The 144,179-nt window shown below is 46.0% G+C and overlaps 2 protein-coding genes, 1 long non-coding RNA gene, 2 other non-coding genes and 1 pseudogene across 6 annotated transcripts; 3 read left to right on the top strand and 3 right to left on the bottom strand.

Moving 5' to 3' along the window:
* Positions 1–43,312: 43,312 nt before the first annotated feature.
* LOC102286277 (small ribosomal subunit protein uS14m pseudogene) lies at positions 43,313–43,853 on the top strand (annotated as a pseudogene).
* A 23,447-nt stretch (positions 43,854–67,300) lies between these two features.
* Positions 67,301–83,475, bottom strand: SNRNP48 (small nuclear ribonucleoprotein U11/U12 subunit 48). Its single transcript, XM_005893541.3, is given in 10 exon segments — positions 67,301–67,499; positions 71,401–71,515; positions 71,518–71,564; positions 71,871–71,959; positions 73,514–73,635; positions 74,070–74,258; positions 78,757–78,831; positions 79,646–79,706; positions 79,964–80,077; positions 83,270–83,475. Coding segments are annotated over 10 exon segments (1,020 nt in total). The 5' UTR covers positions 83,429–83,475; the 3' UTR covers positions 67,301–67,450.
* A 7,776-nt stretch (positions 83,476–91,251) lies between these two features.
* Positions 91,252–135,237, bottom strand: DSP (desmoplakin). 2 transcript variants are annotated; one of them, XM_005893542.2, is made up of 24 exons: positions 134,649–135,237; positions 122,871–122,967; positions 121,483–121,631; positions 119,538–119,712; positions 115,805–115,933; positions 114,884–114,934; positions 113,834–113,995; positions 112,999–113,103; positions 111,523–111,618; positions 111,078–111,203; positions 110,387–110,539; positions 109,077–109,231; positions 107,795–107,921; positions 106,822–107,023; positions 106,215–106,441; positions 105,367–105,533; positions 104,800–104,938; positions 103,646–103,839; positions 101,895–102,057; positions 100,688–100,771; positions 100,007–100,114; positions 99,315–99,413; positions 96,024–98,318; positions 91,252–95,050 (listed from the first exon to the last, which is right to left on the bottom strand). In XM_005893542.2, the coding sequence occupies exons 1-24, from the start codon at positions 134,846–134,848 to the stop codon at positions 91,790–91,792; spliced, it is 8,664 nt and encodes a 2,887-aa protein (XP_005893604.2). In that variant the 5' UTR covers positions 134,849–135,237; the 3' UTR covers positions 91,252–91,789. The 2 variants fall into 2 exon arrangements, with proteins under 2 accessions (XP_005893604.2, XP_014333000.2); XM_014477514.2 differs by having other exon boundaries at positions 97,821–98,318; positions 134,649–135,233.
* On the bottom strand, positions 100,530–100,631 carry LOC138985158 (U6 spliceosomal RNA). The gene has a single exon (XR_011462414.1). It is a non-coding gene; the product is annotated as a U6 spliceosomal RNA (small nuclear RNA).
* TRNAE-UUC (transfer RNA glutamic acid (anticodon UUC)) lies at positions 111,835–111,907 on the top strand. Its single transcript has one exon. It is a non-coding gene; the product is annotated as a tRNA-Glu (tRNA).
* Positions 133,437–142,075, top strand: LOC138984888 (uncharacterized). Its single transcript, XR_011462122.1, has 3 exons — positions 133,437–133,631; positions 138,641–138,761; positions 141,478–142,075. It is a non-coding gene; the product is annotated as an uncharacterized lncRNA (long non-coding RNA).
* Positions 142,076–144,179: the final 2,104 nt, after the last annotated feature.

The raw sequence follows: 144,179 nt of genomic DNA, 5'->3' as shown, positions 1-144,179 counted from the left end.
ATGGTGATTTGATGTATGCATATATTGGGAAAGGATTACCAGAACAAGTCTAGTTAACATCCATCACTGCACATACAGGTTTTTTTCTTGTGATGAGAACTTTTAAGATCTACTCTCTTAGCAACTTTTAGATACACGGGACAGTATTTTTTTTAATATTATTTATTTATTGTTGGTTGCACCCAGTCTCTGTGGCTGCACGGGCTTTGCTGTGGTTGCGGTGAGCACGGGCTACTCTTCCCCACAGTCCTTGGGCTTCTCACTGCGGTGGCTTCTCTTGCTGTGGGGCTCTAGGCACACGGGCTTCAGTAGTTGTAGCCCGAGGGCTTAGCAGTTGCGGCGCCTGGGCTTAGCTGCTCTGCAGCATGTGGGATCTTCCCAGACCAGGGCTGGAACCCACACCCTCTGCAGGTGGATTCTTACCCACTGCACCACCAGGGAAGCCCCAGGACAATACTGTTAACATAGTCACCATGCTGCGTCACATTCCCAGGACTTCCTTATCTGATAAGTGAGTACCTTCTGACCTCTTCACGATTTCTCCCACCCTCACACCCTCCGCCTCTGGCAGCCGCCAGTCTGTTCTCTCTGACTGTGAGTCGGGGTGTTTTGTTTTTCTTAAGATTCCACATACTAGATGAGATCATACAGTTTAAAAAAATAATGAAGTAAAATAAAGTGATGTCTGGGTCCCATTCCCAGAGAGTCATATTCAACTGGTCTGGGAAGGGGCCATCTATATGTTTTTAAAACTTGTTCGATGACTCTGTCGGACAGCCAGGCTGAGAGTCACTGGTCTAGCCAGGAACCCTGGAAGGGTGGAGACCCACTAAGTCACCCTTGTATCTCCCAGTGCTGCATGGTTACCCAGAACTACCATTCAGTCAATACTCATCTTGAGTTTTGGCTGTGCTGGGTCTTCACTGCTGTGCAGGCTTTTTCTCTAGTTGTCGTGAGTGGGGTTACCCTCGAGTTGCAGTGTGAGGCCTTCTCATTGCGGTGGTTTGTCTTGTTGCTCTAGGCGCATGGGCCTCGGTGGTTACAGCACTTGGGGTCCGTAGTTGGGGCACACGGGCTTAGTTGCTCCGCGGCATGTGGGATCTTCCCCAAACCAGGGATTGAACCCGTGTCTCCTTCATTAGCAGGCAGATTCTTAACCACTGGACCACCAGGGAAGCCCCAGTATATGCTTATTATGACTAGGAATCTTGAATGAAAAATGGTTAATCCGGGAATGCCCTGGCATTTCAGTGGTTAGGACTCTGTCCTTTCATGGCAGAGGGCTTGAGTTCAATCCCTGGTCAGGGAACTAAAATCCCACAAGCCACATGGTGAGGCAAAAAAAAAAAAAAGGGTTAAAAAGGGTTAATCATTTTCAAGATAGCAAATTAGAGACTGTGTCCCACCCCATCCCTTCAAAGAACTGGACCCAGAGCCATCCGGGAAACTTGACTGTTCTGAATAATGTATTTCTAGTTGTGTTCAGAGAGCTCAGGTTTTCAATCTTTTGGTAAAATATTACTGTAGTGCTGAAGGCTTTATCCCTAAACATTAAATCTCCAGTTAGAAGGGTGGGTTGGAAAAGATTCCCACAGATGCAGAGCTGAAACCCACATGTAGGCAGGCATGGTAACGAGACTTGAGGATGATGTTACTGTGATGTGACTGATGACCAACAGCAGGTGTTCTGAGCCATGGCAGCCACCCCTGTGTGGACGTGGCTCGTTGAGACTCCTAGTGGGAAGAGAGTAACTGTAACTGGTGTGACATACTTTTTTGTGTTCCTTCAGCACTCAGCAGTGTGTTAGACATGCATGCATGGGTGCTAAGTTGCTTCAATAATCTCCAACTCTTTGCAGCCCCATGGACTGTAGCCCATCAGGCTCCTCTGTCCATGGGATCTCCAGACAAGAATACTGGAGTGGGTTGCCATGCCCTCCTCCAGGGGATTTTCACAACCCAGGGATCAAACTGAGTCTCTTACATCTCCTGCACTGGCAGGCGGGTTCTTTACCACTGGCGCCACCTGGGAAGCCCTAGTACGTAATCAATAAGAAAAAAAATGAAAGCGTTTGTCACTCAGTCGTGTCCGATTCTTTGTGACCCCGTGGACTGTAGCTGTCCAGGCTCCTCTGTCCATGGAATTCTCCAGGCAAAAATACTAGAGTGGGTTGTCACTCCCTTCTTCCAGAAGATCTTCCCAACCCAGTGATTGAACCCAGGTCTCCTGCATTGCAGACAGATTTTTTACCATCTGAGCCGCTGGGGAAGTCCACATATTCAATAAGTAAGTGTTAAATCCTTTGGAACAGAGAAGGCAATGGCACCCCACTCCAGTACTCTTGCCTGGAAAATCCCATGGATGGAGAAGTCTGGTGGGCTACAGTCCATGGGGTCGTTAAGAGTCGGACACAACTGAGCGACTTCCCTTTCCCTTTTCACTTTCATGCATTGGAGAAGGAAATGGCAACCCACTCCAGTGTTCTTGCCTAGAGAATCCCAGGGATGGGGGAGCCTGGTGGGCTGCCGTCTGTGGGGTTGCACAGAGTCGGACACGACTGAAGTGACTTAGCAGCAGCAGCAGCAGCAGCAGCAAATCCTTTGGAAAGGAGCTGTGCATGTGTGCTCACCACCTCCTCCTTGTGTGAGGACTGCATCTAAAACCAACGAGGGCCACACAGTCTGCCGGTTCTCATTAACGTGATACAGCCACAAAGGCATTGAAAAGATGATCTTTCTATTTTAGGCATAACAAAGAGCTACAATTTTCTCTAAAAATAACCTAGACTGGAATTTTCTTCCGCCCATGAGAGCGCTATGTCTATGAACACACAGTCCCAAGGCCTGTGTCAACAACATTCTAAAACAATGTTTCACTTTGATAATCACATACAATAAGCATTGGGTTCCTTAAGTTTTCATTAGTTTGGGGCATTTTTTTAAAATCCTGACAAAGTGAAGATCTTTTTTCCCCCCATAAAACGCAGCCCATCTGGTCAACAGCAGTCCAATCTTGGGCGCCTACAGAAGGACAAAATGTAAAAATGGAGACTAGTACCCCATGCCCTGAATTTGGCCCAGACCAAGAGGGTCCAAGACTCCAGCCCAAGCTCCATACAGATTAGACTTGGTCCTGGGAACAGCTCCATTTTCAACCCCTTTCTCTATTTCCAATCCCTAGAACCAGAAGAGCTTAGGATAAACTCCAAAGTGAAGCCTTGAAGTGAAATTAAGCAGCTGTGGTCCTTCAGGAGAATTTTCAGGAGCTTTTCTGGGTGTGGATCAAAGACACGACCCATCTGTGAGAGTGTAAATTGGTCCAGTCACTATGGAGAACAGTAGGGAGGGTCCTCCAAACGTGAGAGTTGCCATATGATTCAGCAATCGACTCCTGAGCATATATGTGGACAAAACTATAATCCAGAAAGATACATGCTCCCCCTTTGTTCTGAGCAGCACTTGTCACAATAGCCAAGCCATGGAAGCAACCTAAATGTCCATTGACAGACGCACGGATAAAGAAGATGTGGTCCATATGTAATGGAATACTATTCAGCCATAAAAAAGAATAAAATAATGCCATTTGCAGCAACATGGATGCAACTAGAGATTATCACACTAAGTGAAGTCAAAAAGAGAAAGACAAGCATCATATGACAGCACTTACATGTGGAGTCTAAAATAAGGCACAAGCAAACTTATCTGTGAAATAGAAAGACTCACAGGCATGGAGAAAGGCTTGTGGCTGCCAAGGGGAAGAGCGTGGGGTGGGGTAGCGGTGGGTTGGGAGCTTGGGAGGAGCGGATGCAAACTATTATATATACGATGGATAAACAAGCTCCCACTGTATAGCACAGGGAGCTATATTCAGTATCCTGCAATAAACCATAATGGAAGGAACATGAAAAAGAATACATATATATGTATGTGAGTCACTTTACAGCAGAAATTAACACAACATTGTAAACTGTGCTTCAATAAAATACATTTTAAACAAAGAGCTTCACCAACCTACAGTCCTTGTCACATGATGCAGAATGAGCTGCTTCCAAGTGGAGAATGAGGACTTTATCAGTTTATCCTTCAGGAATCCTCAGGAAGGTGAGCATAGATTTGTATGTGACTCCCAGACACTCTCTTGAGAGCAAGTCCTTATTGCTCTGGTGCCCTTCAACCAGGTGAGGCGTTTGACAGATGCGGGAACAGTCACATTACCAAATAAGAGAGGACTGGGACCAGTATCTCAATGGCCCAGACCATCCCCACCACCGTCTCCTGGTGGGACAGCTTTGAGTTGTTTCACACAGTTCCTCAGCCGTCCCGGTGGGATTGACCCTTCCTGTCTCACCCGCCTCACTCCCTCATTTCTGCTTCCAGGAATCCTCTCCTGAATAAATGACATGCGCCCAAGCAAGTCCTTGATTCAGGGTGTCTTTTGAGTCATCACCTCCAGACATCTCCCGGAGTGTGGCAATTGTTCAGGGTATCAGCTGAGACTCCTCTGGCTGAAATTGGCAGGAAATCCAACAAAATGTATATTTTGATAGATTGGAATGTATTGGCTCATTTACCTGAAAACTACGGCTAGAGTTGACTTCAGGCACTGTGATGCAGATTAAAAGTACAACATTAAGGTCTGGCACCGCTAGCTTTTTGCTTGGTTCTGCTGTCCTCTGTGTGTTGGCTTTATCCTCAGATAAGCTCTCCTTCCGTGGTCAGAAGGTGGCTATCACAGTTCCAGGCTTTCTTGTATTTAAGCTTCAATTCCAGCTAGATACGGCAAGAATATCTTTCCCACAGATTTCAGAAGTCTCAACGCGCTTCCTTTGCTTTGCCTGGGTCGTAGGTGCATGGGAAACTGACACCCCGACTCTGAATGTGGGTGTGTGATCAAGGGAACGGGGCAGGAGTGCCCTCCCAGGAGGCAGTCACACGTGGCTGTCAGAATAAAGAGACATGGTCACCGGCTGGCAAAGAGCAACCAAAATCCATTGCAGTTCACTCCTCTGGGCTGCCCACCACACACACACACACACACACACACACACACACACACACACACACACACACCCCCTCCTCCCACACCTCGAAAAGTTGCCCCGTCAACTTAAAATGCATTCACCACTTCTTCACAAGAAGATTCTCTAAATCGAATCCTGCACCAAGCCTAGGATCTCTGGAAGACATGCCATCTTATCAGCTAAGCAGAATATCCTACCTCATAATCTGATGTGCCATATACTTGGTTGTGTCGGACTCTGCAACCCTTAGAAGAATTGAAAGTCTCAGATGATGGGGAGGGATTTTGTTTTTTTGAGGATTTTTTTCTGATATCACAGTAATCATACTAGGCTTGTTTAGGCTGGCTCTGAGCCTGCAGTTGTCATTCGAGGGTTGGAGGAGGGTCTGAGGTTTCTCTCTTCCATCGTCTCTCTGCTTCCATGAAAAGACCAGGGTGGAAGCTGAGGGCTGGGGCGTCAGGAAATAGGGAGCTGGGACCCGGCACTTGCCCTTCCTGAGCACAAGGTCCCCTCCCTCCCTCACGATTCTTCAGCTTCGTGTGCTTAGTCGTTCAGTCATATCCAACTCTTTGTGACCCCACGGACTGTAGCCCCTCAGGCTCCTCTGTCCATGGGGTTTCCCAGGCAAGAATACTGGAGTGGGTTGCCCTTCCCTTCTCCAGGAGATCTTCCCAACCCAGGGATCGAACTCATGTCTCCTGCACAGCAGGCAGATTCTTTACCATTTGCGCCACCTGGGAAGCTCAATTTTTCAATAACTATTCCTGTTTTTAAAGAATTTATTTATTTATTTTACTTTTGGCTGTGCTGAGTCTTAGTTGCTGTGCACGGGCTTTCTTAGTTGCCGAGCGGCGGCTGCTCTCTAGTGACCATGCACGGCCTTCTCATCGCAGCGGCTTCTCTTGTTGCAGCTCCCAGGCTCTAAGGCTCAGTGGTTGTGGCACAGGGGCTTGGTTGCTCCACGGCATGTGGGATCTTCCTGGACCAGGGATCAAACCCATGTTCCCTGCATTGGCAGCTGTTCTTAACCACTGGACCACCAGGGAAGTCCCATCAACAAATATTTCTTGAGTACCTATTATGTGACAACCATCTGTTCTCAGCTCTTGGATACAGCAGAAAGTTGGGCAGGCAAGATTCCTGCTCACATGGAATATATAGTCAGACTTCATTCAGTTCTAAAAGGCCAAAAACTCAACCCAAATAGGCATACAAGGGGGCGTCCCTGGTAGCTCAGCTGGTAAAGAATCCGCCTGCAATGTGGGGACATGGGTTCAATCCCTGGGTCGGGGAGATCCCCTGGAGAAGGGCTAGGATACCCAATCCACTATTCTTGGTCTTTTCTGGTGGCTTAGATGATAAAGAATCTGCCTGCAATGCGGGAGACCTGGGTTCGACCCCTGGGTTGGGAAGATCCCATGGAGGAGGGCATGGCAACCCACTCTAGTATTTTTGCCTGGAGAATCCTCATGGACAGAGGAGCCTGGTGGGCTACAGTCCATGGAGTGACAAAGAGTAGGACACAGCTGAGCGATTAAACAGCACAGCCCAGGCATATGAGGAAAAGAAAAGTAACTGGTTCGCTAAGATAACTGAAAAGCTCAGGGGTAGCACTGGCCTCAAGTGTGGTGTAAATGCCAGCGTTTCCAGGACCTGGTTTCTCTTCATCACCTGGTCACTGGCCATAGTCTCTTCTATGTTTTGCCTTATTTTCAGACAGTCCCTTTCTTCCTGATCACAAGATGTCTACAGAAGATCTAGACTGTATATCTTCCAGGCGCTCAGCCCAATAGGATTTCATTTTATTTACTTTGATTGAGTCATATCGGGTCCCCAGCCAGGGAACACAGCCACCCTGATTGGCCAGACTTGAGTCATATGTTCTGTACCTCAAAGGGGCCAAAACCACCAGAAGCCGATGGAATGAGAGTAGATTATGGGACTCCCCAGAGTGGTCCTGGAGCATGGCTATTGGAGAAGAGTGAATGGAGGCTGAGCAACAGCGCTCGTCCCCTGATCCAGAGGAGTGTGAAGGTCCCGACTCACGTGCACGCCCAGCCCAGGGTCTCCAAGAGTGGACGGGGATCAGTGGTGTGCCGAGAAAGATCTGAGTCAGTGATTCATAAGAGGCCAGGAAGTACATGAAGCTCAACTCCCAAGTCAAGAAGCTGTTGAAAGAAGGTGTGGGCTTTTCAAATTCCAGAGGGCCTGCCTTCTATCCTGAGCGTGTCTGGAGAGTGTTTCACTCATCACCTCCTGAGATCTGGTTCAGGTTAGATGTCCCTAAGGCTCAGTTTTGTGAAGGCTGGGCTCCTCAAAGTTGCTCAGAAGATTGGGGATTGGAGGTGAGGGGGTTGGAAAGGCTGTACTTCCATTTCCCCTGACTTCTCTAACTCGTTGCTAAGAATTACCCAAAGCTAGAGAACAACATAAACTAGTGAATACGACACATCTTTTCAGAAAATACATTTTGCTCAATGGAAAATAATTTAAAGCATTACCTATGTAATAAACAGATATATAATGGAGGAGAATGCAAATTTTACGTTCATTTTTAGATCACCCATAACATGTCATAACATAACATCGGCATCACCAACTCAATGGACATGAGTTTGAGCAAGCTTCAAAAGCTGGTGATGGACAGGGAAGCCAGGCATATTGCGGCCCATGTGGTCGCAAAGAGTCGGACATGACTGAGTGACTGAACTGATAACATGTCAAAGACATTTTCAAGCTTGCTGTGAATACTCAAAGAAAAATAACTTGCATAATGGAGAGAGAAAAAAAAATCCTCTTTTTCCCGGACAGAGGTTAGGAAGCATGATCCTTATCTAAGGAGTTAATCCAGCCTCTCTAAGCAGAAAATTCATCATATTGGCAAGGTCTTTTTAGTAGCCAAGGGAGCGGCCACTGAGCACAGCTGAGTAATGGGCCTGTTTATTATCGCCAGCAGACGCCCTAGGAGACAATCTAAAATCCGAAGTGAACAGAACTCCCCTGTGAATAAGGAAGCCTTGCAATTACAAAACCTTGAGGTCAGTATTCATCTCTCTCTTTCTACAAGACAATTAGGAAAATAAATACACACTGCTGCAACTCACATCGGCAGCAGGGCATAAAGAACAGCCCTGGAGAGTCTGCCAGGACAGCCTCATGGAAGAGTCTGACACAGGGTATTTTGAAACCATGGTACCAAAGGCTATAGCCTGGACAAGTCTGGGGATCTTGGAGTAGTGAAGAGCCAGCGCTCCTCAGATGCTATTTCTAGACTGACTTACTAAGACTTTGGGAAAGTACTGGGGGAGGAGAAAGCTATACCCTGGGGGTGTAATAAGCCCTACTATCAAAAGGGTTTCCCAAATATCAGGCAGAAAGTCAAGGTGGAGCTTGGAGGAAGGAGACCCACAGGGCTGGGGGCCTGAGGGCAGAAACTGGACGCATCAGAATAGCATCCCCCGTGGGAGGCTGACTACCTTGCAAGCTTGTCCTTAGACCCTGAGCAATGTCTGCACACGGTCTGCTATTCTCTTCACTGCATGTTGTCATTCCCTTTTGTTTTCTGCAGTTGTTCAATGAAAGTTGATCTCCCCAGATAGCAATGTGTGAAAGTAAAGAGACGCTTCCTGGAGCTGCACAGAGAGGGGTAAGCCTGCCTCACTAGAGTAGAAACAGGAGAAATGAGATCAGCGCCCAGCTCCCGGTTCCCATCGTGGGCATGTTGGCCCTCCTTTCTTCTTTGGGGGTGTTGGTTTACTCTAACAGGTGGTCTGTGTGTGGGTTGCAGGGCGTCACCTCCAAGTCGCAGGGGTCCAGGGGAAGCCCTGGGCCCCAGTGAGGCTCTTGCAGCTGGCCCAGGGTGCAAGCCAGGCCAATCAGGAATCTCCTCCAGTTTTGATCAGCAGAAGCTACAAGAAGCCCTTTCCTCTCAGAGGGAAAAGATGGGAAGATGTGTGCCCTGGGATCACAGCAGCTGTGATTCTAACCCTAAGGAGCAAAATAATTTAGGAGAATGAAGCAATGTAGAAAGAGGCAAGAAAGAGAGTGTGCCCTCGTTCTGGGCATCCCTGCTCTCTCTACCATTTGCTTATATGAGTTGGTATAGTCTCCTTTTCCTCGGCTGGTGGGTCTTGAATAATTATCACTTGAAAGTAAAGATCTTGTTCAATCAGTGTCCTTTACACGACATGTACTCATGCTTGCGTGCCTGCATGCATACACACACAGGCACACTACAGGCAATGGATTATCTGAGACCAGTAGTGAAGTAACTAGAGCCTAAAGTAGAAAAGATGGCAAGGTAGCTTTAAAAGGTCAAATGAACCCCTTGGGAGCAGGTGGGAGACATCCACCTCTCCCAAATACTATGGAGGGAAGAAACTTTTTAAAGATAGAAAAACTGGCAGTTTACATCTGCAGGCTCCAGAGGCAGAATTAGAATACAAGCTTTGGGATGTCTAGACTAGAACTCTTTCCATGACACAGTGGACCCCACAAGTACAAAGGGATTTTGGGTAGTAATGAGAATGTGTGTTTACGGTAATAATTTCTCCGAGAAAGTGATAACACTCTTAACATATACTTCAGGTTAACTTTCTACATTGAAGGCATCAGAGTAGATTTTGAGTTTTATAACATGCAATTATCAGTGCAGTAAAATTTGACATTCCTGAGAACTTGCTAATAAGAATTGCCTTTTACATATTAAAATCAAGATACCAATCTCTTCTTGAATGTGTCCCAGAACATCAGAGCTCAGATTCTATTACAGAAGAAAGGTCAAGAGGGAGGCTACTGTGGACTGACTTATGCCCCTCCCCAAATGTGTGTGCTGAAACCATAACCCCCAACATGATGGTATGTGGAAATGGGGTTTTGGGGAGTGATGGTGAGGGTTTAGTTGGTAAGTCATGTCTGACTCCTGCAACTTCATGAACTTGAGCCTGTCAGGCTCCTCTGTCCATGGGATTCTTCAGGCAAGAATATGGGAGTGGGTTGCCATTCCCTTCTCCAGGGGATCTTCCTGACCCAGGGACTGAACCTTGTCTCCTGCACTGCAGGTGGATTCTCTACAAACTGAGCCACGAGGGAAGCCCCTTTGGGATGTACCTAGGGTTAAAGGAGGTTATGAGGGTGGAGCCTTCACTATGGGATTAGTGCCCTTGTAAGGGAGAAGGACATGGTAACCCAGTGAAGTATTCTTGCTGGAGAATCCCCACAGACAGATGAGCCTGGCGGGCTATAGTCCATGAGGCCGCAAAGAGTTGGACACAACTAAAGTGACTAAGAACAGGAAGCAAATTTCCCTCTTTCTCTCTCTCTTGCTCCCTCTCTCTGCAGTCTAAGGACAACCCAACAAGGCAGCCATCTGCAAGCTGGAGAGTTCTCATCAGGAACTTGGTTGACTGGCACTTTGATTTGGGACTTCCAGCCCCCAGAACTGCAAGATGTAAATGTCTGCTGTTTGAGCCACCCTGTCTGGGACTCTGTTCAGTGGCGAGGCTGACAAACACAGAGGTCAAGGTCACAGTGGAACTGTATGTCCCAGGTTCCCTAACGTCCAGTCTGTACTCCAGGAGGCTGGGTTTCCACGTTGTCGGGTGACACCCAGGCTACACGCCCCCTCTTCTTCATTTCAGAAAGGAAGCAGATGCAGATGGACTGTCCTTGAGGGTCTGAACGTGGTCACCTGGGAAGGTCTTTGTAGAACTCTGAGACACATCTGTATAGAACTCTGAGTCCTCAGGGCCTTCTTATCAATAATTCTTGACCCAGATAATAACGTGAGAAATTAGATTTATAAAAAAATAAGAAACATTGCTATAGACAAGATCCATTTTCATGGAAAAAGAAAAACCTATAAAATTAGAGACACAACCTCCTGGTTCAGAAAGTTGCTGGTTCCTGGTCTTTTCAGAACCTATCAAAGTACTACCTTAGGTTCCAAAAGGACATTTTTTATTCTATTATGGAGAAGTGGGAGGTTGATTTAAAAAAATAATCCATTAAGTACTAAGGCATGAACACATCACTTTAGTTAAAAGTCTTCCTTTAGCCAGCTGTCCATCTCGCTCCGGGCGGTGTGTGTGCGTGGATGCCCCTTTCTCCATTCGCCCCCCCCTCGCCCCCCGACTGTGTCCACAGAATGGAATGGGGGGAGGGGAGGGAGGCGAGGAGGGAGAGGATGTGTGTATAAATACTGCTTATTTGCGTTGTTGTATGACAGAAACCAACAAAACATTGTAAAACTTTAAAAGATATATATTTAAATTTAAAAAGTAGAAAAAAAAAAAAAACAACTTCCTTTAAGATGTGAAATGATTAGAATGGTATGGATAGCTGGTCCTTGCAAGCTTATAGCTCGAGTCACTCTCCGACCTTGAGTGCTCATTTGGAAGTGCAAAAATTATTTCTGAGAATTGGTTGTAAACACAAGCCACGGAGGGGTAACCAACCGTGAAAGCAATTCATTAAGAGACTTCCCATTTAGTTGCACATTTCCTACGGGAAAACACGTTTGGAAAATTGCTCACATTATGAACTCAGAGGCACCATTAGTTAAATCTTAATTTAAGAAAACTGCAACCACAGAGAGTTACCCTAAGATGTTGGCATCACGCCACGCCCCACCCCACCCCAACCCTTGAGAGCTAGTTTTCTAAGAGTCCAGGGCACATTTTAATTTGGAGAGACGCTAACGGCAAACATAAGGTGGGAAGACAGAAACTGCTAGTAAATACATGAATGCCATTATAATCACATTTTGTAGGATTTCCATGGTGGCCCAGTGGTTAAGAATCTGCCTGCCAGTGCAGGGGACGCAGGTTCCCTCCCTGGTCAAGGAAGATCTCATGTGCCGCAGGGCAGCCAAGTCTGTACGCCCAGCTACTGACGCCCAAGCACCTAGAGCCCATGCCCTGCAACAGGAGAAGTGACTGTGATGACAACCCACACACCGCAACTAGAGAAGGCCCTGGGCAGCAACAAAGACCCAGCACAGACAAAAACATATGCATAAATTAAAAATTTGTTTTAATTTATATTCACAAAATTTAAGCCAAGCAACATTAGAAGTAAATTAATTACCAGTGATGATGGTGGTATTTTTTACTGTGGCTAAAAACCCGTCACGTGAGATCTACCCTCTGAATAAATTTTTAAGTGTACGGTATTGTTAACTATGGCACCATGGTGGTAGAGCAGAGCTCTAAACACTTTGTCTCGAGAATCTGCAACTCTGTACCCACTGAACAGCAACTTCCCATTTCCCCAGTCCCTGGAAACCACCATTCCACTTTCTGTCTCTCTGAATTTGACTACTTCAGGAACTTCACGTAAGTGGAATCACACAGTATTTATTCTTATGTAACTGGCTTATTTCACTTAGCATAATTATTTATTATGGTTTTACATGGTTCAATAATATTCATGTATGTTGAACCATGTATCAGAATTTTCTTCCTTTTTGAAGATGAATACTATTCCAAAGTGTGTATATATCAGAATTTTTTTAATCCAATCAGCTCCTGATGTTTCCGCCTCTTGGCTGTTGTGACTAATACTACAATACCCATGGGAATGAAACAGTCTTTCCCAGATCCTGATTTCAGTTCTTTTGGAGAAATACCCTGAAGCGGGGTTGCTGGATCCTAGGGTAGTTTTGGACTTCTCCGGTGGCTCATCGGTAAAGAATCCACCTGCAATGCAGGAGACGGAGGTTCGATCCTTGGATGGGAAGATTCCTTGGAGGAAGGCATGGCTACCCACTCCAGTATTCCTGTCTGGAGAATCCCATGGATAAAGGAGCCGGGTGGGCTACAGTCCATGGGGTTGCAAACAGCTGGACACGCCTGAAGCAACTTAGCAGGCAGGCAGGCATGGTAGTTTTCTTTGTAATTTACTTATGACGTTGTATACATACGAAATCTTCAGTAATGGTTTCCTACTATTAAGTTTCATTCATCGCTCTCTAGCTCTTTCACAATATCCTTTTTTCCGGTTTTAGGGAAATACTTGTTGTTTTCTTTATGACAGATAATGAGTATGCAAAATTTTTTCTTTGTTTTTTGTAACTAATGTTATGATATGGGATTTTTCATTCTTGCTGTGGCAATGTGGTGAAAATGATTCTTTCTCCCCAAACATAAATGAGGAAACTTGTGGCCCTGGCAGAAGAAGGCAGCCCTCTTGTGATCCTGAGAGAAGCCAACCAGAAAATGAAGCCAACACACAGAAAGGGTTGAGCCAAAGAGATTACAGAGACACTGAGTCGGCACCCTGACCAAACCATGCCTGAAGCAAGCTTGATCTTTTTGTGTCATTGTTGTTTAGTCACTAAGTTGTATCCTCTGGACTTTTCAATTATGTAAGTTGACAAATCTCTAATATTACTTAAAGGTTTTTGAATTGACTCTTCTGTTACTTGAGTTGTATGCCCTGTGCCTCCGTTTCCCCATATACAGTATGGGCATAACTCACTGATCTGTGGGGAGCAAAGGGAATAATTCATGCAGTTTTTTGATCAGTGCCTGGCACAAAGAAACAAGCTTAATAAAGTAACATGTATGTAAACACAAAGCTAGAACTGAAGTGATAGATATAGTTCCTATGCAACTATAAATTAAAGACAAGCTCATAAATTAAATTTGAATCAAGCAGAGAAATTGAAATTGTGTGACAGTATTTAATTACAATGTGGCCATTCAGACAATCTAAAACATGTTAATATTGTCTTAAAATGTCATAGAAATTAAAACAGAAAACACAAAATCTTCATCAAGAACTCATGTGTCTCCTAGAACACACACATGACCCTAACAGAAACCAAAATGTCAATTCAATACACATCAAGGGCATTCCTACTGAATGAAGGAGCATAACAAATGTGATTCGAAATTGGTTCTAGGGAAATTAAACCAGTTGGATTTTTAAATTTCTATCCAGAAATTACCCATATCAAAATTCAGTACAGAAAAAGTCTCAAAAAAGTGAACTTCAAAAAATCGACTGAGAGAATATTCAATTTCAGGGTTCATCAGAAAAAGAAAAAGAGTTGTGAAAATCCTTAAATAGAATTCATTATACTAATCAATTTAATAGCCATTTTCCTTTGTAAGATAGGAAATAAAATTGGCGTTTTAGATTTTTTTCACATAGTTTCATAATAAGCCATTACATTCAGAGGACTACCTGGCCAACGCAGTTCAGCCAGAGGCAGCTTAAATTCAATGATGGTTGAAATGAATTCAGTGATAGTCCACGGTTCTACAGCCAGAAGTTATTCACGCTGAGTAAATAATGCTGTTTTATTTAATCACCTGTGTGCTATGTACTGAGGCTCGAGCAGCTGGTAAATTCTGTAACCTACGATATTTTTTATCCTTGTCTACAAAGCTGCATTCCACTGTGTTTTTTTCCCCCCAACTATAGTTGTACTTCTTAAGTCTCCTGGTGAAAACACCCAGTTTAAAACAATTGTCATATAAATTAGGTTGACATTTGATGGGAGACCAACCTCACCCATCTGGAGAAGGAAATGGCAACCCACTCCAGTACTCTTGCCTGGAAAATCCCAGAGACTGAGGAGCCTGGTGGGCTACTGTCTATGGGGTCGCACAGAGTCGAACATGAATGAAGTGACTTAGCAGCAGCAGAAACCTCACCCGTCACTCATTTATCCACATTGTAAGGGAGAAGGAGAGATGTGATCATTTAGGAGCATTGAGGTGTGACCTGGGGTACAAGTAGGATGATGTTATACAGACATCATTGTTTAGTCGCTAAGTCATGTCTGACTCGTTTGTGAACCCATGGGCTATACAGGCTTCTCTGTCCATGGGATTCTCCAGGCAAGAATACTGGAGTGGGTTGCCATTTCCTTCTCCAGGGGAGCTTCCCAACCTAGAGATAAAACTCATGTCTCCTGCATTGACAAGCAGGTTCTTTACTGCTGAGCCATCAGGGAACCCCATTATATAGGTGGCACAGTGGTCAAGAATTTGCTTGTTGATGCCAGAGATGCAAGAGACTTGGGTTCAATCCCTGGGTCGAGAAGACCCCTTGGAGGTGGAAATGGCAACCCAAACAAATCCAGTATTCTTGCCTGGAAAATTCCATGGACAGAGAAGCCTGGTGGGCTAAGTCCAGGGAGCTGCAGAGAGTCAGACGTGACTGAGCGACTGAGAAAGCACACATACAAGTAAAAGACAGTGTTCTGGCAGCAGGTCCTGCCTTGAGCCAAGGCCGCATGACCAGGAAGATTCAAACCTGCACAGGTGATGGACTGGTAGAGCCTCGCCCTTGGAAACCTTTTTCAGCGGGTGCTGAGACTTAGCAAAAGGCACAGAGACTTAGGAAGAGAGGTGACCCGGCACTAGTCAAATCACTCTCGGAGCGTCTGTGATTCCCCTCTGGAGAAAGAAGAAATGTTTAGAGGATCCTTCTTCCTGGGTTTTTCTTACAGTGCAACCCCCAGGAATAGATTCCGTCAAGATGCACCAGGACAGTGTCTGAATTCTCTGCCTGGCTCAGGCAGTAAAGAATCTGCCTGCAGTGCAGGAGACTCGGGTTCAATCCCTGGGTCAGGAAGACCCCCTGGAGAAGGGAATGGCAACCCACTGCAGTATTGTTGCCTGGAGAATCCCCATGGACAGAGGAGCCTGGGGGGCTATGGTCCATGGGGTCGCAAAGAGCTGGATACAACTGGACAACAAATACACACAGCTGCGCTACCCCAGTTTTCCGTTCCCGTATCAGTAAACTATCCAAAATGTGGTGGCTCGAGTTAATTACTGAATCAGCTAATGGTTGCTCACAATTCTGTGAGTTAGGAATGTGCACAGGACTCAGTTGGGCAATTCTTTTACATTCTTGGGCTGCTGCCTTGGGTCACGAGGTGCTGTTCAGCTGGGGCTGGTCTGGGTCTGGAAGGCCCGAGAAGGCATCACGCATATGCCTGGTGTCTTGCTAGAAATGTCCGAAAGCCTGGGCTCAGCCGGATCCCTCTGCCTTCCAGGGAGCCCCCGGGCCTTTCCTTGGGGTACTTCCCACAGAATGGGGGGACTTCTCACCTGGCAGCTCTGCTCCTGCGGAGACCAGAGTGGACGCTGCCCCCGTTCAAAGCCCAGACCTGGGGGCTGCGGAGGACTCATCCCTACCATCCTCGGCTGTGGGAGCAGCCACAGGCCAGCCCAGATTGGAGGAGCGGGGAGAACTGGATGCTGTGCCTCAATAGAAGTCCCGAAGAAATGGCAGCTGTCACAACACTCTCCCTTGCTTCACAAGCACAGACTGGGAGACTGGATAAAGACTCAGCACAAGCAAACTCAAGCTCAGGGTTACCAGGGATGGGGTGAAAATTGAGCTCGATCTTCCCCTGAGAAGCCAGGGTGGCTGACCTCAGCCAGGTCTGTGGCTCTCGGTCGCATACTCTGAATGATCCGAGCAACAGTGAGGCGCCACCCCCCACCACTCAGAATGGCCATCATTAAAGAAGTCTACAGAGAGCAAATGCTGAGCAGAGTGTGGGGAAAGCGGACCCCCCTGCACTACGGGTGGGGAGGTAAACTGGTGCAGCCACTGTGGAGAGCAGTATGGCCGGTCCTTAAAGAAACGAAAACTAGAATTATCATACGACCCAGCGATCCTATTCCCGGGCATGTATCAGGAGAAAACTCTCAATTCAAAACGTCCCGTGCACCCCAGTGTTCACTGCAGCAGTATTTACAAAAGCCAGGAGGTGGGAGCAACCCGAGTGTCCATCAGCAGAGGCGTGTGTAAAGACGCGGCGTGGATATGCACTCGTGCACACACATGTGTACAAAGGAACATGACTCCGTCTTTAAAAAGAATGAACTATGCCATTTGCAGCAGCATGGATGGACCCAGAGATTATCATACAAAGTGAAATAAGCCAGACAAAGGCAAATATCATATCATATCCCTCACGTGTGGAATTTAAAAAATGATACAAATAAACTCATTTGCAAAATAGAATAGACTCACATAGAAAACAAACTTGTGATTGCCAAAGAGGAAAGGTTGGGCGGTGGATAAATTGGGAATTTGGGGTTAACAGTATATACACTACTATACATAAAATAGGTAAACAATAAAGACCTACTGTGTAGCACACGGAACTATACTTCATATCTTTAATAACCTATAACAGGAAAGAATCTGAGGAAGAATCTGTTATCTATCTATCTCTGAATCACTTTGACGGACACCTGAATCCCTGTAACCCAACTCCACATCAGTCAAGAATTAAAAGTAAATGACCAGGCAGATTCCTATCCTTGTGCTGCGTCTGCCATTTCTCACTGCTCATTCAAATTCTGAGTTAAATCATGACTCACTCCTGGAATCTTTCATCCCTTAGAGGCTTAACCAGTGGAGCAGGTCTCTAGTGTCTTCTAAAAATCTTGCCCAATATTCAAAAAAGATGTAATGAGGTCTCATCAGAAAGGCAGATTTTTTGACCACAAAAAAAATAAAAGTAGAAGGAACTTCATGTTTGACAAATATATAAATACTGGGTCAGATTCTGCAGAGCACTTCAAAGAAAGAATGTCACGTCTAAATCACAGTCTCAACATGAAAGTTCGCAAGACAGCATGATAATGCTCGCTTGGCAATCCCATCTTCCTGACGGAAACTCGAACAAAGCCAGAGAACTAGGACAAACTCAAGCAAAGCCAGAGTCTTTTTTTTCAAAACAGGTTGTAAACAGTGGGCCCTACCGCCATGCTAATTTGAAGATTATTTTATTACTGTGTACTTTTCAAGGCTAAATTGGAAACATCTGTCTTCCTGAGAATTAACTGGAAAAAGATTACCACTGAGGATGAGATGGCAAAGTCCGTTCGAACTGCCTCGTGCTGAAGCTGGAAGCATCTCTTGGGTGCAGAAAGCACCTCCTTTCTTGCACCCCATCATTTCGCAGACTGTCATTAAGAACATATTGAGGGACTTCCCTGGTGGTCCAGTGGCTAAGACACCATGCTCCCAGTGCAGGGGGCCCAGGTTCAATCCCCGGTCAGGGAACTAAGTCCCACATACTGCAACCAAGGCCCAGCAGAGCCAGAAATAAAACAAATATTTTTTTTTAAGAACATATTGAATGCTGCAAGTACATAATGCTCTCAGGATCCTATTTATGATACAATTTACACACTAGTAAAGTAATGCTCAAAATTCTCCAAGCCAGGCTTCAGCAATACGTGAACCGTGAACTTCCTGATGTTCAAGCTGGTTTTAGAAAAGGCAGAGGAACCAGAGACCAAATTGCCAACATCCACTGGATCATCAAAAAAGCAAGAGAGTTCCAGAAAAACATTTCTGCTTTATTGACTATGCCAAAGCCTTTGACTGTGTGGATCACAATAAACTGTGGAAAGTTCTTCAAGAGATGGGGATACCAGACCACCTGACCTGCCTCTTGAGAAATTTGTATGCAGATCAGGAAGCAACAGTTAGAATTGGACATGGAACAACAGACTGGTTCCAAATAGGAAAAGGAGTACGTCAAGGCTGTATATTGTCACCCTGCTTATTTAACTTCTATGCAGAGTACATCATGAGAAATGCTGGGCTGGAAGAAGCACAAGCTCGAATCAAGATTGCCGGGAGAAATATCAATAACCTCAGATATGCAGATGACACCACCCTTATAGCAGAAAGTGAAGAGGAACTAAAAAGCCTCTTGATGAAGGTGAAAGAGGAGAGTGAAAAAGTGGGCTTAAAACTCAACATTCAGAAAATGAAGATCATGGTATCCAGTCCCATCACTTCATGGGAAATAGATGGGGAAACAGTGGAAACAGTGTCAGACTTTATTTTTTTGGGCTCCAAAATCACTGCAGATGGTGACTGCAGCCATGAAATTAAAAGACGCTTACTCCTTGGAAGAAAAGTTATGACCAACCTAGATAGCATATTCAAAAGCAGAGACATTACTTTGCCAACAAAGATCCGTCTAGTCAAGGCTATGGTTTTTCCAGTGGTCATGTATGGATGTGAGAGTTGGACTGTGAAGAAAGCTGAGTGCCGAAAAATTGATGCTTTTGAACTGTGGTGTTGAAGAAGACTCTTGAGAGTCCCTTGGAGACTCTGCAAGGAGATCCAACCAGTCCATTCTGAAGGAGATCAGCCCTGGGATTTCTTTGAAAGGAATGATGCTAAAGCTGAAACCAGTACTTTGGCCACCTCATGCGAAGAGTTGACTCATTGGAAAAGACTGTGATGCTGGGAGGGATTGGGGGCAGGAGGAGAAGGGGACGACAGAGGATGAGATGGCTGGATGGCATCACCGACTCGATGGACGTGAGTCTGAGTGAACTCCGGGAGTTGGTGATGGACAGGGAGGCCTGGCGTGCTGCGGTTCATGGGGTCGCAAAGAGTCGGACACGACTGAGCGACGGAACTGAACTGAACTGAAGTTAATTCTTTAAGTTTTGTTTTTCTTTTTCCAGTTGCCTGTGCTGGGTCTTCGCTGCTGCACAGGCTTTTCTCTAAGTTATGGCCAGAGGGGGCTCCTCTCTAGTTACCTTTCCCGAGCTGCTCACATGGGAGCTTGTCTTGTTGTGGAGCATGGGCTCAATAGTTGTGGAGCACAGGCTATATCTGTGGTACCCGGGCTTAACTGCCCTGCGACGTGAGAGATCTCCCTGGATCAGGAACGAACCCATGTCTCCTGCTCTACCAGGTGGATGCTTTACCACTGAGCCACCAGGGAAGCCCTCCTGAAGTTTCCCCCCGCCACCCAAAGCATCCGAAGCCAGACAACCACAGTCATTACTGACTTGCCAACTCAAGGTAATCATGTTCTATTCCCTCCATCTCAAGACGCTTTGATTCTGATCTTCTTTCTCAGGGCCTGGCATCACAGGAAGATGTCTTCCCCAGGAGGATCCCCTTCTCCAGTAGCTGTTTGCCGTGTGCAAGGCATCACTGATTTTATTTTTGTTTTTTGATGAAGTTTTCGGAAGGTCAGTTTTAGGGATGCAGGAAAAGAAGCCCATGAAAGTGAAAGCTGTTTCTGCCTGTTGTCTTGGCAAACAAGACATAAGATGAGAATCTGGGTGTTGGGAATGAGCATTTGGCATAATCCAGACCTCCACGGTCTCATCCAGAAAACACAGCTGCACAAGGATGATGTGAAGGCAAGACCTACTGGAAACGTCCCTGAAGTGTTAACATGAGCCACAGACATTATGGAACAGGAGCGTTCATCCTCTACTGACCCGACACCCAAGAGTCTACCAGAGTGGGGCCGAGCGACACAACAGAGTAATATTTGCATCCTAAGGTCCTGTTTCCTCTGCTATGCATTATACATATTGTCACATCAGTCAGGTGACTTAAAAAGTGAAAAACAGGATTTCCCTGCTGACGCAGTGAATAAGAATCCGCCTGCCAATACAGGGGACATGGGCTTCACCCCTGGTTGGGGAAGAGCCCACTTGCCGAGGTTCAACGAAGCCCATGCGCCGTGACTACTAAGGCCGCTCTCTAGAGCTCGCCAGCGGCAGCTACTAAGGCCCGTGTGCCTAGAGCCAGGGCCCCACCACCAAAGAAACCACTGCAGTGAGAAGCCTGAGCGCCGCAGAGAGAAAGCCTGTGCAAAGCAATGCAGACTCAGTGCAGCCAGAAATAAAATAAACAAATTTAATTTAAAACACCCACGAAAAATTTTTATTTAATTAATTTACTTTAATTGGAGGCTAATTACTTTACAATGTTGTGGTGGGTTTTGCCGTACACTGACATGAGTCAGCCATGCATGTACATGTGTTCCCCATCCTGAACCCCCTCTGATCTCCCTCCCCATCCCATCCCTCTGGGCCATCCCAGTGCACCGGCCCTGAGCACCCTGTCTCATGCATCGAACCTGGACTGGGGATCTATTTCACATGTGATAATATACATGTTTCAATGCTATTCTCTCAAATCATCCCACCCTCACCTTCTCCCAGAGTCCAAAAGTCTGTTCTATACATCTGTGTCTCTTTCACTGTCTCACATATAGGGTCATCATTACCGTCTTTCTAAATTCCATATACATGTGCTAATATACTGTATTTTTTTTTCTTTCTGACTTACTTCACTCTGTATAATAGGCTCCAGTTTCATCCACCTCATTAGAACTGATTCAAATGCATTCTTTTTAATGGCTGAGTAATACTCCATTGTGTATATGTACCACAGCTTTCTTATCCGTTCATCTGCCGATGGACATCTAGGTTGCTTCCATGTCCTGGCTATTATAAACAGTGCTGCGATAAACACTGGGGTACACGTGTCTCTTTCCCTTCTGGTTTCCTCAGTGTGTATGCCCAGCAGTGGGATTGCTGTGTCACATGGCAGTTCCATTTTCAGTTTTTTAAGGAATCTCCACACTGTTCTCCATAGTGGCTGTACTAGTTTGCATTTCCACCAACAGTGTAAGAGGGGCCCCTTTTCTCCACACCCTCTCCAGCATTTATTGTTTGTAGACTTTTCGATAGCAGCCATTCTGACCGGCGACACACGTGAAAATTAAAAGGCCTCCCACTGATGGACCCTCTCTTCCCAAAACATGGAAGTAGGTAAGGTCACCTTCCACATTCACCGTCTTAGCCAGGGGTCCCCAACTTCCAGGATCTAATGCCTGATGATCTGAGGGGAGATGATGTAATAATAATAATAGAAAGAAAGTGCACAATACATGTAACACTCTTGAATCATCCCCAAAGCATGCCCCTACCCACAGTTCGTGGAAAAATTGTCTTCCATGAAACCGGTCCCTGGCGCCAAAGACTGCAGACCACTGATCTTAGCAACACAAGTTCAAATCAGAAAGGGTGGTCCCAAGTGTTCCTGCTCATGTCTGTAGCCACACTGCCCTTCACACACACACACACACGCGCGCGCGCACGCACGCGAGTCTCTCCTTCTCCCTCTCTGGTCCCTCCCCCTTCAGCACCACCCTGCAGGGGTCAGTCACAGTAAACCTCTTCTCACTTTTCTTCAATGTATCACACTCTCTTCAGCATCCATGCATCTCCCACCACCTTTGTCACCAGGAATCCTCCTTTGCATCCCACGCCAGAGCCAGGAACAAGCCCCACCATCTAGTCTGCCTCTGCATGGCCACTGACTATTTTTGTGTGTCCTCTAAACTCTGAGGTGCGTGAAAGCAAGGAACCCGTCTTCCAGGCATGCACCTAATAACTACTGCGAACTCTCTGTGCCAGATCCAACTCTGAGTAAGACATCACCCGGCTCCCTGCCCAGAATACTATAGGTACTTTCCAAAAATTGGTTGTCAAGATGGATTATGGATGGATGGATACACAAATGAATAGATATGGCCATTTTTTGAATGACCATATATTTCATATAACTAGGAATATATCCATTTGGGATAGTTCATTTGCAACCAAAATAAATCCTACATGGGGCTGGGGGAGGATGAATTGGGAGACTGGGATTGACATATATACACTACTATGTATAAAATGCTTCCCTGGTGGCTCAGACAATAAAGAACCCACCTGCAATGAGGAAGACCTGGATTTGATCCCTGGGTTGGGAAGATCCCCTGGAGGAGGGCATGGCAACCCACTCCAGTATTCTTGCCTGGAGAATTCCATGAACAGAGGAGCCTGGTGGGCTACTGTCCATGGGGTCCCAAAGAATCAGACATGACTGAGTGACTAAGCACACACAGTGTATAAAATAGATCGCTAATGAGAAGCTCCTGAGTAGCACAGGGAACGGTACTCAATACTCTTTGGTGACCTAAATGGGAAGGAAATCCAAAGAAGAGGGGATATATGCATATGTCCCACCCCGGTATTCTTGCTTGGGAAATTCCACGGACAGGGGAACCTGGCGGGCTACAATCCATGGGGTCACAGAGTTGAACACGACTGAGTGACTGAACAGCAACACATGTGTACACACAGCTGACTCGCTTTGCTGAACAGCAGAAACTAACACAACATGGTAAAACAGCTGTAGTCCAATAAGTGTTTTTTCTTTTTAAATTTTATTTTATTTTTAAACTTTACAATATTGTATTAGTTTTGCCAAATATCGAAATGAATCCACCACAGGTATACCAGTGTTCCCCATCCTGAACCCTCCTCCCTCCTCCCTCCCCATACCCTCCCTCTGGGTCATCCCAGTGCACCAGCCCCAAGCATCCAGTACCGTGCATCGAACCTGGACTGGCGACTCGTTTCATACATGATATTATACATGTTTCTTTTTTTGTGTGTGTGTGTGTTCCCCATCCTGAACCCTCCTCCCTCCTCCCTCCCCATACCCTCCCTCTGGGTCGTCCCAGTGCACTAGCCCCAAGCATCCAGTATCGTGCATCGAACCTGGACTGGCGACACGTTTCATACATGATATTATACATGTTTCAATGCCATTCTCCCAAATCTTCCCACCCTCTCCCTCTCCCACAGAGTCCACAAGACTGTTCCATACATCAGTGTCTCTTTTGCTGTCTCATATACAGGGTTGTTGTTACCATCTTTCTAAATTCCATATATATGCGTTAGTATACTGTATTGATGTTTTTCCTTCTGGCTTACTTCACTCTGTATAATAGGCTCCAGTTTCATCCACCTCATTAGAACTGATTCAAATGTATTCTTTTTAATGACTGAGTAATACTCCATTGTGTATATGTACCACAGCTTTCTTATCCGTTCATCTGCCGATGGACATCTAGGTTGCTTCCATGTCCTGGCTATTATGAACAGTGCTGCGATGAACATTGGGGTACACGTGTCTCTTTCCCTTCTGGTTTCCTCAGTGTGTATGCCCAGCAGTGGGACTGCTGGGTCATAAGGCAGTTCTATTTCCAGTTTTTTAAGGAATCTCCACACTGTTCTCCATAGTGGCTGTACTAGTTTGCATTCCCACCAACAGTGTAAGAGGGTTCCCTTTTCTCCACACCCTCTCCAGCATTTATTGCTTGTAGACTTTTGGATCGCAGCCATTCTGACTGGCGTGAAATGGTACCTCATAGTGGTTTTGATTTGCATTTCTCTGATAATGAGTGATATTGAGCATCTTTTCATGTGTTTGTTAGCCATCTGTATGTCTTCTTTGGAGAAATGTCTATTTAGTTCTTTGGCCCATTTTTTGATTGGGTCATTTATTTTTCTGGAGTTGAGCTGTAGGAGTTGCTTATATATTTTTGAGATTAGTTGTTTGTCAGTTGCTTCATTTGCTATTATTTTCTCCCATTCTGAAGGCTGCCTTTTCACCTTGCTAATAGTTTCCTTTGTTGTGCAGAAGCTTTTAAGTTTAATTAGGTCCCATTTGTTTATTTTTGCTTTTATTTCCAATATTTTGGGAGGTGGGTCATAGAGGATCCTGCTGTGATGTATGTCGGAGAGTGTTTTGCCTATGTTCTCCTCTAGGAGTTTTATTGTTTCTGGTCTTACGTTGAGATCTTTAATCCATTTTGAGTTTATTTTTGTGTATGGTGTTAGAAAGTGTTCTAGTTTCATTCTTTTACAAGTGGTTGACCAGTTTTCCCAGCACCACTTGTTAAAGAGATTGTCTTTAATCCATTGTATATTCTTGCCTCCTTTGTCAAAGATAAGGTGTCCATATGTGCGTGGATTTATCTCTGGGCTTTCTATTTTGTTCCATTGATCAATATTTCTGTCTTTGTGCCAGTACCATACTGTCTTGATAACTGTGGCTTTGTAATAGAACCTGAAATCAGGTAGGTTGATTCCTCCAGTTCCATTCTTCTTTCTCAAGATAGCTTTGGCTATTCAAGGTTTTTTGTATTTCCATACAAATTGTGAAATTATTTGTTCTAGCTCTGTGAAGAATACCATTGGTAGCTTGATAGGGATTGCATTGAATCTATAAATTGCTTTGGGTAGTATACTCATTTTCACTATATTGATTCTTCCAACCCATGAACATGGTATATTTCTCCATCTATTAATGTCCTCTTTGATTTCTTTCACCAGTGTTTTATAGTTTTCTATATATAGGTCTTTAGTTTCTTTAGGTAGATATATTCCTAAGTATTTTATTCTTTCCGTTGCAATGGTGAATGGAATTGTTTCCTTAATTTCTCTTTCTGTTTTCTCATTATTAGTGTATAGGAATGCAAGGGATTTCTGTGTGTTGATTCCAATAAATGTTTTAAAAAATAAAACAAAATAAATCCTAAACAGTTGCTTAAATCAATAGGGACCTTACTTGACTCACATGACAACTTTTCCGTTATAATTTCAACTTCAGCTAATTTTCAAAATGAGCAAGAAATCAGTGAAGAACAAGCCCAGTGGCACGGCCAGCTGTGAGAATATTACGGTTAGGAAAGGCCTCTCATAAGCAGTGGTGTGGACGTGACAGGTGAGAGACGCCCCTCTGTCCCCTCTCACCCCAGGCCCTGGGCTGGGAGCCCCGTGGGGCAGACAGCCGCCAGCCCACCTCCCCCAGCCCTCCTCCCCAGCCTCAGAGGCATCCCTCCCTGCCCGCCGCCCCAGCCTCCCAGCAAGCTGGCCAGCAGTCACCATCTCAGCCACTCATGGGCCGGTCAGACATGCCTGCAACCCTCAGTGTCTGCTTTCTACATCTCAAAGCTATCCAAGTCATAAATACATTCTCCTACAAAATCAATGACTCAAAGACTTGTGGAGTAGAGATTAAAAGTCTCCCTACACCAGCACCCTTCATCACCTGCCCCTAGTCGCATGTCCCTTCACAGATGCCACCTCTGAGATGGGTCTGGGTGTTCCTTCCAGTCTGTTCTCATCCATGCATTTACTCATGCACAACACACCTATGCAGACCACACATAAACACACACTTCACACATACCACACATACTACACACAACACAACACACACGCTATGCACACCACACACACACACACACATCCACGGTTTGTGTATTTCATAAATGGAGTACACGGCCACCCATTCATCTCATCTTACAGTGTGTCTCCGTGTTCCTTGGAAGGATGTCCCGTAATTTGGTTAATCAATCCTCCATGGAATGCAGGTTGAATAGCAAGTGATGTTGAGCACAGACTCATGCCAGACCACCTGGAGTCAGATCACACCACAATTCTGCCTCCTGGTAGCTGTGGGGCTTCCTCACTGTGTGTGTCTCTGGTCCTTCATCCATATAATGGGGGTAATAAGAGCACTTAGCGGGGTGTCATGGAGGTTTATGTAAAGTGCTTAGAAAACCACCAGCCCAAAGTGAGCCTTATCTGAGTATTAGCTGTTATCCACAGTAACTACAATATTTCCAATTTTGCAATGATAATATTTTAGCAAATGACTTGTATTTTAATTAATGTGTTTATTGATATTGTTAACTATGCTGTATGGCATGTCGGATCTTAGTTCCCTGACCAGGAATCAAACCCGTGCTCTCTGCAATGGAAGCACAGAATCTTAACTGCCAGTTAAGTCCTGCAGACAACTTGTAGATCATTCTGTATATTTCTAGGGGACAGATTTCTCTTCTAGAAGAGCAATTGCTATATTTAAAAACAGACACATAATAATTGTGTTTGACTCTACTAAATTGTGTCTCCAAAAGGGAGAAAATATATGCAAGAGTGGGTATTTATTTGCACCTGCACAGGGCTTCCCAGGCAGTGCTAGTGGTAAAGAACCTGCCTGCCAATGCAGGAGACGTAAGAGATTGGGGTTCAATCCCTAGGTCAAGAAGATCCTCTGGAGGAGGGCATGACAACCCACTCCGGTATTCTTGCCTGGAGAATCCCATGGACACAGGAGCCTGGAGGGCTACTATCCACAGGGTCACAAAAAGTCGGACATGACTGAAGCTGCTTAGCACGCATGTACCAATATTGCATGTTATTTCTGAGACTTTGGCAACCCATGGGTTGAAGTGGAGTTTTGATGTTTTATTTGCATCTTGCTAGAAGGCAATGGAACCCCACTCCAGTACTCTTGCCTGGAAAATCCCATGGACGGAGGAGCCTGGTAGGCTGCAGTGCATGGGGTCTCTAAGAGTCAGACAAGACTGAGCGACTTCACTTTCACTTTTTACTTTCATGCATTGGAGGAGGAAATGGCAACCCACTCCAGTGTTCTTGCCTGGAGAATCCCAGGGACAGGGGGGCCTGGTGGGCTGCCGTCTCTGGGGTTGCACAGAATCAGACACAACTGAAGCGACTTAGCAGCAGCAGCAGTTACCATAACGGCAAGAATTCTTTCACAGATTTGTCTCACCCCATCCCCTGTTTCTTCTTCCATGAATCCACCAGCCATGGTTTTTGCCTGTTTTCCAGTGGGTTCTTTTTCTTTTTCTTATTGATTTGTATTTGCTTTCTATTGGGTTGACCAAAAAGTTCATTTGAGTCTTTCCATACCATCTTATAAACCCCAAATGAACTTTTTGTCCAACATAATTTATATAATGGCTATTAATCATCTGCAGATTACATGTTACAAAGGTTTTTCTATTTTTAGTTGGTTTTGTTATTAGTCTGTCATATAAAATATCACATTTTTAGACAGTCTTTTTCTTTGGCATTTTGTGTCTTGGTTAGAAAGATTTTTCCCATCCCAACATCATGGAAAATAGTCCTTCTTGTCTGAGGATTTTCGGTACCAAGGAAATAATGGGGAAAAAAATGTTTGGGTTGAAATTTTATCTGGAAAATGAAATTAAATAAATGTTTTTAATATTACACCTAGTGACATTTCTATTATAATTTCAACTTCAGCTAGTTTTCAAAATAAACAAGAAATAAATCAGGATTTTATAGAGGGTAATAATTTTTCAGATAAAAATGTCTGACTGTCAAAACTGCAGTGAGACATCACCTCACACCGGTCAGAATGGCCATCATTAAAAAGTCTACAAACAATAAATGCTGGAGAGGATGTGGAGAAAAGGGAACCCTCTTTCACTGTTGGTGGGAATGTAAATTGATACAGCCACTATGGAAGACAGTATGGAGATTCCTTAAAAAGCTAGGAATAAAACCATCATATGACTCAGAAGAAACGGAGTAGCCAACTCTGATGCTGGGAGGGATTGGGGGCAGGAGGAGAAGGGGACGACAGAGGATGAGATGGCTGGATGGCATCACTGACTCGATGGACATGAGTCTGAGTGAACTCCAGGAGTTGGTGATGGACAGGGAGGCCTGGCATGCTGTGATTCATGGGGTCGCGAAGAGTCAGACACGACTGAGCGACTGAACTGAACTGAACTGATGACCCAGCAATCCCACTCCTAGGCATATACCCTGAGGAAACCAAAATTGAAAAAGAAACATGTATCCCATTGTTCATTACAGCACTATTTACAGTAGCTGGACACAAAAGCAACCCAGATGTCCATCGACAGATGAATGGATAAAGAAGTTGTGGTACACATACACATGGAATATTACTCAGCCATAAAAAGGAATGTGTTTGAGTCAGTCTAATGAGGTGGATGAACCTAGAAGCTATTATACAGAGTGAAGTCAGAAAGAGAAAGATAAATATTGTATTCTAATGCATATATACAGAATCTAGAAAAATGGTACCAAAGAATTTACTTCCAGGGCAGCAGTGGAGAAACAGACATAGAGAACAGACTTATGGACATGGGGAGAGGGGAGGAGAGGGGGAGATGTACGGAAGGAGGAACACGGAAACTTACATTACCATATGTCAAGTAGATAGCCAATGGGAATTTGCTGTATGGCTAAAAAACTCAAAGAGGGGCTCTTTATCAACCTAGAGGGATGGGGTGGGGAGAGAGATGGGAGGGAGATTCAAGAGGGAGGGGATATATGTACACCTATGGCTGATTCATGTTGAGGTTTGACAGAAAACAACAAAATTCTGTAAAGCAATTATCTTTCAATTAAAAAATAAATTAATTTAAAAAAAACTGTAATTGTGTAACATAGTCTCCATTTTTTACAGCACAGTCATTTTTACAAAAATATTTGCAGATGTCATCAATTCTCCCAAAGGTTTCTCTTGGTATCTAAATCACCACTCTTTGGAGAATCGACACTGATTTTCTTGAAAATTTTCTCGTCTTCACTCCTAACTGGTTCCATGCTTCCAGAGCCTCTTTTGCTGACAGCTTTGCACAGGATCTGAGCAGTGTGGCCTCCGCATTTCCATCATCTTCACAAAAACGTCTACCTGTTTGGCCAGATTTGCATTGTCGTCGTGCAGACTGTTTATTTTGGCAGGAAAGCTTTGAATCCTGGGGTAGGGACTTCCCTGGTGGTCCAGTGGTTAAGACCCCAAACTTCCACTGCAGGAGGCATGGGTTTGATCCCTGGTTGGGGAACTAAGATTCCACATGCCATGCAGTGTGCCCCCCCCAAAAAAGGAGAGTCCTGGGATTACAAGAACTCCTCAAGCCTGCCATCCCACTTAATTCACCCAATATTGAGGGTGTGCACTGAGCACCTTTTTTTTTTTTTTAACACTTATTTATTTGGCTGTGCTGGGTCTCAGTTGCAGCATGCGAGCTCTTTAGTTGAGACATGTGGGATCTAGTTCCCTGACCGGGGATCAAACCTGCACCCCCTGCAGTGGAAGCATGGAGTCTTAACCAGTGGACTGCCAGGGAAGTCCTCCTGAGCACTATTTTAGACACAATGAATAAGGCACTGTGTTAGTCAGTGGTGTCCAAAGAAACAGAACCAATTTAAAAAAAATATATATATATATACACACACACACACACAACAGCTATGTGTTGGAAAGTGAAAGTGTTAGTTGCTCAGTCACGTTGAACCCTGTGACCCCACGGACCGTAGCCTCATGGAATTCTCCAGGCAAGGATACTAGAGTGGGCAGACAGTAGTAATTTAAGTATATTTATAATGAGCAGTTGGCTCTTGTGATCCTGGAAGCTGAGAAGCCTCCCGACCTGCTCTGTGCAGACGGGGGGGCCCAGGAAAGCCGGTGGCGGAGGCGCAGTCCAGGCCTGCAGGGTGAGGGCCCCGTGGGGGAAGGAGAGCCGTGTCCAGCCCTGCAGTCGAGTGGAGAGTGCACGCTCCCTGATCCACTGCGTTCTCCTCAGGCCTCGCAGGCCGGGTGCTGCCACCCTCAATGGAAGCAGCGTCTGCTTTACTCAGTCTGCTGATTCCAGCTCTAACCTTTGTGGAAACATCCTCAGAGACACCCCAGACAACGTTTTACCAGCTATCGGGGGCGTCCCGACAACGCTTTACCATAAAGTGACCCATCGGGGGCGGTTATTCCCTTTCCTGCTGAGGGAACAGCGCACACTGAGCAACTCCCCAGCCGCCTCCTTCGTCCTCAGACACACACACACCACCCACCTTCTCCTGATCATTCCTGTGAGAACACACACACCACCGAACATTCTGAGAACACACACACACCATCCACATTCTCCTCATCATTCCAGAGAACACACACACCACCCACCTTCTCCTCATCATTCCTGTGAGAACACACACACCACTCACATTCTCCTCATCATTCCATGTGAGAACACACACACACCACCCACCTTCTCCTCATCATTCCTGTGAGAACACACACACCACACCTTCTCCTCATCATTCCCCGTGAGAACACACACACACACACACATTCTCCTCATCATTCCCGTGAGAACACACACACCACCCACATTCTCCTCATCATTCCCGTGAGAACACACACACCACCCACCTTCTCCTCATCATTCCCGTGAGAACACACACACACACATTCTCCTGATCATTCCCGTGAGAACACACACACCACCCACCTTCTCCTCATCATTCCCGTGAGAACACACACACCACCCACATTCTCCTCATCATTCCTGTGAGAACACACACACACACCACCCACCTTCTCCTCATCATTCCCGTGAGAACACACACACCACCCACATTCTCCTCATCATTCCCGTGAGAACACACACACCACCACCTTCTCCTCATCATTCCCGGAGAACACACACACCCCACATTCTCCTCATCATTCCCGTGAGAACACACACCACCCACATTCTCCCACATCATTCCCGTGAGAACACACACACACACATTCTCCCTCATCATTCCCTGAGAACATACACACCACCGCACATGCTCCTGATCATTCCATGAGAACACACACACCACCCACCTTCTCCTCATCATTCCCATGAGAACACACACACCACCCACCTTCTCCTCATCATTCCTGTGAGAACACACACACCACCCACATTCTCCTCATCATTCCCATGAGAACACACACACCACCCACATTCTCCTCATCATTCCTGTGAGAACACACACACCACCCACATTCTCCTCATCATTCCCGTGAGAACACACACCACCCACATTCTCCTCATCATTCCCGTGAGAACATACACACCACCGCACATGCTCCTGATCATTCCCGTGAAAACATACACACCACCCACCTTCTCCTCATCATTCCCGTGAGAATACACACACACCCACCTTCTCCTCATCATTCCCAGAATACACACACACACACACACACACACACATTCTCCTCATCATTCCCAGAGAAGAACACACACACACACACACACATGCTCCTGATCATTCCCGTGAAAACATACACACCACCCACCTTCTCCTCATCATTCCCGTGAGAATACACACACACACACACACACACACACACACACACACACACACACACATTCTCCTCATCATTCCCGTGAGAACACACACCCATTCTCCTGATCATTCCTGTGAGAACACACACACCACCGAACATTCTCATCATTCCCGTGAGAACACACACACACCACCCACATTCTCCTCATCATTCCTGTGAGAACACACACACACACCATCCACCTTCTCCTCATCATTCCCATGAGAACACACACACCACCCACCTCTCCTCATCATTCCCGTGAGAACACACACACAACCCACATTCTCCTGATCATTCCCGTGAGAACACACACACCACCCACCTTCTCCTCATCATTCCTGTGAGAACACACACACACACACACATTCTCATCATTACCGTGAGAACACACACATACACACATTCTCCTCGTCATTCCCGTGAGAACACACACACCACCACACATGCTCCTGATCATTACCGTGAGAACACACACACACACACGCACACACCACCGCACATGCTCCTGATCATTCCCATGAGAACACACACACCCATTCTCCTGATCATTCCCGTGAGAACACACACACCACTCACATTCTTCTGATCTTTCCTGTGAGAAGCCTGAAGGGTTGTTTCCAGAAACATCAGGGGCAGACCAAGATTACCATCTGTGAGAAAGGGAAACCACGACATGGGAGAGAGGAGGGTTCAGACATGAATGACCTAAGGACCCCGCGGGCCTCATCCTCTCAGCTGAACAATGGTGGACAGCGTCGAACCAGGGAGAAGCCCGGCCTCACTCTCTCCTGGCCCTAGACCCCCGTAGCTCAGCATCAGGCCGCCCTGAGCCAGGACCGACCGGTGTTAGACATGCTCCCCGATGTGCTAAGTGAGACAGCTGCGTCTGAGCCTGACACCACCAGACACCATGGTGAGGGAAAGACTGCTGCCCACACCCTCAGCCACGACACAGTACAGTTACGGGACAAGGGGCGACATTACAGCAAAGGCCGTGAGGGTCGCCCCTGAGCGTGCAAGGGTGGGGCGGTGGGTTCACACAGGGCCCCAGGGGGCCCCAGAGGCTCCATGGCGGTCTCCCCAGGGCCAGCACGAGATGAGTCGGGCTCTGGGCTGCCTCCCACCCACCCAGACTTTGACTGGAACAACCACTTTGATCAGGTTGACGTTTGGGATGTGATCGAAGCTGTTGTTTTAAAGAAAAAACCACAAGATTTTGGTTTTAAAGCTTAAAAACCTATGATCTAGAGCAAAGGGCAGCCTAGAGCCCAGATCTGGCCCATCTCCTATTTTTAGAAATAAAATTAAATCGGAACTCAGTCCTACTGGTGTGTCCGTTGCCCACGACCTCCCTGTGGTCTAAGAGCTGACCAGACTTGCTGAGAGAGAAACCATAGGACCCACAATGCCTCAAAGATGTACCCTCTGGCCTCTTACAGAAAAAGGTTGCCAACCCCTGGTTTAGAGAAAACACGTCTGGAGTTGGACAAGCTCAGATACCTGCGCATCCCTGCATGAGTCACGATGCGGAGGAAGGACCAACCCCCTTCACCACCCAGCGTCACCATCAAGGTTTCATTCCCTCAGCCACCAACTGCGGTGTACACCCCTCTGCACGCTGGGGTTTACAGTGGGCATGCGGGTCCTGCACCCTTCTCCCCACGCCCCCTTCCTCAAGGTGATCCACTGTGTGGAAAGGGTGCATAGCTTCACGGCTTCTTCTGCAGCCTGGCAACCAAGCTTGCATTTCTTATTAAAGCAGATTCCAAAAACAGGTTAGGCTACCCAACTCCAGTATTCTTGGGCTTCCCTGGTGGCTCAGCTGGTAAAGAATCCACCTGCAATGCGGGAGACCTGGGTTCGGTCCCTGGGTTGGGAAGATCCCCTGGAGAAGGGAATGGGTACCCACTCCAGTATTCTGGCCTGGAGAATTCCATGGACTGTGTAGTCTATGGGGTCGCAAAGAATTGGACACGACTGAGCGACTCTCATTTTCACTTTTCTTTCCAAAAACATGGGATCTGCCCTTGGTTCTTTAACATGTTCCAGGTAGCACCTGCTCTGGCTGGCACAGCCTTCGCCTCACACCACTTTAGACCTGCTGAGTTCAAGGACAGTGAGCTCTCCACAACCCTCCCCTAAGAGCAGCCCCCTCCCTGCCAACCAGGCTCCTTACTGGGGAAAGGGGATCGTTTGTTCCCCTGCTGATGACGAGCCTAGGCTAGGTGGGGGTGATGGTTAATTTTATGCGTCAACATGGCTGAGCCCTGCCTGCGTGAGTGCTCAGTTGCTTCAGTCGTGTCAGACTCTCTGCAACCCCCTGGACTGCACGCTGCCAGGCTTCTCTGTCCATGGGATTCTCCAGGCAAGAATCCTGGAGTGGGTTGCCATGCCCTCCTCCAGGGGATCTTCCCAACCCAGGGATCGAACCCACAGCTCCTTCGTCTCCTGCTTTGCAGGTGGATTCTTTACTGCCGAGCCGCCGAGGAAGCCTGTGGCTGGGCTCTGGTACCCAGATAAGTTGGTCAGGCATTATTCTGGATGTTTCTGTGAGGGTGCTCTGTGGGTCAGATTAACATCCGAAGTTGCAGAGCTTTGCTGCTGTTGTTTTTGCTGCACTGAGTCTGTGTTGGAGTGTGTGGGCTTAGTTGTTCCACAGCATGTGGGATCTTAGCTCCCTGACCAGGGATCAAACCCATGTCCCCTGCGGTGGAGGGCAGACTCCCAACCACTGGACCACCAGGGATATACCTGAAGTTTGTAAAGTTTGAGGTAAGTAGATTTTCCTCCCTAGTAAGGACAGCCTTTATCTAGTCAAAGGCCCCCGTAGAATAAAAAAGCCTGACCTCTCTCCGCTGAGCAAGAAGGAATTCAGCCAATAGATGCCCTTGAACTTGGATTGCAGCCTTGGATCCTCCCTGGGAGTCCCAACCTGCCAGCCCACCTTGGAGATTCTGGGCTTGCCAGATTCCATGACAGTGTGAGCCAAGGCCTCAGAGTATATCCCTCTACACAGATATACACGCAGCCTGTTGGTTGGAGAGCCCTGACTGATACCATGGGTAAACCAAGCTGGGCCTTCCTGTCCATCCACACAGGTTCAACTCGGGGCAGAAAGTGGGAGGTCCAGAACATTCTCTGATCTGGGATTTCGGGGCCAGGCACTTTAAGGGTCACTGGGGAGTTGCACTGTTGCCATTAATAAGGCAACACTTAGACCCCAACTGGGCCCCTGAAGTGTGTTTTCTGTCAGAGAGGAGGGCACCAGCAGTTGGCACCCTGAACCGTTTGTCACAGTCCATTTAAAAGGCATCTGAAACTCATTCGGAGGTGTAAATGATCTTCTGGAAAAACAAGATCTTTTTTCCAGAGATACGTCGTTCAGTCGCTCAGTTGTGTCCGACTGAGATCCCATGAACTGCAGCACGTCAGGCTTCCCACATTTCCAGAAATAGGTAAATTTCCAAAAGAACAGCTTTTTACTGGTTTTCCTACTGGTATTCTCTTCTTCCTTATAGTAATACTTTTGTGAATTTTCCATATATTCTTCAATTAGTAAGTATCGTTTTTGTGTGCAAAAAAGAATTTAAATATAAATTTACTGGGCTTCACTGCTTCCTGCCCTTCACATTGCTGTCATTTTCCCCTTTCATCTGATACTGAGATGACCCAAGTTATAAACTCAAGCTGCTGACTTGGGGCACTCATTTACTCACGTGCTGAGTCACTGGACACATTTCACTCTGCGCCTGTGCGTCCATGTACTGTAACAGGTGCTGGGCCCTCTGGAGTCAGCTGGTCTGAGTTCACATCCCAGGTCTGCTCCTGATTTGCCGTGTGACCTCAGTCAAGTTATTTCATCATAAAACAGGGCCGACACTGGATGAAATGGGCCAGCAAGTGAAGGGTTCAGGCAGTCTGAGTGGCTGTCAGCTCTCAGTACTGATCAGTTGTCACAATTACGATTCTGAAAAGGAAACATTTTTGGTGGCAGGAGTTTCTGTTTCTTTCTTTTTAAAAAAATAATGTTGTTTTTTCTTCCTGGCTGTGCCGGGTCTTCGTTGCTGTCTGTGGACTTTCTCTAGTTGCAGCGAGCAGCGGCTGCTCTCTAGTTGCGGTCATCGGGGAGCATGGGCTCTAGGCAGGCAAGCTCAGCAGGTGGGGCACACGGGCTTAGTTGCCCAGAGGCATGTGGGATCTCCCCGGACCAGAGATCGAACCCGTGTCCCCCGCGTTGCAAGGAGGACTCTTAACCACTGGACCACCAGGGATGCCCTGTCTGCTGGTTTCTGTTTTCAAAGTGAAGGAGGAGATGATCAGACTGTCATTTTGAGGGAAGCAAAAAGGGACGTGAACGGGATCGGGGGCAAGACTGGGCTCAATACACCCCTCGCGGCAACGAGACGGGGGTCTCATGATGTTCTCCAGGGCAGGAGCAGAGGGAAGATGTGGATTAGTCCCAGCTGGGTTTCACTTGGGTGTGATGCAAGGTCGTGGAAACCAGGGATGTGGGCAAGGGAGAGGACTGTGTAACAGCAGAAACACACACAGGAGTGCAGTGACCCAGCAGGTTCTACATAGCAGTCCGCAACCTTTTTTGCTCCAGGGACTAGTTTTGTGGAAGACAATTGTTCCACAGACCGAGGGTGGTGGGATAGTTTGGGGATGATTCAGGCATGCTACAGGCATCTGGCACTTTATTTCTATTGTTACATCAGCTCCACCTCAGATCATCAGCTTTAGATCGCAGAGGCTGGCGACTCATGCAGCAGAGACGACACCAGGCTGTTACATAACCGGAAGCAGCCTCCCCCTGGCTCAGGGCACAAGGAACGCAGCGCCCGTGTATTGTTCAAACGGAACCCGGCTAAGGCTGCAGCACTCCAGATTAGCAGGAAGTTCAACACCTCCGGCTTGAGGCTTCCCGCCAGCCTCCCAGTATTGTCCAAAACCCCACATGCTTATTAGCATCTCCAAGGCCAGTCCTGTCCAGTCACGAGAAGTGAAAGCAGACAAATGCCCTTGAGGCTGAAGGAAGCCACGGTCACCCCCAGAACTCGGCTGCTCCAGAATGAGCTGCCCTAGCCAGGCATCGGGGTTCACAAGACCTATGAGCAGATCTCGTCTTGTGATTCACAGCAATCGCTCATGCGTTGATGCTTCTGTGGGCTTCAATCATGCATGCTAAGTCACCTCAGTAGTGTCTGACTCTGTGCGACCCCATGAACTGTAGCTTGCCAGGCTCCTCTGTCTATGGAATTCTCTAGGCAAGAATACTGGAGTGAGTCACCGCACCCTCCTCCAGGGCATCTTCCTGACCCAGGGATCGAACCCATGTCTCTCGCGTCTCCTGCATCAGCAGGCAGTTCTTTCCCACTAGCACCAACCTGGGAAGCCCACTGTGGGCTTCACGATGGAGCAATTCTTCACACAGAATCCCACTTTCCAAGGTCTCTACCCCAAACCAGCCCAGACTCCCTGACCATGTCCCACTGCAGACATGACCCAAATCCAGCAGAGAGGTGTCCCCACCCAAAAGACTTCAGAACTGTCTTCTCCCCCATGACACCCTGCATCATCCCATTGAGTCCAGTCCCCGTCCCCTCGGGACCGGTGGCCCCAGGAAGGCCTTGGAGGGATCGCTTCTTGACCTCCCTCAGCAGGAACCTTCCCAATCAGTAAAATCCAAATAACATTCAACCTCAAAAGGGAAAAGCTGGGGGCTTCCCCGGTAGCTCAGGGGTGAAGAATCCGCCTGCAGATGCAGGAGACACGGATTTGATCCCTGATTCTGAAGTTGATCCACATGCCTGGAGCAACTGAGCCTGGGAGCCGCAACCACTGAGCCTGGGCTCCAGAGCCCGGAGCCACAGTAAGAGGGGCCACCGCAGTGAGAAGTCCCCATGCCTCAAGGAGAGAGCAGCTCCCCGCTCTCCAGAACTGGAGAAAACGCCCTCACAGCAACGAGGACCGAGAACTGCCAAAAACAAAATAACTCAAAAGCTTAAGAAAAGGGAAAGACTGGAGTTTCCCTTTCCTTCCTCATGGGACGTTCCTTATCTTCCTACAATTTGGAGACCAGAGGAATGGGTGACTTCAATCAAGTCACCAGGAAGCCCTGCCCCACTCTATCCCCCCAGGGCAGAAAAATAATTGGCAATGGTGGCTTCTCTCCGTGGGCAAAAATAAAACTAAAAATTGATTGAGACTCAGCAATAACAAGCAATGCAACTAAAAAATGGACTGAAGGCCTGAACAGACACCTCACCAAAGAAGGCATACAGATGGCAAGTAAGCACACGAAAAGATGCTCATTACGCCCATGAAATGCAAGTTAAAACAGTAAGATACCACTGCATACCTTTTAGAGCAGCCAGAATCCAGAACACTGACGACACCAAATGCGGGTGGATATGGAGCAACAGGGACCCTGGTTCATTGCTGGTGGAAATGCAAAATGGTACAGACACTTTAGAAGTCAGTTTGCTTGTTTCTTATGAGCTAAGCATAATCTTACTATACAATCCAGCAATCATGCTCCTTGGTGTCTACCTCAAGGAGTAGAAAACTTAGGTCCACACAAAAACCTGCGTGCAATATTTATAGCAGCTTTATTCATAATTGCCAAAACCTGGAAGCCACAAAGATGTTCTTCCATAAGTGAATGGATATAAAAAATTTTAAAAAAAAGATACATCCAGACAATGGAATATCATTCAGCACTAAAAATAATTGAGCTGTCAAGCTTTGAAAGGGTATGGAAGAACCTTAAATGCCTATTCCTAAGTGAAAGAAGACAATCTGAAATGGCCACGTTATATAATTCCAACTATACAACGTAGGGAAAAGGTGAAACTATGGAGACAGTAAAAGGCTCAGGGGTTTCTCAGGGTTAGAGGGAAAGGAAATGGCAATCCACTCCAGTATTCTTGCTTAGAAAGTCCCGTGAACAGAGGAGCCTGGCAGGCTGCAGTCCATGGGGTCTCAGAGTCAGACATGACTGAGGGACTAAACCACCACCGGAGGGGCAGGAGGCCTAGGTGAGCGCAGAGGGCAAGCACCGCCTTGGCAGGGGGACTAGGTGAGCGCAGAGGGCAAGCACCGCCTTGGTCTTGGAACTTAGGCTTTACTCTCGAAGCCTTTACACAGACAAAGTGTAACAGTTTAGTCACTCAGCAAAGCCGGGGACCTTTAGCTCCTCCTCCAGGGCTGTAGATAACATTCTGAGCCAGATCCTGTGAGCTGTCTGCAGACACTGGAGCCCCCCAAGGGGGAAGAAGATGACCACATGATGACCAAATGGAAGCGCTCCACGTCACACAATTCCAAGAACTGGCCTCAAAGAAGTGGGAACAAACCCTGGAACTAAAGATTAACTGTACTTAAAACCACCAAGATGACGCTGATCAGACCAGCGCATGGCTGATTCCAAGCTGACGGTGCTGCCCTGCTCCCTCCCACTGCCCGAACAACCCTGAGACTCTCCTTTGAAAGCTCCCATCCCCTGAGCAGCAAGTCTGAGTGGGTTCTCGGACAGGAGTCCACCTTCTCCCCGGGGGTTGCCAGCCTCGGAAATGAAGCGATCTTTCATTTCCTACTTGAGTACCGGCTCAAAAGCGGTGAGCAGCCAGACCTGGGTTTGGTAACAACAGGACTTTTAGGGATGTAGAAGTATTCTATAGGATAAAGATGGATACACGTCATCATATAGACGGTCCCTGACTTATGACAGTTCGATACAGTTTTTCAAGTTTATAGTGACGTGAAAGCAATACACGCTCAGTAGAAACATGTTTCACATTTTGAATTTTGGTCATTTTCTGGGTTAGGGATGCACAGTGTGATCTTTTCAGGACGCTCAGTTCAGTTCAGTCACTCAGTCGTGTCTGACTCTTTGCGACCCCGTGGACGCTGGGCAGAGGCAGCTCCTCGTCAGCCATGTGATCACAAGCGTAAACAACCCAACTGATACACCTGGACCGTTTCAAACCCAGACAACCACTCTGCTCTTCACTTTGAGTCCAGTACCCAATACGTTACATGAGATATTCAGTGCTTTATTGGAGAATAGTTTTGTGGTAATTTTACCCAACTGTAGGCGTCTGTGGTAAAGAACCTGGCTGCCAGTGCAGGAGACACAGGAGATGTAGGTTTGATCCCTGGGTCAGGAATATCCCCTGGAGAAGGGAATGGCACCCCACTCCAGTATTCTTGCCTGGAGAATCCCATGGACAGAGGAGCCTGGCGCGCTACAGTGCATTCGGTCGCAGAGTCAGACATGACTGAGCAACTAACGCTTTGACTTGAGATTCCTATTCGACATGCAGGGGTGATATCAAGTCCGGAATTGAGAGGCAAAGGCAGGAGTGGTCAACGTGTGAAGGGTACTGAATGTGGAGGGACTGGTGAGACAGTCTGGGGAGTGGATGGAGACAGGGAAGAGGTGGGGAGAGTGAGCCAGGGCATCCCAGTGCTCAGAGCCCAGGGGTAAAGGAAGGAACCACGCTGCACCCTGGGAAGGGGTGGCCTGCGATGCAGGAGGGAGATGCAGGGGAGAGGGGGTCTGGGGAGGGTGGAACGAGTTTCCAGAAGGCGCCCAGCAGTGATGGCATCTACAGTTGGTCAAGATGAGGACTGAGACTGGGCCATTGGATTGGGCAGTCAAAGCCGCCTGTGGGCCTGACCCAGCAGTTTAGGAAAAGGTTAGCAGCAAAAGCCTGATCTCAAAGAGATCCAAGAGAGAACAAGAGGAAGAAGAGAGGATAGCGAGTATAGAAAACTCTTTGGGGGACTTCCCTGAGTGGTTACGGCTCCGTCCTTTCAATGCAGGGGCTATTGGTTCGACCAGGGAAATGAAGATTCCATATGCCACATGTGAGGTCAAAAGAGGAAAGAAAGAAAACTCTTTTGTAGAGGTTTGCCACCAAGGAGAGCAGAGAAACTGGTGGTAACTAGAGAGAAGTCTAGTGTTTCTTGGTTTGGTTTGGTTTGGTTTGAAGATGATGATCAATCAGCAGATTTGGGTGCTGATGAAAATGAGTCAGTAAAGAACTGACAATACCAGATAGAAGTAATTTTTTAGGCCGAGCACAGAATAACTCCTCCGCTGCAACAGCAGGGATGATCAGGCTTTTTAGAAGTTAGCACAGTTTTATCCCTGGGAGTTTCATTTCAGCTTTCCACCATAAGGTGGCAGTAGGCGACTTTGCATCAGCCCAACAACCCTTAAAGAACACCTTGGGGAAAATAGCAAAAGCTGAGGGCAATTTCAATTCTTGTTGTTTTAAAGACTCGCCAGGGGTTCTGAAAGACCACACGAGCCTCCTCAGGCCTCCAGCCTCTTCTTGAATAGCATCTTCTTGGTCAGTCCTTACCTGTCCAATTGCGCCCTCTCTGGAGAAGGTGATACTCTCTCAGACTCAAAGGATGCTTGCTGCTATCCAGGGAAGAGCATGGCGGAGGGTGACTGCCAGGTGGTCACCTAGGCAACCGCAACTGGGATGGATTTCAGAAAGAGGCTGAGGGCAGAAAGAACAAGGAGGGGATGATGGCAGCAGTCTAGCTAAGAGATGCTTGCCCTGGGACTAGAGCAGGATGGTCAATATGGAAAGGACAAGTTGTTCAGTCGCTCAGTCGTGTCCAGCTCTTCGAAACCCCATGGACTACAGCACGCCAGACTTCCCTGTCTTTCACCATCTCCTGGAGTCTGCTCAAACTCATGTCCATTGTGTCGATGATGCCATCCAACCATCTCATCCTCTGTCATCCCCTTCTCCTCCTGCCTTCAATCTTTCCCAGCATCAGAGTCCTTTCCAATGAGTCATGGCTCTTCGCATCAGGTGGCCAAAGTATTGGAGCTTTAGCTTCAGCATCAGTCCCTCCAATGAATATTCAGGACTGATTTTCTTTAGGATTGACTCGTTTGATCTCCTTGCAGTCCAAGGAAAGGGCAAGAGGGTTTAGCATATACTTAGTAGGTGACAGATATCAGGAAAGGGAGACCTGGAGACTGGTTCTCAGGTTCTCACAGGTGAACAAGAGGATGTTGGTGTGAACTGAATGCAGAGGACCAGAACGTGGGAAGCACAGCCAATTTCAAGGGAAGGTGATGGCAGGTTTGGACTGCGGGATCTGAAATAAGTGGAGAGTGTTCAGGGGAGGTGTGCGGTTTCACACACGAACATGGTGCCTGCAAGAGGGCTAGGCGGAAGTCACCAGCTACTGTGAGCATAGTCAAAATACAAGCAAACTGGTTACTGTCAACATGGTTAGAACCTGAGAGTAGGTGACATCTGCTGGACAGAGACTACGGGATGAGAAAGAACATCCACACTGAGAATCATCAACATCTAAGATGAGCAGAGGACGAAATTCTCTCCAGAGGAGAAACAGGGAGTTGGAATCCTGGCAGCAGGAAGTTTCAAAAAAGAGGCTGTATTACTCTGCTATGTATGTGAGTCGTTTCTTCGTGTCCGACTCTTTGCAACCCCACGGGCTGTAGCCCGCCAGGCTCCTCTGCCCATGGAATTCTTCAGGCAAGAATACTACAGTGGGTAGGCATCCCCTTCTCCAGGGCATCTTCCTGACCCAGGGATTGAGCCTGGGTCTCCCTCATCGCAAGCAGATTCTTTGCCATCTGAGCCACCGGGGAAGACCTGCTACAAGGCTGTCATAGTGAAGGACCTCGTGCTGGGTGGCTGAAACAGGAAAGACTGGTTTTCGCATGTTTCTGGAGGTTGAAAGTCCAAAAGCGAGGTGGTTTCACCTGAGGCTCTATCCGTGGCTTGTAGACGGCAACTGCTTTCTCTCTCTGTTTTCTTGGTCATCCCTCTGGGTGTGTCTGCATCCTCTTCTCCTTTTCTCATAAAGACAGCAGTCATCTCGGGTTAGGGCTCACCCTCGTGACCTCATTTTAACCTAACTGTCTCTTAAAAGCTTTTGTCTCCAAGTAAATAACCATCACAATCTGAAGCACTAAGGGTCAGCACTTCAGCTTATGAATTTGAGGGGGACACAGTTCAGACCATTGCAGTGGGTTCGATAGAATCAAACACAGCAGAGACACCCAGTAATTTAAAGCTGTAAAGTGTTCTTTGGGGGTTTAATCACTAATTCATGGCTGACTCTTTGGACCCCATGGGCTGTAGCCCACCAGGCTCCTCTGTCCATGGGATTTTCCAGGCAAGAATGCCAGAGTGCATTGCCATTTCCTTCTCCAGGGGACCCTCCCAACCCAGGAATCAAACCAGGGTCTCCCTCATTGCAGGCAGATTATTTACCGATTGAGTTACCAAAGGGCCCTTTGGGTTTGGGGATGCAGAGGTGATGGCTGACCTCAGTGTTGCTTGCTGAAGCCAGATGACAGTGGGTTATGAAGTTCTTAAGTGGAAACAAATAGTTTTGGAGAAACGTGGATGAATGTATATCCTTAGAGAGTTTGGAAGAGGGGATACTTTTTTTTCTTTTCAGCCACACCATGAATCATGCAGGATCTTAGATCCTCACCAAGGGTTGAACCTGTGACCCTTGCAATGGACGTAGAGTACTAACCCCTGGGCCACCAGGGGAGTCCCTGGAGGAGGAACTACTAATACCTCTGCCCACATTCCTCATTTGGAAAGCAAAGTATAAGGATTTGAGAATAAAGTGGCAGCGGTTTGACATTTGTGGTGAACAAGATGGCTACCTCCATGCTCGGATCTCTGCTGCAGATCGTCTGGCAGGTGGTTCCTTCATCAGCTTCAGGCCAAGCTCGAAGTTACTATGTCGATTGGAGAATGTTGCATGATGTAAAGAGAAGAAAAATGGCCTAGGAATATGCAGATGAGAGGCTATGGATCAATTCTCTCAGGAAGAATACTATTCTTCCAAAACACCTTCAGGAGGTGGCTGATGAAGAAATTTCTGCCCTTCCCCAGGATAGCTGCCCCGTTAGAATCAGAAATCCATGTGTTATGATGTCCCGTCCACGAGGCGTAAAGCGGCCCTGGAGGCTCAGCCGTATCGTCTTCCGTCACTCAGCTGATCATGGGCAACTGTCTGGGATCCAGCAAGAAATATGGTGATCAGCTCCAGAACCTACTGACCTTGCAGGAAAACCATTTAGGCAAGAAGAGACTTTTCTAATAGATAAAAACCTGATTTTTATTTGAGTGTTCTGTCAGTGAATAATAGTTTTCTAAACATATTGTTCCCAAGCATAGTGCAAAGAGTAATTTAAAAAAAGAAGTTTGTGGGGGAAAAAAAAGGATTTGACACCAAGTAAATGAAGTATTATGAATATTATGATCTCTAGAGTAGAATAATTTCATTTATTGAGCACTTTTTCTGTGCTAGAAAAATTCATTTTAATCCTTCCAACAAATCTATGACATAGTATTGTTATCTTTATTAACAAGTGGAGGAACTGAAGCTTTGAGGGTTTAAACAACTTGTCCATGAAGATGCTACTTCAGATGGCCGGGCTGGGCTTTTTGAAAGCTACAAAACCCTGGGCCTTAACTACTTCATTATAGTGTCTGTATTTAAAATAGACAGTCAGCAAATTTGAGACAGGTTACTGACTAAAAGTTTGTAAGTTATTTGCTTAGATCATAGAATACATTTTCCCATGGAAGGTGATTGGTGATGACGACTGAGTTCTTATCAGCTCACAAATGTATGTTTAAAGTATAATATACGAAAAGACACTTTTTATCTGCCACACTAATGATTAACCTAGACAGCATATTAAAAAGCAGAGACAAAAAAATAAATAAAATAAAATAAAAAAATAAAAAGCAGAGACATCACTTTGCTAACAAAGGTCCATATAGTCAAAGTTATGGTCTTTCCAGTGGTCACGTATGGATGTGAGAGTTGGACTATAAAGAAAGCTGAGTGCCAAAGAATTGATGCTTTTGAACTGTGATGTTGGAGAAGACTCTTAAGAATCCCTTGGACTGCAAGGAGATCAAACCAGTCCATCCTAGAGGAAATCAGTCCTGAATATTCATTGGAAGGACTGATGCTGAAGCAGAAACTCCAATACTTTGGCCACCTGATTCAAAGAACTGACTCATTGGAAAAGACCTTGATGCTGGGAAAGATTGAAGGTGGGAGGACAAAGGGATGACAGAGGATGAGATGGTTGGATGGCATCACCAACTCAATGGACGTGAGCTTGAGTAGACTCCAGGACCTGGTGATGGACAGGGAGGCCTGGTGTGCTGCAGTCCATGGGGTCGCAAAGAGTCAGACACAACTGAGTGACTGAGCTAAACTGAACTGAACGATTAAATAACAAAATAAAAATATCACTGATCAAGAAGTCTTTAAAAATTATCTTAAATGGTAGGACTTGAAAATGTCAATAAAGAAGTATGTAGGAGGAAGATTCTGGGGCATTTTTTTTTTTAATATTTGAATTTTAAACCCATTTCTCTTTAATAAAAATTTATTTATTTGGCTGAATTGGGTCTTAGTTGCAAGATCTCCATTGTATCATTTGGGATCTTTCACTGCAGCCCAGGGGCTCTCTTGTTGTGGGAACAAGTTGCAACACCTGGGCTTTGTTGCTCCATGGTATGTGGGATCTTCCCGGACCAGGGATCAAACCCGTGTCCCTTGCACTGTGAGGTGAAATCTTAACCATTGGGCCACCAGGGAAATTCCGAATCCCATTTCTTTATCTCGTCCAATTTTCTGCAAACATTTGCTTTCCCACCACCTTCCTTGATTCAAGTCATTCATTGGCAGTGATTAAGGAGTTTCTCAACCAATAAATGTAATTTTAAGATGAATAGAAACTTTTCTGGAAAATCAGCTAGTAATTGTGAAATTTAGAACAATGCCGGGCATAAAGTAGTTAGGTTATATGTGCTGAGTACTCATCTAGGTTCTTTGAAGGTACTGCGTTAACTCATTTAATCCTTGTGTTAACAATCCTACTGCTGCTCCTGGGTTATATTGGGGAAATAGAGGCCCAGAGAGACAAGGAACTTTCCCAAGGCAATGCAAACAAAAGAGCTAGAGCCCAAACCCAGGCTTTTGGGTGGCACTTAATGCCTTTAAGTGGCAGGAAAGAGGCTGTTGAAGATGTGGGTACCCATTTGTGATGGTTAGTTTTATGTGTCAACTTGGCTGGACTATGATATCCAATTGACTGGTCAGACATCAGTTGAGGTGTTGTGTAAAAAGGTTTTCTTTTAAAGATGTGATTTACATTCAAATCAGTAGATTTTGAATAAAGCAGATTACCCTCAAATATGTTGGGTGGGCTTTGTCTAACCAGCTGAAGGCCTTAGGAACAAAGATTGATGTCCCCCTAAGAAGGAAAAAGGTCTTCCCAGATGGCGCTGATGGTAAAGAACCTGCCTGCCAGTGCAGGAGACATAAAAGACACAGGTTTGATCCCTGAGTTGGGAAGATCCCCTGGAGGAGGGCATGGCAACCCACTCCAGTATTCTTGCCTGGAGAATCCCATGGACAGAGGAGGCTGGCGGGCTGCAGTCCATGGGGTCGCAAAGAGTCGGACACGACTGAGCGACTTAGCACAAGAAGGAAGGCCGCCTCTGGACGGCGGCAGACGAATTCTGCCTGCGTGTCCAGCCTGCGAACTCAAAACTGCCTCCTCTCAGGGCATTCCCAGCCTGCCCCGCAATTTTCAGATCTGCCAGTTCCAACACCCTGTGGGAGTCAATTCCTTAAAATAAGTGCCTTTCTCTTTCGTTCTGTATCTTTCCTGGTGGTCTGTTTCTCTATTCTCTAGCCTGAGCACCTTCACTCACACACACCTGATAAATCTTGCCCGAGGTCAGCAATAAAGCCGAGGGAGTGAAGAGCCAGCTCAAAGGAAAAGCTTGAAGCGGGAGTTAGGGAAGGACTCCGTGGGGAAGGGCTCCCCTTGGCTCCCTTGGACCCAGACAGCCTGGCTCCTCCCCAGAGGAAGAAAAGGCACTGGAGAAGGTGGGAGGGCAGCTCCAGCCTGAGCACTGGCAGGGGACGGTGGCGAGGGGGGGACGTGTGCGCAGATCAAGAGCAGTAAAGAAAACCTCACCTCAGCAACCCGGGAGCTCCTCCCAGGGCTCGGGAACCAGTCTTCATTACTTGTATCTTTCTTTCTTTCTCCTGCGTGATTTTTGTCCACTTTTTGAGATATAATCTCTAAACAATAAAATTCTCCAGTTTTATGTGTGAAGCGTGATGAGTTCTGACACATGGTTCCCATCACCAGTCATGACACACAGCGTTTCCAACTCTCCCAAAAGCTCCCTCGTGTCCTCTGGCTGTCGATTCCGCCCTTCCCTGACCCCTGGCAAGCACTCTGGTTTCTGCCACTGTGGTTTCGCTTTGTAGAGAATTTCAAATACTCGAATCATCCAGTATGTTCTCTTGCATCCAAGCTGCTTTCACTTTGCATTATACATTTGAGCTTCATCCATGCGGTTACTTGTATCAGTAACTCATTCAGCTTGCTGAATGAATATCCATACAATGAATATCCATTACTGTACGGATGGACTGTGCTCCTTTGACCAGTGGCACATTTGAATTGTTTCCAGTTCTTGTCTATTATGAGGACAGTTGCTGTGAGCAGCCAAGTACAGGCCTTTGTGTGGACATGTGTTTTCACTTCTTGGGGTAAATACCCTAGCAGTGGGATTGCTGGATCATGTGGTAAGCATACACTTCACTTTGTGAAAAAAAAAAACAAAAACGGCCAAACTGTGTTACTAGAGTGGCTGTATATGATTTTAGCTTACAATAAGGGGAGAAAGGAGAAGAAATATACCTTGCTGTTTAGAAAAAAAAAAAAAATCAACCCCTCAAAAAAAGGCTTACAAGGGGGAAAAGCAGTTTGGAATTAACTGTGGGCTGCGTTTCTGCATGCTATTCCTTTCCAGGGACCACAAAATCAGGAGTGGATGGTATCCTGACTTCTGCAAATTAACATAATACGAGATGGGCGTGATATTCTCAGACCTCAAAATCAAGCACACCGGTGTGTGTGCACTCAGCTGTGTCTGACTCTTTGCAACCCCATGGACTGTAGCCCACCAGGCTCCTCTGTCCATGGGATTCTCCAGGCCAGAAGACCAGAGTGGGCTGCCATTTCCTACTCCAGGGGGTCTTCCTGACCCAGGGCTCGAACCCACATCTCTTGGGTCTCCTGGATTGGCAGGCAGACTCTTTACCACTGTGCCACCTGGGATGCCATCAATACACTTGATAAAATGGATTTTTAAATTTTTCTTTAGATCAAGTAAATTTCAACTTGGTGGCCACATTTCCTGAGTTGGAGGGGAAGGGACAGTTGACCTCTGTCCTTCAGAAGGTACTCTTTCCATCTTCAGGGAAGTAAAAAGTTGGCAGAGTCTTCCCTGGACCGAGGCAAAAGGGTGGGTCACCAGCACCCCTCGGACAGCAAGTGACCAGTCCCCAGGTCACTTGGCTGTACTGGTGAGTGACAAGGATGTTTTTTGCCAGTCTTAGAGGACTGATGACAGGAAGCCCTGTTGGTCTGAGTAGTTTCCAGGTGTCGAGTGCCTTGATACTCCTATGAAATTCTGGGGGCACAGGGATGTTTGACCAGGCCAGGGGTCCTGTGTCCTGCCCCTCGTCAACTCCCCCGAGGCAGGACATCCCAAAGAACAAGACTTGGAGGTCAGGTCTCCTTTCCACCCAAGTCCCTGGAGAAGGGATGACAACCCACTGCAGTATTCTTGCCTGGAGAATCCCATGGACAGAGGGGCCTGGCGGGCTACTGTCCGTGTGGTCACAGAGAGTCAGACTCTACTAAGCAACCAACAGTTTCACTTTCCCACTCAAGTTACCTGGAGCTCCTTGAAGAAGAGAAAGAAAGCCACAAAGAAGAGAGGAAAATACTTTAAAACATTCTGCAAAGACAGTCACATTTGTTAACGTGGTTAATAGTAACTCATGTTTTCAAAGATGACAAAATGAACGCACCAAACTACGAGAAATATTGATACCAAATGAAAAGGGATCAATGAACCTTTTTTCCACATTCTGCCTTTGAGATGAAGACAAGTTCTGAGAGATGCCCCCAAGCCCCTGAGAGACTTTCAGTTTGCTCCCAGAATCAATTAGCTGCTTCCCTGGGGGAAGCTAAACTGGGAGGTGAAGATGGGCACCCGCCCCTGGGAGCGGATGGGGGTCTGTTCTCAGCAGAGTGGGCTGGACTACAGGGCTTCTCTACCCAGGAGATGTGTCCTTTTTCAAATAATTTTTCTTTTTTGATGCAGACCATTTTTAAAGACTTAATTGATTTTGTTACAGTATTGTTTCTGTTTTATACTTTGGTTTTTTGGCTTCCAGGCATGGGAATCTTAGCTTCCCGACCAAAGACAAAACCTACACCACCCGTGCTGGAAGGCGGAGTCTTAACCACTGGACCACCAGGGAAGGCCCCTAGATAATGTCCTTTTGATCTCAGATGCTCAAGTTTTTTCTTGGAACAGAAAGGAAAAGCCAGACTCAGATGGAGATGATGAGGAAACCACAGGAGCCCGGATGGCGAGCCTGCATTGTGCGTCCCTGGAGGCTAACCCAACTCCAAGCTCACGGCGACTGGGAGTCCCGCCTGTGAGGCTGTCTCCACAGACACGCACTAGGTGCCTCTACCAACCACCGTGGATCGCTGGCACCGGGACACCCCCTGCCTGCCCCCTGGTCAAAGTGATTTTCAAGGGGGCCTGGGTGTCATTAGCTGGAGCATCTGACTCCACTCCAACTGTGGGTGTCAAGGGAACCATCACTTCCATTCTGCCAGATCTAATGACAGACAGTGGCCAGGGTTCACCCCCAGAACCGCCCCCGTGATTCCCCAGCTCACCCAGTAGACAGAGCCTTCCTCCTAGTGAAGGAGGAAACAGGCAGAACAGGCTCCATCTGGAAAGCAGGACTCCGTCTTGGGCTGGACTGTGGACTTTGAGCTATAAGCCCAGTATCTATGGACATGACATACCAACTGGAAAACCAGGCCCCCCGGATGGAAGAGCCCCAGGGCTTGTACCTAGACTCTCCGTTGCCTAAAAGAATACGGTAATTATCTGTGTAACCAAATAGAATCATAAATTCTATTATGCTTATTGGGGTATAACCACAGGCCTGTGTAACCAAATAGAATCATAAATTCTATTATGCTTATTGGGGTATGACCACAGGCCTGTGTAACAGAATAGAATCATAAATTCTATTATGCTTATTGGGGTATGACCACAGGCCTATTGATAGTTGTCCACTGTTAACTAACTAGGCTTAAGGCATGTGAATCACAGGTTAACTTTGATTGGATCTTTCTCTTCCTTTGTTCAGACTAGTTTCAGGGAATTTGGGGAGGTGGGTTTGGGCACGTACACTTAGGGTATATAAGGTTTTCACAAAAACTGGTCGGGGTCCTTGGCTAAGAGGAGACGCTGCCTTGGGCCGGCCGCTGTAATAAACTGCACCCTGCTGTCTGCTTGTCCTCCTGAGTGGGTTTGTTCCCCGGAACGCATGGCTACAACACTAGCTCACCCCTTCTCCTGGCTTCCTGACAGCGCCTGCTTTTAGCCTTTGTCTCTTTCTCCCTGCTGGCTGCTGTCCCCCACCAGCCCTCTCAGGGGCGGCGCCTGTCCAGCTCAGTCCTCCCCTCCACTGCCCTGCTGACCAGCTCTGAGGTCGCCTGCTGGCTCTCCGGCTCCTCCCTGAGCACCCTCTCTTCCGCCGTCCTCCAGTTTGGAGACCACTGCTCTCACCTGCGGAGATTTCAGGAACTCATCCCTCCCAGACCCCGTTTCTGGGAGGGTGGAGTCAGGCGTTGCTGGGCAACAGGACAGACGGAGCCGCTCAGCTGTTCTTGGCTGCTCTCTCCTGACCTCTATTAACAATCAGCTCTTCTCTTTGTGGGCTGTAGCTGGCAACTTTTGCTGACTCATTATCTGTTGTTTGGTCACAGGACTAGGTTTTGGAGGAAGGAGGGTTTCGAGGTTGAAATTGACAGAGGGAAGTCCAGAGGTCAGAAAGCCAATGAACTTAAATTTTTTTACTTGAAAAGTTCATTAGAACAACAGATACAACAGAAACACAATTTCCCTATCTATAATTCTCCTTTCTAGCTCTTACCACAGCTTGTATTTATTGCATATATTTGGGAAGTTACGCTATCATTTCTCCTCCATTAAAGACTCCATCAAGGACCTATTGCAGAACACAGTGAACCATACTGAGAACTGTGTAATAGCCTTCGAGGGAAAAGCGTCCTGGCTCTGTGGCTCAGATGGGAGAGTCTGCCTGCAATACAAGAGACCTGGGTTTTGTCCCTGGGTTGGGAAGATCCCCTGGAGAAGGAAATGGCAACCCACTCCAGTATCCTTGCCCGGAGAATCCCATGGACAGAAGAGCCTGGCAGGCTACAGTCCATGGGGTCACAAAGAGTTGGACACGACTGAGCGACTTTTCCCTGAGTAAGGGAAAATAATCTGAGGATATTTATGCATAAAGAAATCACTGTGTTGTACACCTGAAATCAGCATATTGTAAATCAACTACACTTTAATTAAGGAAAAAACCTCCATGAGGGCAAATGCTGGATCTGCCTTGTGGCCTCAGTCATTACCAAACTGCCTGACATGCGATAGGAGCACACGAAGTACGTGGGTGAATGAATTATTTAATTAACCCATCAGACAAGCCATCAGTGTTTGATAGAACCAGGTTACCCTCTCTTACTCATAGAAAGTCAGTGCCACGGAGAAGGAAATGGCAGCCCACTCCAGTGTTCTTGCCTGGAGAATCCCAGGGACGGGGGAGCCTGGTGGGCTGCCATCTCTGGGGTCTCACAGAGTCAGACACGACTGAAGCGACTTAGCAGCAGTCACTGAAGTATTGGAGATTACTTTCCATGGCTATCTACAGAAGAAAACTAGAGTATTTTATACTGTTTTTAAAAGACAAAAGATATAAGGTATTTGAATTTCCATACTAAGAAGTAGCCGCTTCTATTTGGTGGTAAGATTTTAGTATCAGTGACTTTGTAACCTTGATTAACATCAGTGTTGTGGGTGTTCAGAAAAAAGGTAAACTCTGAAAATAGAGAATTTAGAAATCTAAAAGCCAGAATCATTTCAGGGTTAAAAAAAAAAAGTGTGGTGTGTGCTTTCTTGTATCTGAGTAAGTGTTTGTGACAGGTCAGTACAAAATATTTGTTTCCCTGCAATCTCACTCCTTAATTTGATCTTCATGCTGTTAGGATGGCATTTTCCTTTCATCTCTGTTTTCCTTTAATAAAGACTAAGAGATAAGGAAAAAAAAAAAAAGAAAGAAAGTCAGTGCCAGCCCGCTCCGCACCAGGACATGGACTTCGGGGAGTGTGTGTAAAGTGAGCCCTGACGGGCCTGTTAAAACATGTACTTAACGATATGCTGGATACCTGGAAAAGATTTAAAATATGAATCCTTTGCGTCTTATTATCCCCATGCAGCTTTCAAGCTAAGCGACAGTAGATATCAAATGCCAGATAAAAAGCATAGCCCAGAATGTGTACATACATATGGGGTATGATCTGACCTTGGGAAGAAAAAATATTCCAACCCAGGCCACCACATAGACGAACCTTGAGGCCATTGTGCTAAGTGAGCTCCACCTAAGGGATAAACCTATGGGCTTCCGTCGTAGCTCAGTCAGTAAAGAGTCTGCCTACAGTGCAGGAGACCCTGGTTCAACTCCTGGGTCGGGAAGATCCCCTGCAGCAGGAAATGTCAACCCATTCCAATATCGTTGCCTGGAGAATCCCATGGACAGAGGAGCCTGGCAGGTCACAAGAGTTGGGCACAACTGAACGACGTGCACACACACACACACACACGAAGGATAAACACTGTTGATTCCATTTAAGTCAGGGATGCAGAGCAAATTCACAGGGACAGAGTGGAAATGGCGGTTGTCAGGGGCTGAGGGGAGGAGAGGATGGAGAGTTATTTTTAACAGATAAAGAGTTTCAATCTTGCAAGATGCAAAAAGCTCTGGACATGGTTGGTGGTGATGGTGACCCAGAAATGTGAATACGCTTCTGCTATTGCACCATGCACTTCAAACGGGTTAAAACAGTAAATTTATATTTCACCACAATGTAAAAAAAACTTCTAGAAGGATAGCCCAAATGTTGTGGGAACTCTGTGCCTCCCAAGAAGGTTCTTTGTTTTTTGCTACGGCGGGCACTCATAGTTGCGGCACATGGGATGCAGTTCCCAGACCAGGGAAGGAACTGGGCCCTCTGCACTGCAGAGGATGGGGTCTCAGCCACTGGGTCACCAGGGAAGACCCCTCCCAGGAGGCTGCTGATGCCGGTGCTAAGACTAGTAGACAATTAAATGAGACCACAGGCGGCAGGGGTGTCCTGAGTTTAATGAAAGATGACGTGAAATGAGAGAAGGAAGATGTGGATCTTCGAGTGTTTTTCGTGTGAAAGGTGTTTGAAATTTCTTCCTGAGCAGGCTGGGGGCACAGGGTTTGAACGGTATCTCAAATCTGCTCATCTGGCCATCTCTCCCATTTCAGCATGGATCCCAGTTCAGCTCAGTCACTTAGTTGCATCCGACTCCGCGACCCCATGGACTATAGCTCGCCAGGCCTCCCTGTCCATCACCAACTCCCAGAGTTTATTCAGACTCATGCCCACTGAGTCTGTGATGCCATCCAGCCATCTCATCCTCTGTCCTCCTCCTCTCCTGCCTTCAATCTTTCCCACCATCAGGGTCTTTTCCAATGAGTCAGTTCTTCGCATTAGGTGGCCAAAGTATTGGCGCTTCAGCTTCAGCATCAGTCCTTTCAATGAATATTTAGGACTGATTTCCTTTAGGATGGACTGGTTGGATCTCCTTGCTGCCCAAGGGACTCTCAAGAATCTTCTCCAGCAACACAGTTCAAAAGCATTGATTCTTCAGTGTTCCCAGGACTCCTCATTTGTCACAAGATTCGCCAGGCAGAACAGAGCTGCTCAATTACATTAGCTGCTTCCAAACCATGTTTTGTTGTTTTTGTCTTTTAAAAGCAAACAGCATATCCCTTCCAACTCCAATCAGCACTTAGCCACACAATGACCTCAATATCCCCACCGTTCCACAGGGACGGAAACATTCATCCTGCACGTTCGTATGTGGCTCTGAGGCAAATGGAAAACACCAAGGGAGAGATGGTCACAGGGAGGGACGGGGCCCTGCCGGTCCCTTCCGAGGGCCAGGCCGTGGTGGGGAGCATTTCAGAGACTCAGAAATGCTGCTCTTACCTGTCGTCTCTTTCCAGCCTCTTCTTCCTCTTCCACCCGGCAGAGGTGTTGGATGGCCCTGAGTTTCCGTAGTCACAGGACATGGCACGGCCTCGATAGAGGGGCTGCCCTACCTGTGTGGACCACCAGCACGGCAGGCCATGCGGAGAGGGTCTCAAAACAAGAGAGCCGAAAGCCACTGGCGCTGGCAATTCCATCTGATTCTGTAGCGCTCCAGCGACGGGGGTTCCACTTTAGCTCCTTTTAGCTAAGAGTCAGACACAACTGAGTGACTTCACTTTCCCTTTTCACTTTCATGCATTGGAGAAGGCAATGGCAACCCACTCCAATGTTCTTGCCTGGAGGATACCAGGGACAGGGGAGCCTGGTGGGCTGCCATCTATGGGGTCGCACAGAGTCGGACACGACTGAAGTGACTTAGCAGCAGCATTCAATGCCCCAAAGCTACAATAGAAATTTCCTTCTAAGGCACTCAGTCCTTTTGGGAAGCACTAGAGGAACCACAGATTTACAACTTGATCATTCCGTTTCTTTAGACATACAACCAATGTTATCATCTTTACTGAACAGGAATTCTCCTTTTTCTTGGGTTTTAAGACATCTGGGATAAAACCTGAGCACTTACCCCTTTTGGGAAGAGATGAAGCAAAGGCTCCCTGCCCAACTTGCATAAAAGCCTTCTCTATGGCTACAACTCTTGAAAAAGAACCTTTTTGTAAGCTTGACCCACAAGGTTCTCAAATCTGACTCCGAGATCCAGGATCCAGGGCTCGTGGTGAAAGTTAAGGGGATGGTGGAATTTCAAACTTGGACGCTGATTAGTCAGGTTTCCCACATAACGTACTCCTGCTGTTGAAAGCCAGGTTTTCCTTGATGAGAGAACTCTCACTTTGTAAAGCGCGCCAATGGCAACGTTTCTTTCCTTCCAATTCCATGGACTGAAGGTTCTTGGTTTCTGAGTTCTCGTCTTGCATGGCTGTCTCCGTACAACAACTCAAGGTTTGATTAATAGACCTATTGAGGGAGATGAAGCCAGTTTAAGCTGGTCAAGTGTTTTACATGATGCTTCGCTTTTACATGGGAAACTCTTTTCCTAAAAAAATTTATTTTACCGGACTTCCCTAGTGGTCTAGTAGTTAAGAATCCGCCTGCCAATGCAGTGGACCAGGGTTCAATCCCTGCTCCGGGAAGATCCCATATGCCTTGGAGCAACAGAGCCCACACATGTACCACAGCTTCTGGGCCCTTGAGATCTAGAGCCTGTGCTCAGTAACAAGAGGAGCCACTGCAAGAGAAGCCCCCATTCTCCACAACCAGAGAAAGCCTGTGTGTAGCAGCGAAGATCCAGAGGAGTCAAAAATAAATAATAATTTTTAAATTATTTTAAAGATCTATTTTATTGATCTATAGCTTATTCACAACGCTGTGTTGATTTCCACTCTAGAGCACAGTGATTCAGTTACACATCTTTTATCAAACGAAAAAAGCTGGAAGGTTTGTCCCCCTCCAGGTAGATGCAGCTGCCTTTCCTTTGCCATTTGCCTCCTAGACTCTGCTGGTGATTTGCCTGCTTTCAAACACTTAGGAGCCTGATGACTCTTTCCACAAATTAATTTCCATATTGCCCCAAATAGCCAACCATTACTGCCCTTGGAAATAATGACTATTTCCTCGGCCAAATATGGTACAGCGCTCTAAGTGGGAAAGCAGCCCACCATGGTTGATTGAAAATGCTTTTAAAATGGGTGATCCTTGCTTCGTTGGCTGCTGGATCAGTGGAGGAGGATTAGAAGTACCACAGCCAACGGGCACCCTGGAAGTTCCCACAACCTGAGCTCCCCAAAGACTGTGGTCTTCGCCTGGGAGGATGTCTGTGGATCGGAAGAAATGAGTGTACATCAATTTGTCCAAAGTCTGTTGTTTTTAACAAATGCTTTTATCTGTGCACGCGGGAATTCTGCTGTTCCAATAACCCAGGCGCTTCTGAACGGGTCAGGTGACAGAGAAAGTACACCTGCTCCTTGGAGGTCGGTTCTTCAGGTACAAGGGCCTCCATCACCAGAACCTGCCGCCCCAGTCTAGACCACCGAGATCCTTGCTTATTCTTAGCATGGCTGAGACAAGCCAGTAAGACGTTTTCAAAAGATCTGTCAACTACAAACTGCCACCTTCCTCGACAAGGCTTCAATCATGAGCTGCTACAGCTGCTGACCTGCAACACCCCCTGAAAGGGGTTCAGGGTGGAGGTTGGAAATGAGACACTCTGTGCTGGTGTGACGGGATGGGGGCCACGGGGTTGCTGGCAGGACAGGTCTTCAGATAGGTATTCTCAGGAGCTGCTTTTACGAGCCCAGTTCTTGTATCTCTTCGTATCTAGAAAAGCACTAAAATCCTTCACCATGGCGACTGTTCCTCGTGACGAGCAAAGTTTCAGAGACCGGCAGAAACCTTCTGGACAGATATGCGCTTAATTGCATGTATTCCGCCTTCACCAAAAGCACAGATATATACTGACCTTCCCCACTGCCTCTCCCAGCCGTGTCTAAGAGCTGTCTGAGCTGCTGTCTCCCAGGCTGCAGGCCTCTCTTTGCCCCAGATACAGTTTAAGTTGTAACTCTCACCTTGTGCATTTTTTAAAGTCAACAAGTTGTAATAGAAAATAGGGTCAAACAAGCAGGAACATATAATTAACAGAAAAATAGCTAAGCTTTAGGTAGAGAAACAGAGTGTGCAGTGATAGTTGCCAAGGGCTGGGGAGCGGGGGACATGGTGAGACTCTATTGGTCAAAGGGTACACGGTTCTAGGTGAGATTGACCAGTCTTGTTGATCTGTGCAGCATGGGTAACTATAGCCAACAACAATGAATTCACATGAAAGCTGCCCAGAGAATAGTTTTATATTTTTGGCTGCGCTGTATCTTCCTTGCCTGGATGGGGTCTTAAAAGCTCTCATCACAGAAACAAAGTAACTACGTGAGGGAATGGAGATGTCAGCTAACACCCTGGTGGTAATCTGGTGGTAATCATCTTGCAATATATAAATGTATCAAATCGACACATTGTACACCTTAAATTTACAAAGTTCCAACACTCTAACTGTGTGGGCTTTCTGGTGACCAGCCCGGTTGGGAAGATTTCTGGGGCCCTCCCAGAGTCACTTCATTAGCATAACAAAACACTCTTGTCTTAGGAAATTCCAAGGGTTTTTGAAGCTCTGCCAGAAACTGAGGATAAAAGCCAGGTATAGTCTTTATTATACCACACAAACACACACACAAAACCATATTTTCAATTTTTCTCTTCATGCTCTGTTAATTCTACCATATCTCTAATCGGTGATGACAATGACTTTTTTCCTAATAGGATCACTGACATAAGATTTATATTATTGGGAAGGATCTGAGAAAACCCCTTTTTTACAGATAAGGAAACTTAGACTCAGAGAAGTTACTTTATTTGTCTAAAGTCATAGCTGGTTGGTGAAAGAACAGCGATTACCTCTTAAGTCTTTGTGAAATGTGTACTTTACAGTAAACCATACTTTCTTTTTCTTTGGCTGAGACTCGCAGCTTGTGGGACCTTAGTTTCCTGACCTGGGATTGAACCTGGACCCACGGCAGTGAAAGCACTGATCCTGACCACGGGAGCCCCAGGCAAATCCCAACCATAATATCCCTGAATGCCACTTAGCGAACATACACTTTTGGCAGGGCTCAGCTCCTCCAATACAGGGTTCTCTGCATCCCTGCCTCCAGAACCCAAAGCTAAGCTTCTCTTGGTCACACGTGGTACCAGTCCTCCACCCTCCAGTCCTAACTGCCCTGCAAGCCAAGTAAGGGACTGCTGACACCCTCAGGCACAGGGTGGGGACAAGATCCAGGCTGAATTTCAGGGATGACAGAAGGCTGGACTCACAGCAGTTCCTAAAGCTGAAGAACCTTCCCTGGTGGCTCAGATGGTAAAGAATCTGCCTGCCAAGCAGGAGACCCAGGTTCCATCCCTGGGTTCGGAAGATGCCCTGGAGAAGGAAATGGCAACCACTTCTTGCCTGGAGAAAGGAGCCTGGGGGCTACAGTCCATAGGGTCACAAAGAGTCGGACATGACTGAGTAACTAAGCATACGAAGCTGAAGAATCATGAGGGAGGGAGGGGACCTCATGCTCAGGCAGGGCAAGTGCCGGGTCCCAGCTCCCTATTTCCTGACGCCCCAGCCCTCAGCTTCCATCCTGGGCTTTTCATGGAGGCAGAGAGACAATGGAGGAAAGAAGCTTCAGACCCTCTTCCAACCCTAGAAAGACAACCGCAGGCTCAGAGCCAGCCTAAACAAGGCTAGTATGATTACTGTGATATCAGAAAAAAACCCTCAAAAAAAAAAAAATCCCTCCCCATCATCTGCGACTTTCAATTCCTCTAAGGTAAACAAATCCTTTCATTTTATCAGAGATCACATTTCAGATTTTCAAAGTCCAGAAGAGGGAATCTATTTGTGCAAATTCTCCTTAGAGTGAGTGACTGCTGATCACGGGTTTTGTTTGCACATCACGGTAAAGTCAGGGAGCACCAATAACCACCAGGGTACTGAGTGCGCTCAGAGCACCCCAGATCACACAGCGAGGGTCACAGCACCGCTGTGCATGCTTGTGTTTCCTTTCTAGGCCCCTGCCCCTGCTGATGGAGGAGATGTTAGGAGAGTGAAACAGGCTCTGGGAGGAGAGCCAAGCCATGTGCATCAACTGTAAATTGACTAATAAGGTTTTGAATTACCTAATCGTCAAGAATTATTGCCCAGCTGCCTAAGAATCCAGAAGAACCAAGAATCCTCATATGTCATTGCCTTCATTCCTGAAGACCAATGAATAAAGAAAGATATGAACTTCTAATATAAAACTCAATATCAAAATAATTCAAAAATGAACCCATCTAAACATGTTTTTATTTTTTAAATAATGTTTTTTAAAAGCACAAATATACCATTTGCTTCATGTAGGTCTTTCATCAAAAGAAATCTTCTCATTATATCCCCTTCCTCTCTAAGGAATAAATGAAACAAAATTTCTTCTAGACAATTCCATCCTCATCTTCCCAAAGCAATTGCCTCAAATATCAGAATTTTAAGACCCTTGAAAGAGGATGAAATACAGCAAAAACCTGATTGCCTTAAACCAACAGATTGGGTGGGAGCTCGCCAAGGCTGGTCTGTGAGCACGGACCACGCTAGCTTCATCAGTCACCTGGGGGCTTCGTGACCACGGGGCTGGGGACTCATGTATCTACGTGTGTTAGTGTGCTGTGCTCCTATTTGGGGCACTCCATTTGATCTGTAGTATATCAAATTACTATTAAAAAACAATCACCCTTCAAAGTGTGCATAATTTATTTCAGCAAAAGTGACTTTTTAATTTTTTTTTAGTTTTTCTATTTTATTTAATTTTTAAAATTTTTGGCCATGCCAAGAGACATATGTGATCTTACTTCCCACACCAGGGATTGACCCTTCACCCTCTGTGCTTCTAGTGGAGAGTCTTAACCCCTGGGCCACCAGAGGAGTCCCAAGAATTTTTTAAACCTCTATGCATTTTTTTTCCCTCTCAATAGTACATTCATCCAACACTTGGGCATCCTTAAATGGAAAGACTATAAAAAGAAACACTAAGTATCTGTACTATGGCTAAACTCTGCACCAAAAGGAAAATTCATAACTTTTAACCACGTTAACCTTTAATTCCAGGATGAATGCCTTGTTTCTTCGCCAAATAGATATTAAAGAATGTTGGTACATCAAAAGAGTGATGATCTTAGAATGCTAATACTGGGAGTGAAAATAAAAGAGCAAAGACGGGTGCCATTTATCTCCTCTTTTATGTGCTAACAGCACTCTCTAATGTGGACAAGTAAGTCCATGTAGTTATTCAATAAAAGCACCAGGGGATGAGTCAAAGGGCAGAGCTGCACAATTCCCTGGGCCCCACCCCGAACAGAAATGCAGGGCCCCTTGTTCAAGAAGCGGGAAAACAAAAAGACCTTTCATTTCTTCCGTGATCTCTCCTGACCTGTCCTAATGTCACGCTCCCACAGGCATAGGCACAGTCACAGGCGGAGTGTTGGACACCCACAGCTCACCCCCTCCTCCGGGGTTAGCGTGCCCAAGCTCCCCACCTCCACCACCACCCCCCTCCCCACCCCCCCACTGCATCCCAGGAGGAGGAGAGAGGAGGGAGCACTCAGGGAGCTAGGCCCGAAGCCCTATCATGGGCGCCATTATCCCATCTGATCTGCATTATCTGCATCACAAGACGCAAATTCAACGATAAAATCACCAAGGAGTTTAAGATGGGGGACTTCCCCGGTGGTCCTGTGGCTAAGAATCCGCCTTGCAATGCAGGGGACTCGGGTTCCATCTCTGGTCAGGAAACTAAGATCCCACATACTTCGAAGCAACTCGGCCCCCACACGTGCCAACATGCCACAGCTAGAGGGTCCGTGGGCTGCAAGGAAAGCTCTCACACGCCACAGTGAGGATCCTGAGTGCCGCCCCGAGACCCAACACAGCCGAATAAACAAGCAAACATTCCCAAAAAGGAAGAAGAATTTCAGGAACACAAAAGCAGAGCACTGGATCCCAAGCACACAGGATGAGCAAAAATCCAGGTGACCACGTAACCCATGCCAGGTTTCCGGAATGGGGGCAGGGTCGTGAGGGAACGTGCCGGCTTTGCAACCTGCATCCTTGCTGACAGGCTGGTGGCCTTGGGCAGGTCACTGGAGTCCCCCAAGCCCCATTTCCTCCGCTGTGGACGGACACTGACGGTGCTTGCATCAGGGTGGGAGGCGGCCAAATGCACCAGGGCATCCGCCACAGAGAGAAACCACTGTCGCTCCTCACTGGTCTGCGTCCCAGGAAACGTAGCCTGAGACATCCACAGAACATACTCAGGAAAGAGATGCCCTCGTGCTTCTGAGAGGCACCAATCATACGATGCAGGCTCTAGACCGAATGTTTGTGTCCCCCCAAAAACTCACAAGTTGAGATCCAATTCCCAGGGAGATGGTATTTGGAGGTGGGGGCTTTGGGAGGCGACTAGGTCGCAAGGGTGAGGGCCCCATGACCGGAATTATAGACAGAGACCTGAGATCTCCGGCAACCCTCCCACCGCCAAGGGCACATGAGGAGATGGCGATCTGCCTGTGAACCAGGAGGCCCTCACCAGACCCTGCACCTGCCCGTGCCCTCATCTTGGACTTCCCTCAGGCCAGCCAAGGGAAATCAATGTTTGCTGTCTAAGCCACCCACCCTGTGATAGTCTAGCAGCCTGAACGGGCTAAGACAATGCACATAATGAGTTGAGGGGTTGGGCGCTTACAAAATCACTGAATGGGCTGCAGGAGTGGGCGCTAAGTGGGGCCTTCAGAAATAACTCCCAGAACCGCCCTCCAGAACCGGCCAGCCCAGAGCACCGCCGCCTCTGCCACACCAGGAACTGGGAAATTAAGAGCAGCTGGCACAGATCCGGGCTCACACAGCTTCGCAAAGTTACAGCGCTAAAAGAATAAGGAAGCCACTGCCACTGCGGCTCCAGGGACAAACACCCTCGGCTCCAGGAGGACCGGGAAAGCACACCCACAAGGGACATGGCCCGCTTTCTGCCGGGGTCTTCGGCTCACGCTCCTGCCACAGAAACGACTCCTGCACCTGCTTGCAGCTGCGCCAGCAGACGCCCACCGGTTCACGGCTGGCTGATCCTCTGTGTCAACAGCAACCCTTGCTGCGACGGAGCCCGGAGACGTGGCTTTGAGCCTGCAACGTCCCCGGTTCAGGAACGCACACGAGGAGGGTGGAGTGAGTGCCAATCCACCTCGACCCCGAGGCGCTTCTCTGAGACCAGCACCATTCCTGCCACCTGGTGCACTTCCAGCTCAAGCAAAGAGCAAGAAAGATGGTTTACTTTCTCCTGCTCAGCTCAGGAAAAAACACACACACAAGGGCAAAGCCAGCCTGTTTCTTTCCTCCTGCGTGACTTTGGTCCCTAGACAGAAATGCCTCCCACCCTTATCTACCCAGCAGTAATACAGTTGTTTTTGTTTTTTGTTTTTTAAGTAGTTGGTTTGCAGAGTAGCTGAGAAAGTGAAAATCCTCCATAAAGCAGTAAAAGAATGCTCTCTCCACCTAAGACAGCTGCCTCTCTCGGCTCCCATAGCAGACTCACTGCAAAACTGTTTTGTCCTGAAAATACATTGTTCCTTCCTGGCCTAGATGGTTCCGAAATGTTCTGAAATGTTTTACTTCTGGATGGCATGATACATTCGACAACTCATGAAATTGGTTTCTTCAAGTGTTCTCACGTGAACACTCGTGGAAGGACTCGTGTAACCAAGCCCATGTTCCAAGGGGGTGCTGGCCTGTCCTTCAGCCATGTGACCTTTGGGGTGGGATGCCAGGTGACGGGGTGCCCGGCTAACAAGGTTAAGGTGAGTGCCCCCACCCAAGGCAGTGCTTCCCTTCAGCAGGGAATCCAGCTTACCAACTGCCCCCAATTCTGAAGGCCTGAGGCTCAGAGATTTAGACTTGCTTCTCCATTTTGACTTTTAATGTGACTTCATCAAAGGAAGCCAGAAAAATATGAAACAAACTGTTTCATTTCTGATTATATATTACTCTGAAACCTCTGACCTCCTAGAATTTTTTGAAAATTTGAAGTCTTAATTTTTCTCCTGGAAAACAAAGGCACTTTTGTTAATATTTTTAAAATAGCTTTTTGGGGGCGGGGGGGGGATGTTTTAGGTTCACAGCCAAACCGAGAGGAAGGTCTAGAAATCTCCCAGACAGCCCTCTCCCTGTTCACGTGGCCTCTCTGTTCACAGCCTGCCTAGTGACCTTCTATAAGTGACCACCCCTAATAAACTGAACGGAGAAGGCAATGGCACCCCACTCCAGTACTCTTGTCTGGAAAATCCCATGGACAGAGGAGCCTGGTAGGCTGCAGTCCATGGGGTTGCTAGAGTCAACACGACTGAGCGACTTCACTTTCACTTTTCACTTTCATGCATTGGAGAAGGAAATGGCAACCCGCTCCAGTGTTCTTGCCTGGAGAATCCCAGGGACGGGGGAGCCTGGTGGGCTGCCATCTGTGGGGTCGCACAGAGTCGGACACGACTGAAGCGACTTAGCAGCAACAGCAGCAGCAGCAGCAGCAGCAGCAATAAACTGAAGTGTCTGAAGAGGCAGAATCTTTTTTCACAAACCCCACAGACCATTGCCTCCAGTTGACAGTCCCATTCTAACCTGGCAACAAAGTTACAGGAAATGTATCTTATTCGTCATAAAAAAAATTTTTTTTCAATAAAACTGTAATCTTGCCTCCTCCTATCCAGATTGTTTTTTCTCAAAGAATCAAATAAACTCTATCCCAACAATAATTTTTTTTGGGGGGAAGGGTCGTTGTGGTGGTTGGTTGTTCTTCAAACAGGATTCCCCCACCGCACCCCCATCTCTTTCCCTTCTGCCTCCTAGGACCCTGTCTCCATCTCCAGTGTGGTCTGGTTCCTGATGCCCTCATGCTTGCTCTCTTTTTGCCTCTTTGGGATTAGAATTCCTAGGTTGGGTGCTGCACCTCCAGTGGAAGTGGAAGTCAAAACTCACGACCTGCAGGAAGGTTCCCACACTCTTCAGGTGGTATACCCTACAGCAAGGAGATAAAAGCAGTCCCAAAGGAAATCAACCCTGACCATGTACTGGAAGGACTGAAGCTGAAGCTCCAATGTTTTGGCTGCCTGACATGAAGAGCCAACTCATTCGAAAAGACCCTGATGCTGGGAAAGACTGAGGGCAAGAGAAGGGAACGACAGAGGACGAGATGGTTTGAGTGCATCACTGACTCGATGGACATGAGTTTGAGCAAACTCCAGGACATGGTGAAGGCAGGGAAGCCTGGTGTGCTGCAGTTCATGGGGTCGCAAAGAGTAGGATGCAACTTAGTGACTGAACAATTTCCTCAACAACAAGCTTCTAAAAAAGAAAAGCCTCTGGAAATGTGTTGAAATTGCATTGAAACTGTTCTTCAATCTAGAGAAAACTGGTAACTTAAAACAGTCTGTGAGTATGGTGCTGTTACCAAACCAGACTTGTTTGTCTGACACGCAGCCAGCCAGACGCTGAGGTGTGCAGCGGAGAAGGGGGTTGTTTATTCACGAGGAGCCGGGAGAACAATTCAAATCCGCCTCCCCGAAGGCCAGGGGCTTGGGATACTTACAGGATAAAGCTGAGGCATGGGGAGCGTGGAAGAGCTAGCTTACGGAGAAGGAAACGGCGAGGTAACCTGGTTTAGTGCAGGCACCAAGTTACAGGCTTCACCATCGGACGTCCCTCAGAAAACTAGCGTCTGCGTGCTCTGAAGGCAGGGTTTCCAACTCAGCTCCAGCTGGAGGGTCTTGAGGGCTCCAGCCAGTCCTAACCAGATGGGGCTTGAACTGGATACAGCTGATGCCACGTTCCTGAAAGCCCAGTGCTGAGGCCTGAAGGACAGGCAGGGTTTTGTTAAAAAAAAAAAAAAATAAAAGCCAGCTTGATTGGTGAGGCAGTTCATTATTAAGCAAGCTGAGCTTCCCAGGTGGCCCAGTGGTAAAGAATCCACCTGTCAATACAGATTTGGGTTCAACCCCTGGGCCAGGAAGATCCTTTGGAGTAGGAAATGGCAATCCACTCCAGTATTCTTGCCTGGAGAATTTCATAGACAGAAGGACCTGGCAGGATTATAGACCACGGGCTGCGGAGTCAGACACGACTGAGCCCATGGCACTATTAAGCTACCTATGGTTTAACGGATCGGATGACCACCCTCGGCTTCAGTGTCTCTTCATTTGAGTCTTTAATTTTGCTCAGCAAGATGCATCATTTTCAGCATGCAGGTCTTACACGTTTTATTAAATTTCTTCATAATCTCCCTGGTTGTCCAGTGGTTAAGACACTATGCTTCCAACTGCAGGGAGTGTGCATTTCAAAGAATTTACCCATTTCATCTAAATTGTTGAATTTACTGGTATATTGTTCATATTTCCTTTTCATCATTTTAAAAGTCTGCAGAATCGATAGCAACATCTCCACATTCATTCTTGGTATCAGTAACTTGTCTTCCCCCCACCCCCTCCTGGCTAGATCCTTCAGCCTAGAGGCTCATCAAGTTTATTCATCTTTCTGAAAAACCAGCTTTTATTTCTTTCTGTATTGCTTTTCAGTTTTCTATTTCATTAATTTATGCTCCTGTTATCTTCCTTCTGCTTCATTTGCCCTTGATTCAATTTTTTTCTATTTAAGTTTATTCAAGAAGAAATAGATACTTGAAATAGATTCATTTCGTTAAATTCATAGATAAAACTTTCCCACAAAGAAAACTCTAGTTCCAAATGGCTTCACTTATAAATTCTACCGAACACCGAAGAAGGAATGATACCAATTTTTCACAGTCCCAGATAAGAGAGAAAGAAGTTTCCCAGCCATCATTATCTTGATACTAAAACCAAAGACAAGTAGACTATACAGATACACCTCATGAACAGTCACCTGAACAAAAACTTGGCAGTTTCTTGCACACAAGTGAATCTAGCGATCCATTAAAGCATGCACACCATCCTATTTTTCCCGTCCCACCTCCCCCACTTCTTCCCCCTCTCACACTAAAAGCCCAAATACATCTTTCAGTTTTACTCTTTAGTAAACTGTCTTCCAGTTAGTAAAGTCACTGAAATCATAACAAACAACATAACAAACTGTTATATTACATGAAACTTGATCAAATGGATCTGACCTACAAAAGCAGAAATTTCATACAGCTCAAAATTATGTCAACTCCAAAGTCTTTGAAGACTTTTAAATGTGAATTTTGCACTTGGAAATTACATACAATGGCACTAACAGGGCTTCATACTGGTAAGGTGATTCCCTCCTTATAAATCAGTGCTTCTTCCATACATTGGCCCAGCAGCCAATCGGATCTAGATACAGTCGACCTTCCTGGCGTTGTCCATTACAGACTCAAATGATCAAGGTTTTATTTCTATGTGGAATTCACTGGGGAATCTTTAACTTGGGTTCCCCGGATTCAAGACACCGCTCTTCACGTACAAGGTTTAACATTTCAGGCCAAACTTTCACCTGAACGATCCAGCGTACAGCACAATACGAGGAGGACAGGCTGCGGCTGCTGCTAAGTCGCTTCAGTCGTGTGACACAGCTCAGACCAACCTGTACAGAGGCAGCCAGAAGCGTGCAGGAGCGTTCCGTTTACATGGATCCTGGGAAAGACGTTTCTCATCAATAGCAACAAAAACCAGAGCCGAGTCTGTCTAGGGCTGCTGGTGGAGAAACTGGGAAAAGGGCTCTGAGGGAACCTGAGGGAGACAGAAACGTTCTCTGTTTTGACTGAGATGAAGGTTACATGGAAGCGGGCATAAGTCTATCAAAACTTAATGAAATGTACACTTAAAGTGAATGAATTTCATTATATGTAAACAGTTCCTTAATAAAGCTGATTTACAAAAAAAAAGGACAGTTATTTTTAATTAACAAGTGAAACACAAATACTACATTATTAAAAAATTAACATGAATAATTAAAATTGTGGATAAAGCTAAACTTCCCTCTGACCACCTTCCAATCCTGGTTCCCATCCTTTCTCCCATCTATACCTCCTCCCCCAAGTAACCACTGTCGAGTTTAAAAGTTCTTCTGAACCTTTAAAAATATATTTACATACATATAGGGTGGCCAGATGGTAAAAATATCTGCCTGCCAATGCAGGAGATCCGGGTTCAATCCCTTGGCCGAGAAGTTCCCCTGGAGAAGGGAACGGCAACCCACTCCAGTATTCTTGCCTGGAGAATCCCCATGGACAGAGGAGTCTGGTGGGCTTCAAACCACAGGGTCACAAACGAATCAGACACAAATGAGTGACTAATATACATATAAGAAGTCACAGAAATGTGCACTGCTGTTCTTTACACAGATGGAACTTGGATGTGTTTCTGAAACTTGCTTTTCTTCATTTAGCATCATGTCTCTTAGATCTATTCATGATAATACAGTTTATCTCTTCAAGTCTGATATGCTGCTCTATCACGAGTCTGCCCTTCCTCTTCTGATGCGTATTTGGGTTCTCTTCTCTGCTACAGTTCACCAGTCGTTACCCCCGAGGGGGCCACAGGTGGTGCTCCAGGGCTTGTTTGGCCTTATCTGTAAGCTTTAATTTTCTACAGTAAGAATGCATTTATTTATTAGTTACACAGCTTAAATACACACTTTAAAGAATATTTTGATACATAAATTATACAAAAAAAAAGACAATGAGACACAATCAGCAACAAAAGGCGATCAACTAGGAAAACGAAGCCCTAGAGCATCATCATGTACTCATGCTGTGAGAGGTGTTTATTGAAAAATAATGATATGAGCACTGAACGGCCGACAAGCACATGCTCCTACTGAAAGCAATGACGCCAGACACCAGCGTGCTGGTCACCGGGGCCCAGGCCTAATTACCGTGTGCACAGACACTCCGCTTTACATTTTTTGCTTTCTTCTTTTGTGACTGTGATGTCTTTCCCCATCCCTGAAACGAAAGAGGTGAAAAAACATGACCAAAGCTTTAAAATAATAGTTCACAGCAATGTATTTACATCAGATATAAACCAGAGCAAGTTAAAACATGCATTTAAAACAGAACAGTTTTTGGGTTTTTTTTTAAAAGAGTAAAGCAAAAAAAGCATCACTAAAAATACAGGACAAAACTGAGATGAGGATACAGGAAATGGATTTTTTTAAAGCTGTGCTTTAAAATATATGTACAAGGTGGATGACCTTAGAGTTCACTTCAAAAAGGACTCTGGAGTCACAGGAGGAACTCAGAGCTCTGAGCTCCGTATCCCGGCTCCCAGCTCAGCTCCCTGCAGGTCATCCCACCTCAGGGTGGGTCTCAAAGAGTACTTCCTACTGACACTCAACTTAGCCTCACTAAAGGAAATCATCCATGTTTAGGTTTTGAGACTATTGGCTTTACAAATAGCTGTGAAAAGAAGAGAAGCGAAAAGCAAAGGAGAAAAGGAAAGATATAAACATCTGAATGCAGAGTTCCAAAGAATAGCAAGAAGAGATAAGAAAGCCTTCTTCAGCGATCAATGCAAAGAAACAGAGGAAAACAACAGAATGGGAAAGACCAGGGTCTTCAAGAAAATCAGAGATACCAAAGGAACATTTCATGCAAAGATGAGCTCAATAAAGGACAGAAATGGTATGGACCTAACAGAAGCAGAAGATATTAAGAAGAGATGGCAAGAATACACAGAAGAACTGTATAAAAAAGATCTTCACGACCCAGATAATCACGATGGTGTGATCACTGACCTAGAGCCAGACATCCTGGAATGTGAAGTCAAGTGGGCCTTACTTAGAAAGCATCACTACGAACAAAGCTAGTGGAGGTGATGGAATTCCAGTTGAGCTATTTCAAATCCTGAAAGATGATGCTGTCAAAGTGCTGCACTCAATATGCCAGCAAATTTGGAAAACTCAGCAGTGGCCACAGGACTGGAAAAGGTCAGTTTTCATTCAATCCCAAAGAAAGGCAATGCCGAGGAATGCTCAAAGTACCACACAATTGCACTCATCTCACACGCTAGTAAAGTAATGCTCAAAATTCTCCAAGCCAGGCTTCAGCAATATGTGAACCATGAACTTCCTGATGTTCAAGCTGGTTTTAGAAAAGGCAGAGGAACCAGAGATCAAATTGCCAACATCCGCTGGATCATAGAAAAAGCAAGAGAGTTCCAGAAAAACATCTATTTCTGCTTTCTTGACTATGCCAAAGCCTTTGACTGTGTGGATCACAAGAAACTGTGGAAAATTCTGAAAGAGATGGGAATACCAGACCACCTGACCTGCCTCTTGAGAAATCTGTATGCAGGTCAGGAAGCAACAGTTAGAACTGGACATGGAACAACAGACTGGTTCCAAATAGGAAAAGGAGTTCGTCAAGGTTGTATATTGTCACCCTGTTTATTTAACTTATATGCAGAGTACATCATGAGAAATGCTGGACTGGAAGAAGCACAAGCTGGAATCAAGATTGCTGGGAGAAAGATCAATAACCTCAGATATGCAGATGATACCACCCTCGTGGCAGAAAGTGAAGAGGAACTCAAAAGCCTCTTGACGAAAGTGAAAGTGGAGAGTGAAAAAGTTGGCTTAAAGCTCAACATTCAGAAAACAAAGATCATGGCATCCGGTCCCATCACTTCATGGGAAATAGATGGGGAAACAGTGGAAACAGTGTCAGACTTTATTTTTCTGGGCTCCAAAGTCACTGCAGATGGTGACTGCAGCCATGAAATTAAAAGACGCTTACTCCTTGGAAGGAAAGTTATGACCAACCTAGATAGCATATTCAAAAGCAGAGACATTACTTTGCCAACAGAGGTCTGTCTAGTCAAGGCTACGGTTTTTCCTGTGGTCATGTATGGATGTGAGAGTTGGACTGTGGAGAAGGCTGAGCACCGAAGAATTGATGTTTTTGAACTGTGGTGTCGGAGAAGACTCTTGAGAGTCCCTTGGACTGCAAGGAGATCCAACCAGTCCATTCTGAAGATCAGCCCTGGGATTTTTTTGGAAGGAATGATGCTAAAGCTGAAACTCCAGTACTTTGGCCACCTCATGCGAAGAGTTGACTCATTGGAAAAGACTCTGATGCTGGGAGGGATTGGGGGCAGGAGGAGAAGGGGACGACAGAGGATGAGATGGCTGGATGGCATCACTGACTTGATGGATATGAGTCTGAGTGAACTCTGGGAGTTGGTGATGGACAGGGAGGCCTGGCGTGCTGCGATTCATGGGGTCGCGAAGAGTTGGACACGACTGAGCGACTGATCTGATCTGAACGTGTATCAGTCAACAGGGACTGATTGGACATGTCAAAAATTACTTAAGAGGAGGAAAAACTAAGAAACCAGAAAAAGCACAATTTTCTTTAATTAATCAAGAGTTGATGTGTACGCAATGACCAGAGGTTATCCTTCAGTAAATGAATCAAAAGGGACTACCAAGAAACTACTTCACATTTTGAACTCATAGCTAGCTTTAAACCTACGAATTGAATGATAACAAGATGAGCAGAATTATTCAACCAATAAGCCTGATTCCTGATCACCACTGATCCTGAAGAGATACCACTTAAGATCTTACTTTTAGACAAGCACTGTGCAAATGACACTAAACAAGACACGGACCTGCCTGCAACGAGCTCAGTCCAGTACGGAGAAAAATAACTTAAGGTCAATGAAACGCAGGTGCTGGGCAGAGTGGTAACAAGATGGGGAAAAAAAGGCTTCGCGGAAATGACGAAGCTGCATCTTAAAGGCTGAGGAGGAGTTTAAAAGAACAAAGAGGCAGCAGAACAGGAGGTGGAAAGGCACGGATGAGGCACGGCGGGGACGAGGAACAGTGCGTGGCCCGGGCTGGCTAGGGCAGATGCTATGGAATCAAGGGGTGTGGGCAAAACACAGAGTGGAGGGCCGAGTGCCCTGCTCCCGGAGGCCTCGAGAGCTGCTGTAAACCACGAGCATTCGGCTGCTGAAAGGCCCTGAGAGGTGAATGCTCACTCCAGCAGCTGGGGAGGGACAGGTCCATACAGCACCAGCATAGAGACAGAACAACCAGGAAAACTCCCAGAGGACAGAGCTCAGGGCGGAGGGGCAGGGAGCGTGAGAGGGGCCCCGTCACGCAGGACCGATGACAGCCAGCCCAGACGGCGAGGAGTGAGGCAGCAGCTAGCAAGCTCTCGAGTTCTGGCTTAGGAGGATGGATGCCGGTCATCGCCAACCAGGACAGACGTGTGGGGGCAGGCGAGCAGAGCGGAAAACAGATGAATCCAGGGGCAGACCTGGCCAAGCTAAGGTCCACGGAGTGATTCGTGTGTCCACTAAGCGGCTGGGACACACAAACAGGCCTCCGCCAACCTGCATTATCTCAGTATCACTTTATATCTCCCCACTGATCAAACCTCTATCAGGAATCCCAACAAGGGCCGAGCTGAGTGCCATAAAGCCTGGGCCTTCCTCTGACTCAGTAACGCCCTTTATCTGAGGGATTAGCAAGAGAAGGAAAGAACGATGACAGGAAAACAGGAAGGGAGGGGCAGATACTGAGGGACGGAAGGAAGACCCAGGCAAACACCTCTGCAACGCGGCCACCCTTCTGCCCAGACATTCCTTTCCTGTGTCTTGCTGAGAAGCAGTTAATGACAAAGGGAAACCAGGTCCGAGCAGGCGGACCGAGCCATGCCCGCAGAGCTGTGGACAGCTGCCCTACAACGGGACACACGTAAAGGACCCTCACAGGCTGTTTGCTCCCGGACCTCGCGGTGCTCACACTCCATCTTCTCGACATGGCCTGTGACGGAAGGACTGTCCATGTGTCAGAAGCAAACAGCTCGGCAACAAACGACGCCCCACCGGGCTTACCTCTCCTTCCTTCTCCGGGAGTCCCAGCCTCTGTCCTTTTCCTTATTTCTTTTCCGCCTGTGTGGGCTCCGACTTCGGTCCCGTCTATGCCGTGAACACTCGCCGTCCAGGTGGCTCCCCCAGAATGCCTCGAGTCCACTGAGGCCGACCGTCTTTCTTCGCTCCTGAGACAGAAAGAACGGTCGTCAACTAGTTTCAACCACTGGTCTCCACGACAGACCAGCCTCGAGCCCAACATTCTATAGCAGAGACCAAGTAAATATGCATAATCTTGCACTCCAGTAAGAGGACAGGCAAAGAAACACAGCTCTGCATGGTATGTTTTACGACTGTGGAAAGAGGAAGAGGAAGAAGCCTCTGGATGAATCACAGTGTGCTGTGACTGGTCTTAGAGGTGCTCGGACCCAGCTGGACAGTGACAGTCAACAGACTTGACAGAGGACCGCTTCCACCGAGACACGACGACATACTTGTCCGCCCCATCTGCCTCCTTCTCCTGCTCCTCCTGCCAGTGGCTGCTCAGCTCCTCCATATGCACGTTGATCACGTCCCGGATCACCTGCGGGCGGGGGGGGAACCAACTGCCAGGTAAGAAAGCTGCTTGAGAAACAAGCAGACGGTACTGCTCGCGATCAGTTAAACATTTCCAGAGAGCTACGATACGGCGGACTGTGGGAGGTGTGGAGTCTAGGAAACATAAACAGGCAACACACTGAGGATTCAGGGGCACACGATCATGACACGTGTTAACTCAGCCTGAAGAGTTTAGAAATCATGCGCAGAAAGACAGAGTGCACACGCAGGAAGGGGGCACGAGTCAACCCTGGGTGATCTGGGAGAAGGACACACACGAGCGAGTCCTGTGTCGTCTGCAGTAGCGCAACTCATCTGTACGTTGGAGGCCACTGAGATACGATAAACCACTAAAAGGGTGGGAAACATGGACGTTTTTACAGATGAAAGACATCCGGGATCTGCTCCCAGACCACCGACTGCTGGGGCAGGAGGAGAGAGGGAGTGAGTGGGTGTAAAATAAACAGAGATCATATGCAGATAACGGGCTTCCTTGGTGGCTCAGTGGTAAAGAATCCACCTACCAGTGCAGGAGATGGGGTTCACTCCTTGGGTCGGGAAGATACCCTGGAGGAGGAATCCAGTATCCTTGCCTGGGAAACCCCATGGACAGAGGAGCCTGGTGGGGCACAGGTCATGGGGTCGAAGAGTCAGGGACACAACTTAGCAATTAAATCACGGATTAATGCACTTAACGGAGAAGGCAATGGCACCCCACTCCAGTACTCTTGCCTGGAAAATCCCATGGACGGAGGAGCCTGGTAGGCTGCAGTCCATGGGGTTGCGAAGAGTTGGGTACAACTGAGCAACTTCACTTTCACTTTTCACTTTCATGCACTGGAGAAAGAAATGGCAACCCACTCCAGTGTTCTTGCCTAGAGAATCCCAGGGACGGGGGAGCCTGGTGGCCTGCCATCTATGGAGTCACACAGAGTCGGACACGACTGAAGCGACTTAGCAGCAGTAGCAGCAACACACTTAAATTTTATTATATACATAATACTGTAAGTTACAAATAATTTATACCAAACACTTCTTAAGCCCAAATGTTTAGTACATAAAAGGACTAAGTTTCTGCCAAAAAAAGCTATTTATTAAAAATTCCTTTGTCCATAAGCATTATTTCCATTACATCTCACGATAACCCTGCAAAAATGAAAAAAATCTCAATCTTAAAAAGCTCAAATCATTTGCCCAGGTCAAACAGACAGTAATAAATTACAGAATCAAAACTCAAGCCTGGGTCTGTCTACAGCCAAAATCTATGTTCTCATCATGATGCAGTATCACTTTCTCAAAAGCATTATTTTTGTAAGACTGTACAACCTCTTTACGTAAGGTCTTTGTACCCTGGAGAGCCTTTGCCTGGTGAAGGCTGGGTCTGAATGTGATGGAGCAAATACAAATCAGACGTGACCACAATGGAGCCTCGTCCTCTCAGAAAACCTCTCGGCAACTGTGGAAACCACGGGACAGGCAATGACTGCGTACGGGAAACCTCTGTGTTCAACAAGGCTGTACACAATCATGCAGAACTTACCTCGGTGTATGACTTCTTGGTTATGTGAACGTTCTTAGCTCTATAGGACTGGCGTCTTCTTTTGTAATCTCTCACTTCTGCCAGGATTTCAAGGTAAGATTTTGGACTTTTTCGACTATTATCTAATAAAAGAACAAAATAAAATTATTACATCATCAGAAACTCTAAATTCTTATGAATTAGAGGGAAGGAACACCATAATCATCTGATATTTTATATTTTAATGTAGCACTTCAAAAATTTTATGTTGTATAAATGGACTATTTTATATCATTCCTTTTCTCTAGCCATTAGTTGAACATAAAGAGTGTTTTAAGTACAGAGATTAAAGTAACAGCCCAGTTCTAAGTAACATTCTTACGGAAGAAAGGTATGCATGGTGTAACAATCAGAGAACAAAATTTCAAGTACTAAGTAAACACCTTAACATATGTTAATATCAGATGATACAGAACCATCCTATTCCAACTCAAAATGGCCTGACAAATCATCTTAATGACACTTAAAGGACGAAATGACAATTAAGAAATAGAAAACTAAGATATTCATCTCAAACCTTGATTGACTTTGGCAGCCAAGTCTACAAAGAGATCGCTGTCATTTTCGATAATTTGAGAATCTGAGCGTTTTTTCTTTGTTTCCTCGACTACAAAATCGTAGAGGGCAAGACGATCGGCTTGAGTGAGATCACAAACAAACCGTTTGTGATTCAGAGGAACTTCAATAGGCAATGAAGAATACAGCCCTAGAGTAAAAATAAGATCACAAGGATAAATAATACATGAAGCTCTGGATTTACGACCCACGATACTCACCTTTAAACGTGCACGGTAACAATGTGACGTTTAATTAACACAAGCCATTTGTTTTCGTAGCAGTCCCTGAACATGCAGAACAGCCACCTGTGTGCTAATGGCCAACACTGACTCTATCCCGAATGCTGCATCCACAGAAAGGGCGGACGTGGGTGTGGGCTATTCCCCCCGACAGTGTTAGGACAGATCCCATGAAGGCAACAGTAATAACCGTAAGACAATTTGCCCATTGATAAAAAAAAAAAAAAACTTTTAAAAGGTTCCCCATACTGTAAAAGTAGATATGAATTTTCTCTATATACGCTTTTCCGCACAAAAGGTGAAGGAAAATGATTTTAATAGGAAATACACATTACAGCCCCCTTGAAAATAAAATATAGAAATACAAAAAATGTGTTAAAAACATATTTATGAGACACCAAGCGATATGGTTCAGTCAAAATATATCCCATTTGGGCAATGACTTAGAGCTACGGACCAAGGGGCAGAAATCCCAAACTTCCTCAGATCAGAGACAGGCAGACTGAGACTAAAACTTCTTTTAATTTTCAGAAGCAGCAGCAGGTTGGCTTCACCACACTGAAGAAAGTTGTCAACAGCAAGTGCCCCATCCCCCCAAAATCACAGAACTTTCTATAATCTGCTCATTAATGAAAAAAAGTAAATACAATACCTTGATACGATGTATTAAACATTGAAGAAAAGTTTTGAGATTCAAATTTTCTCAAAGTAATAAAAAATTACTGTAACTGTAAATAAAGCAATTTAAAAAGATTCTTTCTAGACTTCATTATCCATGAATGCAAACAAAGAACACCAGCTACTAAAGGAATCCTTTTAATGTTTGCCAGGTCACCCTAAAGTCATCACTCAGGTTCACAGGGCAATATATAACCAGTAGCTCTTCTCAGATACTTACGAAGTGGCAAAGCAAGAATTCACATGCGAGCCCACCATGAACTAAGGGTGACGCGCGAGAAGAGGGACGACGTCACAGGCTCTAAGTTACCAGGAGAGCTACACTGAACCGGGGGCGTGCAGTAACAGCATGACGGGTAACGATCTTACTAGTAAGAGGTTCTGAATTAGCGGGCAGGAAGGGTTCCCCACTGTCAATCCCTCCTACTCTAATTCTGGCAAACACGAGGAAAAGCCCCTCTATGCAGCCAGACTTTGAACACTTCATTTAGTAATACAAAAGTGAGTTATCTTTGATAAACCTAATTTATATGATTATAGGCTACATATTTTGGAAGAAAAACAAAGATGAAAAGAACACTGATGTATTTTAAAACACGTTGCACACAAACCTTTGCCTGTTCTTTGTAAGCAAAGAAGTGTAACTTCCTCCTTAAAGTATTTTGGAGTTTTCTTTATTCATCTTAAAATTTCTGTCTGGTCAAGACTGATACTTAAAGTCTTTGAAATTCAACTAAAATTCCAAGTCAACACTATAATGTTTTGACAGTGATTAAGATAAAGTTTAGAAATTTGAATGATACTTTTAAAAGGATATCATTTGCAAAAAGGATACTGCATATCTTTAAATAAGGAGTACATTCAGGTTCCTAATTCCTCTTTATACTCACCCCAATTACTGAAAAAGAAAAAGTACAGGAAAAGTTAAACAACAAACGGCATTCAAATCATTCAGAACATAGATATTTCTGACAAAAGAAAAAAATAAAGAAGCTCACATTTCCACAAAACGTAAAAAGTTCAGATGAAGTTTCTATAAGATTTGGAGATCTATCTGAATGAGCTGTCGTCATACTAACTGTGACCCTCTATGTACTTTTTTAAGAATAGTTTTGAAAAATTGCCATAAAATAGACACAACGTGGAATCTGCCATCTGACCCATTTTGGGTGGAGAGCTCGGCGGCAGTCAGCACGCCCTTCCTACTCGCACCGTCAGTTCTGCCCACCGCCAGAACTCTGCCATCACCCCAGACTGAAACCACTCCACTTTCTCGGTAACTGGGCTCTCATTCTTCCGCTAGTCCTGGTGGCCATCACGCCGTCTCACGTGCGTGAAATACAATATGAAATATCAATAATGTCAACATTAAATAATGATGTATTTAACAGTATTAAATATTAACTTGTGTCGAAGATACGGATTCAGAATCTTGTGAAGAATTCATACTAAGTCAATTTCCTAACATGAGACGCAGAAATGAGGCTGTTACAGATAAAATGATTCACTGAAGTCTCACAAGTGGGAGAAAAAGATCAGGGTTAGAACCGTCATCTCCATCTCTTTAGGATGCTTTAGCCCGATAACTCATGTTCAAATCATGGCCACCAGCCACACAGATGTCATGAAATTCAAGTACAGCGACTTGAATTTTTAATATTGAAGGAAAAAGATCATCAAATATAAAATGACTGTTTATTCCAACATAACTACATCTGAAAGTAAATAGGTAGATCTAATGCCTGTTCAAGCTTTGACAAAAATTAACAGGTTGAGAATTCTATACCTTGAGTTTGGGCCTGATATGACCAATGAAATGAAAATATAAGAAACTTAAAATTTAGTACATAACCAACAAAATATTAATTATATGGAAAATGTAAAGCTGCTCATGTTAGTCATTCCTTCAAAGTAAACATCAATGAGATATTAAAGAGATTTTTGTCCTGGGGTAAAAAGTTTTAAATGTGTAAGACATAAGTGGGCCACAAAAAATCATCTCTATTGAGAAATTGCAGAGCTGTACATAAAATGAAAAAAAGTTTTAAAAAGAGGATTACAGATGATATAACAAGTTGTCCTTAACAATTAATTAAATATTAAGACAGTACAAAAATCCAAAATCAAAGTTCCTTTTATCTACTGAAAGAACTATTCATTTAAAGTAACTGTTTGCTTTTGTAAAGAACCAAATTCAACGTTCAAATCCACAAAATTCAGAGCTAGGTTTTCAATCCAGCTTGTATTAAAGCACAAAAGTGTTAACTCACTTCTGTGTTCCTCTATTTCTTCACCTAATATGGAAGAGAAAATACTTGTCTAACCTATCACAACTATGATGTCAAAGAGAAATGAAATACACAAGAGCGCTTTGGAAAAAAAAAAAAAAAAAGAATCTCTTCTAAAATAGCAAAGTATTGAGGAACTTTAGAACAAGCACCCCAAAATTTCTTTCATCACCTCTGCTGGACAGGGTTTATTTCCTTATCTGAAAAAAACAGATGCTGGAGCAGATAAAATAAATTCAGTAAATCTCACTAGCTAAGATCAAATAAAGTTAAAACTAGTAACTTCTCCCAAAACACACAAATAAAATCCTCTACTTTTTAACTGGGTCTTAACTGAATAATGGCCAAAAAAGGCTTAACTGACCACAGCTCAGTATCTCTTTGAGTTAGATGAGAGTCAAACATCCCTCTCAAAGAGTAACACCTGGAACTACATGGATCCTTCAAAACAGCAAACACAGGAAACATGCTTCTGGCTGCTACCAACACACTGAGACTAACAGACTTCCTCCCTCCAAAGCCACAATGCGATCGAGGGAGAAACTGAGCCCAGATACTGGCTTACAACAACAGGGTCATGACCTTAAACATAAACAAGGAAGAAAAAGGTTAGGTACTCAGAGAAAGGTACCTTCAGAAAGCTCAAAGACAACTGAGAACCTTTATCAAAGGAGCCAGTCAGGGTTTGGCTGGATGTTCTACCTAGAGTCAGAAATCTATTAATTCCATTTACCCATTTACTTCTATGATTTTGAAGGATGAAGTTCTTCCAATTTCCTAAAAGCTGAAACTTAAAATTCTAAGCTTGTCTCTGCTGAAGTGAAGTCCTAGGTAGCATCTCTTACCCCAGCTTCCAAAGCTGGGCACCAGGTACCCACAACCCTCTGAAATTGTACATCTAACACTGTCCGTGCTTCACTACGAGGGGCAGGGACGGGGCTGGGTCTTCCTCAGCCTGAGCCTTTCCTCTCATGTTGCACTTCAACATCCTTACATGTAACATCGGGCTAATTCTCGAGAGGGGCTTCCCAGGTGGCTCGGTGGAAAAAAATCTGCCTGCAATGCAGGAGATGGGGATTCAATGCCTGGGTCGGGAAGATCTGCTGGAGAAGCAAATGGAAACCCACTCCAGGATTCTTGCCTGGGAAATCTCATGGACAGAGGAGCCTGGCAGGCCAGAATCCATGCAGTCTCAAAGAACCAGACACGACTAAGCAACTAAACAGTAACAACAATAACAGTGCTCAAGAGAGCGGAAATCTCAGGGTGAGACAGTCTACTCAGGGCATTTATTTGACACCAAATACTTAGTCTAATGTCAGATGGAAAGCTTAACCTATTCCACATAACTGTTTTCACAAGATTTCTCTTGAAAATTAGTGATATGCGCTACGGAAGAAAAACAGTCTAACTAATTAGCTCAAACTATGATGCCACTTACTTTGATTATAATAATCACCATCATTTCCAACTGCAGCTCTAGCTTGTTTAATTATCTGGAATTGTGAGTCCTTATCTGTCAAAAAAAAAAAATCCATAAACACAACATGAATCATCAGTGTCCACAATGGAATTATTAACTAGGTTCCAATAATCCAAGCTCTCTGGGCACACTGAGAAACATTCCAGAATCTTAAAACCCACGTTGCTGCTGTGGTCATCTGAATGCAGAATTCTTTCTGATCCACCAGAATCCAATAAGTAACCAGACTTCGAGCAGTTCAGAAAACACTATTAATATAATCAAGCACGCAGCAGTTGCGGCCGCAAATTTTAGCAACCAGTGTAATATCTAACATTTCGTGAATCCCAGCTAAGTGTCAGGCAGTATGATAACCATATTACATATGTGATATTTAATCCTCCTTACAGGTGTTATTAGCATCACTCCTATTTTACAAAGAAATCTACGCAAAAAATCGGTTAATTACCTTACTGAAAGCCACACAACTATTAGTGACAGAATTAGTTAAATGAGGCATTCTGATTCCAGAGCCCAAGATTTTAATCTCTGTGTAATCGGTGAACACTCAGAACACATTTCCATCCTTGGCTCTATCTTCAACGTATGTGTGTGGCCAGGTTTTGTTATAACCAAGAAGGCAGGCGTGTGCCCTATTGTAGGATGCTCTAGAGGATTTCTGGTGTGCATTATAAACCTGGTCTCTAAATCTCAGATTGAGTAAACCAGTGTCACTGTAAGCAATACCTTTCTTAATCAATCATCAGGATACTTACAAAGCCCACTCTTCTGATAATTCAAAAATGAATATAAATACCTATACACATACAGCTTCACTAAGACATTTAAAAATTATAATAATACTTACTCAAAGTAATTGAAGGTACGTTCGCATTCTCATAGAAAAAGTCAGAATTATACATTTTATCCTAAATGGTAAAAAAAAAAAATAAACAAATTTTAATGTCCTTCAGTATCAGATGATTACTTTAATATTTGACATAAACCAACAATAGGTTTAGTATCATTTAAGCATTTCTTGCAATCATTTGCAAAACAAGGCAAATCCCACTGCACCTCACAAATGACTATTATTTTCTCAGAAAACCTCACACTACACCTTCCACACTGTGAGGATTTACTAACGCATGAACCACATGACATACACATGATAAATATACGGTACCTCTTCCTCTTTGGTGTAGCCCAGTTTCCTCAATCTACAAGACATCATGTGCTTTGCTAAAGACGATCTAGGCATGTGGTGATTGGAATCATACGGGCATATCGCAACTTCATCCTATAAAGATCAAACAGAAGCAAAGGAAAAGGTACATCATTTTTCAAGAAATAACCATCCCAGTAAATGTTTTGCATCCTCTTCTGTAAGCCTCTCCACCCCACTTCCCGTGTGAGTGTACGTACACGTTAAAAAACAACCTCCCTGGTTCTCTTTACCCCTTACAGCCTCTGTCCCGCTCCAACCCTTCAAAGCCCACCTCCTGAAAGATGTATGTACGCTCACTGCCTGGACAACCTCACTGACCATCTCCCCCTGAGGAACTCGGAGGTCCTTACCCATAATCCCCGCCCCTGCCCCAGTCCCTGCAGGACCCTGTCCTCTCCATCCGAGATGACAAGAGCCCCTGCCATCTGCTCCCTCTGCCTCCATTCTCCACACCACAGCTAGGGTGCGTCCGAGGCCTGCCACTTAATGACCGTACGAACGTAGTCAAGGTCAGGAGCCTTCCTTTCTCTCAGTTTCTTCATCTGTAAAATGGGTCTAACAGCAGGACTACTCACACAGAGCTACGGTGAAGATTAAATAAATTATACCTGAATTCATACACATAAAGCAATTCAGACAGGGCCTGGTAAATAGCACACATTCAATAAACATAAGCAGTTATAATTTTATTAAATTAAAATTTAGTTGCCTGAGCAACTAACACTTTGGCTTCAAGTACTTTCATGTCTCCCCCTACTGTTCTCATTTAAAAAAAAAAAAAATATATATATATATACACACACACACATATAGATTCTTCAACACAGCTGTACAAGGACCTTTAAGCTCTGGCCCCCACCAGCCACTGTTCCCCTCTTCCCCCACATCCCAAGCTCTCTTAGCTATGTTTAACTTCCAAAGGTTTCCTGTTCTGTGCATAGCCTTATCTCTGGATTTCTACCCATGCGGTTGACGCTTTCTCTGTGCTGCACCTAGCTAATTTAGCTCCTTTCATCTGTCAGTTTAGAATTCACCTTACAAAGGAAGCTGTGGCCGTCCACCCCAGAGCCTACAATAACCCGCATGCCCTACAGCCATCCTGACTCACCCTTCACAGACTTTTTCACACTGTAGCACACAGCGGCTACTCTCTGTATCCCCCTCACCACCAGCAGTCACTGGAGGGTAGAAACTGACTGCTGTGCACTCAGTTACAGGATGAAAGCACTCCAGCAGAGAAGTGAAGATTCACCGCCTTTCTGTACTGCACTGGTCTAGGAATTAGCAATGCCGCTTACCAGGATCTTTATGCCAGTCACTCTCCTGAATATCAGGTGTTGGTTTTGCAAACATGAGATGCACACCCACAACTGATTATCAGAATTTCATTTTATTTTTTAACTCCTGGCCACACCCCACAGCATGTGAAACCTTAGTCCCCTCACTAGAGACTGAACCCACACCCCTGCACTGGAAGGCAGCCTTAACCACCGGACCACTGCAGAACTCCCAAGAATTTCGGAATTTTAGAGTGGAGTTGTAGAGAGGCAGCAAAGCAATGAGGCACACAAGACTCTCAGGGGTAGAATGCCTGGGTTCCCATCCTGACTACCACTTAACAGCAACGAGTCCTGGGACAAATGCTCACCTCTCTCGGTTCGTTTTCTCATCTGTAAAAGGTGGCTGAGGGGACCTACCTCATAGGGTCATTGTGAGTACTAAAGGAGGTAATGTACAGTATGTGACATAAACAAAGAGCTACTTAACTGTTAATAAAAGAAATCTAAATTTACTACATTGCTGGGAGCACAGTGATGTGGAAAGGCCTGGGAGGCTACACTCAACGGAATTCACAGCTTCAATTATACCTCCAAACAATGAAAGGGTTTTTTAAAAAATCATAAACCCGTAAAGCATAGTAGGCCTCATGAAGGCCTCATGAAGTATGATGCCACATGAGCACTTCCTTTCATCTCATTAAAAACAACAACAACTGAGGCCTTCCCTGGTGGTCCCCGTGGCTAGGACTCTGTGCTCCCAATCTTCCCTGGTCGTCCCCGTGGCTAAGACTCTGCTCCCAATTCAGGGGGCCCGGGTTCGATCCCTGGCTTGGGAACTAGATCCCACATGCTGCAACTAAGAGCTTGCGTGCCTCCAACTAAGGCCTGCCGCAGCCAAAGTAAATAATATGCATATTTTTAAAGATCACGATTGCTGACCCTAACACACTTGCCTATGTCTCTTCCCAAAGCAATCCTAACGTCCGGGAGAGCTGCTGGTACCGAATCCTTCAATAGTCCTAGAATGCTGCCACCCCTGTCAGAGGTGCACCATCTCGTGGCAGAGGAAGGCGACCCGCAACTCCCCACTTCTCCAGACACAGAACCTGATTCAGTTCAGTCCAGTCACTCAGTCGTGTTCAATGCTTTGCCACCCCACGGACTGCAGCACACCAGGCCTTCCTGTCCATCACCCTCCCAGAGTTTACTCAAACTCATGTACACTGAGTCGGTGATGCCATCTAACCATCTCATCCTCTGTCATCCCCTTCTCCTGCCTTCAATCTTTCCCAGCATCAGGGTCTTTTCAAATGAATCAGTTCTTAGCATCAGGAGACTAAAGTATTGGAGCTTCAGCTTCAACACCAGTCCTTCCAATGAATTTTTAGGACTGATTTCCTTTAGGATGGACTTCTTGGGATCTCCTTGCAGTCCAAGGGACTCTTAAGAGTCTTCTCCAACACCACAGTTCAAAAGCATCAATTCTTCGGCACTCAGCTTTCTTTATTGTCCAACTCTCACATCCATAGATGACTACTGGAAAAACCATAGCTTTGACTAGAAGGACCTTTGTTGGCAAAGTAACTTCTCTGCTTTTTAACATGCTGTCCAGGTTGGTCATAGCTTTTCTTCCAAGGAGCAAGCGTCTTTTAATTTCATGGCTGCAGTCACTGTCTGCAGTGATTTTGGAGACCCCCAAAATAATGTCTGTCACTGTTTCTACTGTTTCCCATCAACTCCCCAGTTCTCCCGACCCCGAATCTGGTGCCAAGGCGGAATCCACGCGCGGAGGACACGGCAAGCCGCCAAGCAGCACCCCAGGCCTGCCCGCTTATCTCACTGCAGGCCCGCCGCGATTCCTCGGCTTCCCCGGGAGCGGTGCGAGCGACCGGGAGGCTACAGCCCCCGAGTCCCGCGCGCTCCCCCTCTTGGCCCTGCAGACGCTGCGCCCTGCCCGCCGCCGACGGCCCCGCGGTCCTCTCACCTCGGCCGCCGCCGCCTCCTCCCCGGGCTCCAGCCGGTCCAGGCTCCAGCCCAGCGACGCCGTCACCTCCTCCAGCGTCCGCCGGCAGCTCTCCACGAACTCGCTCAGCTCCTCCCGCAGCCGCCGTCGCTCTTCCACCGGGGGAAGCTCGGCCTCCATGGCCTCCACCGCCAGTGCCCGCTCCCGGAAGAAGCTAAGAGACTGCGGGCGGCGCGTGCGCACGCACGGGCTTCTGGGGCAGGGGCGGGGCCACTCTGCCACGTGACTGGAACCGCCAATAGGGAAACGGCCCGGGAAGTGGGGCGTTTGAGAGGTCTCTTCCGGTTTTTTCCTGAAGTGGCTGTTTTCACCCGCTTTCTGGATGTATTGGGCTTCCTTGGGGGCTCAGACGGTAAAGAATCCGCCTGCAGTGCGGGAGACCCAGGTTCGATCCCTGGATCAGGAAGATCCCCTGGAGGAGGGCATGGCTGCCCTCTCCATATTCTTGCCTGGAGAATCCCATGGACAGAGGAGCCTGGCAGGCTACAGTCCATGGGGTGGCAAAGAGTCTGACAGGACTGAGTGACTTTCACTCACTCTGTATGCATTTACCCTTGGCCTTCTCCCAAAGGTGTTATCCAATCAACAATCCCACGTCCCCGCCATTAAAAAAAAAAAAAAAAAGGCTTATAGCAACAGGAAAGTTTAAAGAATTGTACAATGAGCATTCACGTAGCCATCCTCCGCTTATTAATTGCTAATACTTGGCCTATCTCCCACTCTCTCCATACACACGGTCCCGCACACTGATTCCCTGGTGGCTCAGGTGGTAAAGCGTCTGCCTGCAATGCGTGAGACCCAGGTTTCATCCCTGGGTGGGGAAGATACCCTGGAGAAGGAAATGGCACCCCACTCCAGTACTCTTGCCTGGAAAATTTCATGGACGGAAGAGCCTGGTAGGCTATAGTCCATGGAGTCGCAAAGAGTTGGACACGACTGAGCAACTTCACTTACGCATCTCCTAAGAACAACTGAGGGAAATTTCCTAGCGGTCCAGTGATTAATAAGACTCTGGTGCTTCCACTGCAGAGGGTGGGGGTTCCATCTTTGGTTGGGGAATTAAGACCCCCCCTGTATGCCAGCATGGTCAACAAAAGAGTCTGAAATGCAGTACTTGGATGCAATCTCAAAAACGAGAGAATGATCTCTGTTTCTTTCCAAGGCAAACCATTCAATATCACAGTAATCCAAGCCTATGCCCCAACCAATAACGCTGAAGAAGCTGAAGTTGAATGGCTCTATGAAGACCTACAAGACCTTTTAGACCTAACACCCAAAAAAGATGTCCTTTTCATTATAGGGGACTGGAATGCAAAAGTAGGAAGTCAAGAAACACCTGGAGTAACAGGCAAATTTGGCCCTGGAGTACGGAATGAAGCAGGGCAAAGGCTAATAGAGTTTTGCCAAGAGAACGCACTGGTCATAGCAAACACCCTCTTCCAACTACACAAGAGAAGACTCTACACATGGACATCACCCCAGATGGTCAACACCGAAATCAGATTGATTATATTCTTTGCAGCCAAAGACGGAGAAGCTCTATATAGTCAGCAAAAACAAGACCAGGAGCTGACTGTGGCTCAGTTCATGAACTCCTTATTGCCAAATTCAGATTGAAATTGAAGAAAGTGGGGAAAACCACTAGACTATTCAGGTATGACCTAAATCAAATCCCTTATGATTATACAGTGGAAGTAAGAAATAGATTTAAGGGACTAGATCTGATAGAGTGCCTGATGAACTATGGATGGAGGTTCATGACATTGTACAGGAGACAGGGATCAAGACCATCCCCATGGAAAAGAAATGCAAAAAAGCAAAATGGCTGTCTGGGGAGGACTTACAAATAGCTGTGAAAAGAAGAGAAGCGAAAAGCAAAGGAGAAAAAGAAAGATATAAGCATCTGAATGCAGAGTTCCAAAGACTAGCAAGGAGAGATAAGAAGGCCTTCTTCAGTGATCAATGCAAAGAAATAGAGGAAAACAACAGAATGGGAAAGACTAGAGGTCTCTTCAAGAAAATTAGAGATACCAAGGGAACATTTCATGCAAAGATGGGTTCGATAAAGGACAGAAATGGTATGGACCTAACAGAAGCAGAAGATATCAAGAAGAGGTGGCAAGAATACACAGAAGAACTGTACAAAAAAGAGCTTCCTGACCCAGATAATCACGATGGTGTGATCACTGACCTAGAGCCAGACATCCTGGAATGTGAAGTCAAGTGGGCCTTAGAAAGCATCACTACGAACAAAGCTAGTGGAGGTGATGGAATTCCAGTTGAGCTATTTCAAATCCTGAAAGATGATGCTGTGAAAGTGCTGCACTCAATATGCCAGCAAATTTGGAAAACTCAGCAGTGGCCACAGGACTGGAAAAGGTCAGTTTTCATTCCAATCCCAAAGAAAGGCAATGCCAAAGAATGCTCAAACTACCACACAATTGCACTCATCTCACACGCTAGTAAAGTAATGCTTAAAATTCTCCAAGCCAGGCTTCAGCAATACATGAACTGTGAACTTCCAGATGTTCAAGCTGGTTTTAGAAAAGGCAGAGGAACCAGAGATGAAATTGCTAACATCCGCTGGCAGAGTTCCAGAAAAACATCTATTTCTGCTTTATTGACTATGCCAAAGCCTTTGACTGTGTGGATCACAATAAACTGTGGACAATTCTGAAAGAGATGGGAATACCAGACCACCTGACCTGCCTCTTGAGAAATTTGTATGCAGGTCAGGAAGCAACAGTTAGAACTGGACATGGAACAACAGACTGGTTCCAAATAGGAAAAGGAGTACATCAAGGCTGTATATTGTCACCCTGCTTATTTAACTTACATGCAGAGTACATCATGAGAGACGCTGGGCTGGAAGAAGCACAAGCTCGAATCAAGATTGCTGGGAGAAATATCAATAACCTCAGATATGCAGATGACACCATCCTTATGGCAGAAAGTGAAGAGAAACAAAAAGCCTCTTGACGAAAGTGAAAGTGGAGAGTGAAAAAGTTGGCTTAAAGCTCAACATTCAGAAAACTAAGATCATGGCATCTGGTCCCATCACTTCATGGGAAATAGATGGGGAAACAGTGGAAACAGTGTCAGACTTTATTATTATTATTTTTTTTTTGGCTCCAGAATCACTGCAGATGGTGACTGCAGCCATGAAATTAAAAGACGCTTACTCCTTGGAAGAAAAGTTATGACCAACCTAGATAGCATATTGAAAAGCAGAGATGTTACTTTGCCAACAAAGGTCCGTCTAGTCAAGGCTATGGTTTTTCCTGTGGTCATGTATGGATGTGAGAGTTGGACTGTGAAGAAGGCTGAGTGCTGAAGAATTGACGCTTTTGAACTGTGGTGTTGGAGAAGACTCTTGAGAGTCTCTTGGACTGCAAGGAGATCCAACCAGTCCATGTTAAAGGAGATCAGTCCTGGGTGTTCATTGGAAGGAATGATGCTAAAGCTGAAACTCCAGTAATTTGGCCACCTCATGCGAAGAGTTGACTCATTGGAAAAGACCCTGATGTTGGGAGGGATTTGGGGCAGGAGAAGGGGACGACAGAGGATGAGATGGTTAGATGGCATCACCGACTCGATGGACATGAGTTTGAGTGAACCCCAGGAGTTGGTGATGGACGGGGAGGCCTGGTGTGCTGTGATTTTGGGGTTGCAAAGAGTCAGACACGACTGAGCGACTGAACTGAATTGAACTGAAACTGTATGCCGGGAGGTGTAGCCAAATTTTTTTTAAAGTTTAGGAAAAAAAAAGTACATAAGCACAATATATGATCAAACCCAAGAAAATTAATAGTTTATAGTAATATTCATATCTCTCTCTAGTTGTCCCCCAAATTCCTTTTATAACCATTTCATCACTTTTTTCAAACCATGAGCTATAATCGGTTCTTTTTTATTCTAGAAAAGCCTCCCTCACTCTTTTATTTTTAATTTTTATTTTTTTGGCTGCCTACAGTGGTTCAGACAGTAAAGAATCTGTTCAGTCCCTGGGTGGGGAAGATCCTGTGGAAGAAGGAAATGGCAACCCATTCCAGTGTTCTTGCCTAGAAGATTCCATGGACAGGGGAGCCTGGCAGGCTAAAGTCCATGGGGTCACAAAGTCGAACACGACTGAGTGACTAACACACACACAGTGGCCAGTAGGGATCTCATTTCCCCAACCAGGAATGAACTGGCACCCCACGCAGTGAAAGCAAGGAGTCTTAACCACTAGACCACCAAGGATGTCCCCACACTCTCCTTCTTAAATTAAGTCATTGAATTTTGTCAGGACTCAGTCATCTTGTAGAACAGTCCTCTTTCTGGATCTGTCAGATTTTTTTTCCTTTATGATTAGATTCAGTTTAAGCATTTTTTGTTAGATGTGTGTACCGCTTTATTACACTTTATAAAGGACACACAGCTTAGGTTTTCCTGCTGTTAGTAAAGCTAAATTTGATCACTTGGTAGGGGTGAGGCATCACTCCATTTCTACATTTCAGAACTCTAACTGTACATTTTCCTTTTGGTATTTGCTAACTGGACATGGAACAACAGACTGGTTCCAAATAGGAAAAGGAGTACATCAAGGCTGTATATTGTCACCCTGCTTATTTAACTTACATGCAGAGTACATCATGAGAAACACTGGGCTGGAAGAAACACAAGCTGGAATCAAGATGGCCGGGAGAAATCTCAATAACCTCAGATATGCAGATGACACCACCCTTATGGCAGAAAGTGAAGAGGAACTCAAAAGCCTCTTGATGAAAGTGAAAGTGGAGAGTGAAAAAGTTGGCTTAAAGCTCAACATTCAGAAAACAAAGATCATGGCATCCGTTCCCATCACTTCATGGGAAATAGATGGGGAAACAGTGGAAACAGCGTCAGACTTTATTTTTTTTGGCTCCAGAATCACTGCAGATGGTGACTGCAGCCATGAAATTAAAAGACGCTTACTCCTTGCAAGGAAAGTTATGACCAACCTAGATAGCATATTGAAAAGCAGAGACATTATTTTGCCAACAAAGGTCTGTCTAATCAAGGCTATGGTTTTTCCAATGGTCATGTATGGATGTGAGAGTTGGACTGTGAAGAAGGCTGAGCACTGAAGAATTGATGCCTTTGAAGTGTGGTGTTGGAGAAGACTCTTGAGAGTCCCTTGGACTGCAGGGAGATCCAACCAGTCCATTCTAAAGGAGATCAGCCCTGGGATTTCTTTGGAAGGAATGATGCTAAAGCTGAAACTCCAGTAATTTGGCCACCTCATGCGAAGAGTTGACTCATTGGAAAAGACTCTGATGCTGGGAGGGATTGGGGGCAGGAAGAGAAGGGGACGACAGAGGATGAGATGGCTGGATGGCATCACTGACTCAATGGACGTGAGTCTGAGTGAACTCCGGGAGTTGGTGATGGACAGGCAGGCCTGGCGGAGAGGGCAATGGCACCCCACTCCAGTACTCTTGCTTGGAAAATCCCATGGACGGAGGAGCCTGTTAGGCTGCAGTCCATGGGGTCACTAAGAGTCGGACACGACTGATCGACTTCATTTTCACTTTTCACTTTCATGCATTGGAGAAGGAAATGGCAACCCACTCCAGTGTTCTTGCCTGGAGAATCCCAGGGACGGGGGAGCCTGGTGGGCTGCCTTCTATGGGGTCGCACAGAGTTGGACACAACTGAAGTGACTTAGCATAGCATAGCATAGGGAGGCCTGGCGTGCTGCGATTCATGGGGTCACTGAGTTGGACACGACTGAGCGACTGAACTGAACTAAACTGAACTGAACGAAGTAATCCAAAGGATGATACTCTGAAGCCATGTGAACTTTCTATTTCCAACAGTCACACAATGCTTCCCTGAATCTGATTACGTCAGCAGTTATAAACGATGATTTTCTATCATGGCTCCTACATTTTTTAGCTGCCATTCTTACCACATCTTCATTTTTTGTTTGTTTCACTATGAAATTCAGGTTTTTTTAAATTATTAAGGATTTTAAAATTCATTATTACATACTCCATTACCATAATTCTAGTTTTTAAGCAGAAATGTATTTGCAGAAATTATAAACAATACAAAATATTGATATTTTTGAGAAAACTGAGTGGGGTAAATCAATAATTAAAAATTCTCCCATGGTTCCATGGACTTCTTTTGAAGAATCACTGATAATTGACATAGTCATAATGATGCTGTCAACACAAGTGAGCAATGCAGGAGGCATTTACTAAAGGATAAGGACGACTTGTCATATTGATTTGGGCCATTAATAATCAGTGTCCATTTATATCCTATGAGTATTCTGGACTTTTTTTTTAACCATCATAATTCTTGTTGATGCTCAAATGGTTCCAAGTTTGGCCAGGGGAAGCCACTATAACCACCTGTCTCTTTGATGTACCCTGTTAGCCCTCAAGTACTTCCTTGTTTTGATTAACCCAAGTTCACTTTATCAGCCCTTTTGGTTTCCCCAAATAGTTTTAATAACTCCTACAATCTAATCCTTCTTTATTTTTTTCTTTTCCCCAAGCCTGATGCTTTCCCCAAATCTTTGCTTTCCTTTGCACTTGTTTCCATGAGGCAAAGAAACAGTGGAGGATACTTTTGTGAACAACTATTTTCAAAGGTAAATAGCAGAGTTCTCACACACACACACACACACACACACACTCACACACACACAAAGTTAATAATACGGAAATAGTCCCGTAGCTGCAAGTGGCTGTGTTGTAAGAAGCATTCTATACACACTCGGCCCACAGCATCCTTACTTTTTGTTTGCATTTACATACTTTGCCAAGCCTCCTGGAAAATGTGAGACTATTTTTGGATGTGAAGTGATGACTGTCATTGAAAATTTCCCTTTCCTGTGGATGTACAGTGTATGTGAACCAGATCAAACCTCGGCCCAGGTCAAGTATGTCCACTCTCCAGGGCCCAGCCCTCTCAGCTCAGAGCTTAATGCAACTCTGGCAGCAGCTTGGAGCGGGTGTACCGTTTCAATCCAAAGAACTCCTTTACACTGCTTCAGGTTGCTCTGTTCATCAGCATTTCCTAAAGAGGTCTCCTGACCCCTGTTCTAGGTTAGGCCTTTAGGATGGACTCAATTGTGTCCCCTCCAAAATTCATAGGTTGAAGCTAAAACCTCCAACATGACTATTTGGAGACAAGGCGTTTACAGAGTAAATTAAGTTTAAATGAGGTCATAACTGTTGGGCCCCTAATGTGATAGAACTAGTTTTCTTTGATCTGAAGAATAGGCTTCAACAGAGAACCAAGAACTCTTCTGGAATCTGGTTCACAGATTCAAAATCAATTCTTTCCTCTTAGGGGACAAAAATGCAACCATGTAGTTTAAGGCTACCCAAAATGGAATCTTAGCCACTTCATGTTTTTAAAGGGTATGACCGTGAATTAGCCTATGTTATTCACTGCCCAGAATAAACTAGAAGTGTGTGCAGACCTCTGACCTGGCCTCTACACAGGCTTCTTTCTGATACTCTACCTAGTACAGAAATGTTGAAAAAACCACCTTCACAAGACCAACTTCTAACAAAAATTCAGAACTAAAACAGCTTTTTAATGGTCTTTCATATTGAATCTGGGTCTCCTGCATTGCAGGCAGATTCTTTACCACCTGAGCCACCAGGGGAGCCTAATAGGTATTTAGTAAACAGTTTTAGGCATATTTTACAATAAACAAAAAGCTTCTGCTAAATGCCCTTGTGTGTATGAACATATCATGAAATCAAAACGCAAAAACTTCAAACATTTAAAACTTTATTGCTGGAATAGCAAACTTCATAAAGACACCTTTTGAAAGTATGTAGACAATGACAAGCAAAATAAACAGGAAACTTTGATAGAAGAAAAGCAAAGATTGTTACTATCATGCACGTACAGTCAAACTAATACCAGACCAAACAGGTACACTGAAGAGTATATGGGGTCATGGGTCATGCAATCCAAGGAGACTTATTCCAAACATTTGAGTTTCAGAGGGGTTCTTTTTTTTGGGGGGTGGGGGTGGGGGTGGGTAGGGTAATTTCCTCCTAATACATAAAATAGAAATATTTAGATGAGAAGCAGACTGATGACTATAAGGTCAATTTTATTTTCTTCACCAAGCATAGAAATCTGGATTATTGGCCAGAAGAAGTTCAAGAAGCAGTGATCAAAAATCTAAACACAGAAGAGAGGAAACAAACTCTAGATTCAATCTGTGCTATCCTTATAACCAACTACCGCTACTTCATAGATACTAGATCCAGTGTATTACATTAGTTCAGATGAGCTAAGAAGATAGAAAGCCAGAACAGCCTCTGCTGTGTATTCCCACCCCCCTCCCCTTGGCTATGTTTTCTTAAGCCTAAAAAGTTCTATCACTCTCCCGCAAGCACGAGGTTTGCTTTTACTATTACTGAATACAGTGAAAATCCATATAAACGAGCGCCGAGGTCTAGCCACCTTTCCTGCTGACCACTAGTGCCCGATCGAGCTGCTGCTAAAGGAGTAGCAGTAAGAGTAGGAGGAGTTCCCTGTGGCATCGAAGCTTCCTCTCCGGGACCCACTGCGGGAGCCGGAGCGGGACCCAGAGCGGGAGCCAGAGCGGGATCCGGAGCGGGAGCCCGGGGCAGAGGACATGTTGTAGGGGCTAGGCAAGCCCTTGGAGGACACAGAGGCAGCCTCCAGCAGGCGCAGGCCGGTGACGTCTTCCACCATGGAGCGGTTGATGGCATCCTTGTAGGATATTTTCAGCTTGGTTTTGGGGCAGGTCAGGATCTTGCCGTAGGTGCTGGTGTCTTGCAGCCTCTGAGCTGCCCGGCCGTCGATGTACCCCTTCCTGATGGCTTCCTCTGTGCTTATCCTCCCTTGTACTTCGGGGTCCACCAGGCCCCCCGTGAGGTACTGGAACTCCAGGAAGCGCTGGCCGGCCTCATAGGGAAGCCACTTTTCCTTCACCGCCTCTGCCGCCGACATCTTCTTCTTGCCCTTCACTCCTTCAAAGCCAATGAAGGCTTTCTGAGCGGGCTTCAGCCTGGTGGCCATATCCTGGTCAATCAGGCCCTGGGAGACTGCATCCTGGAGAGACAGCTTCTGGCCCGTGGTCGGGTGGATGATGCCGCCCGTGCAGGCCTGAGCCTCCAAAAGCCGCTGCCCGCTGATGCTGTCAACGATGCCCCGCTCTATCCCTTCCGAAATGGAGATCTTCTCCAGGTTTTCCGTGTCAAAGATGGCTGCGATGGGGCTGGACTCTTCCAGCGGCTCAGATAGGGAGCTGCTCCTGATGGTTAAATTCCTGATGCTGGAGATGGTGGAGATCTTACTGACGGTCTCGTGTCGGGAGCTGCCAAAGACATCATCGCTGAGGCCACCCCCGGTGCTGCTGCCACCGCCCACGATGCCGCCCACGCCACCACCCACGCCGTTCTTCAAGGAGATCATATCTGCGAACTGAGTGAGGCTGAGGCTGCCGGACCGGTACTGCTCGAAGAACTTCCTGTCGATGAGGCCCTTGTCGATAGTGTCTTGGATGTCGTACTGACTGCCCGTCTTCCTGTCCACCAGGACCACCCGAGTGGAGCCGTCCGAGCCAGTGATGGTTATTTCCTCCCACTCGCACTCCTGCTCACACAGTTCTTTGAAGGTGTCGTAGTCTATGAGGCCCTTCTTGTAGGCCTCCTGCACGGACATCTCCTTGTTGGTTTCCGGGTCCACGATGACCACTCTGCGCTTCCTGAGGGTGTTCTTCTGGGACGTCTGCACCTGTTTCTTCTTCTCTTTCAGGGGAAGGAGACACAGGCCAGTTTCTTCGTCTTTGATGCACCTTTCTTTCAGCTGCAGATACGTAAGGTTTTCTTCAGTGTTCGGGTCAAAGAAGCCTTTGGTATCATCACTCGGATCTGAGAGAATCTCACTGAGCTCCTCATTGAAGTAGCCCCTCTTGTAGGCGATGTCGACAGGCAGGCGATGGCTCTCCTTCGGGTCGATGATCCCGCCGGTTGCAATCTGCGCTTCCAGCAGGCGGATGCCATGGCCCTTTTCAATGAGCTCTTTGTTCATGGCTTGGAACAAGGAGATGATGTTTCCTGTCTCAGGGTCGTTGTACCCGGTGACGGCTCGCTCCGCAGACAGGAGCTTCTCCTTGAACTCGATGCCCACCAGGCCCCGTTTGTAGGCCTCTTCCACCGGTAACCTCAAGTTGCTCACGGGATCCACGATGAAGCCAGTTGCTGCCTGTGCTTCCAGCAGCTCCAGGGCGGTGCCGGGGCGGACCAAGCCAATTTTCATGGCCTCGTAGATGCCAAGCTTCTGTTTCGTGGTCTCGTTGTAGATGCCCGCGATGCAGCTTGAACCCTGGAGGAAGTCCTTAATTCTCTCACCAACCTCGTCATAAGAAATCTGACCCGACTCCAGTTCATTGACAGTGGACGGTCTCAATATACCAGAGTCGACCAGCTCAGAGACGGTCACGGGCTGTCTGATTCCTTGGAAGGACATACTTCTTTTCTGTACTGACAGCAGGAGCAGCCCAGTGTGCGGTTCAATTCTGCACCTCTCCCTCAGCTGCATGTAACTGACCTTCTTTTTGGTGACTGGATCCACGAAGTTCTTCTGACTATCCCGGGGGTCGTTCAGGGAACGATACAGATCTCTGTCAATCAGCCCGCGGGCCAAGGCCACATCTTTCGGCAAAAAGACGCTGTTCACGGGGTCCACCACGCCCCCCGAAGCAATCTGGGCTTCCAGCAGACGCATTCCGGTCTCTCGATCAATCAGATTTTTCTTGATGGCCTCTGACACAGACACGGTCTTGCCGGAAAATGGGTCATCGAAGCCAGTGATGGCTTTCTCCGCCGTATATATCTGCTGGCGGTCATCGAAGTCGATGAGGTCCCGCGCGATGGCACTGTCCACCGTCAGCTTCTCGTTCCTGTGGGGGTCGATTATACCACCCGTGGCTGCCTGGGCTTCCAGGAGCATGACTGTGGATTCTGGGGTGATCAACTTCTTTCTCTTGGCCTCCACCAAGGAGTACTTTTCCTTCGGGGAAGCGGACGCCCCAGCGATGGCTCCCGCTCCCCGGAGGAAAGGTTGGATCTCAGAAGCAACTTCCTCCACGGACTTCTTCCCCTTCAGCAGCTTGTCCAGGGTCGCCTTGTCGATCAGCTGGCACTCGTACAGCTGCATGGCTGTCACCTTCTTCCTCAGCCCGTCGAACACCAGCTTGGAGGAGTCCACGGACCACTCGTACTCGGTCTGGGTCTCACGGTGGGACCCAAAGGGGCGCTGCTTGAGCCTGTCGATCTCCCTCTGCAGCCGGCAGCGCTCCGTCTCCAGCTGGGACTGCGTCTCCCGGCTGGAGTCCTCCAGCTTCCGCCGGCACCTCTCCTCGATCCGCTTGATCTCCGCCTGCAGCCTTTCAATCTCGCTCCGAAGGCTGTTCTTCTCTCTCTCGCTCTTCTCTCGCTCTGACTCGATCTTCCTGATGGCCTCCTCCTTGCGGGAGTACTGCGTCTTCCACTGGTTCAGGTCGTTCTGGATCTGCTGTTTCTCACACTCCAGGCGCTGCTTCAGCCTGCTTTCCGCTTCCAGAGTCGTCTTGGCGCGACTCAGCTCCTCCTCCAGCCTCTGCAGCCTGGCCTTGTCTTGTTCCAGGACTTTGATTTTCACCAGGAGGCTCTCCCTCTCCTGCACGACCTGAGTGCACTGATTCTTGGATTCCTGAATCCTATTAGATGCCTAAAATGCAAAAAGAAAGAAATGGAAAAAAAAAAATAATGGTGTCATCATATCATAGGACCTCTTTTCCTGTTATTTGTACAACATATAGTTACTTATTTGCCCTTTCCCTCTTTCCTTAGTTGTACTGTTATTTTATCTTACAAGTTCGTGGGAAAAAGAAAATCTGTACATATACATTGCCACTTTGATAAATGGCTTCTATACTTACTATACTTTTCCATAGGAGATACGAGCAGTTGTATACCTGGTTTACTCTTAATAGTAATTATGGTTTGAACAAATATGCAAATTTTTTTCCAGGTTATCACACCGGCTGTACCTACATGCCACCTGTTACAGCTATATTGACGTGTTTAATAAAGCTATACAAATCTATGGACTCATCCACACCCCCACCCCCAGCCCCACACAAATATTGTTTACAGAAGTCAAACATGTTAGAAGTTAAAGAAGTGTTAAAATTAGGGGTTAAAAGAAAAGCCAAACAAAAAGAAACATATTAGGGCTAGGATGAAAAAAGCATAGACTAATGCATGCAGAAAAAATCATGAAAAGCAAGCAAAAAAGAGTGATTTAAAAATTGTGCAGAAAGCATGCAATTTAACATGGCTGAAAAAGCCCTTTAACGTGGCTTTTATTTAGGAAGATTTTAACTACAAACGCAGGTCGCAGCTCACAAAGTAAGAGCCGCCGTCTTCTAGAAAACAGAGTGGAACATCAAGAGGAAGAGATATCAGGTCTTACACCCGGTGGAAGGTTCTAAAGGTGGAGCCAGCGTGGGTTACACAGAGAACACCGGTGAGAGAAGAGACGGGCCAACCGCACCACAATCACTCCACCGCGGGTCCGATGAGGACAGACAACAGCAAAGAGAAAACGTGAGAGGGCTGCAAGCCTCCAGCCCGGCGGAGAGGTCCGCGGAGGGGATTAGTGAAGCGGCAACAAGCGGCGATCAAATATTTGTGAATACCTCTAAGGCCTGCTTTTGGAATCTCTCAATTTCCTGTCTCAAGTTTTCCCTCTCTCTCTGTAAATCGTTAATCAGGCCCTGCAGCTCCAGCGTGCGGTTGTTGCTGATCTGCAGCTGGTTCCGGAGCTCCGCGATGGTGGCGTTCTTGTCGTGGTCGGCCTCGCTGCGGCCCCGCTGGAGGTCGTCGTACTCCAGCCGGAGCTGGCGGAGCTCCTCCTCCAGCATCAGGTGCTCCTTGGTGAGGCTCTCGGTCAGTGACTGCAGCCGCTCGATCTCGATCTTGCTCTCGTTCAGGCTGCGGCTCTTGTCCTCGATGGCCTTCTGGAAGTGTTCGTTGCGCGTCTGCGCCTGCCTGACGCTCTCCTGCTCCTGCAGCAGCTGACGCCGCAGGGCCTCAACCTCAGAGGCCAGCCTCCGCAGCTCGTCCTGGGTCCTCTGTTTCTCCCGCAGGTGGCCGTCCAGTGTGTCCCGCTGCTGCCGCAGCTCGTCCTCACTCCGCTTCTTCACGATGGACGCCTGCTCCAGCTGCTGGGTCAGGCTGGTGACCTTGATCGCCTGCTCCTTCAGGGTCCTCCGCATGCCCTCCAGCTCCTCCTCCAGCTTCTTCCTCTTAGAGGAGTCCTCGGAGGCTGCCCTCTTCAGCCTGGCCAACTCCTCCTCTGCCTTCTGTTTCTGCAGCTGCAGCTCCTTCAGGGAGGTCTGGAAGCGGGCGATGTCCTGGTCCCGGACAGTCCTCTCCTGGGACACCCGCTCATAGTCCAGCCTCAGGCGCAGCAGCTCCTGTTCTTGCACCTTCAGCTTGCTGATGGTCTCCGTGGCGCTGCTGTGAGCTTTCTGCAGCTCGCCCTGCGCCCTCTGCAGCCTGGCGTTTTCATCCTCCAGGCACTTCCTCTGGCTGGCTTCCGTCTCAATCAGCTGCTTCAACTTGTCGATCTCCTTGTTTTTGTCCTGGATCGTCTTGGCGGCATCGTCCAGAGACTGCTTGTACCTGGCGCTCTCTTCCGTCCGCATCTGCGTCACCTGCCTCAGCTCAACCTCCAGCTGCTGTTTCCGCTGCGACATCTCCAAGCCGGTGGCCTTCTGCTGCTGGACGTTCTCTTCGACCCTCCTGAGGGTCTCCGTGTTCTGGGCCAGAGTGTTCTTCAGCCTCTTGACTTCTTCCGAGAGGCTCCGGTTTTCCCTGGTGAGGGTGTCTATCTGGGCCCGGTAGCCGCTGGTGTCCTCTTCCTTTTGCAGGGTGAGCTGGTGGATGGTTGTCTTGGTGATGTTGATCTCCGTCTCGAACTGGTTCTTTAAGCTGATGATTTCCTCGTCATAATTGGCCCTGACCTTAGCCAGTTCATTTTCATATTCCCAGCGGCGCTTGGCCTCCTCCTGGAACTCAGTTTTGAGTCTTTCGATCTCCTTGTTTTTGTCCTGGATGGTCTTGGCCGCCTCCTCCAGGGACTGCTTGTGCCTGGCGTTGTCCTCGGAGCGCTGCTGGATGACCTGCTTCAGCTCTATCTCCAGGTACTGCTTCTTCTGCAGCACCTCGGAGCCACAGGCCTTCTGCTGCAGGGCGTCCTCCTCGGCCCGCCTCCGCTGCTCCGTGGTCTGCAGGATGCTGTCGTTGAGACGGACAATCTCCTCCTTCAGATCTCGGTTCTCCCTCGAGAGTCTATCGAGCTGGTTGCGGAGGTTCTTGGAATCATCCTCTTTCTGCATGGATATCTCTTTGATGGTAGTCTTGGTGATGTTAATCTCTGTTTCATACTTGTTCCTTAAATTACTCATCTCCTCATTATAGTGGTTTCTTACCTTTGCCAGCTCATTTTCATATTCTCTCTTCCGGGCACCCTCCTCTTGCAGCAGCACTCTCAACCTCTCTATCTCGAACTCCTTCTCCTTGATGGCCTTCTCAGACTCCATCTTCTGCCAGCCGAGGCTCTCCTTCTCGTTCTGCCGTGCTTTCTGCAGCTGGTCGTAGTCGCTCTTCTGCTGGTCAAACCTGTCCTCCACGGCCTTTCTCCTGCGCTTCTCATCCTCGATCTCGTACGTCAGCCGGGTGATCTTCTCGTTGAGTTCTTTGATCTGCCCGTAGCATTTGTCTAGGTTTTGCTTGGCCGACTTGCCGTCCAGCTCGGCCTGTCTCTTCAGCTCCTCCAGGCTCACGAGCTTAGCTTTGAACTGGGAGCACTCCGCCTGGTATTTCTGCAGGTTCTGATCCAGGAATTTGTTCTTATTGCAGTTCTCCGAGTTGGCGTCTCGGGCCAGCCTGAGCTCCTCCTCCAGAACTTCGATCTTGGTATTTTTCAGCTGTGGAAGGGAAATCAGAGAGGGTGTTGAAAGAAACATACCCCGACATCGTAAGAAAGAAGCAGTACTTCCTCCCCAGCAGACCCATGTGCTTTCTTCACTTCTTGGTACACAACTACACACGCACACACAAACAAGCACATAAAGCGTGATACAAGGCAAAAGCTAGGAGGCAAAACATCCCAGAAATCCCTACTCTCGTCATTCTTCCATCGGGCGCTTACGTGATCTTAGTAAGGGACCTATCCTCTGAGTTTCGGCTTCCTTCAGTATCTACAAATGAAGGAATTTCTTTCAAGACCAAAAGCTTATGATTTCCTAAATTACTGTCCTTAATTTCCAGGCATAAAGTAAGTTTCCATATAAACTCAGCACGAGCGTTAGAAATGAGAAGTAAATTCAACAATCACCTGACGTGAAAAATTCAAATCCAGCGAGTCCTGGGTGTTCTTCTTAATTTAACACAAAGAAATAAAGCTAATTCCTTGACCAAACGTTAAATGAAATTCCTGGGGGTCTTGGCAAAGTACAATAGCTATAATTTTGAAAATATGACCTCAGTCCACTTCTTGCAGTGAACTGGAGAACAGGACTGATACCTGATTTATGAATGAACTGTATTATACTATTTAGAGGAAATACAGTTTCACCAAGGAATATCCATGTTAAGATGAGGCAGTGGAAAAAAAAAAATGGGCATGTACACACTGCTATTTTTAAAATGGATAACCAACAAGGACCTGCTGTACAGCACATGGAACTCTGCTCCGTGTTAGGCGGCATCCGGGAAGGGAGGAGGCCTTGGGGGAGAAAAGGTACATGTATACGTACGGCTGAGTCCCTTCACCGCTCATGTGAAACTATCACAACACTGTTTGCTAATCGGCTGTACCCCAATGCAAAAGAAAAAGTTAAAAAAACCCAACAAGGCAGTAGTAATTAAGTTCCATTCTATTTTCTTTTCAATCGTCCATGGAAATAAAGTGAGTAGATTACCTTCAGATCTTCCAAACTCTTCAGCATCTCACTTAAGAATCTGTAATAGTCTCCAGACCTTGTAAGAAGCTCTATGTACCGAGCATGCATATCTGCAGCCTTGGAGGAAAGATACGCAAGGACCGGTCAATGACATTGCTTTCAAAAGAAGTCCTATGCAAGCTGACCAATTCTGTTTCTAAAACAATCCAATAGTGAAATTATAACTTAGAGAGTGAATTTCCTTTTTTCATCTGTGCTAATTCCAAAATCCAATAAAACAATAAAGTGCAATAAAACGAAGGGCCTAAAACCATGCATTTTATCCTCATCCCTCTAGGGTATGCCCCCTAAACCCTCTGATATGGGGGATGCTCTCTGATATCTTTGAGAAGAAGTTGTCTTTAGAAATTGACTAGATATTTTCCACTTTTTAAATGTCTCTCTCAATAAACCCAGAGTTTAAGCCCAGTTTCTGCAGAGAGTCTAATGTATAAATAGACCCAGACTTCTCACTGATCATTTCCTAAAATGCATCTTATACTGATGATTTACACTAGAGAGAGGATAACCTATTAAACCGTTTTGAATGGAAACCTTCCCTATAGCAAGAGATGAATTCAGGGAGAGTGGGGAAGACAGGAAGGGGACAGGGAAGAAAGAAGACGCAGACAGAGGGGCAGGCTCTCAGAGAGAGGTAATAACTTATCTACCTCTTGCAGAATCACCCCAGAAGGAGACTGAATCACAGTTCTCTTGATAGGGATACTCAGCAGAGTTTCCAGTCCTGAGGTGTATGATGCCAGCTGCAGTTCATAATCCTGCAGAATAACGACGTTTCAGAAAAACATACGTAACTGACTTAAAAGGAGTCACTGGCAGCTACAATTCCAGTTTTAAATCACCACGCTGTACTTCCGATGTCCAAGCCCAAAGGCCATAACGTGCTGCTAGTGTCCAAGCATCCTACGATAGTATTAAACCAGTGGCACATCTTTATAAGCTAAACGGAGATCTCTGCACACACCACCAGTCTAAAGATGAAGACCAGCCCACTGCCGCAGATACTGCCAGTGTATAATGACTTCAGGCTAATGGATCATAAGTGTTTATGGTTTGTTCAGGAGAGAATACACAAAAGCCATAATTGCTGTCCTCAAGAAGTTTATCATCTTTAAAGAAAGATGATGTCTTACATCAGGAAATAATGTAGTCAATAATGTTCTTTTTTAATAAAAAAACACAGAACACTTCATGAATTTGCATGTCATCCTTGCACAGGGCTGGGCTGATCGTCTTTGTATGATTCCCGTTTTAATATACATGCTGCCAAAGCAAACACCGTTCATAATATTCTTGATGAAACACAAACAGGCTTTCTGAAACCAACATACCTTAATTGAATTTGCACAAAGTTCAGCAATTTTTTGTACTTCTTCTGATTTGTCTCGTTTGCCACTTATCTCACTGTGCAAGTTCTATACAGAAAAGAAAATATTTACAAATGTTAAAGTGTACACATATTTTAAAATAAATGTTTTTTTCATTCTTTAACCACTGTTATTTGTCTCCCCCCTCCCCCTGCCAGTTTAAGACCTGTTCTGACCCCATAGTCTCACAGTTAAACCTCAGGAGATGAGTATGTTTTCTATTCAGAAAATAGAAGGAAGATCTTCAACTTCTTATGATCTAAGAGGTTACTATCTAGTCAGCACTCTTTTCTGGTCCTGTTAACTCAATTTGTAAAGATACTTTACTATAACATAACATTATTTCTACGTTCATCATTGCATTTCTTTGTAAATATCTCAACTGCTTTTCCTCTGGGCTTTATTTAAGCATTCCCCAAATGGACTAGTGGTGTTAAAGATTTATCATTTCATGAAAAGATACACACACCCCTACGTTCATAAGGGCACTATTTATAATAGCGAGGAAACGGAAACAGCCTAACATCCATCAGCAGACGAATGGATAAGGAAGATAAGGTACATATACACAAGGGAGTAGCTTGGCAGTAAAATAAACAAATGAAATAATGCCATTTGCAGCAACATGGACGGACCCAGAGATTTTCATACCAAGTGAAGTGCGTCAGGAAGAAAAGAGACGAACACCATATACTGTCACTTACATGCGCTACCAAGTGAAGTGCGTCAGGAAGAAAAGAGACAAACACCATATACTGTCACTTACATACGCAATCTCAAATATGACACAGATGAACTTATCTCTGAAATAAAACAGACTCATAGACAGTGCTGAGTGTGTGTGCTGGTGGGAGACAGAGGCTGGGAATCTGGGATTAGCAGATGCAGACTTCTATACATAGAATGGAAAAACAACATGCCCTACTGTATAGCATAGGAAACTATATTCAATATCTCATAGTAAACCATAATGGGAAAGACTGTATATTTATGTATAACTGAATCACTTTGCTGTACAGCCGAAACTAATACAATAGTGTAAACCAACTATACTTCAATAAAATACATTTTTTAAAAACTTATCACTTTAAACCTCAACACTGCTATGAAAACCAGAGGAAGATACAGCTTATACCCAGTGAAATCTATGCAGTGACAAATCTGCTTATACCTTCTGCTCATTCAAAAATCTCATGACCGTGTTGGAATCTCCAAACTTCATGGATTCTAAGCTATCCTGGCGGCGTTTGGCATCATAGAGCCATTTGCAGAAAGTCTGATAGTTATCACGGTAATTCCTCAGTTGCTTGATTTGTTTCTCCAGATCCCATAATCTGGTGAAAATAAGAGATAATAAAATTATCAGAGCGTTGCTGCTGCTGCTGCTAAGTTGTTTCAGTCGTGTCCGACCCTGTGCGACCCCACAGATAGCGATGCTGCTGCTCTGCAGAAGTATTTAACACAGAGTTACCAGAGGACCCAGAATGCCACTGGGCACACACTCAAGAAAACATACATCCACACAAAAGCTAACATGTGAATGTGTGCAGCAGCACTACATGATAGCCAGAAACTGGGAACAACCCAAATATACATCCAATGATGAAAGAATAAACAAAATGTGCTTTAGCCATACGATGGAATATTATACAGTCAGGAAAAAGAGGTGAGGTACTGACATGAGCTACCCAATGGGTGAACCTGGGAAATGTTATGCTAAATGAAAAAAAAAACCAACAGTCACAAAGGACCACACATCATATCTTTCCATTTATACGAAACACCCAGAACAGGCAAAGCTATAGAGACGCAAGTTCAGTGGTGGTTGTTTGGGGCTGGAGGGCTGGGAGGAAACGGGGCAAAGTGCCAGTGGGTACAAGGTGCTTTGTTTCTGGCCATGCCACGCAGATGCGGGACCTTAGTTCCTCGTGAATGTGAGTGAAGAGTGAGTGAAAGTTGCTCAGTCGTGTCTGACTCTCTGCGACCCCATGGACTACAGAATCCATGGAATTCTCCAGGTCAGAATACTGGAGTGGCTAGCCTTTTCCTTTTCCAGGAGATCTTCCCAACCCAGGGATTGAACCCACGTCTCCCACATTGCAGGCAGATTCTTTACCAGCTGAGCCACAAGGGAAGCCCTTAGTTCCCTGACCAGGGATCAAACCTGTGCCCTCTTCAGTGGAAGTGCAGAGTCTTAACCGCTACACAACCAGGGAAGTCGTCAAGGTTTCTTTTTTAGGGTGATGAAAATGTTCCAAACTCGGAATGTGGTAATGGTTACACATTCTGAACTTACTAAAAACAACTGAATTGTATACTTTCAGTTGTGAATTGAAAGTGAATTGCATGGCGTGTGAATTATATATCAGTAGAGATGTTTCTAGCAGCTGTCTTCAGGAGCTGTTTTCAAATCCTCATTTGCAGTAAGGCATTTCTTTCGTATTAAATATAAGATTTAATTTTCACTAAATTTTGGAGAATGCTCCCTCAGAGTCACTACTCCTTCTAACAAACGGTCATAACAGGAGTTTAGGGGGCACAGCAGAGCGTGATCAACGGCTTCCCTTATTTCCCTGTGAGCCTGGAGGGTACCCGACATAAGTGAGTTCAAGCCTGGCTACTGGGCTGAGGTCTCTTCCACTCCCAGCAAAGCTGCCAGTGTGCGAAGAAAGCACCTAGGAAGCCGAACTGACACACGAACAAGACCACTGTTTTAGATTCTGGCCAAGCCACAGGGCATACAGGATTTCAGTTCCCCAACCAGGGATCGAACCTACACCCCCTGTGCTGGAAGCACAGAGTCTTAAACTCTGGACCACCAGGGCAGTCTCCAGAACCACTGTTTTCTTTAGTGATGACTTCAAGTGCCGTTATATTGGGAACAACCAAACGGGCAGAAAGTGTGGGAGGAGTCTGGCACACCTGTAGTCTATCTGCTTATCGATTCTCTGCCAGCGATCTGTCAGCTGGGTGACCTTTTCGCTGAACTTGCCCAGGTCCAGGTCATAGAGTGGATACTGCTGTGAAGTCTGGGAGTGGATCTGCTGGGCCTTCTGCAGTTCAGTCTTCATGGTGGCCAACAAGGACTTCTTCAAGTTCAAGTCATTTTTAATTTTCTGTCACAGCAAAAAAAAAAAAAGTACTAATTAACCTCATTCCAACTTGATGCTACACTGCAAGGAAAATATCTTTAAAGACTGCATTTCCTAATATTTGTGCTAATGACCTAGTTCTTGTGCTAACTCAAGAAAAAAAAAAAGAATTTGAAAAAAAATTGATGTGTAAATCAGTTTAAGGAATGCTATATATCACACTCCACTCCATTCCTGGAAAATTATAAAATTTGTTAATATATTTGGGCTTCCCAGGTGGCACAGCGTTAAAGAATCTGCCAGCCAATGCAGGAGATGCAAGAGATACACGTTTGATCCTGGGTTGGGAAGATCCCCTGAAGAAGGAAATGGCAACCCACTCCAATATCCTTGCCTGGGAAATCCCGTGGACAGAGGAGCCTGGTGGGCTACAATCCACGGGATCACAGAGTCGGACACTGTGATTAATATATTTAATATCATATCTCAGGCTCTGAAAAGTGCTACTGTACTAGGCTCAGCTGCTAAGTCATGCTCCACTCTTTATGACCCCAGGGACTGTAGCTCGCCAGGATCCTCTGTCCATGAAACTTCCCAGCAAGAATTCTGGAGTGGGTTGCCATTTCCTTCTCCAGGGATCTTCTCGACCCAGGGATCAAACCTGAGTCTCCTGTGGCTCTTGCACTGCGGGCAGATTCTTTACCGCTGAGGCATTGGGGAAGCCCATCCCAGTACTACAGTACCAGCTTAATTAGACTTAACTAGGCTAATCTCACTACAAATGACCTTCTCAGGTAGGTCCTGCCAACGTGCTCTGGACAACAGCGTTCTGGGGATAACAGCTGATGTCAACCACGTGTGGCCAACAAAATCCAGTAATCCTCAAAAGTCATGAAGACATAGCGAAGCTTTATCACTGGGGACTGAGTATTCCTGCATTTTTTCCAAAATAAACTGGGCCGCTGTTAAAACTCCTCTTATTACCTTGAGTCCACAGCGGTAAGCCTCCACTTTATCCAGATCCAGGCACACGGTCTCCTCTTCCGTAAGTCTGGCCTCATAAACCTTCAACATGTCTTCTGTCTGGAGAATGGCCTGCAGGAGGGCTCTCACAGCACACAAGCTGTCAGGAGCCAAAGAGGCAGATAAAATTGCCGATGACACAATTAGACTTTGGCTCTTGCCACTCTTCATAAAAGGGAACGATGTTAAAGCAGAGAAAAATTGATTTTGCTTATTTTAGAAGCAGCGCAGCGATGCATTGTTTCCCCCACTTTCATGATTCAGAACACCACTCTGCATTAATGGGAGAATTCTAAGCTCTGGCCTGAAGAGGCTGCCTTGGTTAGAAGAGACACCGGAGTTCAGAACAGTGGGACTGGCGCCCTAGGCTGGAGGATCCTCTCCCAGAAGCACAGAAAATGTGAGTCCCTCATGAAAAGACAAACCACAGGCAACGGCTCCAGCAACCAGCACATAAAGCAAATGCAGTCTCACAAAATGAAGCTTGAGAAAAGCCGAGTATCTGAGGTCAGTGTCAGTCGTCTTTACCTATTTAAGTAGCCGTCCGTCACGCCGTTGATATTTTCCAGTTTCTGAAACAATCCAAATACCTCATTCTGCAAATAGCAATATTTTTCCGAACCTCTGAAGTTGGCTAGCATGTCCTTCAGCTGGTTGAGAACTTGAGCAATGGCTTGAGCATCATTCTGTACGCTCTGTCCAGAAAGAAGGAAAGTGCCTTTGATTTAGCTGTATGCCTATCACCATCATTCTTGCCCTCAAAAAGCCCACAAAATGTGAATGATTCAAGAGAGAGTTGACCCTTCCTGTCCTTCATCAGGGAGGCCTTACCAGCCTCTGTTGGGTCAATCAACCCTCTTCCTTAGAAAGTACACCTCAGACATTCCAATGCTGTGCCCAGGCCTGGCTGAGCAGAAGGAACGACTGAGGCTGACGCCGAAGCACCTGGGCTGCAGTCCCAGCTCCACGGCTCTTACACCCACTCCCCCAACCAAATCTCTCCACGTCCATTTCCTGTTTGCAAAGAATATCATTCTACCTGTCTAACCCACATCATACGCTGTCTCGGGCAGAAGCCGAATTCATGCTTGTGAAAACTTAGGAAATCTACAAAGTACTATACTGCAGAAAAGGAAGAACACGCAGCCTGATTCAGCAACGCATCATCTAACAGCAAAGACAGTTTAATCCCCAACCTGGCATTGTTCAACAAATGTGGAAGCATGGGAAAGGAAAAAGGAAGTCGGGCCAGAAGCCTTTTATTGAAAACGAAGGTTTTCAAGCCTAAAAATGTTTAAACCAGGAGGTTTTTTCCATTAGTTCTCAGTTAAATATAAATATACCTGGAATCAAGCAAAATAATAACGAGCGCCTACCTTGAGCTCGTTTATTTTCACTGTGATGTGGTGGGAAGACCCCTGATCTGCCAGAAGGATGTTCTTCAGGGCCATCCTGCTCTCACAGAGCTCCATCTGCCGGCGTATCTTCTGGAGCTCTATCAACATCCACGCTTCTTGCTTGTCATTTTCTCTGTTGGTTTCAATTACTTTATTGTGGTTGACGTCTTGGCAGGTCCCAAGGTGAGTGATTTCAGTTGTGGTTACTGTAAAAATGTTAGGACCACAAAAATCAGAGAATTCCTGGCAAGAAGGGTGCGAGGCCTCAAGAAAACAGCTAGGCTGCATGAGAGTGTTGCTACTGCCTTGGATTGGGCTCTGAAAACTTAGCATCTTTTTCTTTCTTTTTGAACTTTTTATTGTGTATTGGGGTACAGTCGATTAACAATGTTGTGGTAATTAATAGCTTCAGGTGAACAGCAAAGGAACTTAGCCATACATATACATGTATCCATTCTCCTCCAACCTAAATGACTTTTGAAATGTGATCTTTCAAAGAAGTGATTCCAAAACTAAGGCAAACTATGTCCTTTCTTTCGAAAACTGCACGTATGGTGGCTTCAAAGAGAGAGGGCTCCAAACCAACCTGTCTGGTGCTGGGGGTGGCCGGGCAGCTGTATGACCAGGGTCTGGTAGTGCTTCTGGGCATCTGTGAACTGGGTCTGCATCTTCCGCTTGTCGTCGTCTCCGAACATCTCCGAGCCCTGGCTGTTCCTGATGAACTCTTGGTAATGTAGCTCGAGGTCAGAGATGGTCTTCATGTAGTCTTCCTGCCGCATGGTTTTCAGCTGGAAATAAACCCAGCAGAGGTGTTTCTGGAGGCCCCACACAGTGGCCAAGGGGAGTCTGCTGGGAAACGCAGCATGCTGGGGGCGGTGGGGGGTGGAGGGTAGTGGCCTGAGGCCTCGCCCCTCAAGGACCCATTAAGACAGAAGAGGTCTTTGAGGATTTAGACCTTGCTCCTGAGAACCACAGCAGCGAGTTGTCAATTTTTTTCTTCCTATGAGATTTTCTTCTTCAAAGGAAACAGGACTCAGAAACCCCAAGAGTCAAGTGGATCACAGCAAAGCTGCTCTAAGAAGAGTGAAGGGGAGCCCCCAGACTTACCCTCCCTGCCGTCCACCCTGTCCTCTTGGAGGACCTCTCCCCCTGAGGTTCTTGGACCACAATCTGAAAACTACCGGTCTAGGGTAGCTAGTGCTTTGGATTCCAAGAATCCTACCCTACCATTTACTTCTGTGCTATCCAGTCAATAATTATGACGTCATTATCCATTATGTCTATTAAGGAGAAGGGGACCCAGAGGATCACAGGACCACATGCCTTTGCCACAGGGACGTCTGGCTTGTTGGGTAACCTTAATTAGTCCTCTGGTAAGCAGCCCAGTGCCATTCCTCCCATCTGTGTTGGATGAACTAGAACCTCTAAGGAAGGCTCAGCCGACACTTTTGCTGACCCCAAAAGCATCAGCTGCACAGCTAGGTTCGTCTGGTAGAAACTGCAGTGCGGGGAGTGGCTGGGCAGCCCCTCTGGGCAGTGAGTGGGTCCTGAGGACCTACCTTGGCGATGGTCATGGCCTTGATCTTCTCGATATCGATCATGCAGTAGTGCCAGGACACCAGGCTCTTCATGTTGATGTAGAGCTGGTTCCACAGGGCCAGGATGGCTTCGTAGTACTGCTCGATCCTAGGAGGCACAAGGGAAAACATGCGGGCCTGGTTCTCCAAGTTCATCCCGAAGGGGAGACCTGGCCCCATGGCACAGAGAGCTCAAAGGAGAAGTAAGAGAGCAACGGGCACGTGGATATCTGCAAAACATCAGCATTTCAGTAAGGACTTCCCCGGCGGCCCAGCGGCGAAGGATCCGCCCGCAATGCAGCAGACTCAGGCTTGATCCCTGGGTCGGGAAGCTCCCTTGGAAAAGGAAATGACAACCCACTCCAGTATTCTTGCCTGGGAAATCCCATGGACAGAGGAGCCTGGTGGGCTACAGTTCACGGGCTTGCAAAAGAGGTGGACACAACTTAGCAAGTAAACAACAACATTTCAATGGATTTGGACCAATACCCGAAAGCATACTCTCAGTGACCAACAGGGGTTTAATACTCTGGAATCATTTTGGTTGAAACACGCAGTACAGTTTGGGGTGGTTGGGTTATTTGTCAGCAGCTTTTTAATTGATAGAGGTCTGACTCCATGCATGCTGGCAGGAAGAAATGGGTCTCGGGTCATAGAACTCTGATGGCTTCTGGCATTTGGAAATATTCCCTGGGCGATGCTCACCCCACCATGAATGGGCTGAAGACTTCCTTTATAAAACATTTGGAAGAATCTGCCCTGGACAACCTGTCAAGCGAATGTTCCAGCTACTTACTGATGGCCCAAACGTTTCTGTGAAATGTTTAGCCACATATTCTATTTGTGGCTACATGTCAGACTGTGTGTGTGTGCACTCAGTTGCTCAGTCCTGTTCAACTTTTTGTGATGCCATGGACCGTCCATGAGATTCTCCAGGCAAGGATACTGGAGTGGGTTGCCTTTCCCTTCTCCAATATGTCAGACCATCGATGGCTTAAAGGAGGAAGGATTTTGAAATCATGCCTTTCAAGTGCATGGTCAAGATGAGTTCCTCTACTGTCAAACATTCTTTTTCATCTTCCAATGATAAGTACAGTATCTTCACCATAAAATCTCAAGACAAGGCAAAGGGACCTTCACCAGATCTCACTTTGGGGGGGTGACAGCAGTGTGGAGCGGTGTGTCTGACTGTTTGTACCGGGGTCAGCCGCACTTTTCCCCACCCGTGTCCACATTACAGCCAGCAAGAACCTGAACTACGTACTTGCTCGAGAGGTCCACGGCCAGAGGGTTGGGCGGAGGGATGATGAGGCCCACAGAGGGCACGAGCATGTCCACGCCCCCCGGGCCGGTCACGTACCACTTGCTCCGCTCATTGTTGTCTTTCAGGATACATTCGTCCCCTTTGTGGACAATTTTCTGCAAGGCAAGCAGCACCGTGTTTTGGCTTGATCCACAGGCCCACATTTGTATCTTTTTGCTCAAAAAACAGAAGCAGCCACAAGGACAACATGCAAAGTGTTGCAGCTTTGAAACACTTAAGTGCTCCTCCATTCAAGCTGACCTTGACACAACCCAACAGGACTGATGCTTTAAATACAACAGGTGAGTCTACAAGGTGTATCTGAAGGGAATTAGGAGGAGTGACTTTCCAGGAGACAGCCAGGGGAGTCCCCCAGTGAAGTGATAAATCCTTTTATAGAGCAAAAATTCACCCCCTGACTTTTCCACACTTTTGAGTTTTTGTTTCATATAGTAGATTTCAGTGTGTGGACATCACATCTCATTCACTTGTTAAAATTTTTAAATAAAAACAAAAAATTTCTGGTATCAGGTCCCCAGAAAAACAACTTTCTAAATTAACTCCAACATCTAATTGCTTCTTTTCTAAATCAACTAGATAGCTTCTTAAAATGGGTAAATTAAAAAAAAAAAAAATGGGTAAATTAAGACATCTATCTTAACTATTAACGTAACAAGTTTGACAAGTAGGTATTTCAATCTCCATTTCAATTTCTTCCTTCTCTCCAGCCAAGTTCTAAAACCATTTCTGCATGGTAGAATAAACTCCATTGTTTTATGTTCATCTCATCAACTAGTCAATTTTCATTTATTAAATCCTCCATAATTTTTATAAGAAAATAGAGTTGAGGGAATTTCATTAAAACTTGCTAAAATGGAGCCATCTTTCCATATAAATGTTTGTATTGACCACAGAGCCTACGGAACTGATGTGTTCATTTAATACATAAAATCCGCAGTGACATTCCCTTTACATGCAGCATAGTGGCCATGTATCTTGTTTGCTTTTAATCTCAGAAGAAAAGAAGTCTTAAGCCTTAAAACAGAATTAGAGTAGTTTAAAAATACTTGTTGTCCTACTTATTGATGATTATCACATGATTCAGAACAAAATCACTCCATTCTTTCAACAGCTTCCCCTTGGTATACAAAAGAAAGACACTTACTAGGGTGCTCCCTGAAACCTAAATTCAATTCTGCTCTCTCGATGGACAGAAATCCACCCATAGAGAAAGGGAACACTTTGGCAGCATTCTGAGTAACAGCACACACCTGGTCCTGCTTGTAGTCGCAGAGAGCCCTGAGAATAATGGGTTTATTGCTTCTGTAGTCCGGGTTACGCGGTTTCAGCTGCACAATCTTCTTGGACTTGTTTACCAAGCTCTGCACCTGGCGCTTGTATTCAAGGATTTTCTCCCGTTCTTTCTGCAATTGCAAATAAAATCATCCTTGAACATACATACTCTCTGAAAATTAGGTGAGATCTTGAAATGGCATTCCTGTAGCTATCATGACAATACAAAGTAGTAGTTTGTATTTGCATTAGCTGTAAAAAGCCACCCATTCATTTGTGTGCAGGGACCATAGGTACCTTTCATAAGAAGCCACTACAGAGGCAACACAGCCATGAATTAGGGGCGGGGAAGCATATCACTGTGTGAGAGGACTATGCTGATAACATGTGACGTACGCTTTTCCAAAGGGATCTTCATGTTAGGTCATCAGCGTTCTCTCCCGTTTTGTTTAGAGCAATGGTAACTACTGAAGCAGAAGTAATCTGCAACAGTAGCTAAGCATGAAGAGAAATGTATTTGAGAAAAGCCACTGAAAGTGAAGATAAGGTTTGCTTGAGCTTTGAGCACTCACTGCTCTGCAGAGCAACACAAATCCAAACAGCAGTCTGAATCCATGGTTGGGTGCGTTTGTTTTATTCCCAGGAAAGGGCTTGCGTCTGAGACGCTACCTCCAGCTCCTTGATCTGCTCCAGCAGGCGCTGCAGGGGCGTGTTCTTGTCACAAGGGTACTTCTTCCTGATGGAGTCTTGGAGACCCTTCAGGTAGGCTTCCGTCGACTGAGCCTCTTCAAAAAACTGTGAAGAACGGGGGTGACTCCATGTCAGTTAAAAGCAACTGAACACGCAGCATCACCTAGTACTTCAACTTGCAGGAGTATCTTCCCTACGAGTCTATCTGACAGGTGGTTAAAGGAAAAGATTAGAGCAGAAACTTACAGGACAGCGCAAGACTATCTGAAAGACTGGTGACTCGTCTACGCTCCTCTATGCTAAACCCCAACAAATAGTATTTACGAAATATTGTAAATACTGTTTTCAGTGCTTTTTCAAACACATTCAAAAGAGAAGGCATCAAGACCCAAAAGACAGTTAAATGGTTGCTGAGGATAAAAACCTGAAAGTAGGCAGCATTTTCTTTGAGATGAACATCAATGCATTTGGTGATCTGAAGAATCCAGCTCCACTGGGTCTGCAGGGTGTCCATATAGGCCTGAAACAAGAGAACAGCAGCCGTCTCTCCACCACCCAGCCGTGGAGAGGCATCCGTCAATCCACAGATGGGTGAGCCTCAGTGAGAAGTCTGAAGCAGTTCTTTAAATCTAATTCCAAATCAAGTAAAGTTTTTTTCTAAAAACTGAAACTAGAATTTCCCAACAGGAACCTTTTGGTATGGTAGAAATTAAATTTTAAGACCAATTTTGGAAATTCCCTGGTGGTCCAGTGGTTAGGACTCAGCACTTTCACTGCTGTGGCCCCAGGTTCAATCCCTGGTCAGGGAACTAAGATCCTGTAGGCTGTGCAGTTAAAAAAAAGACCTAGTTTTAACAAATGGGTATCCTTACAAGTATTAGTTAAAATATCCATCCAAATGACATAGCTCCTGACCAATTATAACAGACCAGTCAGAACAAGGATAAAGCAGGGGCATCAAGTCCTATTCCTGTTTAGCTGTTAGATCACAGGGAGGTTCAAGGAGAAACGGAGCAGGACCCTATGGTCCATGCCCCCACCCCCTCGCCCATGTCCTCAAACTGCCTTTTGTCTGTGGAAAAACTTTACCCAAACAATGAGCTTAATCAGAGAAGTGAGAAAATGCAGAAACAAAGGAATATGGTCCAACATGACTAAATATTAATAGTTTAGTCATTAAGCAAAGTCAAGGATCTTTAGTTCTTCCTCAAGGGCTATATCCTGTGAGTTGTCATGATGACTAGACTGTAGCCATGACATAAGCTGCCGCAATTCTGAGAACTGGCCTCAAATAAATGTGAACAGACTGATCCTGAAACTAAAGACTAACTGTACTTAAAAGCATCAAGATGACACCAGTCATCACTGCATGACTAATTTTGAGATGACTATCAGAGCTGAATGTGCTATATCTGCATATAGCCCCTCCCACCATCCATAAAAGTTCTTGCCCACTGATTGTCAGTAGAGGGAGTCAGCCTTTGGACAAGGAGTCTGCCTTGAGTACATCCCATAGATCCCAGTCTAGGACAGAGGTCAGCAAGCTACAGCTCAAGGGCCATATCCGGTCCACTACTTGCATTTATAAATAAAGTTTTATTGGCAAACAGCCACATTCATTCAGTTACATGTTGCTACAGTTGCTTTCACACTACAACGGCAGAGTTAATTTCAACAAAGACCAAATGGCCTGTCAGTCTAAAATATTATATTATTTGATTCTTTCTAGAAAAAGTTTGCCAATCCCTGGTCTAGGGTGTTGATAAATAAACTTGTCATGGCTTTGCAATGGGCAAAAACTACTCATTTGTATGGTCTTTTTTGTTTCTTGGATAGTCTTATTTTTTGAAAAGTGTCCCCTTTCTTCCCCTGATAAAAATATAAATCTCATGAAACCCACCTCAATTTTGTCTGAAGCTGGATGTTGATTGAGGACAAGTTGGTCACTTTCTTGTTTAAGCTTATTGAGCTCTTTCTCCTTAACCTCCAGCTGACTCATGCGTATCTGTGAATGAAAGAGAAGCAAATCCTTAGAGTAAGTCACTGGCAGCTTTCCATCCCTCCCACCATCCTTAAAGGAATCAAATACAAAACTGCATCTTGGAAATGAACAATGCCAGAGAACTGTGTGATGTGTTCCTCAAGAACTGTAGCATTTTTAAGACCAGAAAGGATGCCTGAGATCCAGTATGTGGCTGAGGCCAGACAGGTGACACGTCTCATCCGAATTCACACAGGTGAAGTGACAGAGTCACAACACATACTTGTTGCTGTGGCTCAGTCCCTAGGTCGTGTCCAACTCTTTGTGACCCCGTGGACTGTAGCCCGCCAGGCTCCTCTGTCCATGGGATTCTCCAGGCAAGGATACTGGAGTGGGTTGCCATTTCCTTCTCCAGGGGATCTTCCCGACCCAGGGATCGAACCCAGGTCTCCTGCATTGCAGGCAGATTCTTTACCACTGAGCCAGCTGGGAAGCCCATAGCACACACTGAGACTGTCTACTTCTCAGGTCTAAGCCACCACGTTCTTCGCTGTGCACTCAGGGACATCTGACTGAACTACCTCACTCCTCTGTCTTCTGAGATGCTAAGCACCGCGCTGCCCATCTTAAGGCACTGAAAAGCCTTCAGAAAGGAATGGTTTTTCACGCTCTCTCCACCAAGGCTGAATGACAGGTGGCCGATTACATGATTACAAATGCCTCAATCACTGCCACGCGACTCCCGGGGGCTTACCGAGAAGGCCTCCTGCTTCTGGGCGATGTTGGTGTTCCTGTCGCTCCAGTCATACAGCAGCTCCTCCTCCTCACAGTCGTTGATCCACATGATCTCGCGGGACGTGGCCTGGATGATGTTCTGCAGCTGCCGAAGGTGGTCCATCCTCTCGAAGGACGCTTTCTGCATAGGACGGTCAAAGCAGCGTTAGGACAATATGCAGATGAATGGTGCTCCCTGCAGACGTCACAGATAAACCCTGGCTGGTTCCTTTCACCAACAAAAATCCCAAGAATCAGTCAAATCTCTTGCAGTCAGTGATCAGCTGGGAGGTAGAAAGGACCCACCCAAACTTAGGAACAAGGGGACAATTTTAGATTCAATGAACTAGCTTGATCCAGACGGGTCTTGATTCATGTACTGATGTTTGGCTTCACTAATTAGCTTTGGACTATAAAGAGAAAACAGATTCTTACAAAGATAAAAAAGCTCTCTTTGCCCTCTCCAACGTCCCCGAAATTCAAAGTGTCATCACCTTGGAAAATAGCTGTGTCGCCACTAGCCATGTTATTTAAATAGTATCATGGCCAACTGGGAAACACTGGAAAAGTGAAGACAGGGTGACTCAAACAGGCAGAAGAATAGAAATACCTCTTTTCATGAGTCAAGGAATTGATTCAGTTTTTCATAAAACGGTAAGGATGGTCTGGAAAACCTCTCTCTAAAGAAAACAAGTCTTAGTTTTGCTTATATTTGGTAAAAAGGCTGCAGTTCACAAGTGGAAAAGCTTTATGGCTTTAACTGCAAGTATTTAACAAGGGCTATTGACGGGACCCTTCAGCTTGCAAACAGAGTAGCACTAAGTACTGTCTTCAGAAAAAATTCTTTTAAAATTCCCTTATAAAGAAAACAGCAGCAGAAATGAAATTAGCACCTGCAAGTCCCTCATATACTTCCAGGTACTTCCAGAGTCCTTGAGGATAGCGCCAAGCAGGTGCTTTAATCCCCAGGTCCACATTTACAAGACCGAACTGCACTAAACACAGAGCTTTCAGAAATAAGTCGTCTTACCAGTAGGTTTTCATACTCCTCCTCCAACTGGTAGATTGCAGATTTCTCCCGCTAGAAGAAGACCAACAGCGAGTTAATTATTTAATTCCCCTTGAGGGTTTACATAGAAAGAACAGCCCTTCCAAACCTCCTTCTGTCAAACACATATTAACTTCCGATTCCCCAGTAGCAAGAAATAGCTGTTCTATGGAAACTTTTACCCACAGGGACCTTTCCCAGTCGGTCTGGGGGCAAAGTTCACTGGCCTGGTGGTGGCACCCCTACAAAGTTAAGGGCTCATCCCTATCACTTACAGACTCGCTGTTACACAACCTTTTAAAAGTTTGAAAATATCATTTAGGACTCCTCAGAACTTAGAGAAAGGAGGGAGAGACCTGATCAGATACTCAAGTAGACAAAAGTAGGTTAAAAAAAAAAAAGAGTGGAAGAAGTAAGGACGAGCATCTCGGGCTAAGGACAAAAGTCAGTGATGTAAACGGTACGAATGAACTTCATCAGCGAAGCAGAAACAGACCCTCTGCAGACAACAGACTGCCAGCGGGGAGTGCGGGCGGGGGTGGATTGGGGGTTTCGATTAGCAGGCGTAAACCAGTATATACAGGATGATAGACAGCAAGTTCCTGCTGTTCAGCACAGGGAACTGTGCTCAATATGCTGTGATAAGCCGTCGTGGAGAAGAATATGAAAAATAATGCATACAGGTATAACTGAATCCCTGTGCTGTACAGCAGAAGTTAACCGCAACACTGTAAATCAACTACACTTCGATATTCAAAAAAATGCCTACAGGCCAAGATGAAAAAAAATCCCAGTCTGTTGGGGAAGAAATCACAGACTCCTGTTTGGGCTGCCTGGGATGGCGTAACTACAGCGCCCTTCGGTACACTGTTGGAAGCCTCTACAAGGAAGAGTTCCAAGTACCAGGTCGGCTTTGATCTTGTCCAGCTGCCAGCGGTAGTCCCCGATGGTGTTGTGGATGCTCCTGTGGCTGCTGATGTGCTGCTCCACCGAGGCCAGGTCCACGCCCCAGGTCATCATGTCCATCTCCGCCTGCCACGGGAGACAGAGGGCCCTTATTTCCAACTCCCTCCTCGACAGCACCCCTGGTGGCCAGGCCACGGCGCATATGAAGCTTCCACTCGGATACAAATGAAGCTGTAACTAATCAATATTTTTGAAACCAAAAAAAAAAAGTTTGTAAAGGCTGCTGCTGCTGCTGCTAAGTCACTTCAGTCGTGTCCGACTCTGTGCGACCCCATAGACGGCAGCCTACCAGGCTCCCCCGTCCCTGGGAGTCTCCAGGCAAAAACACTGGAGCGGGTTGCCATTTCCTTCTCCAATGCATGAAAGTGAAAAGTGAAAGTGAAGTCGCTCAGTCGTGTCCAACTCTTAGCGACCCCATGGACTGCAGCCTACCAGGCTCCTCTGTCCACGGGATTTTCCAGGCAAGAGTACTGGAGTGGGGTGCCATCGCCTTCTCCGTTGTAAAGGCTAGGGAATCCCAAAGAGCTCGTGGGGGTTGCCCAATACAGTAAAAGCTGGGGGTTCCCTCAACTTATCTGCCCTCATCTCAAGATGGGCTGAGCAGAGATGATTCTGTAATGAGATCCTTGAAACCTAGACTGTGCACTCTGAAGGGAAAAAAAAAAAATCTACCTGTGCACGTCCAAGTGACCTGTGTGTATACACAGCTGTGAGTGCAGATCTAAGTATGACACAGTGTGGTAAGATGCTGACAGAGGTTTCTATATTCAGTTGTTTTTAAATGGGCATCAAAAGTAGTTCATTAAGCTCAATCAAGTACTACTTCCCAAGCTTAACAGTTGGCCTACGACAATTTTTCATTGTTTGTTTCTTCAACTTGTTTTGAGTAATGCAGTTGTTGGCTCTTTAAATCCAGAATTTAGCACTGCCTTGTGGGTTGCAAAACTCTCCATGGCCCATTTCAAAGAGAAGTGACAACATATATCCAACACCTTCAGTTCAATGAATATTGGCAATATTAAGATTATGGATTCACGTTAGCTTTCTAAAAAGCAAACCTAACTTTCTAATTCCATTACTTCAATTTCAGAGTGCCAAATAATAAGAATCAAACATATTATTTCACAAGCTGCACGCTGGGGCGAGTCTATCATCTCATCTTTCTTTGGCACGAGCTCGTGTCAATTGCCAGACCTCTCGGACATGGCGAGCGCAGATGTTCCGGAACAGTACTGCAGCGGGGGACAACACACGCTGTTCTGAGCCACATCCACGTTCTCATGTACCTGACGAGCCTTCAGAAAAGGCAGCCCACCAGACAACTGTAAGTTACCCAGGACTCTGACCTTGCCCTCCCATGGCTCCTTTCAACCTTAAAGCAAAGCAAGCGAGTGCTCCGGGAAGATAATGAAATGACCAAGCCCGCCTTCATTACCAGCCAGGTGTGCAGTATCTGCCCTGTTCATCAGCAGAAACACAAATCAGGGAAACAAGACCCTGGCCCAGGAGTTGTGCGACTGTGTGCCAATCGTGCTGCTGGAGACACCTCTCCCTTATCAGCTGGCCCTGCAGCTCAGTCCCCCGGGAATGACAGGAAGAATGCAGGCTTGCAGGAAGCAGGGATAAGAGGGAAGGGCTGGAGAACCTCAGAGCAAACCGGCAACAAGGGATAAAACAGCTCACAGTTCCTTTGAAACCCTCATCAGTATTATCCATTAGAAGACGCCCCCCTTCCTCACCACAATGGAAAAGTGAGTCCATGTGATAATGCTGTTTTCAAATGCTCAAAATTTGAAAATGCTGAGCCTTGGGGCTTCCCTGGTGGTTCAGTGGTAAAGAATCTGCCAGCCCCTGGTTTAGGAATATTCCCCGGAGAAGGAAATGGCAACCTACTCCAGTATTCTTGCCTGGGAATTCCCATGGACAGAGGAGTCTGTCGGACTACAGTCCATGGGGTCACAAAGAGTCGGACACAAGTTATCAACTAAACAAAAATGTTGAGCCTTGGCATACTTTTAAACTACTGTTTTAGCTTGAATATTCTATACCAAACTTTTCTAGAGGATCCCATGCTAAGTCACTGCAAAACTTATTGTACTGTAGGGATAGTGTAAACATTTTGTTAATAAAATGCTATGTTTACAGATTAAAAAAAAGTTGAGCCTTTGCTACAAAGGATTCTCACAAAGCTACACTCAACATGAATTCAGAAAGTGACAAAGTATGAGCTGTCATTTTATACACCTGTCATAGTGACTAAGAAGAAGTAAGGGGATCTGCCATTTTAGAAGTCGTCTGGTTCAAAGGTTGTTTCACCTAATGTCACTGATCCTCCCAACATAGTCCAGGCTCCAGGAGCTCTGCCCAGCTTTCTCTGCTGGTTCCATCCCCTCCCTACTCCTATCTGAGCACGGTTTTATTACAGCTCAAACCCAGCTATCAACCCCACACTGCTCTGCATAGAAATTTGGCACTTGGGTGTGTATATATCTTTTTTTTCTTCAGTAATATTCGCTTTCAGGACTATGGGACACAACTTTGGAACCTTCATTTTCTGGCATGGAGTCAACATATAGCAAACGCTTCGGAAACGTGTGTTCAAAGATTTAAAGGGAGTTCGGAAACCAGCAAATAGGTTTGTATTTACGTTTCTGGAATTACAACTTTGCTCTTCTATAAGCCCCACCTTCTTATAAGAGTGTTACAAAGCGTTTGTCAGACACGGGAGAAAAGGTTAACTGAGCGAATGAATGAATGTTTAGTCCCAAAAGCCCTCACACTTGGGAAAGAACACCCACAAAAAAGATTGAGAAACTTCAGAACCACTGCCAAACTCTTCCAAGAACAAGTCATAAAACCACGATTTCTGACAACCGCGATCCCACCTCTGCACGACCGATCATTCTACCACGCCCACGTTCTCAAGAGAAGGACGGTTCGTCAGGATCGGTACTCACTATAAAATTCCCATCTACATGATGATGGTACATTCCTCCTGCCACCTGTTCATTACAGCTCCTAATTACTACATAGAACAACAAAACAATCATTAGCAGTGAAAAATCCTTTGTAGAAACTCCAGTTCTCGGGGCTCAGCACATCGGGTGCCAGCACCTCACTTCACTCCCACATCAGTGATGTCACGCTTGCACAAGACGCCTGACACTTCAAAAATACAAGATGAAACAACCCACGAGCCCAAACTGGAAGATCCAGTCTCCCTGCCTGACCAGCTCCTCCAATTCCTTACCATTTAAAATGAACCTCCACAACGTTTTCCTTCTTTCTCTTAGGGACCTCTCGGTAACACCTGATGAGCTCAGGGATGAACTGTTTTTAGCCCATGAACTCCCATAACAGATGATCCTGTAAGAACTAGATTTTCACAACCTACCAATTCAATCATACCTGTTAAATATTACTCGAGTGATAAAGTACGACTATAAAGCCATGAGGCTGGTTCCCTAAGCCACAGGAGGAAGAAGAAGAAGAAGAAAAAAATCCCCGGAAGTTTCATTTATTTCTAAATAAAAGCCTTCATTCCAAAATAAAAGCAGATGAGGAAAAGGAGAAAACAGCAAGAGGCCCGGGTCACTGCCCCAGCTGCCCCGGTTCGCACGCAGGGCCGGGAACTCTGAGCACCAACCTCCTCCCGCCGGAAGCTGCTTACCCTCTGCTGCCTCATCCACCCCAGACACTCGCTGGTGAGGCGCTTGGTGAATTCGTCCCACCCGGAGCCACTCTGGCAGGTGTACCCTCCGCCGCCCTTGGAGCTGGCCCTGCGGACGCGGGGGCCGCTGATGGCTTTGTAGAGGGCTCGCATCTGTTCCTGCAGCTGCAGCAGCCTGAAAGGAGAGGGGAACCATCACACCGCGGCAGGAAGACAGCCCCTGAAGCAACCATCCCCCTTTGGGTCAGTACAGGGACCACATGCGCTCTTTTTTTTATGACCTCTTTTTTCTTTTATAATTTTATTTTGTCTGCACTGGGTCTTCATTGCTGCAGGGGCTTTTCTCTCGTTGCAGAGTGAGGGCTACTCTTCGTGGCAACGCAGGGGCTTCTCACGGGCTCTAGGGCACCCGGGCGGGCTTCACTAGCTACAGCTCCCAGGCTCCAGAGCACAGGCTAGGTAGCATCAGCACAGGCTTAGTTGCTCTGAGACATGTGGGATCTTCCTGGCTCAAACCCTCATCTCCCGCACTGGCAGGTGGATTCTTTACCACTGAGCCACCAGCTGCTGCTGCTGCTGCTAAGTCGCCTCAGTCGTGTCCAACTCTGTGCGACCCCACAGACGGCAGCCCACCAGGCTTCTTCGTCCCTGGGATTCTCCAGGCAAGAACACTGGAGTGGGTTGCCATTTCCTTCTCCAATGCATGAAAGTGAAAAGTCAAAATGAAGTCGCTCAGTTGTGTCCAACTCGTAGCGACCCCATGGACTGCAGCCTACCAGGCTCATCCGCCCATGGGATTTTCCAGGCAAGAGTACTGGAGTGGGTTGCCATTGCCTTCTGAGCCACCAGAGAAGCCCACAAATGTTTTATTTATAGGCTTTTTTTTTTAACCTTAGTCATAGACAAAACCTTAAGTATTCTGCTGCTCCAAGCCTGAAGCATCACAGCAAGGGTAATTGCCTTTGCCCAACCTGGTAGCATCTTCTACTTTCTCATGAGTTCCAGCCCAGGGGTCTCCTAGGACCCCACGCTCTGAATACCATGATCACACAAAATCAGACTACACACCTCTGCATAAAATGGCATCTTCGACTCTATGAGTCTCATTTCTGTATGCAGTAAACTTAGCTGGGCTCTATTTTATTCATTCTTTTAAAAATATTTATTCACTTAAAATATTTATTCAGCAGGTCTCAGCTGCAGCATGCAGGACCTTCTATCTTCATTGCAGGGTGAACTCTTAGTTGGGGTATGTGGGCTCTAGCTCGCTGAGAGATGTACCCCAGGCCCCCGTCAGTGGGAGCACCCAGTCTTAGCCACTGGGACACCAGGGAAGTCCTCAACTTAATCTCAGACTCAAAAGTCAACGACCGCGCCAAAGGCTTTTGTTGCCCCCTAAGTGGAAGTACGGTGAACACCTCACAGCAAACTCGACTTTTGAAAAGGAGCACACCCTCCTGGGCAGGCCTGTTTAATTCACTGCTCAGCAGCTTCGTGATTCCACAAAAGATGAAGGTAGTGGGTTTAGGTGATTTGTATTAGAGACCCAAAAAAGAGGCGAAATTATCAAGCAAGAGGGCCTTTCCCGGAGAACGTCTGTGCTTCCCTCATGGGAAGACCAGGGTCCGAGGACTGAGTGTAACTCCTGCACCACATCTGCACAACCCCTGCAGGAGTCTGCAGGCCCATCTGCACCACACTTGCTCTGTGGACAATACCTTTTTTCTTTCTCTCTTTTTTAAAAATGTCTATCTGGCTTCGCTGTGTCTTAGCTGGCACTCGGTATCTTCGTTGTGGCATTCAGGATGTTTTAGTCACGTGAGGGATCTTTAGTTGCGGCACGTGGGATCTAGTTCCCTGACCAGGGATCGAACCCAGGCCCCTGCACCCCAGTGCAAGTAGGCAAGTCTTAGCCACTGGACTGCCAGGGAAGTCCCTGCAATACCTTTTCTGATAAGCATCACAGGGCTGGCCCATCTGCCGCATCTCTCTGATCAAGCTATCAGTAATTTCCATCTGATCGTTGGCCTGGGCGAAACACTCGTCCAGCTCTCTGCTCCGGGCCAGCTGAATTCCATCTCCATACTTCAGTTCCTACAAGAAAGAAGTCACGTGAAGGGAACACACGATATGGGAAAGAAGAGCTTCATGTGTGCTAACTGGAAGCGAAAGTTTCTGCTATAAACTTAAATAAGCTCCCCCCCCATTCCATGCAACTGCAAAAAAGCCTTTAAATGAAAATTATCTTATTAATTTGAAGAAACTGCCGGCAATGCAGGAGACCTGGGTTCAATCCTCTGGAGAAGGGAATGGCTACCCATTCTTCTTGCCTGCAGAATTCCATGGAGAGAGGAGCCTGACAGGCTATAGTCCATGGGGTGGGACTTTCACTGTTACAAACCGAAATTGTAGACTGTATTTTAAATTTTGAGAGGCCTTTAAAAGCATATCCAAAGATTGCTAATCTCGCCCTTGCTTCAATGTTAAATGCCTATCTTTCTTATTTACACAAGCCATTCATCTAACTGGAATTCTGCTGTGGTAAAAGCCCTGTATCATTATGCCAGATAAGGTCTTTTTTTTTTTTTTACACACAGAGTTTTTCCTGCATCTTGTAGGAAATAACTTTTCAGTTCAGTTTTTTTTTTAACTTTTCAGTTCTTAAAAAAAAACCTGTCTGGGTGGTTGCACTGAGCCAATAACTGCCCTGACTTTGATGATGAGTGATACTTAGCGAAACGCCACTTTCAGAGGGAGCTGAATGATGGGCACTCAGGTAAAATCACGCATCCCTTGACTTCTACGCCTGTTTCAGTGAGATCTTACGCTATCTCAGTAACATCCAGGAGCGTGAGGCCTTCACCAATGTTACCATCTCCCCTCAGGTTTTAATTGCTCACTTTCCCATACTTTGTAACGTTTCTCCTGTAGAACTGTTCTCACAAGATGGTAAATTTTCCTGAAAAAATGACATTAAATTGATGGTGTACATCACAATCCATGACAACCCAGTGACATACACACGTCAGGGTGCATCTCTAGGAAGAGAAGGTGTTACCAAGTCACATAAACAATCACAGGTGACCGCAATCCCCAAAGGGTGGCAGTCCACAGAGCACGCATTTGCTGGGGAAAAGGCGTGAAAACTAGTTCCCATGGTGAAAGCAACCCTGCAGGTAGGCGGGGGAGTCTGTTCTGAGCCGAAGCATCGCCACGCGCTGTGTGTGTGAAGGAGGTGAGGGGTGAGATTGCAGAGGCCACGAGTCTACGTCAGTAGGAGCAAGCCCAGGAACAGAAGCAGCTGCGGTGGGCACTGGGGTGGGGGGCGCTTACGGGCTGCACGACGAGCTCCGCCCTCATCAGGCAGTCGGAGCAGCTCTGCAGGAGCTCCTGGATGGTGTTCTGGTGCCTGGACATCGTTCCCGTTTGACTGGAGGAGAAACACAGAGAAGGCAGGTGGTAAACTTTTTTCAATTTTGAAAAACTGTAAACTTTCAGCAAAGATGCAAAAACACTTCACCCAGGTCTCCCAGTTGTTCACATCGGCTGGGTCTCTGTGTCCCCCTCCCCTTTTTGTATGTGTGCTTCACAGGAGATGCAGGTTTGATCCCTGGGTCAGGAAGATCCCCTGGCAACCCACTCCAGTATTCTTGCCTGGGGAATTCCACGGACAGAGGAGCCTAGTGGGCTACAGTCCAGGGCTGGCAAAGAGTTGGACACGACTGAGCGACTAAGCACAGCACAAGGTCTAATCTGGACGAGTTGTGGAAATGCATTTCTAGCATCTTCTCTGTCACTCATCCGACGTCAATGCCATCAAAAGTCCCTCTGGAAAAGGGGGCTTCAGCCCAGAGCTGTAGGGCTTCCCCGACCAGTCTGTGAGGACACTTGTAGGAGATGAAAGAAAAGCTTATTCTGCAAAACTATTTTCTGCAATTACAGAAAAAGATGATAATGGTTAAGAAAAAACGGAATGAAGAAAGTGATGGCAAATTTAAGTATCTTTAATGCAAAAACAAGGCACTTTTCCTTTCAAGATGACCATGGAATATTATCCTATATGACGATGCTCAGCCACAAGTGTATTGCAAATGCAGCACTTTACTGCAAGAGAAGTGGCAGAAACCTTAAAACAAGGGTGGTGTTTAAGGAGAAGGTTGTAGATATTCTACACTTTAAAAAAATATTTTATTTTAATTCATTTGTTTGGCTGTGTAAGGTCTTAATTGCGCATGTGAATTCCTAGTTGCGGCATTCCCAGGCAGGCATCGAACCTCTGCCCCCTGCATTGGGAGCGCAGTCTTAGCCACGGGACCACAGAGGAAGTCCTAGATATTCTACATTTTAAAGAAAGAAATTAAAGAAATTCAGTCTGTTCCAGATATACATAAAGAGTCATCTATAATAAAACAAGTCTTATTTTTTTTAATTTGCCAAGATACCTTATGCCACAGCACAGCCCACTACGGCTTAGCTTAAGAGACATTTAAAGCCCATTAAATTATTACTGTTCAGGAAAGACTTTAAGAGTGTCCTACAAGAAACCTGAGCTCCTGCCAGCGTTCAGAGCCACCAGTCAGGCCAGCCCAAGCTTTCAGATAAAACAGATGCCGGCTCAATGCACTGGACTTTCTTTCATGTGTGTGTGTGTCGGGAAGGGTGTCTGTGCATTTTAAAGGAAGAATTTCACCGTTGAAAAAAAAAAAAAATTTGAAAAGCACAGGCTGTACTAGGCAGAGATGGGGTAGGGTTACAAGAATGTGGGATGTTTCCCTCCGCTCCTGATTCCGCCTCATCTCACCTCCGAGAGGCACTTTCTCTCGCTGCCACCCGTTGGTAGTCCGTTCCTGCCAGCCGGGCTCCCGACATGCCAGCACCGGCTGAGAGTGCGTGGGTGAAAAACCAGCTCTCCTGGGAACCGCTGCCAGGTGGGGCCCGGGCTGCCCCAGGCAGGCCGGGCACCGCCCACCCAACAAAACCAGGGCGCCCCACCCTCCCCGCATGAATGCCACCCTTCTCCGCCTCCCACGCCGAATCAGGCAGGAGGCCTGGCACACCTTCTGGGATTGCTGAGATATAAACAGGACTCCAGCCCTTGTCAAAACCTGTGCAAAATTCCAATTGACTTAGAACACTTTCCAAAAGGCACCTATTGTAATAGGGAGGGAAGAACTTCAGGAGACAGAGACATTAAGAAGCACAGAAGCGTCACTGAGAATCGAGGATGGGTAGGCAATTAGGGAGTCCTGTGAATTACATTTGTTTCCCTAGTTGAAGAGGCATGAGAGGACCTTCTTCTGAAACACTGGGTCTTTCTGATACGAGATTGGGTTCAGAGGGTGATTCCCACAAAGAATGCCAGTCCCTCCCACGCAGAGAGGGCACTCTCAGCACAGTGCAAAGTCTGAGTTTCTTAAATGACTTAATAATGTGTGGGACTATAAAAACTGGCACAGGGAGTTCCTAGGCAGGTGCAGATGGGAACTCTGGGTAAGGGAAGGGCTTGGCCAAAATGTTCGCTGGGGTTTTTCCATATTGTAAAAAATTAAAACATTAAACACTAAAAAAGTAAAAGGAAGCAGAGAGGCCAAACTTGTGAATGAAAGTCTCTAAGTATATATATGCAAATCTTTTTGGGCCCACACGCCCCTTGCAGCGGAGGCACAGAGTCCTAACCACTGGACTGCCAGGCAGGTCCCTATATAGGTCTTTTTAAAGTGACTTTATGCCACTAGATTCCTTTGACAACAAAATTAACTCATCAGCTCTCTTTACCCAACTACTAGAGTAGTTAGTTACACGACACTTAGAAATGAACTGTATCCAGGAAAAATAGGAAAAGCAATTAAATGTTGGCTTAAAATATTATGAATTTGCACTTAAAAAAAAAAAGTAACTCCACAGTCTGTTAATAATACTAAAAAGAATTCTTCATGTTTTACTAAAAGACATGCTTGTGTTCACTATACACACCCTTGACAGCCGCTAAAACCCTCTGTGTTTGCCTTGGCATGTTAGGAAATAGATTAACAGCTGTCATGCACAAAAATCTAATCTCTTTAAAAGTATAAAAAAAGAAAAATGAAAAGCTAAACTGCAAGCACAGTGTAATGAAGAACGCTTGGTACTGTGATTGGTCTATAGGAAAGTATGATCTGATGAAGCAAATTTTCTCTTAGACACAACCTTTCAAGACTGGTCCTTAAAGCAAGACCTACAGCTCCCGTCTGTCGTCTGTTAAAATCTTACTTCAGTCTGAACATCCTTGGGAAACACTGTCAAAATGAGACCGGAGGAAGGGAGACCCAGGCCCCCTGAGGTTTACTGACGAGGAAAGAGAATCCAACTTGACATTTCAGCGGTCCTGTATCCGCCCTGTGACAGACCCACACAGAACCGGCTGTACTTAAATCAAGGAGGCTGTGTCTGCTCAGGATTCTGACTCACCAGACACCCAGATGCTTTGCAAGGCTGGACCTTACAGCAGAGGAGCCAGGAGAGCTTGCTTCAGGGAACACTGATGGTTTTTTGTCATTCAAATTTTTTTTAAGTCAAAAAGATTTTTTCACATAATTTTAGATCTTTTTTAGTTAATATCTGACATTTTTTAGATCTCAGTTAACTCATCTGTTAGGCTAGATAGAGTCTATCTAAAATTTCCTTAGCTCATTTGTTCTGTAACTTTATTTTATGAAGCCAACAAACGCACTACTCCTATTGAAAATAATTCAAAAGTCTACGTTCTGTTTAAAGATAATAAAGTTTCCTCTTCATATAGTGCATTTTGGGAAAATGCGAAATTACATCAGACAGGAAGAAATCACTTTTAAATAAATACTTATTTAACAAGCACATAAGGACTTTACAAATCCTTAGCCTCAAAGAAATTTTCAGAACCAGTACAAACTGGTGTTAGGGGTGCAGAGATTTTAAACCATGTTAGGAACTGAACTAAAGACGTCAAAGTTCAATTTTTAAATTTTATTTCAGTGACATGGAGGATGAAGGATATCAATGCAAAAAAAAGAAAAGAAAGAAAGAAAAGAAAACTCATTTGGGTCAAATCAATAAAAAATAATTTTGACCAAAATTAATAGCTTGCCTTGAAAAAATAACACGTGTCCTTAAAAGTCTTTAACATCTCTGAAATCCTGTTTTATCTTCAAACTCACAAAGACAAATGATTCATACAACAAAGGACCTGCCTACACTTTTTCTGAAAATCCTTCCTAAAACTTGTTTAAACAAGTAAGGGTTGCAGCAGGTTTACATAAAGCTCCCTTCATCAGAGGCTAAATGGAAAACATGGTCAGGATTTTCATCCAACTGGGCCACATGAAAGCAAGACCGGTATTATAGAGCTTTCTGTTTTATTTTACTACCTACAAGTAACAGTCATTTCTTAGAGAAAAAAAAATTCCAAAATTAACAGTGACGTCATTAGTTTAGCACTTTCCCCAAGATTATAGGAAAAAACACGAGAAAAATATTTCGAAAAGGGGCGTGCAACATTACAAGACTTTTTTTTTTAATACTTTGCTTTATAAAAGTCTTTTACAATCGTTCATGGTGTTCATTAGATATTTGACCGGTGCCCCCAACTCTGTATTTCTCGTGTACATATTTTCTCTCCCACTCGGTTCGTTCTTTCGTTTCTTCCTCCTTCCTTCACTCGGTCTCTTCTCTGTCTCTCTCTCTCTTTTTATTCATTCCACCAACACAGGACCCTGGACATGGGCCAGAAATGATGTCTTATGTGTATTCAGATTCACGGAATAATGACCTTGGAAAAACTCAATAAATATTTGATGGAAATTATGATGATTACGTAATACTCTTGAAACTTACTTTCATTAACATGGACTTAAAGTCTATCTGCTTAGCTTCTTACAAGGTTCAAAACACGTTCCATACATTGTTTGAGTTTCTTTAAAAGAGCTTAAGTAAAACATCCATGGAGTTTGTTTTTTAAAAAATCGCTTACTTCATCTAAGGAAAATACCCTACCTTTAAGACTCATTAAACACATGTCAGTGGAAACATCATGTATCAGAAGTTACACACCCAGGGCTGCAGCCTCCATGCACAGAGCTTCCCGGCACACCTCTGCCCCCATTCTGCAGTTATTTACACACCTGTCTGGCCTGCTCCTGGAGAGCAAAGTCCCACATCTCAGCCGCTTTCAACTCCTACACACACCTGACAACACAGGGCTGTGCACACAGAAGCTCTCTAACGTGTGTTTGTTTGGTTTAGGAAAGGGGAAGAAAAAGGCGAATCAAAGGCTGGTATTTCCAAAGATCCATCAGGTAGCGCGTTTACCTCACCCGAAGAGTGGGCAAAAAAATGCTGTTGCTGTTGTTGTTTTTCTATCAATGTTAGAAAGAAGCCTTCCTCTGATCCTTCGTTTTGTCCTCACCCAGAATTTCCGGAACCAGTACTCTAATCAAGGTCCACTTCCTCTCCATGCTTACCATTTTCACACGGTTTGTTGGTGAAAGGTGGGGGTGGGGTGGGGAGGGCAACCCGATTACAGATCATTAACTTCAGAAAAGAGTTTGGGGGCCACCCCCTGCTCGGCCACTTCCGGCAAGACAGCCTGTGACTTGGAGTAAGTTAGTTAGACTGGAGGGGCCTGGGGTTTCTGCAGGAACACAGCCACCTCCCAGGGCTGGCCTGATGTTTAGAGGAGGAGCCCCCGAGGGTGAAAGCCCCACAGGAACTAAATCCTCCTGCCGGGTCGCTCTTACAGAGGAGCAGTGGCTGCTGTTATGAAATGATTCTTAGATTTCCCTTTGATTTTTCACTTTGTGGTTTTTGCCCCAATTTATAATCTTGAACTTTGCCTAATTTTAAGAATATCTTGCAGCAAATTGAGGGTAGAATGAGAAGCAAAAAAAAAAGAAGAAATGATGACTGAGTACTAAGTGCGAGGCATTTCAGACTTTGTCAAGTAATTTTTAATTCCTAAAATTATCTGTAAGATCTAAAATAAAATGTGAGACACTTCAAAGAGAGTGATACATTTTAACTGCATGAAAGACATTTTTTAAAAGGATCAGAAAAACATGCTTTCTTTTCCTGTATTAAGTGGGGATGAATATTTGACCCTTAAAAATTCAAAGCCAAAATACGGATTTCTATTTTGAATTCTGTCCCTATGTGAAAACTTACATTCCTTCTGATGTCTATAGGAAAAAAAAAAAAAAAAAAGTCATGTAGAAGTTATCTAGTTATCCACCAAGAAGTGAAAAAATTGAAGTTGTTAGTCTCTCAGCTATGTCTGACTCTTTACCACCCCACGGGCTGTTGTCTGCCAGGCTCTTCTGTCCATGGGCTCTCGTGGCAAGAGCACTGGAGTGGGTTGCCACGCACTTCTCCTGGGGATCTTCCCCATCCAGGGATCCAACCCGGGTCTCCTCCATTGCAGGCATATTTTTTTTTTTACCATCTGAGCCACTACCCAAAAAGCCAACTCAAATTTTAATTTTTTTTTTTTTCAGGTGCCAGATGAAGCAAGGGAAAAATGTCTACATGTCAAGACTGAATTCCAAGCAAAAACTTAGACCTATCGGCTACAGCCTCCCACTCCTGGGTCATCGTCTTCATGAAATCTAGATTTCGAATTCCTAGGGTCTCTGAAGGTCCTGGATCCTCCCCAGCCCAGGGGGTTGGTGCTAAGGTGCCAGTGATGATGGGGCCATGCTTGCATTTTACGAGATGCTGTCTCTCGGAGTCTTGGGGTCTGTAGGGCGGTGGTTTCCACATCAGAACCACACCTGCCCATTTTCCCAGGATTGCAAGAGGGAGACAGAGAAAAGCAAAGGGTGGGGAGCAGGGCCCCAGGCACCAAGGCCTCGGACTCAGCCACTCCTTCCAGAACCTCTGAGAAGTCCGGAAAGACTGGTCGGCTGAGAGTTAGACTCCCCAAGACACACCCAAGCCCTCCTGGGATCCACCCCAAGAAGTCAGCGTGGAGGCATCAGCACTTTTTGTCTTTCCCAAGACATTTCAGCCACCTAAACAACAATGAAATTATGCCCATATTTAGAGAAAAAATTAACTACTTGTTGGAAGCTGTTCTGTAGATCTGCCCAGCAATTAGTGGGCTTAATTGCATTCCTCAGCAGATGGAAACTCTACAGGAGTGTGAATGAAAGAACACGATGGTTACAAAATACATCCCAGGAATGCAACAATTTAAAAAGAAGTAAAAACGCATTGGATAAAGAGTTTACAAGGAGAAGAGATGTTCAGGTTTGATCTTTTCTTGAGCCATGATGGTATACTGGACGCAAAGGCAGCTTAACTGCTAACTAGCTGTGTGACCTAGGCCAAGTCACGGAACTACGTTAACCTCAGTTTTCCATCTATGAAATGGGAAGTCTGTCCTGAGGCTTGAGACAACAATATACCTGGCCCATCGTGGGTGTCTGCCCTGTGGTGATGTAACTATTATTAACCACAGATCTGATATTTGTATCAAATATATTACTTAAACTTAATCACTATGTAAGTGGTATCACCTGCCTTATATTAAGCGACACTAAATCTTACTTTGCCATCATTTCCCATTTAAACATTTAGAATGACCATTCTGAGTCACCCACCCCTGAGCCTGTTTTCTCAGATTCCCCGCTGCCTCTCTGATCCAATTCTGAGCTGAAGCTGCCACTCCATCACATCTACCTCCTGTCCCACTGCCACCAAACTTGACCAGACTTTCATCACCTCCCGCCTTCATCACCTCCCGCCTTCACCTGTACAAGCCCTGAAAACAGTCTCAGAGCTCTCTGTGACGGTCTCATCTCCCTGCTCCTTCAACAGAGACCCTGACTGGCTTGGATGAAACCTGCAGTGGGCCCCCTGTGCCTACCCAAATCTCCCACCACGGAGTCTGGGTCTCCCAGGCTCTGCTCCAGCCCACCCTGCCTCCCTACTTCTTTACTGTGTCCCCACTTCAGCAAATGCTCCATAAGGAGACCACCACTCTCTAACCCTTGAACTTGCTCCCGGTTTTCCAGTTCTCATATTCTTCTCCTGTTCTTCCCTCCCACTGGAGCACTCTCTGCCCACCTGTCTCTACCAGCTGAAATTCCCCAAAGTCCAATTCAACCACTGCCTTAATAACAAAGTCTTCCAAGTGCCGCCACTATAGACGTTATCATGTCCCTTATGAAGCCTGAGTCATGGGCGCCCCTCCTATGTAACAGAGTACTTATGTCCTTATCTTCCCTTAAAGAGCGTCCACTCCCTTCCATAAGTCTTTGTATGCCCACCTTTGAATCTCCCCAACATCTAATACACAGCAGATGCTCAGGAAGCATTGGCTGAGTGAACGAATACACGCACTCAATGTACTTTCTTCCCGGAAGGACAGGACTGTCCAGCCTCATACACTTCAGCACATGGTCTGAAGGTACAAGAGGGCAGAGGGCAGACGGACGAGCCATGCGTGGACTCTGGGATTCGGGGCAAGTCTTAATCTCTTTGTCTCTCAAGTGGGAAAGTGAGGTTTATGTCCTCACCAGCATCCCCTTCCCACTCTAAAATTAAATGCAAATATGCCTGTTTAATTTCATGCTAAGAAACAGGCTTCTCTTAAAAGGTAGTTTAAAATAGGTACCAAATAGTGAGGCTTCCCTGGTAGCTCAGATGGTAAAGAAGCTGCCTGCAATCCCTGGAGAATCCCATGGACAGAGGAGCCTGGCAGGCTACAGTCCATGGGGTCACAAAGAGTCAGACAGAACTGAGCCACTAAGCACAGCACAGCACAGGGACCACACACATTCTGGTTTGGAAACTGTGAGTTCTAGAGAAAAGCGTTACCATTATATGACATATTTCTGTGGCTTAGTGACAGTGAAGTGAAAGCCGCTCTTGTGTCCAGCTCTTTGCGACCCCATGGATTATACAGTCCATGGAACTCTCCAGGCCAGAATACTGGAGTGGGTAGCCTTTCCCTTCTCCAGGGGATCTTCCCGACCCAGGGATCGAACCCAGGTCTCCTGCACTGCAGGCATTCAGTTTACCAGCTGAGCCACCAGGGAAGCCCTCAGTGACTGTATTTGGCTGGTAATCCTACAAATTCCACACTTTTATCAGCGGAAGATCTAACTGGAGGACTTGGCCACTTGGCCACCAAATTTCACTACAGATTTGTGATTTCTACAGGAAAGACTAGAGTGATTCTCCTTCATTGAGAACAGTAACATCCTACATAGGAAAAATCCAAAGTTTAAATTTTCAAAAATAAACCTCTTTCATTATTAAGCATGTAGTATGTACTAAACTTGAAAATATTAAGCTAGAGCAGCAGAAGGTAAATAAAGTCACTGCAGACTCCATGCAGTCTGAAACAAAGCCGAAAAAGACGAGGGAAGGAGGGATTGTCAGAGTGAGAACGGTTAGGTCCTAAACAGTGACAACTGTTCGAAGAAAAGGACCGACCAAGGCAAGAGACTGTAAAGCCACTTCCAAAGGAAAAATAAGATCTGGGCTCTGTTCACAATCAAATCAGTGTATTTAGGGAAGGGCTACATGCAAACACGGATCACGCAAAAAAAATCACCAATCCAATTCAGCCAATAAAGTGGGAGTTTTAGAAACAAAGGAGTTTAGATTCAACCAGTCGCTCTCATGCTGGTTTTTTAGAGGGGCTTCTTTTTGTTTTCCTTTTGTTTTTCCTTTAAAAACAAAGCACCTCAATTTAGAAAAACTTCTGGCCAGAAAAGTGCTTTTAAAATCCTTCCTCAACATTCATTTGGCAGAGGGCAGGCGGGTGAGAGATGGCATCTTGCTTCTGCAAAGTCCCTGCCAGGGACTAACAAACTCCCTCGGCACAAGACCACAAAAAAAAAAAAAAAAACCCAAAACCTGGAAAACAGGTGTGCCGTGTGCAGGGACCCTCAGTCGCTGTTTCAGTAAAATGCAGACCTCGGCTTCTGCTGGCTTTTGTGTGTGTGCTGATAATGCTCGGCCTCTAAGGGCGACAGCACCCACCAGGCAGGGGCAGGCCAGGAGAAACTCCAGTCCCTGGATCCACAGAGACCCCCGGCCACATGCCAGCTGAGGCCCCGCACCAGCCCCCCGCCGCCCCTCAGCCTGGCAGCTCCACAGCAAAGAGCAGAAAAACAACCTCCCTCGAAGTTAGGTCATTTTTCACTTGAGTCAGTTTTCCCTTCCCACAGAGATGTAAAACTTGACAGATTTACAAACACCCTTCAAGTTGGAAAAACCAAACACAAAAAAATGATGCTCTACTATGCGAAAACATTGAACCGCGCCCAAATTTAAGGTTTAAGAATTTAAGAATTCTTAAAAACCACGTGTCTTTTTATGCGGTTCATTAAGCAAGATATTAATTACAAATTTACTTCTAGGAGAAGCCAAGGGGATGAAATAGTCCATTAATAATAATGTGTATTGTCAATTTAAAACAGGAAAACAGGAGCATTTAAAAAAGAAAAACAATTTGGTTCATAAAATACGGGAAAGAAGTGGCCTTGCTAATTCTGACGGGTTGAAATGGCTTTAAATGTATTGGTGGATTTAAAAGCATGTGCTTTCCAAATACTGGAAGGCTTGGAGGGGGAAGTAAAGTTTCGGATTTAAATGGTTGGCCAAGTTTTCAAACTAACTTAAACACCAAAGTGAAAATGAGCCAAAGTTTCTTCCCAGCCTCCCTAGTGGCTTGGCACATTGTTCTGGAAACCCCCAGGCGGATTTTGTTCATTAAAGAGAGCCATCCAATTTTTTAAAGAAAATTAGTAAGAAAAGAAAGAGCGCCAAGATTGAGACGGTTCTTTGTTCACTCAGAAAGGGAAAATAAAATTTCAAGGTGCTCCAGGAAGATAAAGAAATGAATAAATCGAAGCAGAAAGCACGTTGCAACTCGAGTCCGTCCCCGCCTCCAAAACCGCTGGCAAAACAAAACCCCCGGGAGAGGATTCAATTTGCTCCTCCCCAGCCTAAGGCCACAAGGCAAGGTCGGCAGTTTCTGGAACCCAGGCCTCTTTTCCCCAAAGCCCTACAAGGCAAGGACTTGCAGGGGGCGGAAAGCGGGGTGAGGGCCGAGAAATTCTCACGATTCAGGTGGGTGACCCCGGCTCCAGGGACCGGGTAAATGTAGGTTCGTTATTTTCTCCGCCCCCACCCGAGTGACCCCCCTCGCTGGATTTCCCCGCTGACTCGGAGGCAGACCTGGCCCTCTTCCCACCGCTCTCCCCGGGGCACCTGGACCAGGGCGCCCCCGGCGTGGCGGGCCGGCGGGGGTGGGACGCGGCGCCGCCCTCCGCGAGCCCCGGCTCGGAGCGCAGGAGTCTGCGCCCGCCCTCCGCCACCCCGACACCGAGGTCGTTTCTCGGGTGCATTTGAAAAACCAGGAGACAAAGGGCGCAGGCGCGGGGCCACAGGTGTGCTCCCCAGCCGGAGCTGCGGCGCGGCCTATTCGGGCTGGGGGGCCGGGGGGCGCGGGAACAGGCCGCCGCCCCCTCCAGGCAACTCGGTCTAGGTAGCAGGAGAAGCCGACAAAGCGGAGCCTTCTCGACCCGGGACCCCCAGAGGCCGGGACGCGCAGCCTCTACACAAAGCCTCCCCCGGCGGCCGAGCTGCCCAGGCGCCGCTGCGGACGGGGTCTCGGGGTGACCACGAGTTGGCGATGAGCAGTAGCGCCCGCCGAGTCCACCCCGGCCAGCGCGCAGGCCGGAGCCCCCGCTTCTGTACTGCTTTACTTTTGGTTACAGTTAGAGAAGTTGGCTTTGGTGGTCGCAGCCCCGTCCGCCTGACCTCCCATCTGTGGCCCTAGACTAACGCGACGCCGCGCAAAGGATAGTTCCGGGGGGCAGCCGGGACCCCCGCGCCCCGCCGGCACCCTCACCGGCCGGCCGCGGGCGAGTAGGAGCGGCTCCCTTCCCCGGGCGCACGCGCCCCCCACGGTCAGCGCGGCGCGCGCGGGACACGCCGATCAGGCCCCAGCGCGAGCGAGGAATGCGCGCAGGACCTCGGACTGACCGACCGTCCCATTTCGGGACCTGAGTTTCCCCGTCGGTCAGGGATCCCTCCCGGTCCCAGGGTACCAGGGGAGGGTGGCGGCCCCGGCCCGGTACCCACCCGTAGCCGTCCGAGTTCTGGTCGGTGACCGTGCAGCGCCGCGAGTAGTACATCCTGCTGGTGCCCCCGCCGCCGCCGCCGCCGCCGCCCCCGCCGACCCCGCCGCAGGTCATCTCGTAGCGCAGGTCGGGGCCGGACTCGGCGCGGGTCATGCGGCCCAGCGTGTTGATGCGCGGGTGCGAGCCTCCGTTGCAGCTCATGTTGGCGGGTACTCGGAGCGCCGCTCAGCTCCGGGGCGGACGCGAGGGCCGGCCGGCTCGGAGAGGGCGAGGGGCTCCCGGGAGAGGCCCCACGCCGGGGCTGAGCTGGGGACGCAGAAGGATCGCGAGGTCGCGCCTCTCTACTGCGGCCGGCCCGGCCGCTGCGAGCGCGGCAAGCGGGCGGGGGTAGGGCGCCGGGGACGGGCCGGGAGCGGGAGCTGCGGCTCGCAGCGCGGCGAGGGCGCAGAGGAGCCGGGCCGCGGGCGGGTGGTGGTGTTGGTTGGCGGGGGCGCGAGTCTCCTCCCCGCTGGCGCCGGGCGCCGAAGCCACACCTGGCCGGTTTCTTCCCAGGGCGGGGTGCGGCCGCCGCTCCTCCCCGCTCCCCCGCGGGTGTCACCGACGCGCCCCGGCCGCCCCTCCCCACCTGCGCCGCCGGCCCGCGGCTCCGCCCTGCGCGCGGGGCCTGAGTAACTCGACGGGGCAGGGGCCCGGGACCCGAGCGCCTGGGGCGCGCGGCGGGCCGAGGGCAGGGCGTGCGCGCCGCCCCGAGCTGGAGTGGAGGGGAGGGAGACGGCCCCCCCTTTTTTGAGGATTTTACGGCCCCCGGGGCGGAAATAAGCTGAAAAATAGAAGTCATTCGATTGCACAGTTACTTATTAAACATTTACTTTTGATTATCCCTGGAAACGGTGCCGGCCAAGCCTCCTCTAGAAACTATTGAGAGAACGCGTAGATGATGAGGTTTTGTTTGGAGGCTTTTTAAAAATTTTCTTTTAGTCTGGTAATTCAGAATACTGAAGAAGTCCGTTTTCCGACGCGTGAAACGAGTCCTTAGCCAGAATCACTGCTTTCCGGGGAAGTCTTCACCGTAAATAACTAATTTCTTTGGCGTGAAGATAAAGAAGAAAACACTACGGTTTCCACAGGGCACCGTGAAACTATAAATTGCAGTTTCTTTCATTCTGTCTGATGATGATCAGTCATTTTAAACGAGAAATTGCAAAGACTGCCACCCTGAGACCGTTTCCAAATTTTACTTAAAAAACTCGGGGACCACTCCTGTTTTGCGCGCCCCTGGGCACCAGCTCCTTGGACCCATCCTTTTAGAAACAGCTTTTCCACAAGTCAGGGAGCTTCAGCCTCCCTGAGAGCAGCAGAGAACCCTGGACAGAGATTGTCCACTGGCTACAGATGAGTAAAGCAGAACATTCCAGCAACTTGATCTAGGACCGCTCCCAGTTAGTGCCTGAGTGTGACCCACACCGCGGTCTTTGTCACACCGTCCATAAAAAGCTGTTTTTATACTTCAGAAAAAGTGTTCAATTACTCTGTAATAAACACCATTTAAAGATCTTTATAATAAATACTTGTCCTCTCTCTAAACAATGACAGTTAACTCATCATCTTATACAATATATTTCTGCAATGTTTATCAACTGAAAAGAACAAAAATCAAACTATATTAGTATATATATGTGTAAACTGAAAAGAACAAAAATCAAACTGTATTTGTATGTATGTGTATAAACTGAAACTGTATTTGTATGTATATGTATAAACTGAAAAGAACAAAAATCAAACTATCTTTGTATGTATATTTGCATGTTGTAAAGAGAATGGAAGTTCTCTAAAGATCCCATTTTATAGCACTCCAAATTTCCCCTCAATTTTTAGGCACAAATCTTGGACAGCATATCCTTTTTCTCCACCACGAACTGCAGAGGTCACCAGCCTAAGTCCAAGCAGTTAAAGATATCATGAGATAAAAGTTTACCACTGTTAGCACGCTCAGTAATTCCCAACATTTTCTCAATTTCCTCTTCTAATAAAGGCAAATGTGATAGTGTTCAAAAGATTTCACAAACACAGATATATAGACAAGAACATTCCCCTGGAGAAGGAAATGGCAACCTGCTCCAGTATTCTTGCCTGGAAAATTCCATGGACAGTGAAGCCTGGCAGACTACAGTCCATGGGGTCGCAAAAGAGTCAGACACAACTGAGTGAGCACACACACACACGGACAAGAACAGTGCTTCTTCTGAAACTGAATCAGTGGCTGGAAGTCCGCATCGGTACAAGTGGCTGATACCCATGGATGGGAGGGGAGAAACCTTTCCAGGATATCAGTCCATAATGTATAAAATACCTCTATGTACCTCTTCATTCATCAAGTAGTTATAACCTCTTATGCGGAAGGACCAATGTTAGACTGTGGAAAACACACAGACTGTCCTCAAAAACATTATAGTAAAACTTCAATGTTAAAAATTCAGGGATTTCTTTATTTCAATAATGTGTAGTAAGAAGGTCACAGTAGAAGCCTCCTTAACCACAACACTCATCTGTGAACCAGCTCCCACTGTGGCAAAAGCTCTGCTCAACTTGGGGCAGGGAGGCGGGTGGCAGAGGCAGGGTCCCCTGATAATTCACACTGGGTAGTCCATGGCACAGTGTAAAGAATCCGCTCGCCAAAGCAGGAGACACGAGAGATGCGGGTTTGATCCAGGGAAGATCCCCTGGAGAAGGGAATGGGAACCCACTGCACTTGCCTGGAGAATCCCAAGGACAGAGGAGCCTGGCGGTTTCAGTCTATGGGGTGGCAAAGAGTTGGACACGACTGAGAGACTGACACGCACACACATTTAGAAAGCAGTTATAAAGCGTCTACTGTAGGCTCACTACTGGGCACTCATGTAGGATTTCATCTGCAGTAGGAAAACAAATAATTGCAATACAATATTAGGTCTGCTGTTACATGGTATGTCTTCAGAATTTCTGGGGTACAGGAAAGGGGTTAAAAAGTAGCTTTTTTCCTTACAACTAGGTTGCTGAAGTTTAGACTCCAACGTCTGGCACAGTCCTCACTAGCTGACCCGAGGAAGGTCGGCTATTTTTTCCTTCCACTTGTAGATAGGTCCCCTCGTACTGTTAGAGACACATCACTGACAAGTCACTTTCTCTCTAGCTGACCTTAAAAATGACCTTGCGGTTAGGAAACAGGCATCAGTCCTATCCTGAACATATTTTTTAAATGAAACAGAGCCCCTTGATTTCAATGAGATTAAGCGAAACCATTTACTTGCTCAAAATCCCACGGGAACTGTCTCCTATCTCTTTGGGGATAAATGATAATCCTTTACCACAGAAAAGATTTACAACTTGTGAGTTAAAATAGCTGTTCTTCCTGCCTGCCACAGAAGTTGTATCCTTTTTCTCTTTTTTGACCTCACCATGAGGCTTGAGAGATCTTAGTTCCCTGAGCAGGGATCAAACCCAGATACTGGCAGTGAAAGCATCAAGTCCTAACCACGGGACCCCCGGGGAATTCCCAGGGAAGTAGGATTCTTTAATTGAAACTTTTATTTTTCTATTTTTATGAATAAGTTATAATCCTCCAGAAATCATAAATCTGTGTTCTCAGTATTATAAAAAATAAGATCAATCTCTCCTAAAGTTGTTGAAACTGTCCGAAGCTTTAAATGAAGAAAGCAGTTTCATAAACCCACAGAAATTCCATTTCAGAAATGGGAAAATGTTTGTGAAATATATAAATTAGCCCAGAACTCTATTTTCCTTGGTTCAAGGGCCCGGGAACAGAAGAATTTTTCTGTTTCTAGTGGTTTTTCGTTTTTGCCAGAGGAGGGGGATTAACTTTTCAGAAATTGTAGAGCTGAGAGAAACATCTCAAATACAGTTTCTGTTTCTGTACTGAGGAGTTGCCCCTTGGTTTGGGGACAGATGATATCTAATAAATTGCGTGTTTTGAGCATGTTTTTTGACTCCCTTTAGCTGGACAGCATAGATACTGGAGATTCATCTGTCCTTTCCTGCCTAATCTTCTTTCATTAAGAGCCCCAAGTTGCAAGATCAGGAGGCTGGAAGTCAGAGGCATGGCTGACGATATGCACAGGTATGGTACACAGAAGACACCTGTGCCCTTGGCCAAGTGACTTCTAACCCAGCAAGCTAAACAATAATTCACATTAATTTTCTTGGGCAAGCATACAGTCACTGAATAGGATACAGGAGCGAAATAAGCTAGCCTTCAAAATATGCTCTCAAAGGAGTTTTCTAAGCTTACACTTTGTGAGGGACTACCGTTCTACAGTCTTGGGACTGGAACACTTACACAAAGTTCTACAGAGTCGAGATACAGATAATAAGCCACCAGCACCACACGGATACATAATGTGCTAAGAGCTCCATGAAGAAAATTATGAATAGCTACTCAGTATCACCAATTCAGTGGGCATGAATTTAAGCAAACTCCAGGAGACAGTGGAGGACAGAGGAGCCCGGCCTGCTGCAGTCCCTGGGGTCGCAAAGAGTCGGCCATGACTCAGCAACTGAACGACAGCCACACTCAGCCTTTACTGAAAGAATTCAAAATGTATATTCCACAGAGGATTTCAGAAACGAAATCTGCTTTGAAGAACGTTTATCCCAGGTGCTTTCAAAACTTTGAAAGCCTCAGAGCTCTCTCTGTCAAAGAAACCCTGTGAGGACAGCCAGCAGCTGGCTGGGTCGTGGTGGGGCCAGGCTGGCTGTAGCCTGCTGGGATCTCAGTCCTATCCACTGCGTTCCCTCAACACGAGAGCCTATAAACCGAAAACCACAAGTTAGTGACAGGAAAGAGGGAGTCCCAGAGAGGTTAAGAAGCCTCCTTGAGTTACTTAATAAGTAAAATGTCAGAATTCTGTTTCCAGTCTCATGCCCTTTCCACAAGGTCAAAATTCCTGTCCAATCAGGCATGAAAGGATATCTTTCTGAGCAATGATTGGTGCTAGTTTGAAACCAAAAATTATCAACTGTTACTTTCCTACACTAGACATAGGATGTTTGGAAAAGCAGTGACAAGAAAGTAATCAGCATGCTTTGCAGAAGCTATCAAAAAAGACTACTCATCATTTTTAACCACATTCCTATAGATGAGCTGATTGATTGTCTTTCTTGACTCCTTCAAGTCACAGGGCATATTTTCGATTTGGTTTGGGTGAACTGTTGTTGGCTTTTAATATGGCCTCCATCTTTTAGGAAAAGTGAAACTAGAGATTCATACACAAACAACATGAAGTCAGAATGGAAATGAAGCCATAAATGATCTGACACCTAACCTGGGGTAGAGTCTAGGGCAAACCAAATGTCACCTACTGTCTGAAGTGACCATTATTCCAAACTGTAGACATTCACAGGCAAGTTCCTCCAACCATTATCACTTTATCGTCATGAAGAATTTATTGCATTCACCTTGTTTCCCTGCTTCAGAGAGAAGTGTCCACACAAGGAAGTTTAAAGAATAAGTTCCTTAAAATAATAATAGTAAAACACACAGGGAGCTACATTCAACGCCCTGTGACAAATCACACTGGAAAAGAATATGAAAAAGAATATACATGTATAGCCGAGTCATGTGCTGCATAGAAGAAATGAACATAACATTATAAATCAGCATTCTTCAATATAATTTTAAAACTAAAAAAATAATATTACAAAATAAAATTTTAAAAACTCCTGTCTTCAATTATGTTGACAACTAAAGCAGCTAAAGCAGGAGGCAGAATATGAAACAGAAGTCAACTGGTAGTATTACAAAAACACAGAAAGTGGGAATCTAAATAGAGCAGGAGCTAGGGGAGGGGGAAAAAAAACCCATCCTCAGCTTTTTCTGACTCTAAGGTTATGACAGTTTAATTTTGTCACAGACTTGGAAAGATTATAGACCATTAGGAAGAAACACTTCGAACTCCTGATTATACACAGTGGAAAGAGGCCAGGAGAATTTACACTTCTTGCCCCGCTCTCAGCCTGTGAGGGCAGACCTCGATGCTAGCGGACAGTTTGCTAGCAAATCAAGCAAGGGGCTTGCTTAGAAGGATGAGTCTAAAGCTGGGGTTCCCCCACCCTTCGGTTATAACAGTGTGTGTGTTTACTGTAGGAGGCTCACAAAAAGTAGAAGGGAACATAGAACAGGGAAGAAAATTTCACCTAAAATGTACAATCCAGACTGAAACAATCAAGCTAAACAATTTTTGTAGATTTTCTTCTAGGTTTTTTTCCCAATAATTTTTTTTTTTTTTTAACCAAACTGATGTCAGATTCCCCATACAGATTCATTTCCAATTTCTTAAGTTAGCATTATGTCATGAGCATTTTCCAACCTCATTTAAAATGTCTTGTTAGTATTGCCTTTTTTTTTTTTTTTTAAGGGTATTATTTTGTTGTTTTAAAAAGGCTTCTTAAAAGCGGTAAGGGGCAATTGTTCGAGCTTTCTATACAGCACACCTCTGTTCTAGAAGGTTCACATTAATGGCAAATCGCATTCCCTGTGGATGAGAAACAGAGAGTGAGGCAGGGCTGGAGCAGGGAGCCATCCGAGGAAGGTGGTTATGACCATATCCAAAGGCGCGTTAGAGAAACAGTCCTGCCCTAGGGATGCAGGAAAGTGCTTGGAGGGTCTTCCCAGTGATCCTTCCTTAGCCCTGGCTTCCCTTTAGCAAGAGCTGGGCTCAACAAAAAGTCATCCAAAATCGAGAGGAGACTATGCAGGAGTGTTTCTGCTGCCATAAATCAATGCCCTTGACATCCAGTCTAACTTAATTTGTGCTTTTCTTTTTACTGATTTTCAGAATTTAACCTGAAACATTTAAACCTTGCTGACATCAGCCAGAAACGTTTCACATTCAGGAAAAAGTTATAGCACAGTTCTGAAGCAGTTTCAGCAACCCCTGAAGCTGTTCGGTCTTGCAGAGGTGGGTGTGGAGAGCTACGCGTCATTCCCGTGAAACCGTGAAACCTGTCTGACGGCCCCTGGGAGTTGTAACCACTTAGCAATTTGGCTCCAGGTGGAATCAAGCAAAGCATCTGGAGTCCTTTCCCACCCTGGCCCTCAGAAGAGATGTCATCTGTCATCTCTGAACAAGCTTTTGTCTTTCTTTACTGAATAAGGCAAAAAATAATCTCTCAATTTAAAATCTGAATTACTGTATTCCTAAAACAAAAGTCAGTATTCCTATTTAATGTATTCCTGAGAAAATATGTAATACACAAAAGGAGGGTTTTAAAACCTCCTTTTTAACTACAGAGGGACTTGACTTGTAAGAGGCACTTACATTAATATTACACTTTGGTCAGAGTTATCATTAAAAATAAATGTTAAGAAAATGGTGTGTAAATCTAAAATCTTTTTAAAATTTGAAGAAAATGAGAGTGCTTGCATAGACTGAAGGGAAAATGTAAAGTAAAAAAGGCAATTTTTAAGTCATATGGTCAGATTTTTTACATTAAAATTATAATTTTTTACATTAAAAATGGTACTTTTTTTACATTAAACATATGATTACAAGACATAAAAAAACATAGATGTTATTACTGGAAGATCTATTTGTTAGAATACACATTTCTAGTCATAGATCTTTTAAATAAACATGTGCAATTTTAAAAGAAAAACGTAGCCTTTGTACCTGGTTTTGAAAATAAAAGTGAGGTCCTTTAATACTTGAGTCTTAAAAGTCTGATATATATCAGTATGTGAAAAATAATTATAACTCAATTCATTTGTGCAGCACTTATAGTTTTTATTTTTAAAATTGTTTAAAAATATAGTAACATAAAATTCACCCTTTAAACTGTGTTTAAGTGTATAGTTCAGTGGCATTTAGTACATTCACGAAGGTGTTCGACTATCACCACCATCCATCTCCAGAATTCTCGCATCTTCTCACACAGAGATGGTCCTCATACATGGAAGACAAACTTATGGTTACCAAAGGGGAAGGAGGGGGAATAAATTAGGAGTATGAAGCGGGTAACAGAGGATGAGACGGTTGGATGGCAACACCGGTTCAATGCACCTGGGTTTGAGCAGGTTCCGAGAGAGAGTGAATGACAGGGAAGCCTGGTGGACTGGGGTCGCAAAGAGGTGGACGCTTAGCGACTGAACAACAACAGCGACGACGGGATTAACAGATAACACGCTGCTGTACATAAAATAGATAAGCAACAGGATTTACTGCAGAGCACAGGGAACTATGTTCATTATCTTGTAAGAACCTATAATGAAAAAGAATCTGAAAAACACACATATCTAACTGAATCGCGGTGTTGCTATATGCCTGAAACTAATACTATAAATCAACTATACTTCAGTTAAAAAAAGAAAGTTGATAAAAAAGTAAATCAAAAGTCCTCATCACAAGAAAAAAATTGTTTTTGTAACTATGTGTGGTGGCAGATGTTCACTAGACCTACTATGTGTGGTGATCGTTTCAGAGTATATACAAATATTGAATCATTATGTTACATGCCTGAAACTAATATAATGTTTTGAGTCAATTATACCTCAATAAAAGTATTACAATTTTTTCTTCAAAAAGATATGGCAGCCACAAAATATTTTTTAAAAAGGAGATAACAAGAGAAAGAAAGGGAGAAATCCGTCCTGGAATGTTCTGACTTGCTCTAATCTGGGTCCACTGCTCTCCAGACCTGCTCCTCCACTGTTGAGAGGAAGTTTCATCCTCCCCCTAAGGGTCCCCGTTGCCCGTTGAGTGTTGGCTGGACCCTGTGTTCTGGCTTCCCGTGCCTTTCCCTCTCTTGGTTCACTCCCTCATTTTGATCACACACGTCTTCCACCTACTTTACTGAGAAGTGCCTGGGAGATAAATTTTTGAGAATTTGTGTGTCCCAAAGCATTCTTTTCCCACTACTACACATACTTAGCTGATAATTTGGTTGGGTATGGAAATCTAGAACAGAAATATTTTCCCTCTGATTGTTGGAAGTCTTGTTCCATTGTCTACTGTTTGTGGAACTGTGGTCAAGAGGTCCAAAGCCACTCGGGTTCTTGGTACATTTTATGAAACCTTCAGTTATCAGGATGTTCTATCATTTTTCAAACACGAAACTGGCAGGAAGCCTTCCCGGTTGGCTCTGTGGTAAAGAATCCATCTGATACAGGTTTGACCCAGGAAGATCCCACATGCCTCGAGCGCATAAGCCCATGCGGCACAGCTACCGAGCCTGTGCTCTAGAGCTGGGGAGCCTCAACTATGGAGGCCCACAGGCCCTGGGGCCCGTGCGCCTCGACAAGAGAGTAGGCCCTGCTCGCTGCAACTAGAGAAAAGCCCGCGCAGCAACAGGGCCCAGGACAGCCCCAAATCAGTTCAGTTCAGTCGCGCAGTCGGGTCTGACTCTTTGCGACCCATGGACTGCAGCACGCCAGGCCTCCCTGTGCATCACCAACTCCCAGAGCTTGCTCAAACTGACGTCCATTGAGTCAGTGATGCCATCCAACCATCTCATCCTCTGTTGTCCCCTTCTCCTTCTGCCT

Source organism: Bos mutus, chromosome 23, assembly GCF_027580195.1.
Source record: "Bos mutus isolate GX-2022 chromosome 23, NWIPB_WYAK_1.1, whole genome shotgun sequence".
In the NCBI taxonomy this organism is placed as follows: Eukaryota; Metazoa; Chordata; class Mammalia; order Artiodactyla; family Bovidae; genus Bos; species Bos mutus.
Note: the sequence above shows the minus strand (reverse complement) of the source record. Positions and strands in the feature narration are given on the sequence as shown.

Coding starts and splice junctions, on each gene's coding strand:
- DSP (XM_005893542.2), bottom strand. CDS start 134,848: ATGAGCTGCAACGGAGGCTCGCACCCGCGCATCAACACGCTGGGCCGC. Junction 119,713..121,482: donor TGTGATGCTTATCAGAAAAG/GTATTGCAGGGA, acceptor CTCTCCTTTCAG/GCTGCTGCAGCTGCAGGAAC. Junction 107,024..107,794: donor AGGCCATGACCATCGCCAAG/GTAGGTCCTCAG, acceptor GTTTATTTCCAG/CTGAAAACCATGCGGCAGGA.